Genomic DNA, 133430 nt, shown 5'->3' on the forward strand with positions numbered 1-133430 from the left:
TTGGAGTTTCATGAGCTACAATATAATTTACTGGTAAAATAAACAATATGTTTGCAGTTCTTCCGCTTTTTATCTAAAAACCTACCAATTTGACTGAAGGCTGCAAGTTTCTTATGTAGCCTAATACACTCACCCCCAGTTTCCCCAGACAAGGCTTAACCCTAGGCCCAGACTAAAATGCATGATTTAACTGAACTGAGATATCTTAAAATATGTCGGTGCCATTGTTTTGTCTCAAGATGCACACCATTAGTATTTTTTTCGAAGGCATGTTTATAAAAGCTACCTAAATGCCCTAATTGAACTAAGGCCTAATCCTGGCTTAAAGGGGACCTATTATGCGAAATTCACTTTTACATGGTGTACAGGGTTTGAACATAAATGTGTGTTTGGCAGTGTGTGTACACCACCCTATATTGGTAAAAATCCACCCTCTCCTTTTCTTAATCCCCATAAATCAGTGTTTCGCTCAGAACAAGCCATTTGCAGATTCCTGGCAAAGTGACGTCACATTTCACAGGCCCCGCCCACAAGTGTTGATGGACACTGCCTTATTAGCAAAGACCCCGTCCTCAAAGAGCTGTACAAAGTCCGCCATGTTTATCTCCTCTCCAGAGCATTTAACAGCAGCATTCAAGTAAGATATGTGTTCTTAATAAAGCTACCAACATTCATTCAGTCAAGAGCAGTGAGGGATTTTCTGTTTATCTTTTGTTGTTTGATTCATATTAACAGCAGATATAGCAGTAGCAGTCACTTTAGTACACAGATCTAATATACACACGGGATTTCTGTGCTGCATACGTGCACAGACGATGGGCGTCGGAACAATCAATGATATAGACCAATTTACAGCCTACGTCACACTGACGTCACGCAGGTTCAACTGCGCATGTCGGTTGCAAAAGACGATCTGGAAAGTGTTATAATGTATGAAACACATTAGTGCTTTAGGCTATAGGCCTACATAAAACAAAGCTTTTGGATCGAATCAAGTAGTGTAAAGAAACTTCGTTCCTGCCTTTTGAGCTCGTCGCTAGATTCTTGGATGGAGTAGCGCAAACAGGCCTTGCAAAAACCTCTTCATCGGCACAATATTGGTTTCAATATTAATATTTTTATCCAGATCAGCCGATTCCATGCAGCTCTCTTCCACGAGGTGTCCAGCTAATATAACGCTTTCTTGAAGGGACTGATTCTTCCGTTTTTTGCCCATTATATCAAGTCAAAAGTTAAGAATTGCCTAAAATTATCAAGAGAAAAAAAACCTAATAATCACAATCTGAACTTTACATACTCAAAACTCAGCTTGTTAGCTTTAACTCCTCAAACTACTTGGACGCTTAAAAAACATGACCTTTCACTCCACTGCAGTCATCCAAGCTCTCCTCTGCTTAGCCATTTGAACTGTGTCAACCCAGAGTATGTTCGCGGTTAATTCTCAACTGAGACAAGTCACCATGGAAACGGACACTAAGAAAAAAGCACACCATACTTCTTTAATGGCTATTTACATATCGCCACCAAATTAGTGGTTGTGAAATTAAAGTAATGTTTAATCACTGTGAATAAGAACTATATTGTTGGTTTAATACCAATTATATAATAAAAAGATTGATTAAACTAAATAACAGTCTGTGCTCGCAGGGATAACAGCTGTAAAGGTTTATTTTTTTGTTTAGTCATTTTGGAACCGAAAGTTGATGTTATCTGCTAACTTACCCTTAAACATACCAGGTATGTCACACAACCTGCTATCTGGAATACCCCCAAACCTGGGACTTGATGCTCTCCTGTGCCTTACCTCCTGCTCTCGGATTACTGCTTGATCAGGTAGCCTAATCATATTTCTGAATCACTATTAAATTTGAGGAATGTAACTGATCTCCATTCATATTAGCCTGTTCCCACTAAATCAAGTCAACTTTATTTATATAGCGCTTTTAACAATGCAGATTGTTTCAAAGCAGCTTTAGAGTGTTAAACAGGAAAATAATGCAGCATAATTTTATTCAGCCGTCTAGCCATTCTGGAAAAAACGGTGATGTCATAATTTAAATGAACTGATCATACAGTGACAATGTGGGCTTTAGATCAGTAATTTAGTTTATATGGTTAATTTAGTTTAATAATTAGATTTCAATATTTAGTTGAAAAATGTTGTCCCCAACTGAGCACACCAAGCCAGAGGCAAGGAAACCAAAACCCCATCAGGTGACCTAATGGAGAAAAATAAACCTTTGGTGAAACCAGGCTCAGTCGGGGTGCCAGTTCTCCTCTGGCCAATTAACAAACAGCATATGATTATTATTCTGGAAACTTTACAGGTCATAATAGTCGAAGGATCGGAGGCAACATGCCAGAGACGGGTTTATTGAGGATGACATATCAATTTAAGTATTATTAAATTGTAATAGTCGAACAATCGGAGTCATCACGATCACAAACTACATCTTGTATTTATGAGTGCCATTTTGTGAGAGATTAAGGTCTAAGTGAATATGCAGCTTTAAATAAATGTCATTGAATAAAAAACCCAAGCTCTTTTATTCTTCAAGATAAACTTGTCACTTGAATGTTATGTAGTTTCATGTAAAATGAACTGAGATATCTTCTAGTGTTTGTCACTGATGAAGCAGCTGTGTGCAGCGCTTAAACCCCTCCCCTGGTGAAGACCTCATTCAATGCAATTCTAATAACCTCCTTAAACCTTGCGACGCAATATTCTTTATAAATACACACGAATATTTAACTCCACAACACAAGGTTTGCGGTATCAATGCTTTTATTGATTATAGGAATGTTTCAGAGCAGGTATTGAGAAGAGATTAAAGCTTAGAAAAGATTTAAATGAAGTAAAAGAATTTTTGGTAAAGATAAGAGTGTACAAAGTAACTGGAGCAGCATTACTGCACAGTCTCACAGGCCTGAACAGGCACAAATATAGCCCATTTGGTGTGAACAGGATGCGTCGTTCCAAGAACGGTTAGCTGTAGGGTGGAAATATGAAAGCAGTTATTCTGATTATTATGGTGGGCTTACAATAAAAATAAAATGGAATGTTCAACTTAAAGCACATTGTGACGTCCAAATGAGCCATTTCATGTTATCGCATGATATGAAATTAGAGTATTGTAAATGATAATAGCAAGTATTCAAAAATCAGACAGCATTCTCACAGGTCCAGTTGATCTCCCCACAGTTCTCGATACCCAGATTGTTAGGTTCTCCAGAGCTCCAGTTGGTAAAGTTATACACAGATCCATCACTCCACAGCCACTGTCCTTCCTAAAGGGTGAAGACAGTGCTCTGTACTCAGACTTCAGTAAGTTCAGCGTTAAACCATCCTCATTAGAAACTTTGCGGTTACATGTTTAAAGCAGAAATTTCAGTTTAGACAAACAATTGTGTCTCTTTAGGACACACCATTTAACTTACTTCTTCACCATCATGACCACCAATCCAAGAACGTGTGGAGGAAGAAGGCAACAGACTCAGCAGGAAATCATTTTCCAGTTTATCATGCACAGATGCCAGATTTGCGTCGGCAAGACTTTGGCAGTTTCTCTAAAGAGACAGATTCTCATTGTCAATACAAAATGTGATCTTTTTTTGGCATAAAGCATAAGTGACTTTTTAAACAACTTTAGTCATTTGCAAACGGTCTGCTCTGATTGATTATTTACTCAGTCTTCTGTATTATTTATTTGCAGAAAATAAAGATCATATATCTTTATATAAGCGTCTTTGAATACTAATGTAATAACATTTAATCAATCATTTGATTCAGTGATGTAGTTAAAGACACCTAATATAATGACCACATCACCTTGTTGTAACTAACACATTACCTCTGCTGTGACCCAGGTAACCGACTGAGCGAAGAACTTGTAACACCGGTCTCCAAAATTTGACCATCTACGGGGGCATTCAACTGCACCAGAACATAAATGTTAGGGTTCTTGTAATATTCACAGCAAAGAATGCTTTAATTTTATTATTATTTTATGTGGCTTAGATTTGTTTGTGTGATTATGTGCTGAAAATGTATACTTTAGACCAGGGTTCATCAAGCTCGGTCCTGGAGGGCAACCGTCCTGCAGAGTTTAGCTCCAACCCTGATCAAACACACCTTCCTGTGATTTTCTAGTGATCCTGAATACCTTGATTAACTTGCTCAGGTGTGTTTGATCAGGGTTGGAGCTAAACTCTGCAGGACAGTGGCCCTCCAGGACCGAGTTTGAGGAACCCTGCTTTAGACACTTTAAACACCCCATTAATCATGTAAATATTTCCAAAATGCTTTTAAAATGGAATAGCAAGAGTTTTTGCAAATAAATGTCTCACCTTCTGCATTCCCCATTAAGAAGATAGTGAAAAGAAGCAGAAAACTTCTCAGCATTGCCATGATGAACCTGAAACGAATTAGCACTGCACTCATTTGTTACACACTGTTCTAAATGTATTTTAAAGACAAAAGACACTTTAGATTAGAAATGTTATTCAGTAGGTTTTTGTTCCAAAAAAAAAAAAAAAAAAACTCACCTTGGTTTGGTTGTTGCCTTTAGAATCTAAGAGGAAGATTTAGTGAAGTTCCAGAAACAGCCCTGCTTTTATACTTTATGTCAAGTGCGTATAGACCAATTTGCAGCCTACGTCACACTGACGTCACGCAGGTTCAACTGCGCATGTCGGTAAATCGTGTTTTTTTTATTTTATTTTTTTTATTAAACATTCACTTACAATATGCAAAGGTGAAGCCATAAACCAGAAAACATAGCCAGAGGTTCAGGGACGGAGAAACATTACATAATTTGAGTTTGGAGAAAAATAAATAAATAAAAATGAAAATAAATAAACAGATGAGGAAGCATCAATTAAACACAAGTCTTCCCACAAAATATAAAATAATAATAATGAAATGAGAAAAAAAAAAAAAACCCGAAAGAAGCAACAACATTATATTAATTACCAATACATTAATTAAACAAAAACGCCACAATTTGAGCATACATTCAGAGTTTTAGTAGCCTTTTTGTTGCAAGAGGTAGATATAGATTTAATATAGATCTTAACATCTTCTTGAAAGTGAGAAAAATTGGGGGTAACTTTAATAGTTTTACATTTGTGGATAAAATATTTAGCAAGAAAAATTATTAGGTTGCAAAGAAAAAAAATATTTTCATCTTGCTTCTCATAACTGAAAAACCCAAACAAAACATCCTTGAAATAGAGCTCAAAATCTTTATATATATTGTTTACAATGAACTGGCAAATATCTTGCCAAAGTTTTCTTGTATGACCACAATGCCAAAAAAGATGCAAGATAGTTTCTGGTTGTGAATCACAAAAAGTACAATCGGTAAATCGTGTTTCCCAAACGGGGTGCCGTCTGACTGACGAGAGCAGGGGTGCCGTATAAAAGTCCTTCAAATCATTTTTTTTTACCCCTCAAATTTTTCAAATAATTATCTCTTTGTAAACTTTGTTCAATGCATGCGAGTGCTGCCGTATGTTCGAATACGACCAGTCATTTTCGCTGTCATCACCCGGGTGACGTGCCAGAAGACGCGAATGAGAAGTCACGCGCGCTGTGAGAAAATGCACTCTATGCACTCATCCGAGAGCGCGCACATGTCTCACAGCGCGCAAATATTGAGTTCTCTTTCAAGTCTTGTTCTTCAACGGACAAACTCACACAAAAAGTATGTCAACAGGTCCATCTTGAGTATTCTAGCAGACATAGTCTGTATATGCCTTAAGTAAACTTTATACAGTCGAGAAAGACGACGCATATCCGAGCATTGTCAAGGACATCACTCACTGCTCTTGATTGAATATCTTTTGTAAGTTTAATAGGATTAATCTTTAATTTATACACTCAAATATGCAATGTTATTTTACATTTGATCAATTTCTGTACCTGAAAACTTATGTTAGACGTACCTGAAAGTTTATTTTATTAGTATCTTTGCTCAATAGTATTTATTTGTGCTGCTGCTTGTATTTAAATTATTTGTTCTTATTATTTTCTTTATTTTTATTTGACAGTGGTCATTTTTTCCCTGAACATAGCAAATACTGAACTGTACTGGAACCGTGAACTTAAAACCGTGATCAATCCGAACCGTAACGTATGTGAGGGGGTGCCACAAAATGGAGAACATTTTCAAAGGGTGCCATGACTGAAAAAAGGTTGGGAAACACTGCTTTAGGCTATACACAGGGCCGGCGCGTGCCTATAGGCGAACTAGGCAGCCAGCACAGTCAGGGCGGCAAGAAAAAAATACCCCCCCCCCCCCCCCCCCCCCCCCCAATTTAATTAATTTAATTATTATTTTTTTGGACATTCGTTTGAATTATTGGACTTCCATCATTAAGTTATCACTCCATTCATTATTCTAAATCTAAATTAACTTTCTAGTAGCCAGTAGCCTACTACGCCCACCCCACATTGAGCGCCAGACTCCCTGATGTACAATCCAAAAATATCATCAAAACGAAAAAAAAAAAAAGAAAAACAATCTGTACATGAATACAAAAGATGACTACTTTTACTGCTGGTTATGGCTAATGGTTTTATAGCCTAACGCGCTTCTGAAAGGTAGGCTTAATGTGTATGTGAGAGAAAGTGGCGGAGAAGTTGTGTCTCACCTTATTTTGTGCGTAAATGAAAAATGAAAGTTGACTGGACGAAGGCTACATTGAGCACATCTGAATCCATTTTTTGTAAATGTAATGTTACATCTGTTCCCGATTTATGCCGTCCTACAGCGGCTATTTTTGGCCAGAGACACAACGTTGCCATCAGACCTATTGCTGGGATGCCATATTGATATTAATAATAATAGCCTACGAATAGCTTTGCGCACACAGAGACTACCACTGATTTGCGTGTGTCATTCATTAAAAATGAACTAGAGACTTGTGCGTTCAGCACATTTGAATAAGAAACAATATGGAGTCCATAAAACACAAAAGCACAATAGGCATATCGCTTTTTATATTTCGTTGTGTTGTGCACTACTGGGCCACCGTATAAAACGCATGCAGATGATAATATTTCATGATGATGAAGAACTGCAATGTCACGGCATGTTCACGAGCTGTGAAGGCTTCACCTCTGGGGGTGGGGAAAAACAGCTCATTTGCATTTAAAGGAGACACACACAAAACAGCTCATTTTTTCTCAAACCCAAAAATTGGCATTTTCAAAATGGTATATTAAATGATCTGTTAGGAATTTTAATCTGAAACTTCACAGACACACTCTGGGGACACCTGAGACTTATATTACATCTTGAAAAAAGAGGCATAATACGTGCACTGTCTGAAACCAGGCCTCAATTTTTGATTTTTCATTGTATCCTCTGTTTAGTGATTAGCCTACATACATATGATATATATGAAATTTTGATGTAATATTTTAATGAAATATTTAACCTCACCTGACAAGAGAGTAAAATGTGAAATATAGGCCTTCTTCAGATGAAGGTGTGTTGGATGGGTGAAATTCCAGAGTATGGGACACCATACTTGGCTACACGTCACGTCACTTTTCACTTTATTGTTTCACAGAAGAACAAATAGTTGCAAGTTTTTTTTTATCGTAGGCCTGCTAGTAAAGTTATTTTTAAAATAATTATTTAATTAATTTTAATGTCATGTACAATTTCATAAACTATGTCCTGGATGACTAAGCATCTCCATAGCAATACATCCTGCAAGTCATTAATGACATATAAATCAGTCACACGCCCTTTAATCATTGTTACGTAATCATGTGTACAGAATGTGCGCGTGTCTGTTCATTCTGTGGCCGCGGGGTGGCGCCACTGAGAGCTCAAGGACCTGACAGTGTTTGGAAACTCCCTTAAAATTCTCACCTGGAGCCTCTTGAGGATTAAGCAGAGAGGAGTATTTGAAGCAAGAGGAGAGCACAGTCTGCATGGAACGTTCAAGACTGACTGCTCTCTGAAGAACAAGAGTTTCCTAAGAAAACTGGAATAATGTGGAAATGCCTCACCTGAACCGTCCAGAGCAGATTCACATGGACTGTCCGATGTAAAGGATTTTACAGCGCCGAACAAGGAAACTGAGGGATCCAGAAGTTACAGGTAACAGCCCTACCCAGTCTGCCAATGACATTAAATCTTGTGTAATGCGTATAACGCAAAGTCAGAACTAAAGTTAGAACTTTATTTACTCGTAGTTAGCGCCAGTGTTTATGTTGTGGGTTTAATAATTAAAGTTTGTGCTCCTGCTCCTTGATATATTGTAGTAGCATATTTTCGGATATTACTTTCAGTAGGCTAGTATGCGTCTTGCTCTCTCTTTCTTTCTTTTTTTCTTTCTTTTTTTGGTGTTGTTGTTGTTGTTCTCATTTACTAACCGCATATATTTAAGTCAGTGACGTTTTTGTTAGGATCTATTTAAAATTTACATAAATGCAATTCACACAGACAATGAATTGCAGATAATTTCTGAATTAAATCATATTTTTGTGGGACTGTTGAAATTCTTGAAAAATTAAATGTTGGCATAAGTAGTTTGGCATGATCTTTTAATTAAAAAAAAAAAAATGTATTTTAGAAAATAACCACTGAAACAGTTTTGATTTAAATCATGATACATATTTTAAAAACTTTTTTCCATAAAATCAATGTCAGTGTGATGCAACCAGTGTGCAGGAAGCCATTTGTTGTCATGTGACAACCATAAACAGGAAATGATATCACAGAGAGGACCCCTGTAGACCCTCATGACTGTCAATAGGTCAGTAAGGCTATATATAATATGACAAAAGGTTAAGGTTAGCTAAGGCAACCAAAAAAAAAGTATATCTATGAAATCTTAATGATATTCATGGTTACATTTCTTTCTTTCTTTCTTTCTTTCTTTCTTTCTTTCTTTCTTTCTTTCTTTCTTTCTTTCTTTCTTTCTTTCTTTCTTTCTTTCTTTCTTTCTTTCTTTCTTTCTTTCTTTCTTTCTTTCTTTCTTTCTTTCTTTCTTTCTTTCTTTCTTTCTTTCTATAATGAAATATAAAAACCTTTTGGAAAATAATGTTTAACACTTAACCTTGTAATCAAGGTGCCTGAAAAATATTACTTTTTACTTGTGGGTTACTCCACATGACATTTATTAGAATGATTAAATCATGATTTTTATTTAAAAACCAATCATGTTATAACTTTTTTTAAATGCTTGAAACCAACATAAATACAAATATTCCGGTCCTACAAACTTGATGCATTTTGATTTCCCATTTCCCCGCCTATTTTGTATCACCTCAGACATTCTTATCTGTCATACATGTGTTGCTCAAAGACCTTGAGCAGGTTTGTACATTAACCTGAAACAGATAGGAGACCTGCAGGGTTTGGAGGAGGTGGAGTGAGACAGAGGGACTCCTGCTCTAATGTTCTTAGCTAATGCGTTGTTGATCATGGGTGACTTCTGGGAGAGTGAGAGAGAAAGAAAGAAAGGTGATTGTAGGTATTGTTGATTTTTGGGTGTGTCGCTGTACCCGTCAGGCTGCCATGCTGGGGCTTGTTTCTGAAGAGATTCCAGATCAGTTGCGCAACTGTGTGCAGAAGCAGGAGGAGTGTATGTGTGTTCTCCACTGCCCAACTGTAGGAAATAAAGTTACTGACTGATTTAAAAGAGTGTCCCTTTAGTTTTATTCATGGCTGATTTGCTTTTGCATAATCCATCACTCACACTGTTTTGATGTGGATCAGTTCCACAGATCTGAACGTGGTGAGGTCAAAGCCAGTTGTCATGGTGATGAGTTGTGTATGCAATTTGTGAGGATGACTGCCAATGATACTTCACTGTGATGCACCAACATCACTGTGACAACAATATTTACATTATTATTTAATCCATCATGTCAGTTGTGTTTGGGCCATTGTGCTCTTTATTGACAATTTACTTAAAATGCAGATAAATGCATTAAAATGTGCTAAATGCATATTATAGATCTTATTGTGAACAATTCATCCATGCATTTGCTTCATTTAAAAAAACAACAACATTTTAACCTCATAATGTTTCATAACCGGATCCCCCAGTGAAAAAAAACAGACCACTCTCTGGTGACATGCAGTCATTATCCAATCATTTAATCTGTTTAAACTCCGCCCACATCTCAAAATCCAATCAACAACATAATAACTAGTCGCCGCCCTACTTTTTTCTCCATTTCGATAATCTGTCACTCTCTGGTATACGTCACAATAGGGCTGGGCGGTATGACGTTATATATCGTGGCGATGGTATGTAATGTCGTCTTGTAGATTTTGCTATATTGTGTGTATCGCAGTATGTAAATATACACATGTAGCACAGCACTATTGACATGCATGAACGAGACAATAGAGCGCAATAAACTGAAAGTAAAAAATAACTCGGAAAGCCGCATCTCTTAGCATGCGATCGCAAGTTCGGTTCTCTTTCACATATATTGCGCTTGAATGGTTGAATACACATGCAATTATGTCAAAATGCCCATATTCATGTAAACATGTCTCAAGTGAAAGTAAACAGTTGGGTGTAAGCCGGATGTATATCAGTATACTGGATCCATCAAGAGTGCAAAACAGACAAACTCAAACCCACAAAAACACAATTAGCTTTTGGAATGGCATGCGTTAATTTGTGTGTGTGTGTGTGTGTGTGTGTGTGTGTTTTTTGTTTTATTTTGGTCTGTTTTGCACTCTTGATGTTTTAGAGATTCACCCCTTCACTGTTGAGTCACTGTTTTTCTGCATTCTGGCTGATTTGTAGATTGTATGCACAAAAAAACGAATTTACCATTAATTTCCTCCTATGGGGGTCATTTTTGACCCGAAGGTCCTGAGTGTTACTTTTTTTTTTTTTTTACGACCACTTAAACTTTTCAAATCCTGTCCCCAATGTTTTGGGGTGTTCATATACCAAGTACCAATAAAGTCACCAAGTTTCGGACCATTCCGATGAAGCTACGATTTTGTACTTTTTTTTTTTTTTTATAAAACGCAAGATCCACTATAGTGGTAAAAATGTGCTATTGCGTGATAGAAAATGCTCAATGTGTCCACCGGATGGCACCGATCTCATTTAAAAAATTGCTTTCATGAGGCCTAGGTTTGACTCTAAAATGAAATACAGCTTTAATAAAAAAATGTTTTTAAAAATTATATATCATTTTTTTTAAATTATATTCAATGGGGAAAAAATGGGTCATAATTATTGCATAAATATGAATTATAAATAAAAAAAAAGTATCTAAAAACACCAAAAGAGAAAATATTATTGAACAAAAATATATTTCATTGATTTTACTCAAGTGTTTTTTTTTATCTTAATCCCGCCCTCCGGTCCTGAGTGTGACCCATAAATGAAGAACCCCAGAGGTTTAAAGCCTAATTCTGACTTAAAGCTGCTCTATGTAAAACATTTTTCAGTAAAATATCAAAACCACTAGGCCACTAGGCACTAGGCCAGTGTGAGGGAGTCGCCTGTTGATTGCGTTACCCTCGTTTTCCGGTTTTATTCTGCAGAAACGCTTCACTCTCACTGCAGTGTGCAACAAGTGTCATAGCAGCCGCCGAGCGAACGCACAAAGTAACGTCATAACATGATTTTCAACACACTCAGATGTATCTAATATGATAAACAGAGTTGCGTTACCTCATACTCATGACCGGAAAACCGGAAGTGGCGCTTGCGACTGCCATAATAAAAGTCCCGCCACTCTTCTCATTAACAATCACTCCAGCGGCCTTGCTCAGCTCCACAACACTCGGTCCTGCTCTGCTTCATACTACGGTAACGTTAATAAATCGCATCCATGAACATGATTTCTGCCCGAGTCCTATTGCGATTTCTTTTCCACCGGCTGTGAGGTGAAGACCATATGTCCCAAGCCTGACAAGCCAGATCCACAAGATGTTTGGTCTGGAAACTCACCATTGACAGGGCTCAATCTGAGGGGCGGGATAAACGGTTGTCTTTCAAATTCCCTCTGCACGCAATTGGGTAGCGCCATGAGCGCCACAACCAATCAGAGCGAAGAAGGTGAAGCCGAGCTAACGTTAGTCGATAGACTTTCGCAGAATCTGATCGGCAGAACACATCTTCTTTTCTTAAGAATGACTTCAGTGCCGTTCTTTGTTCTTTTCTCAAAGAAAAGCTTAACTCCAAGTCTTCCAGAGTCGCGGCCAAAGCCGATTCGAAAGGCCGCTGTTCGCCAGCTTCTTTGTTTACGAGTAGCACGCAGAACCTCCGTGACGTGCCGTCATTATGTTAAGCCCGCCCACCGACTCTACTAGGGCTGTAGCGATACACTAATCTTACGATACACAATATTCAGCCAACGATACGATTCGATACGATTCGATATAATTCTATACACTTACATCATTTTCTGAAAGATTTAAAGGGGACAGAGTGATTTTGGTGACATCTTGTGAGGGTTTCATTCACTTGGATTGAATTAACTGAACTAAAATCATCAATTACACTATGTCTCTGACTGGACAGAGAGTCTACAGCTTGCAAATGCTGGACAAAATGAATCAAAGATGTGTTGGGAAAATGAGTTCCATTTATTGAAAACAAACTGTAGCTTACAAGCCTTTGAAAAGTAATAAAGTGCAGTATTGCAATTAACAATGGAGTTTTAAAAATTGCAGCAAGTGGCCTGTTCTGAACAGTTTCTTTGACAGCTTTTTTTAGCTTGACACTGACACTTGGTTGTATTTCCAGAGTATTTCACGTTTGTGTCACACAGCTTGCAAACCAACCGCGATGCTTTGTCTAAGTCAAGGGTCTCCAACCTTTTTTCATTTGAGAGCTACTTAAAACTCTTAAATAATGCATCATAATCCTCATATTAACAACTATCCAAACTGTTTTACACCTGAAAGAGTATAGTAGTAGTCTGTACAATACCACTATTTTTTTTAAATGTTTTATTATACATGATGATAATCATAAGTAAATAATACATAAACATGTAAAGGCTGTATGCTGTTTAAAAGTAAACATTGTTTATAAATGAAAGATCAAGTGAAAAATAAGCAACATTAATAATTATAATTATTTATTTCATTATTATTATTATTAGTAGAGACGTATTATTATTACATAGAGACGTAGATAAATTTACTGTAGGCTACAATCTGTAGTCAATCTCTTCACGTTAAACCGAACTTTTATTTTGACGGGTTGCCGTGATTACCAGTGTCTGTGTTCATGATATGACACTGGGTGCGCGTCTCATCATCTCCCTAGTTCAGTCAGGGCACTGATCAGGGAGTCAGCCCATTGACTTATGTCCTGATCAGTGCCCTAACTACTGAACCAGGAGCTGATTGAGACGCGCCCAGTTTTCTCAAATGAAACTGTAAATTCTCATGAAGTGACAGTTTATGCGTTCGTGTCGGCAGAGACTACAAGAGCGATTGCGCGCGCGCTGCGCCCGTCATCCACACAGACACAGAACATGCAGGAGTAATATTTAAATAGTATTTTGCAGTTTATTATTTACAGACACTAGTATATATTCGGCTTCAGTCTGGAGCCCTGCGCTTAAATTAACACGGAAGCAACTGAACGCAGCTGCTATGGTGAGCTATTTTTAGAACAGACCCGCGGGCAACTCATGTTGTTGACCCCTGAGTCTAAGTCGTCGCTTTCCTTCTTCTTTTTAAACCCAAAGTGCTCCCACACATCTGCTTTTAAGCACGAAGGCGCTGGATTTATATTCGCTGCCATTTTTTTTTTTTATCTCCTCGCTCTGACTCCGTAAACAAGAAGAGGTAACGTTAGACGTCGGCGTCTGTGTAAAGTTAGTAGTACGGGTAAGTTGCTCTACAGCGATACTAGCGGCTGGCTGACCAAATCGCTCTTCCTGCAACGCAAATGGGGGTAAACAGGGATTTGAATGGGACTTATGTATCGATACTCGCGGCTTAAAAATCGATACTTTCTTGGGAGAAAAAAATATCGCTTTATATCGCAGAATCGATAAAATTGCCCAGCCTTAGACTCTACACACGCTGTGATTGGCCTGACCAGAGTTTGGTTTTTCCAGCTCTCAGGTCTACCGAGAGTTGCTAGACTACACTCGAGCCAAAATAAATGTTCTGCCGCTAGGGTGCGTCTAGATTTCTAGGCTAACATGTCCCGAGATTCTGCGCTCAAACGTGGCATCATCAAACTACGCCTTTGTTTTGAACAGGCGACCTCTAGTGGGAGGAAAAGTTACATAGTGCATCTTTAATCTAAGCCTTGTCTGTGAAACCGAGCTTTGATGAATACAATGCAAAATTATTAATGGCTGGTAAATTCACAGTTTACTAGTTCTCCAGCTGTTGTTAAAAAGTTATTTTAGTACCCTGACTGGAAGGAAGTTACAGTGAAAAAAGGAATAAATAATCATTTACCATTTCTGTGCTTATGAACTTTGCTCATCGTATGGTCCCTAGCAACTGTGAGTGGCATCCTGAATATGGATTAGTTTAGTAAAAATATGATGAATATTGAGATGCTGTAAATTCCTTCTTGGTCTAGCGTCTGTCATATATTCTCAGCTAGTTCCGGAAGATTCCATTTGAAGTTCTGTATACTTTATTGACAAGGACGTGTCTGATAAACGCTCTTCTGTGTAGTGTCTGCATGTCTGTACTTGCCAATGTAACTGTTGTGGTTTGTTTGTGTTTTAGACGCTGTCCCACATGAAGGTGATGGCGTTCCAGGGTAACTCTAAAGGTCTTGATAAGGCAGCCGAGCCTGTGTCGTTGCCTGTGATCACTGAACCTGACCTCATGAGCAGCCCTGATGTGCCCCTTGCAATCATGAAGAGAAAACTCGCAAAGACCAATGACATTGAGGCTGTTGTTGGTTACATGAAAGACATCCATGCACATCTACAGGTTTAAAGCACCATTATTTACTTATCATTTTCCATAGATAATTATTTATTTACATTTGTTTTAAGTGTTAAAAGTTGTACACTACTGTTCAAAAGTTTGGGGTCCGTAATTTTTTATTTCTTTTATTTAATTTTCTCTTTTATTTAACAAGGACACATTAATTTGTTAAAAAGTTATAGCAAATGCATTAACTGTATATTGTTGCAAAATATTTCGATTTCAAATAAATTCTGTTCTTTTGACTTTTTATTCATCTAAGAATTCTGAAAAAATGTATCATGGTTTCCACAAAAATATTAAGCAGCACAATTGTTTTCAGTAAGCATAATAATAATAATATTTAAAAAAGCACCAAATCAGCATATTAGAATGATTTCTGAAGGATCATGTGACACTGAAGACTACAGTAGCCTAATACCTGCTGAACATTCAGAATAAATTAGATTTAAAAATATTAAAATGGATATTTAAAATGTAAAATAATGTATAAGATTACACAATATGACTGTTTTTGGTGAACATGGAGGCTTCTTTCAAAAACATAAAAATCTTACAGACCCCAAACTTATGTCAGAGTCATAGATTTCAGTCAATATGATCATATTATAATGGTTTTGTGCTAATTTTTTTTTTGTGTGTGTGTAGGTGCGGGAGCTGCTTGGTAACACTATGCGTAAGATCGTGGAGCATGTGGTGCAGGAGAAGGATGAAGTGCAGGGTTATATGAATGGACGTGAAGATCTCACACAGTATGAATGTTACAAAACAGCCATCAAGCACTACAAGGAGCACTGCTTCAACTGGCACCAGCAGGAGGTACAAACGGGCTTTCTGCATCATTAGTTGTGGTGTGCTCACTGTTTGTGTGTGCGTGACATCTTTTCTCTCTTGTTTCAGTAAGAATATGCTCTGAGACACCTGTATGCTTTAGTAAACCTGTGTGAGGGAGGATACCAGGCTTGGAGGTAAAAACACGTTTCCTTTTTTCACACCTCTTATTGCTTTTCTCTAGACTCTGATGTCTAAACTTTGTAAACGATAAAGCTTGTGAAGTGTGTTTCCATAATTAAACAGCGCCCTCTGCCTGCGCTAGTGAGTTATGTAAAGATTACTTGTGGGATGTGAGAGCTCATTGGCTCAATATTATTTGTGATTTTAAATCTCATATCTCTCCATTCCCACAGAATCACAGCAGCCATGGATGACATTTGTTACTTCAGACAATAGAAATGTGAATTTGAGCCTCAGAGGACTTTTATTGGACGAACTACTCCTGCACATAAGAATCTGATTGTGGAAGAAATCTGTATCGACACACACAGCTTTGATTTGAATCTTTTTGAAAAGGTTTCTTTTTAATGAGGATTTGCACTTTTAAATTTTTTTTTTTATGGGATGTTTTACTGATCTTTATTTTTTTTTTAAAGAAAGAAATCTGCTTTAAGATAGTGCCCAGCGATTCCTGACAAACACTTTGGGCTGTTAACTTTTTATACATGTATCGTGTGTGTATGTTTTGTTTGTTTTTTCATCAGATGCCTCATCAATGAGAACAACAGATTTTTGGCAGGACAGATTTAGAATGACACAATGACGTTTGAAATTAAAGCATGTTTTTTGGGACCTCAGTTATGTTAAGTTTGGAAACCAAAGCATTTACAGGTCCATTTAGAGAATGAAGTCCAAATGCATTCAAACTATTTTAAACAAACACTAGCTTGACACATTTAGCGGCATATTGCACGAATATTTTGAATTTTTATTTTAAGCTGGTGTTCATCACCTTGTTGACTGAGCCATGAACATACCCAATTTCTCTCCAGTAGTGACTCAAAGGAGCTCTTATCTGACTAAATGTATATCTATCAAACGTAGCTACCTGAAGTCTGTGGTCATACTTAAGAAGTGTCTTAAATAACTGAGATCACTGCTCAAAAACAGCTGCACTTTGAGCAGTTAATGAGCAGGTGTGTTTAGTGCAATGGTGGATGTGTCAGGCTGTGCTATTATATCAAGTGCCCTCTGTTTAGAGCAAACTGAAGCCTCAAACCACTGAACTAAGGAGAGGTGTAATTTAAGATTGAGCTCTGTAGGAAAAGTGAGTTCACACTGACAACATGGGCTAAACAATACACTGAACTACTATCAGCCCTCTTTTCAATGTATCATCTGTTAAGCAGTGAGTTATTGATTATAATAATAAACCTGAATTGATTGGAATTTGTCTTTTCATTTTCTTTCAGTCCAAGTTATAGCTTTATTCTGTTGACAACTGAATAGATGTTACTAGAGGGACATTTTTTTATTTGATTTCATTGATTCTTGTATCATATACCGCATAGCAACAAAAATAAAATCAAATAAATACATTATACACCGATCAGGCACAACATTATGACCGTTGAAGTGAATCACACTTATCTCTTCATCACGGCACCTGTTAGTTGGTGGGATATATTAGGCAGTAAGTGAAAATTTTGTCCTCAAAGTTGATGTGTTAGAAGCAGGAAAAATGGGCAAGTGTAAGGATTTGAGCAAGTTTGACAAGGGCCAAATTGTGATGGCTAGACGACTGGGTCAGAGCATCTCCAAAACTGCAGCTCTTGTGGGGTATTCCCGGTCCTCATCTTTTTGCTGTAGAGCTGTGATCTGTTTAGATTGGAGTTTCATGAGCTACAATATAATTTACTGGTAAAATAAACAATATGTTTGCAGTTCTTCCGCTTTTTATCTAAAAACCTACCAATTTGACTGAAGGCTGCAAGTTTCTTATGTAGCCTAATACACTCACCCCCAGTTTCCCCAGACAAGGCTTAACCCTAGGCCCAGACTAAAATGCATGATTTAACTGAACTGAGATATCTTAAAATATGTCGGTGCCATTGTTTTGTCTCAAGATGCACACCATTAGTATTTTTTTCGAAGGCATGTTTATAAAAGCTACCTAAATGCCCTAATTGAACTAAGGCCTAATCCTGGCTTAAAGGGGACCTATTATGCGAAATTCACTTTTACATGGTGTACATGGTTTGAACATAAATGTGTGTTTGGCAGTGTGTGTACACAACCACCCTATATTGGTAAAAATCCACCCTCTCCTTTTCTTAATCCCCATAAATCAGTGTCTCGCTCAGAACAAGCCATTTGCAGATTCCTGGCAAAGTGACGTCACATTTCACAGGCCCCGCCCACGAGTGTTGATGGACACTGCCTTATTAGCAAAGACCCCGTCCTCAAAGAGCTGTACAAAGTCCGCCATGTTTATCTCCTCTCCAGAGCATTTAACAGCAGCATTCAAGTAAGAAATGTGTTCTTAATAAAGCTACCAACATTCGTTCAGTCAAGAGCAGTGAGGGATTTTCTGTTTATCTTTTGTTGTTTGATTCATATTAACAGCAGATATAGCAGTAGCAGTCACTTTAGTACACAGATCTAATATACACACGGGATTTCTGTGCTGCATACGTGCACAGACGATGGGCGTCGGAACAATCAATGATATAGACCAATTTACAGCCTACGTCACACTGACGTCACGCAGGTTCAACTGCGCATGTCGGTTGCAAAAGACGATCTGGAAAGTGTTATAATGTATGAAACATTAGTGCTTTAGGCTATAGGCCTACATAAAACAAAGCTTTTGGATCGAATCAAGTAATGTAAAGAAACTTCGTTCCTGCCTTTTGAGCTCGTCGCTAGATTCTTGGATGGAGTAGCGCAAACAGGCCTTGCAAAAACCTCTTCATCGGCACAATATTGGTTTCAATATTAATATTTTTATCCAGATCAGCCGATTCCATGCAGCTCTCTTCCACGAGGTGTCCAGCTAATATAACGCTTTCTTGAAGGGACTGATTCTTCCGTTTTTTGCCCATTATATCAAGTCAAAAGTTAAGAATTGCCTAAAATTATCAAGAGAAAAAAAACCTAATAATCACAATCTGAACTTTACATACTCAAAACTCAGCTTGTTAGCTTTAACTCCTCAAACTACTTGGACGCTTAAAAAACATGACCTTTCACTCCACTGCAGTCATCCAAGCTCTCCTCTGCTTAGCCATTTGAACTGTGTCAACCCAGAGTATGTTCGCGGTTAATTCTCAACTGAGACAAGTCACCATGGAAACGGACACTAAGAAAAAAGCACACCATACTTCTTTAATGGCTATTTACATATCGCCACCAAATTAGTGGTTGTGAAATTAAAGTAATGTTTAATCACTGTGAATAAGAACTATATTATTGGTTTAATACCAATTATATAATAAAAAGATTGATTAAACTAAATAACAGTCTGTGCTCGCAGGGATAACAGCTGTAAAGGTTTATTTTTTTGTTTAGTCATTTTGGAACCGAAAGTTGATGTTATCTGCTAACTTACCCTTAAACATACCAGGTATGTCACACAACCTGCTATCTGGAATACCCCCAAACCTGGGACTTGATGCTCTCCTGTGCCTTACCTCCTGCTCCCGGATTACTGCTTGATCAGGTAGCCTAATCATATTTCTGAATCACTATTAAATTTGAGGAATGTAACTGATCTCCATTCATATTAGCCTGTTCCCACTAAATCAAGTCAACTTTATTTATATAGCGCTTTTAACAATGCAGATTGTTTCAAAGCAGCTTTAGAGTGTTAAACAGGAAAATAATGCAGCATAATTTTATTCAGCCGTCTAGCCATTCTGGAAAAAACGGTGATGTCATAATTTAAATGAACTGATCATACAGTGACAATGTGGGCTTTAGATCAGTAATTTAGTTTATATGGTTAATTTAGTTTAATAATTAGATTTCAATATTTAGTTGAAAAATGTTGTCCCCAACTGAGCACACCAAGCCAGAGGCAAGGAAACCAAAACCCCATCAGGTGACCTAATGGAGAAAAATAAACCTTTGGTGAAACCAGGCTCAGTCGGGGTGCCAGTTCTCCTCTGGCCAATTAACAAACAGCATATGATTATTATTCTGGAAACTTTACAGGTCATAATAGATCGGAATAGTCGAAGGATCGGAGGCAACATGCCAGAGACGGGTTTATTGAGGATGACATATCAATTTAAGTATTATTAAATTGTAATAGTCGAACAATCGGAGTCATCACGATCACAAACTACATCTTGTATTTATGAGTGCCATTTTGTGAGAGATTAAGGTCTAAGTGAATATGCAGCTTTAAATAAATGTCATTGAATAAAAAACCCAAGCTCTTTTATTCTTCAAGATAAACTTGTCACTTGAATGTTATGTAGTTTCATGTAAAATGAACTGAGATATCTTCTAGTGTTTGTCACTGATGAAGCAGCTGTGTGCAGCGCTTAAACCCCTCCCCTGGTGAAGACCTCATTCAATGCAATTCTAATAACCTCCTTAAACCTTGCGACGCAATATTCTTTATAAATACACACGAATATTTAACTCCACAACACAAGGTTTGCGGTATCAATGCTTTTATTGATTATAGGAATGTTTCAGAGCAGGTATTGAGAAGAGATTAAAGCTTAGAAAAGATTTAAATGAAGTAAAAGAATTTTTGGTAAAGATAAGAGTGTACAAAGTAACTGGAGCAGCATTACTGCACAGTCTCACAGGCCTGAACAGGCACAAATATAGCCCATTTGGTGTGAACAGGATGCGTCGTTCCAAGAACGGTTAGCTGTAGGGTGGAAATATGAAAGCAGTTATTCTGATTATTATGGTGGGCTTACAATAAAAATAAAATGGAATGTTCAACTTAAAGCACATTGTGACGTCCAAATGAGCCATTTCATGTTATCGCATGATATGAAATTAGAGTATTGTAAATGATAATAGCAAGTATTCAAAAATCAGACAGCATTCTCACAGGTCCAGTTGATCTCCCCACAGTTCTCGATACCCAGATTGTTAGGTTCTCCAGAGCTCCAGTTGGTAAAGTTATACACAGATCCATCACTCCACAGCCACTGTCCTTCCTAAAGGGTGAAGACAGTGCTCTGTACTCAGACTTCAGTAAGTTCAGCGTTAAACCATCCTCATTAGAAACTTTGCGGTTACATGTTTAAAGCAGAAATTTCAGTTTAGACAAACAATTGTGTCTCTTTAGGACACACCATTTAACTTACTTCTTCACCATCATGACCACCAATCCAAGAACGTGTGGAGGAAGAAGGCAACAGACTCAGCAGGAAATCATTTTCCAGTTTATCATGCACAGATGCCAGATTTGCGTCGGCAAGACTTTGGCAGTTTCTCTAAAGAGACAGATTCTCATTGTCAATACAAAATGTGATCTTTTTTTGGCATAAAGCATAAGTGACTTTTTAAACAACTTTAGTCATTTGCAAACGGTCTGCTCTGATTGATTATTTACTCAGTCTTCTGTATTATTTATTTGCAGAAAATAAAGATCATATATCTTTATATAAGCGTCTTTGAATACTAATGTAATAACATTTAATCAATCATTTGATTCAGTGATGTAGTTAAAGACACCTAATATAATGACCACATCACCTTGTTGTAACTAACACATTACCTCTGCTGTGACCCAGGTAACCGACTGAGCGAAGAACTTGTAACACCGGTCTCCAAAATTTGACCATCTACGGGGGCATTCAACTGCACCAGAACATAAATGTTAGGGTTCTTGTAATATTCACAGCAAAGAATGCTTTAATTTTATTATTATTTTATGTGGCTTAGATTTGTTTGTGTGATTATGTGCTGAAAATGTATACTTTAGACCAGGGTTCATCAAGCTCGGTCCTGGAGGGCAACCGTCCTGCAGAGTTTAGCTCCAACCCTGATCAAACACACCTTCCTGTGATTTTCTAGTGATCCTGAATACCTTGATTAACTTGCTCAGGTGTGTTTGATCAGGGTTGGAGCTAAACTCTGCAGGACAGTGGCCCTCCAGGACCGAGTTTGAGGAACCCTGCTTTAGACACTTTAAACACCCCATTAATCATGTAAATATTTCCAAAATGCTTTTAAAATGGAATAGCAAGAGTTTTTGCAAATAAATGTCTCACCTTCTGCATTCCCCATTAAGAAGATAGTGAAAAGAAGCAGAAAACTTCTCAGCATTGCCATGATGAACCTGAAACGAATTAGCACTGCACTCATTTGTTACACACTGTTCTAAATGTATTTTAAAGACAAAAGACACTTTAGATTAGAAATGTTATTCAGTAGGTTTTTGTTCCAAAAAAAAAAAAAAAAAAACTCACCTTGGTTTGGTTGTTGCCTTTAGAATCTAAGAGGAAGATTTAGTGAAGTTCCAGAAACAGCCCTGCTTTTATACTTTATGTCAAGTGCGTATAGACCAATTTGCAGCCTACGTCACACTGACGTCACGCAGGTTCAACTGCGCATGTCGGTAAATCGTGTTTTTTTTATTTTATTTTTTTTATTAAACATTCACTTACAATATGCAAAGGTGAAGCCATAAACCAGAAAACATAGCCAGAGGTTCAGGGACGGAGAAACATTACATAATTTGAGTTTGGAGAAAAATAAATAAATAAAAATGAAAATAAATAAACAGATGAGGAAGCATCAATTAAACACAAGTCTTCCCACAAAATATAAAATAATAATAATGAAATGAGAAAAAAAAAAAAAACCCGAAAGAAGCAACAACATTATATTAATTACCAATACATTAATTAAACAAAAACGCCACAATTTGAGCATACATTCAGAGTTTTAGTAGCCTTTTTGTTGCAAGAGGTAGATATAGATTTAATATAGATCTTAACATCTTCTTGAAAGTGAGAAAAATTGGGGGTAACTTTAATAGTTTTACATTTGTGGATAAAATATTTAGCAAGAAAAATTATTAGGTTGCAAAGAAAAAAAATATTTTCATCTTGCTTCTCATAACTGAAAAACCCAAACAAAACATCCTTGAAATAGAGCTCAAAATCTTTATATATATTGTTTACAATGAACTGGCAAATATCTTGCCAAAGTTTTCTTGTATGACCACAATGCCAAAAAAGATGCAAGATAGTTTCTGGTTGTGAATCACAAAAAGTACAATCGGTAAATCGTGTTTCCCAAACGGGGTGCCGTCTGACTGACGAGAGCAGGGGTGCCGTATAAAAGTCCTTCAAATCATTTTTTTTTACCCCTCAAATTTTTCAAATAATTATCTCTTTGTAAACTTTGTTCAATGCATGCGAGTGCTGCCGTATGTTCGAATACGACCAGTCATTTTCGCTGTCATCACCCGGGTGACGTGCCAGAAGACGCGAATGAGAAGTCACGCGCGCTGTGAGAAAATGCACTCTATGCACTCATCCGAGAGCGCGCACATGTCTCACAGCGCGCAAATATTGAGTTCTCTTTCAAGTCTTGTTCTTCAACGGACAAACTCACACAAAAAGTATGTCAACAGGTCCATCTTGAGTATTCTAGCAGACATAGTCTGTATATGCCTTAAGTAAACTTTATACAGTCGAGAAAGACGACGCATATCCGAGCATTGTCAAGGACATCACTCACTGCTCTTGATTGAATATCTTTTGTAAGTTTAATAGGATTAATCTTTAATTTATACACTCAAATATGCAATGTTATTTTACATTTGATCAATTTCTGTACCTGAAAACTTATGTTAGACGTACCTGAAAGTTTATTTTATTAGTATCTTTGCTCAATAGTATTTATTTGTGCTGCTGCTTGTATTTAAATTATTTGTTCTTATTATTTTCTTTATTTTTATTTGACAGTGGTCATTTTTTCCCTGAACATAGCAAATACTGAACTGTACTGGAACCGTGAACTTAAAACCGTGATCAATCCGAACCGTAACGTATGCGAGGGGGTGCCACAAAATGGAGAACATTTTCAAAGGGTGCCATGACTGAAAAAAGGTTGGGAAACACTGCTTTAGGCTATACACAGGGCCGGCGCGTGCCTATAGGCGAACTAGGCAGCCAGCACAGTCAGGGCGGCAAGAAAAAAATACCCCCCCCCCCCCCCCCCCCCCCAATTTAATTAATTTAATTATTATTTTTTTGGACATTCGTTTGAATTATTGGACTTCCATCATTAAGTTATCACTCCATTCATTATTCTAAATCTAAATTAACTTTCTAGTAGCCAGTAGCCTACTACGCCCACCCCACATTGAGCGCCAGACTCCCTGATGTACAATCCAAAAATATCATCAAAACGAAAAAAAAAAAAAGAAAAACAATCTGTACATGAATACAAAAGATGACTACTTTTACTGCTGGTTATGGCTAATGGTTTTATAGCCTAATGCGCTTCTGAAAGGTAGGCTTAATGTGTATGTGAGAGAAAGTGGCGGAGAAGTTGTGTCTCACCTTATTTTGTGCGTAAATGAAAAATGAAAGTTGACTGGACGAAGGCTACATTGAGCACATCTGAATCCATTTTTTGTAAATGTAATGTTACATCTGTTCCCGATTTATGCCGTCCTACAGCGGCTATTTTTGGCCAGAGACACAACGTTGCCATCAGACCTATTGCTGGGATGCCATATTGATATTAATAATAATAGCCTACGAATAGCTTTGCGCACACAGAGACTACCACTGATTTGCGTGTGTCATTCATTAAAAATGAACTAGAGACTTGTGCGTTCAGCACATTTGAATAAGAAACAATATGGAGTCCATAAAACACAAAAGCACAATAGGCATATCGCTTTTTATATTTCGTTGTGTTGTGCACTACTGGGCCACCGTATAAAACGCATGCAGATGATAATATTTCATGATGATGAAGAACTGCAATGTCACGGCATGTTCACGAGCTGTGAAGGCTTCACCTCTGGGGGTGGGGAAAAACAGCTCATTTGCATTTAAAGGAGACACACACAAAACAGCTCATTTTTTCTCAAACCCAAAAATTGGCATTTTCAAAATGGTATATTAAATGATCTGTTAGGAATTTTAATCTGAAACTTCACAGACACACTCTGGGGACACCTGAGACTTATATTACATCTTGAAAAAAGAGGCATAATACGTGCACTGTCTGAAACCAGGCCTCAATTTTTGATTTTTCATTGTATCCTCTGTTTAGTGATTAGCCTACATACATATGATATATATGAAATTTTGATGTAATATTTTAATGAAATATTTAACCTCACCTGACAAGAGAGTAAAATGTGAAATATAGGCCTTCTTCAGATGAAGGTGTGTTGGATGGGTGAAATTCCAGAGTATGGGACACCATACTTGGCTACACGTCACGTCACTTTTCACTTTATTGTTTCACAGAAGAACAAATAGTTGCAAGTTTCCCAGTATGGAACATAAATATGAGAAATGCATGTAGGAGCTGGATATGCCCATCCAAAACCAGAAAAAGTGATGATTCAAGAATGAACAAGGTCAAATTCAGCCTCTAAACTTGTCTCACCAAAAAGCAGCACGTCTCATAAGCCAGGAAACTTGACTCACAGCGGTTTCTACAAGATCACAATGTTCATCATGGTGGGATTGTGTTTGTACATGCAACTCCATAATCATGACCGTGATTGTGGCGGGAATGACGACATGCTCTTTGATATATGATGTTGTGGTAATGCCAACAGCAGATTGGCTGATATCGATTAAACTGCTAAATCCTGGACTAAAACTGAATTGTCTACATACCCAGACGCTTAAAAATAAGAGATTGTAAGTGAAAGTGTTGATGAAAGACACTAACATCTTTTTGTATTTTTATCGTAGGCCTGCTAGTAAAGTTATTTTTAAAATAATTATTTAATTAATTTTAATGTCATGTACAATTTCATAAACTATGTCCTGGATGACTAAGCATCTCCATAGCAATACATCCTGCAAGTCATTAATGACATATAAATCAGTCACACGCCCTTTAATCATTGTTACGTAATCATGTGTACAGAATGTGCGCGTGTCTGTTCATTCTGTGGCCGCGGGGTGGCGCCACTGAGAGCTCAAGGACCTGACAGTGTTTGGAAACTCCCTTAAAATTCTCACCTGGAGCCTCTTGAGGATTAAGCAGAGAGGAGTATTTGAAGCAAGAGGAGAGCACAGTCTGCATGGAACGTTCAAGACTGACTGCTCTCTGAAGAACAAGAGTTTCCTAAGAAAACTGGAATAATGTGGAAATGCCTCACCTGAACCGTCCAGAGCAGATTCACATGGACTGTCCGATGTAAAGGATTTTACAGCGCCGAACAAGGAAACTGAGGGATCCAGAAGTTACAGGTAACAGCCCTACCCAGTCTGCCAATGACATTAAATCTTGTGTAATGCGTATAACGCAAAGTCAGAACTAAAGTTAGAACTTTATTTACTCGTAGTTAGCGCCAGTGTTTATGTTGTGGGTTTAATAATTAAAGTTTGTGCTCCTGCTCCTTGATATATTGTAGTAGCATATTTTCGGATATTACTTTCAGTAGGCTAGTATGCGTCTTGCTCTCTCTTTCTTTCTTTTTTTCTTTCTTTTTTTGGTGTTGTTGTTGTTGTTCTCATTTACTAACCGCATATATTTAAGTCAGTGACGTTTTTGTTAGGATCTATTTAAAATTTACATAAATGCAATTCACACAGACAATGAATTGCAGATAATTTCTGAATTAAATCATATTTTTGTGGGACTGTTGAAATTCTTGAAAAATTAAATGTTGGCATAAGTAGTTTGGCATGATCTTTTAATTAAAAAAAAAAAAATGTATTTTAGAAAATAACCACTGAAACAGTTTTGATTTAAATCATGATACATATTTTAAAAACTTTTTTCCATAAAATCAATGTCAGTGTGATGCAACCAGTGTGCAGGAAGCCATTTGTTGTCATGTGACAACCATAAACAGGAAATGATATCACAGAGAGGACCCCTGTAGACCCTCATGACTGTCAATAGGTCAGTAAGGCTATATATAATATGACAAAAGGTTAAGGTTAGCTAAGGCAACCAAAAAAAAAGTATATCTATGAAATCTTAATGATATTCATGGTTACATTTCTTTCTTTCTTTCTTTCTTTCTTTCTTTCTTTCTTTCTTTCTTTCTTTCTTTCTTTCTTTCTTTCTTTCTTTCTTTCTTTCTTTCTTTCTTTCTTTCTATAATGAAATATAAAAACCTTTTGGAAAATAATGTTTAACACTTAACCTTGTAATCAAGGTGCCTGAAAAATATTACTTTTTACTTGTGGGTTACTCCACATGACATTTATTAGAATGATTAAATCATGATTTTTATTTAAAAACCAATCATGTTATAACTTTTTTTAAATGCTTGAAACCAACATAAATACAAATATTCCGGTCCTACAAACTTGATGCATTTTGATTTCCCATTTCCCCGCCTATTTTGTATCACCTCAGACATTCTTATCTGTCATACATGTGTTGCTCAAAGACCTTGAGCAGGTTTGTACATTAACCTGAAACAGATAGGAGACCTGCAGGGTTTGGAGGAGGTGGAGTGAGACAGAGGGACTCCTGCTCTAATGTTCTTAGCTAATGCGTTGTTGATCATGGGTGACTTCTGGGAGAGTGAGAGAGAAAGAAAGAAAGAAAGGTGATTGTAGGTATTGTTGATTTTTGGGTGTGTCGCTGTACCCGTCAGGCTGCCATGCTGGGGCTTGTTTCTGAAGAGATTCCAGATCAGTTGCGCAACTGTGTGCAGAAGCAGGAGGAGTGTATGTGTGTTCTCCACTGCCCAACTGTAGGAAATAAAGTTACTGACTGATTTAAAAGAGTGTCCCTTTAGTTTTATTCATGGCTGATTTGCTTTTGCATAATCCATCACTCACACTGTTTTGATGTGGATCAGTTCCACAGATCTGAACGTGGTGAGGTCAAAGCCAGTTGTCATGGTGATGAGTTGTGTATGCAATTTGTGAGGATGACTGCCAATGATACTTCACTGTGATGCACCAACATCACTGTGACAACAATATTTACATTATTATTTAATCCATCATGTCAGTTGTGTTTGGGCCATTGTGCTCTTTATTGACAATTTACTTAAAATGCAGATAAATGCATTAAAATGTGCTAAATGCATATTATAGATCTTATTGTGAACAATTCATCCATGCATTTGCTTCATTTAAAAAAACAACAACATTTTAACCTCATAATGTTTCATAACCGGATCCCCCAGTGAAAAAAAACAGACCACTCTCTGGTGACATGCAGTCATTATCCAATCATTTAATCTGTTTAAACTCCGCCCACATCTCAAAATCCAATCAACAACATAATAACTAGTCGCCGCCCTACTTTTTTCTCCATTTCGATAATCTGTCACTCTCTGGTATACGTCACAATAGGGCTGGGCGGTATGACGTTATATATCGTGGCGATGGTATGTAATGTCGTCTTGTAGATTTTGCTATATTGTGTGTATCGCAGTATGTAAATATACACATGTAGCACAGCACTATTGACATGCATGAACGAGACAATAGAGCGCAATAAACTGAAAGTAAAAAATAACTCGGAAAGCCGCATCTCTTAGCATGCGATCGCAAGTTCGGTTCTCTTTCACATATATTGCGCTTGAATGGTTGAATACACATGCAATTATGTCAAAATGCCCATATTCATGTAAACATGTCTCAAGTGAAAGTAAACAGTTGGGTGTAAGCCGGATGTATATCAGTATACTGGATCCATCAAGAGTGCAAAACAGACAAACTCAAACCCACAAAAACACAATTAGCTTTTGGAATGGCATGCGTTAATTTGTGTGTGTGTGTGTGTGTGTGTGTGTGTGTTTTTTGTTTTATTTTGGTCTGTTTTGCACTCTTGATGTTTTAGAGATTCACCCCTTCACTGTTGAGTCACTGTTTTTCTGCATTCTGGCTGATTTGTAGATTGTATGCACAAAAAAACGAATTTACCATTCATTTCCTCCTATGGGGGTCATTTTTGACCCGAAGGTCCTGAGTGTTACTTTTTTTTTTTTTTTACGACCACTTAAACTTTTCAAATCCTGTCCCCAATGTTTTGGGGTGTTCATATACCAAGTACCAATAAAGTCACCAAGTTTCGGACCATTCCGATGAAGCTACGATTTTGTACTTTTTTTTTTTTTTTATAAAACGCAAGATCCACTATAGTGGTAAAAATGTGCTATTGCGTGATAGAAAATGCTCAATGTGTCCACCGGATGGCACCGATCTCATTTAAAAAATTGCTTTCATGAGGCCTAGGTTTGACTCTAAAATGAAATACAGCTTTAATAAAAAAATGTTTTTAAAAATTATATATCATTTTTTTTAAATTATATTCAATGGGGAAAAAATGGGTCATAATTATTGCATAAATATGAATTATAAATAAAAAAAAAGTATCTAAAAACACCAAAAGAGAAAATATTATTGAACAAAAATATATTTCATTGATTTTACTCAAGTGTTTTTTTTTATCTTAATCCCGCCCTCCGGTCCTGAGTGTGACCCATAAATGAAGAACCCCAGAGGTTTAAAGCCTAATTCTGACTTAAAGCTGCTCTATGTAAAACATTTTTCAGTAAAATATCAAAACCACTAGGCCACTAGGCACTAGGCCAGTGTGAGGGAGTCGCCTGTTGATTGCGTTACCCTCGTTTTCCGGTTTTATTCTGCAGAAACGCTTCACTCTCACTGCAGTGTGCAACAAGTGTCATAGCAGCCGCCGAGCGAACGCACAAAGTAACGTCATAACATCATTTTCAACACACTCAGATGTATCTAATATGATAAACAGAGTTGCGTTACCTCATACTCATGACCGGAAAACCGGAAGTGGCGCTTGCGACTGCCATAATAAAAGTCCCGCCACTCTTCTCATTAACAATCACTCCAGCGGCCTTGCTCAGCTCCACAACACTCGGTCCTGCTCTGCTTCATACTACGGTAACGTTAATAAATCGCATCCATGAACATGATTTCTGCCCGAGTCCTATTGCGATTTCTTTTCCACCGGCTGTGAGGTGAAGACCATATGTCCCAAGCCTGACAAGCCAGATCCACAAGATGTTTGGTCTGGAAACTCACCATTGACAGGGCTCAATCTGAGGGGCGGGATAAACGGTTGTCTTTCAAATTCCCTCTGCACGCAATTGGGTAGCGCCATGAGCGCCACAACCAATCAGAGCGAAGAAGGTGAAGCCGAGCTAACGTTAGTCGATAGACTTTCGCAGAATCTGATCGGCAGAACACATCTTTTCTTAAGAATGACTTCAGTGCCGTTCTTTGTTCTTTTCTCAAAGAAAAGCTTAACTCCAAGTCTTCCAGAGTCGCGGCCAAAGCCGATTCGAAAGGCCGCTGTTCGCCAGCTTCTTTGTTTACGACTAGCACGCAGAACCTCCGTGACGTGCCGTCATTATGTTAAGCCCGCCCACCGACTCTACTAGGGCTGTAGCGATACACTAATCTTACGATACACAATATTCAGCCAACGATACGATTCGATACGATTCGATATAATTCTATACACTTACATCATTTTCTGAAAGATTTAAAGGGGACAGAGTGATTTTGGTGACATCTTGTGAGGGTTTCATTTACTTGGATTGAATTAACTGAACTAAAATCATCAATTACACTATGTCTCTGACTGGACAGAGAGTCTACAGCTTGCAAATGCTGGACAAAATGAATCAAAGATGTGTTGGGAAAATGAGTTCCATTTATTGAAAACAAACTGTAGCTTACAAGCCTTTGAAAAGTAATAAAGTGCAGTATTGCAATTAACAATGGAGTTTTAAAAATTGCAGCAAGTGGCCTGTTCTGAACAGTTTCTTTGACAGCTTTTTTTAGCTTGACACTGACACTTGGTTGTATTTCCAGAGTATTTCACGTTTGTGTCACACAGCTTGCAAACCAACCGCGATGCTTTGTCTAAGTCAAGGGTCTCCAACCTTTTTTCATTTGAGAGCTACTTAAAACTCTTAAATAATGCATCATAATCATCATATTAACAACTATCCAAACTGTTTTACACCTGAAAGAGTATAGTAGTAGTTCCAGTAGTCTGTACAATACCACTATTTTTTTTAAATGTTTTATTATACATGATGATAATCATAAGTAAATAATACATAAACATGTAAAGGCTGTATGCTGTTTAAAAGTAAACATTGTTTATAAATGAAAGATCAAGTGAAAAATAAGCAACCATTAATAATTATAATTATTTATTTCATTATTATTATTAGTAGAGACGTATTATTATTACATAGAGATGTAGATAAATTTACTGTAGGCTACAATCTGTAGTCAATCTCTTCACGTTAAACCGAACTTTTATTTTGACGGGTTGCCGTGATTACCAGTGTCTGTGTTCATGATATGACACTGGGTGCGCGTCTCATCATCTCCCTAGTTCAGTCAGAGCACTGATCAGGGAGTCAGCCCATTGACTTATGTCCTGATCAGTGCCCTAACTACTGAACCAGGAGCTGATTGAGACGCGCCCAGTTTTCTCAAAAGAAACTGTAAATTCTCATGAAGTGACAGTTTATGCGTTCGTGTCGGCAGAGACTACAAGAGCGATTGCGCGCGCGCTGCGCCCGTCATCCACACAGACACAGAACATGCAGGAGTAATATTTAAATAGTATTTTGCAGTTTATTATTTACAGACACTAGTATATATTCGGCTTCAGTCTGGAGCCCTGCGCTTAAATTAACACGGAAGCAACTGAACGCAGCTGCTATGGTGAGCTATTTTTAGAACAGACCCGCGGGCAACTCATGTTGTTGACCCCTGAGTCTAAGTCGTCGCTTTCCTTCTTCTTTTTAAACCCAAAGTGCTCCCACACATCTGCTTTTAAGCACGAAGGCGCTGGATTTATATTCGCTGCCATTTTTTTTTTTTATCTCCTCGCTCTGACTCCGTAAACAAGAAGAGGTAACGTTAGACGTCGGCGTCTGTGTAAAGTTAGTAGTACGGGTAAGTTGCTCTACAGCGATACTAGCGGCTGGCTGACCAAATCGCTCTTCCTGCAACGCAAATGGGGGTAAACAGGGATTTGAATGGGACTTATGTATCGATACTCGCGGCTTAAAAATCGATACTTTCTTGGGAGAAAAAAATATCGCTTTATATCGCAGAATCGATAAAATTGCCCAGCCTTAGACTCTACACACGCTGTGATTGGCCTGACCAGAGTTTGGTTTTTCCAGCTCTCAGGTCTACCGAGAGTTGCTAGACTACACTCGAGCCAAAATAAATGTTCTGCCGCTAGGGTGCGTCTAGATTTCTAGGCTAACATGTCCCGAGATTCTGCGCTCAAACGTGGCATCATCAAACTACGCCTTTGTTTTGAACAGGCGACCTCTAGTGGGAGGAAAAGTTACATAGTGCATCTTTAATCTAAGCCTTGTCTGTGAAACCGAGCTTTGATGAATACAATGCAAAATTATTAATGGCTGGTAAATTCACAGTTTACTAGTTCTCCAGCTGTTGTTAAAAAGTTATTTTAGTACCCTGACTGGAAGGAAGTTACAGTGAAAAAAGGAATAAATAATCATTTACCATTTCTGTGCTTATGAACTTTGCTCATCGTATGGTCCCTAGCAACTGTGAGTGGCATCCTGAATATGGATTAGTTTAGTAAAAATATGATGAATATTGAGATGCTGTAAATTCCTTCTTGGTCTAGCGTCTGTCATATATTCTCAGCTAGTTCCGGAAGATTCCATTTGAAGTTCTGTATACTTTATTGACAAGGACGTGTCTGATAAACGCTCTTCTGTGTAGTGTCTGCATGTCTGTACTTGCCAATGTAACTGTTGTGGTTTGTTTGTGTTTTAGACGCTGTCCCACATGAAGGTGATGGCGTTCCAGGGTAACTCTAAAGGTCTTGATAAGGCAGCCGAGCCTGTGTCGTTGCCTGTGATCACTGAACCTGACCTCATGAGCAGCCCTGATGTGCCCCTTGCAATCATGAAGAGAAAACTCGCAAAGACCAATGACATTGAGGCTGTTGTTGGTTACATGAAAGACATCCATGCACATCTACAGGTTTAAAGCACCATTATTTACTTATCATTTTCCATAGATAATTATTTATTTACATTTGTTTTAAGTGTTAAAAGTTGTACACTACTGTTCAAAAGTTTGGGGTCCGTAATTTTTTATTTCTTTTATTTAATTTTCTCTTTTATTTAACAAGGACACATTAATTTGTTAAAAAGTTATAGCAAATGCATTAACTGTATATTGTTGCAAAATATTTCGATTTCAAATAAATTCTGTTCTTTTGACTTTTTATTCATCTAAGAATTCTGAAAAAATGTATCATGGTTTCCACAAAAATATTAAGCAGCACAATTGTTTTCAGTAAGCATAATAATAATAATATTTAAAAAAGCACCAAATCAGCATATTAGAATGATTTCTGAAGGATCATGTGACACTGAAGACTACAGTAGCCTAATACCTGCTGAACATTCAGAATAAATTAGATTTAAAAATATTAAAATGGATATTTAAAATGTAAAATAATGTATAAGATTACACAATATGACTGTTTTTACTGTATTTTTGACCAAATAAATGCATCCTTCCTTGGTGAACATGGAGGCTTCTTTCAAAAACATAAAAATCTTACAGACCCCAAACTTATGTCAGAGTCATAGATTTCAGTCAATATGATCATATTATAATGGTTTTGTGCTAATTTTTTTTTTGTGTGTGTGTAGGTGCTGGAGCTGCTTGGTAACACTATGCGTAAGATCGTGGAGCATGTGGTGCAGGAGAAGGATGAAGTGCAGGGTTATATGAATGGACGTGAAGATCTCACACAGTATGAATGTTACAAAACAGCCATCAAGCACTACAAGGAGCACTGCTTCAACTGGCACCAGCAGGAGGTACAAACGGGCTTTCTGCATCATTAGTTGTGGTGTGCTCACTGTTTGTGTGTGCGTGACATCTTTTCTCTCTTGTTTCAGTATGAATATGCTCTGAGACACCTGTATGCTTTAGTAAACCTGTGTGAGGGAGGATACCAGGCTTGGAGGTAAAAACACGTTTCCTTTTTTCACACCTCTTATTGCTTTTCTCTAGACTCTGATGTCTAAACTTTGTAAACGATAAAGCTTGTGAAGTGTGTTTCCATAATTAAACAGCGCCCTCTGCCTGCGCTAGTGAGTTATGTAAAGATTACTTGTGGGATGTGAGAGCTCATTGGCTCAATATTATTTGTGATTTTAAATCTCATATCTCTCCATTCCCACAGAATCACAGCAGCCATGGATGACATTTGTTACTTCAGACAATAGAAATGTGAATTTGAGCCTCAGAGGACTTTTATTGGACGAACTACTCCTGCACATAAGAATCTGATTGTGGAAGAAATCTGTATCGACAGACACAGCTTTGATTTGAATCTTTTTGAAAAGGTTTCTTTTTAATGAGGATTTGCACTTTTAAATTTATTTTTTTTATGGGATGTTTTACTGATCTTTATTTTTTTTTTTAAAGAAAGAAATCTGCTTTAAGATAGTGCCCAGCGATTCCTGACAAACACTTTGGGCTGTTAACTTTTTATACATGTATCGTGTGTGTATGTTTTGTTTGTTTTTTTCATCAGATGCCTCATCAATGAGAACAACAGATTTTTGGCAGGACAGATTTAGAATGACACAATGACGTTTGAAATTAAAGCATGTTTTTTGGGACCTCAGTTATGTTAAGTTTGGAAACCAAAGCATTTACAGGTCCATTTAGAGAATGAAGTCCAAATGCATTCAAACTATTTTAAACAAACACTAGCTTGACACATTTAGCGGCATATTGCACGAATATTTTGAATTTTTATTTTTTAAGCTGGTGTTCATCACCTTGTTGACTGAGCCATGAACATACCCAATTTCTCTCCAGTAGTGACTTAAAGGAGCTCTTATCTGACTAAATGTATATCTATCAAACGTAGCTACCTGAAGTCTGTGGTCATACTTAAGAAGTGTCTTAAACAACTGAGATCACTGCTCAAAAACAGCTGCACTTTGAGCAGTTAATGAGCAGGTGTGTTTAGTGCAATGGTGGATGTGTCAGGCTGTGCTATTATATCAAGTGCCCTCTGTTTAGAGCAAACTGAAGCCTCAAACCACTGAACTAAGGAGAGGTGTAATTTAAGATTGAGCTCTGTAGGAAAAGTGAGTTCACACTGACAACATGGGCTAAACAATACACTGAACTACTATCAGCCCTCTTTTCAATGTATCATCTGTTAAGCAGTGAGTTATTGATTATAATAATAAACCTGAATTGATTGGAATTTGTCTTTTCATTTTCTTTCAGTCCAAGTTATAGCTTTATTCTGTTGACAACTGAATAGATGTTACTAGAGGGACATTTTTTTTAGTTGATTTCATTGATTCTTGTATCATATACCGCATAGCAACAAAAATAAAATCAAATAAATACATTATACACCGATCAGGCACAACATTATGACCGTTGAAGTGAATCACACTTATTATCTCTTCATCACGGCACCTGTTAGTCGGTGGGATATATTAGGCAGTAAGTGAACATTTTGTCCTCAAAGTTGATGTGTTAGAAGCAGGAAAAATGGGCAAGTGTAAGGATTTGAGCAAGTTTGACAAGGGCCAAATTGTGATGGCTAGACGACTGGGTCAGAGCATCTCCAAAACTGCAGCTCTTGTGGGGTATTCCCGGTCCTCATCTTTTTGCTGTAGAGCTGTGATCTGTTTAGATTGGAGTTTCATGAGCTACAATATAATTTACTGGTAAAATAAACAATATGTTTGCAGTTCTTCCGCTTTTTATCTAAAAACCTACCAATTTGACTGAAGGCTGCAAGTTTCTTATGTAGCCTAATACACTCACCCCCAGTTTCCCCAGACAAGGCTTAACCCTAGGCCCAGACTAAAATGCATGATTTAACTGAACTGAGATATCTTAAAATATGTCGGTGCCATTGTTTTGTCTCAAGATGCACACCATTAGTATTTTTTTCGAAGGCATGTTTATAAAAGCTACCTAAATGCCCTAATTGAACTAAGGCCTAATCCTGGCTTAAAGGGGACCTATTATGCGAAATTCACTTTTACATGGTGTACATGGTTTGAACATAAATGTGTGTTTGGCAGTGTGTGTACACAACCACCCTATATTGGTAAAAATCCACCCTCTCCTTTTCTTAATCCCCATAAATCAGTGTCTCGCTCAGAACAAGCCATTTGCAGATTCCTGGCAAAGTGACGTCACATTTCACAGGCCCCGCCCACGAGTGTTGATGGACACTGCCTTATTAGCAAAGACCCCGTCCTCAAAGAGCTGTACAAAGTCCGCCATGTTTATCTCCTCTCCAGAGCATTTAACAGCAGCATTCAAGTAAGAATTGTGTTCTTAATAAAGCTACCAACATTCATTCAGTCAAGAGCAGTGAGGGATTTTCTGTTTATCTTTTGTTGTTTGATTCATATTAACAGCAGATATAGCAGTAGCAGTCACTTTAGTACACAGATCTAATATACACACGGGATTTCTGTGCTGCATACGTGCACAGACGATGGGCGTCGGAACAATCAATGATATAGACCAATTTACAGCCTACGTCACACTGACGTCACGCAGGTTCAACTGCGCATGTCGGTTGCAAAAGACGATCTGGAAAGTGTTATAATGTATGAAACACATTAGTGCTTTAGGCTATAGGCCTACATAAAACAAAGCTTTTGGATCGAATCAAGTAGTGTAAAGAAACTTCGTTCCTGCCTTTTGAGCTCGTCGCTAGATTCTTGGATGGAGTAGCGCAAACAGGCCTTGCAAAAACCTCTTCATCGGCACAATATTGGTTTCAATATTAAGATTTTTATCCAGATCAGCCGATTCCATGCAGCTCTCTTCCACGAGGTGTCCAGCTAATATAACGCTTTCTTGAAGGGACTGATTCTTCCGTTTTTTGCCCATTATATCAAGTCAAAAGTTAAGAATTGCCTAAAATTATCAAGAGAAAAAAAACCTAATAATCACAATCTGAACTTTACATACTCAAAACTCAGCTTGTTAGCTTTAACTCCTCAAACTACTTGGACGCTTAAAAAACATGACCTTTCACTCCACTGCAGTCATCCAAGCTCTCCTCTGCTTAGCCATTTGAACTGTGTCAACCCAGAGTATGTTCGCGGTTAATTCTCAACTGAGACAAGTCACCATGGAAACGGACACTAAGAAAAAAGCACACCATACTTCTTTAATGGCTATTTACATATCGCCACCAAATTAGTGGTTGTGAAATTAAAGTAATGTTGAATCACTGTGAATAAGAACTATATTGTTGGTTTAATACCAATTATATAATAAAAAGATTGATTAAACTAAATAACAGTCTGTGCTCGCAGGGATAACAGCTGTAAAGGTTAATTTTTTTGTTTAGTCATTTTGGAACCGAAAGTTGATGTTATCTGCTAACTTACCCTTAAACATACCAGGTATGTCACACAACCTGCTATCTGGAATACCCCCAAACCTGGGACTTGATGCTCTCCTGTGCCTTACCTCCTGCTCCCGGATTACTGCTTGATCAGGTAGCCTAATCATATTTCTGAATCGATATTAAATTTGAGGAATGTAACTGATCTCCATTCATATTAGCCTGTTCCCACTAAAACAATCAAGTCAAGTCAACTTTATTTATATAGCGCTTTTAACAATGCAGATTGTTTCAAAGCAGCTTTAGAGTGTTAAACAGGAAAATAATGCAGCATAATTTTATTCAGCCGTCTAGCCATTCTGGAGAAAACGGTGATGTCATAATTTAAATGAACTGATCATACAGTGACAATGTGGGCTTTAGATCAGTAATTTAGTTTATATGGTTAATTTAGTTTAATAATTAGATTTCGATATTCAGTTGAAAAATGTTGTCCCCAACTGAGCACACCAAGCCAGAGGCAAGGAAACCAAAACCCCATCAGGTGACCTAATGGAGAAAAATAAACCTTGGGTGAAACCAGGCTCAGTCTGGGGTGCCAGTTCTCCTCTGGCCAATTAACAAACAGCGTATGATTATTATTCTGGAAACTTTACAGGTCATAATAGATCGGAATAGTCGAAGGATCGGAGGCAACATGCCGGAGACGGGTTTATTGAGGATGACATCAATTTAAGTATTATTAAAATTGTAATAGTCGAACAATCAGAGTCATCACGATCACAAACTACATCTTGTATTTATGAGTGCCATTTTGTGAGAGTGCCATTTTGTGAGAGATTAAGGTCTAAAGTGAATATGCAGCTTTAAATAAATGTCATTGAATAAAAAACCCAAGCTCTTTTATTCTTCAAGATAAACTTGTCACTTGAATGTTATGTAGTTTCATGGAAAATGAACTGAGATATCTTCTAGTGTTTGTCACTGATGAAGCAGCTGTGTGCAGCGCTTAAACCCCTCCCCTGGTGAAGACCTCATTCAATGCAATTCTAATAACCTCCTTAAACCTTGCGACGCAATATTCTTTATAAATACACACGAATATTTAACTCCACAACACATGGTTTGCGGTATCAATGCTTTTATTGATTATAGGAATGTTTCAGAGCAGGTATTGAGAAGAGATTAAAGCTTAGAAAAGATTTAAATGAAGTAAAATAATTTTTGGTAAAGATAAGTGTACAAAGTAACTGGAGCAGCATTACTGCACAGTCTCACAGGCCTGAACAGGCACAAATATAGCCCATTTGGTGTGAACAGGATGCGTCGTTCCAAGAACGGTTAGCTGTAGGGTGGAAATATGAAAGCAGTTATTCTGATTATTATGGTGGGCTTACAATAAAAATAAAATGGAATGTTCAACTTAAAGCACATTGTGACGTCCAAATGAGCCATTTCATGTTATCGCATGATATGAAATTAGAGTATTGTAAATGATAATAGCAAGTATTCAAAAATCAGACAGCATTCTCACAGGTCCAGTTGATCTCCCCACAGTTCTCGATACCCAGATTGTTAGGTTCTCCAGAGCTCCAGTTGGTAAAGTTATACACAGATCCATCACTCCACAGCCACTGTCCTTCCTAAAGGGTGAAGACAGTGCTCTGTACTCAGACTTCAGTAAGTTCAGCGTTAAACCATCCTCATTAGAAACTTTGCGGTTACATGTTTAAAGCAGAAATTTCAGTTTAGACAAACAATTGTGTCTCTTTAGGACACACCATTTAACTTACTTCTTCACCATCATGACCACCAATCCAAGAACGTGTGGAGGAAGAAGGCAACAGACTCAGCAGGAAATCATTTTCCAGTTTATCATGCACAGATGCCAGATTTGCGTCTGCAAGACTTTGGCAGTTTCTCTAAAGAGACAGATTCTCATTGTCAATACAAAATGTGATCTTTTTTTGGCATAAAGCATAAGTGACTTTTTAAACAACTTTAGTCATTTGCAAACGGTCTGCTCTGATTGATTATTTACTCAGTCTTCTGTATTATTTATTTGCAGAAAATAAAGGTTTACTTTATACAAGCGTCTTTGAATACTAATGTAATAACATTTAATCAATCATTTGATTCAGTGATGTAGTTAAAGACACCTAATATAATGACCACATCACCTTGTTGTAACTAACACATTACCTCTGCTGTGACCCAGGTAACCGACTGAGCGAAGAACTTGTAACACCGGTCTCCAAAATTTGACCATCTACGGGGGCATTCAACTGCACCAGAACATAAATGTTAGGGTTCTTGTAATATTCACAGCAAAGAATGCTTTAATTTTATTATTATTTTATGTGGCTTAGATTTGTTTGTGTGATTATGTGCTGAAAATGTATACTTTAGACCAGGGTTCATCAAGCTCGGTCCTGGAGGGCAACCATCCTGCAGAGTTTAGCTCTAACCCTGATCAAACACACCTTCCTGTGATTTTCTAGTGATCCTGAATACCTTGATTAACCTGCTCAGGTGTGTTTGATCAGGGTTGGAGCTAAACTCTGCAGGACAGTGGCCCTCCAGGACCGAGTTTGAGGAACCCTGCTTTAGACACTTTAAACCCCCCATTAATCATGTAAATATTTCCAAAATGCTTTTAAAATGGAATAGCAAGAGTTTTTGCAAATAAATGTCTCACCTTCTGCATTCCCCATTAAGAAGATAGTGAAAAGAAGCAGAAAACTTCTCAGCATTGCCATGATGAACCTGAAACGAATTAGCACTGCACTCATTTGCTACACACTGTTCTAAATGTATTTTAAAGACAAAAGACACTTTAGATTAGAAATGTTATTCAGTAGGTTTTTGTTCCAAAAAAAAAAACTCACCTTGGTTTGGTTGTTGCCTTTAGAATCTAAGAGGAAGATTTAGTGAAGTTCCAGAAACAGCCCTGCTTTTATACTTTATGTCAAGTGTGTATAGACCAATTTGCAGCCTACGTCACACTGACGTCACGCAGGTTCAACTGCGCATGTCGATAAATCGTGTTTTTTTTTTAAATTTATTTATTTATTTATTTTTTTTATTAAACATTCACTTACAATATGCAAAGGTGAAGCCATAAACCAGAAAACATAGCCAGAGGTTCAGGGACGGAGAAACATTACATAATTTGAGTTTGGAGAAAAATAAATAAATAAAAATGAAAATAAATAAACAGATGAGGAAGCATCAATTAAACACAAGTCTTCCCACAAAATATAAAATAATAATAGGCTAATGAAATGAGAAAAGAAAAAAAAACCCGAAAGAAACAACAACATTATATTAATTACCAATACATTAATTAAACAAAAACGCCAAAATTTGAGCATACATTCAGAGTTTTAGTAGCCTTTTTGTTACAAGAGGTAGATATAGATTTAATATAGATCTTAACATCTTCTTGAAAGTGAGAAAAATTGGGGGTAACTTTAATAGTTTTACATTTGTGGATAAAATATTTAGCAAGAAAAATTATTAGGTTGCAAAGAAAAAAAATATTTTCATCTTGCTTCTCATAACTGAAAAACCCAAACAAAATATCCTTGAAATAGAGCTCAAAATCTTTATACATATTGTTTACAATGAACTGGCAAATATCTTGCCAAAGTTTTCTTGTATGACCACAATGCCAAAAAAGATGCAAGATAGTTTCTGGTTGTGAATCACAAAAAGTACAATCGGTAAATCGTGTTTCCCAAACGGGGTGCCGTCTGACTGACGAGAGCAGGGGTGCCGTATAAAAGTCCTTCAAATCATTTTTTTTACCCCTCAAATTTTTCAAATAATTATCTCTTTGTAAACTTTGTTCAATGCATGCGAGTGCTGCCGTATGTTCGAATACGACCATTTTCGCTGTCATCACCCGGGTGACGTGCCAGAAGACGCGAATGAGAAGTCACGCGCGCTGTGAGAAAATGCACTCTATGCACTCATCCGAGAGCGCGCACATGTCTCACAGCGCGCAAATATTGAGTTCTCTTTCAAGTCTTGTTCTTGAACGGACAAACTCACACAAAAAGTATGTCAACAGGTCCATCTTGAGTATTCTAGCAGACATAGTCTGTATATGCCTTAAGTAAACTTTATACAGTCGAGAAAGACGACGCATATCCGAGCATTGTCAAGGACATCACTCACTGCTCTTGATTGAATAGCTTTTGTAAGTTTAATAGGATTAATCTTTAATTTATACACTCAAATATGCAATGTTATTTTACATTTGATCAATTTCTGTACCTGAAAACTTATGTTAGACGTACCTGAAAAGCATAGTTTATTTTATTAGTATCTTTGCTCAATAGTATTTATTTGTGCTGCTGCTTGTATTTAAATTATTTGTTCTTATTATTTTCTTTATTTTTATTTGACAGTGGTCATTTTTTCCCTGAACATAGCAAATACTGAACTGTACTGGAACCGTGAACTTAAAACCGTGATCAATCCGAACCGTTACACGGTAGCGTAACGTAGGGTAGAGTGGGGGAAAACGCCCCCCTTAAGGAAAATGTGACATTACAGTGAAACAAAACATAAATGTGACTTGAATTGCCATCCCGGTTTTGAGTGACTATGGCAGGAGTTATTCACCAAATATTAAAATTGCACAGCCTTCATAATTAATTAGTATTTTGACTGAAAATATTTTTGTACAAAGGGGGCGTTTTGCCCCAGCAGTGGGGTAAAACGCCCCCCAAGGTGGGGTAAAATGCCCCCTTTCTTCCCAACCAGTTTGCTTCATAGATCAACAGCAAAATAAGCAGACTATAGTTTTTAATCTCTCAAAGTAAAAGGCAAGTAATGTATCAACATGTATATATATTAATATTTATTTGAGGAATGTCCAAAATATCAAAATTTTTACCATTTATATTTATATATAAGCCATGCAAACAAATATGTTGTAATAAATAAATAAACATTAATTCATTAGTCATTCACAGCCATTTTAACATTTATATTTATACATATAACTAAGCCATGCAAACAAATATGTTGTAATAATAAATAAACAAATAAATAAATATATACATAAACATTAATTAATTAGCCATTCGCAGCAATTTTACCATTTATATTTATATAACTAAGCCATGCAAACAAATGTGTTGTAATAAATAAATACATAAATAAACAAATAAATACTAAATAAACAAATTAATAAATACATACATAAATAAACTTTAATTCAGTAGCCATTCACATAATCTAATATGTTATTATAGTAATTATGATAGAGAGAAACTATGCCCTTTGGGGGGCGTTTTACCCCTCAGCGTAGGGGGCGTTTTACCCCACAAGCTATGACTTTTTAAAAAAATGTTTAATTTTTAAGATATAATTATATTCCTTATAAATAACATTTCCTCTCAAACTACAGACTTCACTATTCATCTATCATACATCACTGTGATATCCTGCAGAACAATATTCTCTTAAACACTTGTTTACTAATATCTGAAAATTATAGCACTTAGCATGTAATCCTCTTCTCTTCAAATACGTCGCTGGTGTCAGCTTCTCCAAGGAGATTTGTTTATCCCCGTTGTCAACGAAGTGCATAGCAACAGTGAAAATATATCTTGACTCCCTCTAGTGGTTATTTTGGGAAAAACAGGTGGGGGGCGTTTTACCCCAGGGGGGCGTTTTCCCCCACTCTACCCTATGCGAGGGGGTGCCACAAAATGGAGAACATTTTCAAAGGGTGCCCTGACTGAAAAAAGGTTGGGAAACACTGCTTTAGGCTATACACAGGGCCGGCGCGTGCCTATAGGCGAACTAGGCAGCCAGCACAGTCAGGGCGGCAAGAAAAAAATACCCCCCCCCATTTAATTAATTTAATTATTATTTTTTGGACATTCGTTTGAATTATTGCACTTCCATCATTAAGTTATCACTCCATTCATTATTCTAAATCTAAATTAACTTTATAGTAGCCAGTAGCCTACTACGCCCACCCCACATTGAGCGCCAGACTCCCTGATGTACAATCCAAAAATATCATCAAAACGAAAAAAAAAAAAGAAAAAAATCTGTACATGAATACAAAAGATGACTACTTTTACTGCTGGTTATGGCTAATGGTTTTATAGCCTAATGCGCTTCTGAAAGGTAGGCTTAATGTGTATGTGAGAGAAAGTGGCGGAGAAGTTGTGTCTCAGCTTATTTTGTGCGTAAATGAAAAATGAAAGTTGACTGGACGAAGGCTACATTGAGCACATCTGAATCCATTTTTTGTAAATGTAATGTTACATCTGTTCCCGATTTATGCCGTCCTACAGCGGCTATTTTTGGCCAGAGACACAACGTTGCCATCAGACCTATTGCTGGGATGCCATATTGATATTAATAATAATAGCCTACGAATAGCTTTGCGCACACAGAGACTAACACTGATTTGCGTGTGTCATTCATTAAAAATGAACTAGAGACTTGTGCGTTCAGCACATTTGAATAAGAAACAATATGGAGCCCATAAAACACGAAAGCACAATAGGCATATCGCTTTTTATATTTCGTTGTGTTGTGCACTACTGGGCCACCGTATAAAACGCATGCAGATGATAATATTTCATGATGATGAAGAACTGCAATGTCACGGCATGTTCACGAGCTGTGAAGGCTTCACCTCTGGGGGTGGGGAAAAACAGCTCATTTGCATTTAAAGGAGACACACACAAAACAGCTCATTTTTTCTCAAACCCAAAAATTGGCATTTTCAAAATGGTATATTAAATGATCTGTTAGGAATTTTAATCTGAAACTTCACAGACACACTCTGGGGACACCTGAGACTTATATTACATCTTGAAAAAAGAGGCATAATACGTGCACTGTCTGAAACCAGGCCTCAATTTTTGATTTTTCATTGTATCCTCTGTTTAGTGATTAGCCTACATACATATGATATATATGAAATTTTGATGTAATATTTTAATGAAATATTTAACCTCACCTGACAAGAGAGTAAAATGTGAAATATAGGCCTACTTCAGATGAAGGTGTGTTGGATGGGTGAAATTCCAGAGTATGGGACACCATACTTGGCTACACGTCACGTCACTTTTCACTTTATTGTTTCACAGAAGAACAAATAGTTGCAAGTTTCCCAGTATGGAACATAAATATGAGAAATGCATGTTGGAGCTGGATATGCCCATCCAAAACCAGAAAAAGTGATGATTCAAGAATGAACAAGGTCAAATTCAGCCTCTAAACTTGTCTCACCAAAAAGCAGCACGTTTCATAAGCCAGGAAACTTGACTCACAGCGGTTTCTACAAGATCACAATGTTCATCATGGTGGGATTGTGTTTGTACATGCAACTCCATAATCATGACCGTGATTGTGGCGGGAATGTCGACATGCTCTTTGATATATGATGTTGTGGTAATGCCAACAGCAGATTGGCTGATATCGATTAAACTGCTAAATCCTGGACTAAAACTGAATTGTCTACATACCCAGACGCTTAAAAACAAGAGATTGTAAGTGAAAGTGTTGATGAAAGACACTAACATCTTTTTGTATTTTTATCGTAGGCCTGCTAGTAAAGTTATTTTTAAAATAATTATTTAATTAATTTTAATTTCATTTACAATTTCATAAACTATGTCCTGGATGACTAAGCATCTCCATAGCAATACATCCTGCAAGTCATTAATGACATATAAATCAGTCACACGCCCTTTAATCATTGTTACGTAATCATGTGTACAGAATGTGCGCGTGTCTGTTCATTCTGTGGCCGCGGGGTGGCGCCACTGAGAGCTCAAGGACCTGACAGTGTTTGGAAACTCCCTTAAAATTCTCACCTGGAGCCTCTTGAGGATTAAGCAGAGAGGAGTATTTGAAGCAAGAGGAGAGCACAGTCTGCATGGAACGTTCAAGACTGACTGCTCTCTGAAGAACAAGAGTTTCCTAAGAAAACTGGAATAATGTGGAAATGCCTCACCTGAACCGTCCAGAGCAGATTCACATGGACTGTCCGATGTAAAGGATTTTACAGCGCCGAACAAGGAAACTGAGGGATCCAGAAGTTACAGGTAACAGCCCTACCCAGTCTGCCAATGACATTAAATCTTGTGTAATGCGTATAACGCAAAGTCAGAACTAAAGTTAGAACTTTATTTACTCGTATTTAGCGCCAGTGTTTATGTTGTGGGTTTAATAATTAAAGTTTGTGCTCCTGCTCCTTGATATATTGTAGTAGCATATTTTCGGATATTACTTTCAGTAGTATGCGTCTTGCTCTCTCTTTCTTTCTTTTTTTTCTTTCTTTTTTTGGTGTTGTTGTTGTTGTTCTCATTTACTAACCGCATATATTTAAGTCAGTGACGTTTTTGTTAGGATCTATTTAAAATTTACATAAATGCAATTCACACAGACAATGAATTGCAGATAATTTCTGAATTAAATCATATTTTTGTGGGACTGCTGAAATTCTTGAAAAATTAAATGTTGGCATAAGTAGTTTGGCATGATCTTTAATTTTTTAAAAAAATGTATTTTAGAAAATAATCAGTGAAGCAGTTTTGATTTAAATCATGATACATATTTTAAAAACTTTTTTCCATAAAATCAATGTCAGTGTGATGCAACCAGTGTGCAGGAAGCCATTTGTTGTCATGTGACAACCATAAACAGGAAATGATATCACAGAGAGGACCCCTGTAGACCCTCATGACTGTCAATAGGTCAGTAAGGCTATATATAATATGACAAAAGGTTAAGGTTAGCTAAGGCAACCAAAAAAAAAGTATATCTATGAAATCTTAATGATATTCATGGTTACATTTCTTTCTTTCTTTCTTTTTATAATGAAATATAAAAACCTTTTGGAAAATAATGTTTAACACTTAACCTTGTAATCAAGGTGCATGAAAAATATTACTTTTTACTTGTGGGTTACTCCACATGACATTTATTAGAATGATTAAATCATGATTTTTATTTAAAAACCAATCATGTTATAACTTTTTTTAAATGCTTGAAACCAACATAAATACAAATATTCCGGTCCTACAAACTTGATGCATTTTGATTTCCCATTTCCCTTCCTATTTTGTATCACCTCAGACATTCTTATCTGTCATACATGTGTTGCTCAAAGACCTTGAGCAGGTTTGTACATTAACCTGAAACAGATAGGAGACCTGCAGGGTTTGGAGGAGGTGGAGTGAGAAAGAGGGACTCCTGCTCTAATGTTCTTAGCTAATGCGTTGTTGATCATGGGTGACTTCTGGGAGAGTGAGAGAGAAAGAAAGAAAGGTGATTGTAGGTATTGTTGATTTTTGGGTGTGTCGCTGTACCCGTCAGGCTGCCATGCTGGGGCTTGTTTCTGAAGAGATTCCAGATCAGTTGCGCAACTGTGTGCAGAAGCAGGAGGAGTGTATGTGTGTTCTCCACTGCCCAACTGTAGGAAATAAAGTTACTGACTGATTTAAAAGAGTGTCCCTTTAGTTTTATTCATGGCTGATTTGCTTTTGCATAATCCATCACTCACACTGTTTTGATGTGGATCAGTTCCACAGATCTGAACGTGGTGAGGTCAAAGCCAGTTGTCATGGTGATGAGTTGTGTATGCAATTTGTGAGGATGACTGCCAATGATACTTCACTGTGATGCACCAACATCACTGTGACAACAATATTTACATTATTAGGCCTGTAGTGGCATTTAATCCATCATGTCAGTTGTTTGGGCCATTGTGCTCTTTATTGACAATTTACTTAAAATGCAGATAAATGCATTAAAATGTGCTAAATGCATATTATAGATCTTATTGTGAACAATTCATCCATGCATTTGTTTCATTTAAAAAAACAACAACATTTTAACCTCATAATGTTTCATAACTGGATCCCCCAGTGAAAAAAAAACAGACTACTCTCTGGTGACATGCAGTCATTATCCAATCATTTAATCTGTTTAAACTCCGTCCACATCTCAAAATCCAATCAACAACATAATAACTAGTCGCCGCCCTACTTTTTTCTCCATTTCGATAATCTGTCACTCTCTGGTATACGTCACAATAGGGCTGGGCGGTATGACGTTATATATCGTGGCGATGGTATGTAATGTCGTCTTGTAGATTTTGCTATATTGTGTGTATCGCAGTATGTAAATATACAAATGTAGCACAGCACTATTGACATGCATGAACGAGACAATAGAGCGCAATAAACTGAAAGTAAAAAATAACTCGGAAAGCCGCATCTCTTAGCATGCGATCGCAAGTTCGGTTCTCTTTCACATATATTGCGCTTGAATGGTTGAATACACATGCAATTATGTCAAAATGCCCATATTCATGTAAACATGTCTCAAGTGAAAGTAAACAGTTGGGTGTAAGCCGGATGTATATCAGTATAATGGATCCATGCGTTGGCTCTTAAAGTTTGACCTGTCTGTCAAATCTAACAAAAGAGAAAATAACTAGCTGGACTGAATACATTTTGTAGCTTTAATAAGAATACATTTATATTTAATTCATACACTGAAGACTATGCAGTATTTTATTTTTACATTTTGATTATTCCATTTCTGTTCTATTTCTAGCTACTTGTTAAATAAACCTATTGTACCTGAAAAACGAATTAATATTTTTTATATTGAATTTTGTCCTATTTTTAATAGCAAAAATAAAATCACTATCGTGATATATATCGTTATCGTGAAATAAAATTTCTCATATTGTGAAATAATATAATATTTTGGTCATATCGCAATCACAATACGGAAGACGTTTGTCGAAACCGTTTAACTAACCCTATTGGCTGATTATTATTATTTTTAAAAAGAGACTCGCCCTTCGATATGTCTGGCTCAAAGTGATCTACCTGTCAATCATTCTGCATGTTTGGGTTCACTGATCTTGTTTATGAGGTTTTGAGGTTGTGTGTTGAATATAGCAAAACAGTGGAAATCACTTCGAGCACTTTTAATGCAAACTCGGTAGAGAGAGAGAGAGAGAGAGATATCTTTGAGGTAATGTTGTTGATGATCGTTTTCCCACGCTAGTTTTCAAATTGTGCTTTATTCAGGGGAAATTAAAACTGGTTTTCCTTGGCAGCTGATGCGAGGTAAAGTGTCTGACAATTGGTTGGTTTGGCTCCGGGGCATCATTGGTTGTAAAGTAACCCTCAGTAAACATCATTTGGCACAACAGATCATGAAGCAGTGTGCCTCTACCTCGCAGCTGATTGATCATGAATAGCTTTCTCAACAGTTGGGAGATTTTATTACTTTGTGTGTGTTTGTGGAAGATTATATTAGTACAGAGCTTGAGTAGTTTTAATCTGAAACTCTTGATGAAACTGGTTGATCTGGCACTTAATCATGATATAATCAGCCCACATACCTACAGGACTAATTGAGTGTGAGACACTCCCAATTAGTGTATGAGGATAGTTTAGTGAGACTTAAAGGGATACTTCAGCGCTGGAAAGATGCATGTGTATTTAAACTGGGTCATTTATGTGGTAGAAATGTTAAATTATTTTTGAAGTTGGTGCCTTCTAGACTGAGAAGAGCCAGAAAATGTATTTTTGGCTCATTTGGATGTAAGACAACAACTCCCAGAATGCACTTGCTTCGCTGCCCTACAAGGCCTACAAGGAGCACGTTCATTAGCATATACTACTGGGTTTCTACTGTTACAAAGCTTAATGCTTAAACGCTGAAGTAACCCTTTAATGGAAGTGAAATTGATACAATGAGACCCCTCTGGATTGAATGAAAATTAGGGATTCACCGAAATTTCGGGTTAGTTTTGGGCAAAAAATTGTTTTCGAGGGCTAAAATCAGTGTCTGAAGCAGACTTTTAATTATTACTTCTCTGATGGCGCGTTTGCGTTCAGTGTCTATTTCGTGCACACAACGTGGATCAGCTACAACGGTTAAACATGTCAGCTGGGTGGACACTAGCTCTGGATTGACCAGAGGCGGACAGTATTTTTACTCTGCTTAAGTACGTTTTTCAAGTGTTTTTCTTTGGAAAACTTTTACTTCACAACATTCCAAAGCATAATATTGTACTTTTTACTGCACTGTTTCATATTGAATAACCTTTAATACTTAATAACATTAAACATGTAGTACTTTTATTTTACTTAAATAGAAGTAATTCAAAGTTTTACTTGAGTACAAGTAAGAAAGCACTATTTTTTATGTAATTAAGTATTAAAGGTAAAAAAAAAAAGTAGTGCAGTAAAAAGTACCACATTATGGTTTGGAGTGAAGTTAAAGTTTTCCAAAGAAAAACACTGATAAAGTACATATAGGCCTAATTGAAAAATGTACTTGAGTAGAAAGTAAAAATAAATCACTACTGTCCACCTCTGGGATTGACACTTTTAATTTCTCAATTTAAATTGGTAATTTATATGGTTTCTTAAATCTAAAATCTTTTAGTCTGTTTGCTGCGTGAACAAAACTTTGTAGTGTGCCTGCAAGACAATGATCACAAAAAGCGTTTTGCTTTTATTATGAAGCAACGTCTCAACTTTAAAATTCTGTCGATTTTATTACGAAAATCAAGCAAATGTGGTTTTGGCGCTCTTTGTAGGATTGACAGCTAATGGTCGAAATGGATTCTGCGGTCAAAATTCAAAATATTGGAGATTGTTGCTTTAGTAAAGTGAAAAACTTGCATACAGCACCTTTAATACAGCATGACAGATCGCTGTAGGGCCTCAGTTCAAGAGGAAATGCAGATCATCTCATCTTTTTACTACTAAGCACAGCATGAAAAAGACGTGGGTGAACACCAGAAGGTATGTTAAATATGCATTACAATTTACCGAAATTAATCCTCTGTCATGTTTCAACTGGGGAAAGACGTAAATAAAACCGCTTGTAGGCTATACAATTCCACTTAAAGTTACATTTACCTCAAGAAAGCTATTCAATGTCTTTACACTTATTAGTTAGCAAGAAAAAATAACTAGAGAAGAGCATTTAGCTAAATACATAGCCTATGAACTGTATTACATAGTCATTATATTTGACTTGTTAGTGATGTATTCATAATTTAATGTATATTTGAATAAATCTGTCATGAAAACAAGTTATTAGTTTATTGTCATTTAAATGTTTAGATTTCACCAACAATAATGAATATAAAAAAACATGCCTAATGTGCAATTTAAATGTTTGTACAACTTGGTTTTAGCTATTTTAGTGTTGATTATTAAATAATTTTGATTAATTATTGATTATTAATTTATTACTTATTTTCGGACCAATGCATCCTGAAGTTTCGGCCCAGAATTGTCTTTTCAGTGCACCCCTAAAGAAAATGATAGTTGAAAATGACAGTTCTTGATGTCATGAAGATGATGCAATGAGACAGTTCTGGACTATATGAAGATGAGACAGTGAGACAGTTCTGGATTATATTTGAATTATACAGTTAGACAATTATGGATTCTGTGAAGATGATACCTTGAGACAGTTCTTGGTTTTAAGAAGATGATACTGTCTAGTTCTGGATTTTATGAAGATGACACGTTAGACAGTTTTGGATTGTTTGAAGATTATACAGTGAAACAATTATGAATTTTAAGATCTGAAAGATACAGAAACAGTTCTTGGTTTTAAGAAGATGATACAATTAGACAGTTCTGGATTTTATGAAGATGATACAGTGAGACAGTTCTGGAATTTTTGAAGATGATATATTGAGACTGTTTTGGATTATTTAAAGATGATGCAATAAAATAGTTCTGGACAGTTTGTGTTGAGACTCAAGCTGCTCCATTAAAACCACAACATTAGCAATCTAATGGAAGAATGGCTGAGGAAAAACAGGATGAGAAAAAGAAGACAATGATGGAAGAAGAGGTGGAGCTGCAGGAGGAACCCACAGGAATTATACAATTATCAGTCGTTTAGGAATGTTACTCCTGCTCTCAACAAGCTGCTGCAAAGCCCCAGAACACACACACACACAATAGCACAGATCGCATCAAAATGTCAGAGTGTGTATTTTTGTGAAGATGAAATCCGACTGAAATCTGATACGAATGTCAGCACACACCTCTGAAGTTTGGAAGTCAAATAGTTATTATATTTCATCGTCATAAAAATACACTTCTCTCTCCTCTGGATTTATTTCACGTCACACGGATATCTGATATAAAAACAGACCTCGGGTGGTCTTCTCAGATTCATGTGTTTTGTGTCAGTCTGTGTTGTTGGGTGTTATTGTGTTAATGTACTGTAATGGTAGCTGTGAGGAAAGACAGACACTCCCATAAGGACATAATGTGCAGTTAGCATGACAGCTATCAGCGCTTTCCTTCACTGTTCCCCAGCAGCACTGCGATGACCCCTAGCACTTCCCCTCTGCACTTACAGAGGAATTCAGTTCCTTAACCCTGAATTTCTTCGGTTTGGGGTTTAGAAAGGAAGGCATTTCCAAAATGCTCTCATAACCGTCTGTGTTTGAGAGGCAGAAGTGCTGCTGTCTCACACAGTTATGACGGTGCACATAGTTGTGCATGTAATATCTTATGTGTAACCAACTTGAGTAAGAATATCAGTCTGTTCCATCCACCTGGTGAGCACTGTGCCATGAAAAACTAGAAGAATGAAACTGAAAATAAGGCTAGTATGGTTCAATTTTGCCTGCATGTGTTTTTATGTGACCACAACTTTCCTGTTTAATACACCTGAGGCATTTTATCTTCGAGATTTACCTCCATTTCCTGTAACCCACATGAACATACACACACCCTCTCCTGCTTATCATCTCTGCTGTAGTGTGTGCAGGTGTGCTAAGCCAGGCTTGCACACACCTCTCACTTAGAGACATTCCTGCCGATCATAGTATGTACAGTACCTTTCAAAAGTTTGGGGTCATATCTGTCTATCTATTTGTCTTCAATATTGGTAATAATAAATGTTTCTTGAGCACCAAATCATACAAAATACATACAAATGCATTTTAAAATATATTTAAATGGATAACATTTTAAATTGTAAAATTATTTCACTTTATTACTGTTATCATTGCATTTTTGATCAAATAAATGCAGCCTTGGAGAGCAGAAGTGACTTTTCATTAAAAAAAAAATCAAACTTTTGAACGTTTTTAACTTTTAAACCCAAACTTTGGAACGGTAGTATATGCTATGTATAGGTTGCAAATTTTACATATGCAAACATTTGCATTTACAATGTGCAAAATTTTTTATGAAACCGATGTTTTCCTACAAATGTTTCAAACAATAGTATAACATTAGTATATTGTCACATGACTGCATTATGCTGCATATTTAATTCAGAAAATGTTGTATTTTGTAAGTGTAAACCTTTTTTAGCCCAATTTTATGTATAAAAAAATGTAGGCCTACTAATGAGTCAAGAAAGTGATTGTTAAAAGTCAGATCTGATATTTCTGATTCACCCATCACACTGGAAATTAAAGTCGAATCGTTCCATTGCATTGTGGGATTCATCTTGCAATTATCTGCACATTCTGGCTAATGTAGTAGGCCATCTGTGTACAGTATCCATACTATATACTGCTGCAATAATAAGGGTAGTATGGTAACATAGCACACCTAAAATACTAGCGCAGTTTTATATCCAATTATGCAATGCACTCAACTTTCCATTTCCAGATAAGCAAACAGGAAAGTTTTAATTCACTTGTCTTGTCTTGACTTGAGTTCAGATGTGTTTTGTTTTACACAAAATTGGATTAAAACTGCAAAACAACTCTGAATTATGATAATAGCGTGTACCTAATGAGGTCATGTGAGAAAAATACCACAAAAAACCCCCACTGTTTTGAGTACAACATTTGAATCCACCCTAAAACTGTTGAATCACATGACACATAGACACGCCTGTTGGAATAGCAATGCATTTTTCTCAGGACTGTGAGAGTTTCTGTATGGGAGTGTGTGCAGTAATTGTCTACAAGCGTGCTTTTGTATGTGTGGATTAAACCATAGGTAGATCATCCAAACAAAACAGACCTGTGTGATGTCATGCAAATGAGTTCCTAACATGTATATTATAATAACTAATATTATGTAACTAAATGCAAATGGCTCATGTGCAGATGGAGAAAACATGTGAGTCAGTGTTCTCTAACTCCTGGATCAAACTGATGTGATTATGGCGATGAGTGGATAAACTCTGGCACCGCTGCATGCTTGTTCTGCTGTTTGTTTTGTGCATTTCCATGGTAATGGACTGAGTCAGAATGCTGCACTCTGATTGGTCAGTCGCCCTGCTAAACAGAGCTCTGCAGCCACATGAGGATGTCTTGCTCTCAGTTTCGCTCACACACGTGAAATCGGCTCCAGTTCCTCATTTGACACTCTGTTAGTGTGTCTCTCAGCCTTTTTTTGCTTTTTCTTTTTTTTCCCAACATTCATCTCGCTCTAGCTATCCCTCTTCGAATGGGCTGTTTATGTTAAACAGCATCATTTTCAAGTTGCTGTTTATTTTATGGCGGTGCGTTCATGTGAAGTTCTGTTCTTTGTGAATGCTTGTGCGTCTATTAATGGAGTAAAATTACCTCCTTGGGTAAATACATCTGCTGGGTGTGTTTATTCAAGATATAATGCCTTGTTTAAAAGTTTTACACATCATGAATGTGTGTGCTGTGTAAGGGTGTGTATCAGTATCTGTGTGTGTAAGGGTGGAGCTGATGACTAGGTGTTCAGGAATGAGACTCCATCTCAATTTTGGTGTACGATTCACATCATTGGGTCCAGGGCCTGATATACACAGACCACCAAACTCCACAACAGTTTCATTCCAAACTGAGGAGCAGGCCTGGATTAAAGGAGCACGCCGACTTTTTGGGACTTTAGCTTATTCACCGTATCCCCCAGAGCTAGAGAAATCCATACATACCATTCTCGTCTCCGTTAGTGCCAAAACTCTCTGACGCACCCACCGCTAGCCTAGCTTAGCACAAAGACTGGAGGTAAACGGCTCCAGCTAGCCGACTGCTCAATAAGTGACAAAATAATGCCAACATTTTCCTATTTACATGTTGTGATGTGTATAGTTAAGACTTTCTAGATTTTCTAGACCGATATGGCTAACACGCTCTCTGTGCAAGCAGGTTATGTTGATGGAAGGCAGCCTATTTTCAGGCGCTGTGTTGTATATCATTGGACCTGCTGCACCCATGGTGCCCAGTTCGTTGGTTATTACGCAGGAATGAGAGAATAGTCCCTAGACATATCGGTCTAGAAAATCGCAACTTTAAATTTTCTGTCAGTCTTAGTACACAATGTAACTATACACATTACAACATGTAACATTTTGTCACTTGAAAAAAATATCAGCATGCTTTTTTTTGTTATATGTGGTGTATAACCAAAAAAAAAAAGCATGCTGATATTTGTTTTAATCTAAACAGAATTATATAATTGGTAGTATAATTGAGAGAAGTGGTTGTAGTGGACTTTAGCTTATTCACTGTATCCCCCAGAGTTAGATAAGTCCATACATACCATTCTCATCTCCGTCATTATCTGAAGGCAGCGGCTATTTGCACTAAGTGAAAATTGTGTAAATAGCATATATTGCTAAGAAAATACAAAGCGACAATAGAAGCATTTTCTATATCAGTGGTTCTCAAACTTTTTATACCAAGTACCACTTCAGAAAATATTTTGCTCTCCAAATAGCACCATAATGACCAACATTAAAATACATTAGCGTGGTAGGCCTAACTATTCAGCTACATCTCTGCACAGTTAAAAAAGGAGGCAGTTTATTCCTAATAAGAATATTTATTGTTGTCAACCACTTTAACATTTGTAAATACACAGTTTGTATATTAACACTGCACTGTGCTTACATACAGGTAAATAAAATAATAAAATAATTATTAAATTAAAACTGTACTGTACTTAAATGTAAAACATTTTTATTGCGTTTTAAGACTGTAGGTTTAAACATTACTTTTAGTGATTCCTCTGCGTACCACTAGAGGCAGCCTGAGTACCATTAGTGATCTATATTATATAACCTTTACACTATATAAAAGTAGCAGTTCTTTGCAATAAGTGCAAATAGTTGTTTGATGCTATTTACTTATAAATAGTGGCAGATACTATTTGCACCTCAGTATTGTTGTACATTAAACATGATGCAGTAATGACATGTCTGGCTATCACCAGACCAAGCTCAATTTAAGATTGAACATTGGTCTGGGGAGTCTGCTATGTATTTTCTACTGCACAAAATTAAATGACTCTGTATGCAATTGGATAGTCCTTCAACCAATCAGACCACAAGAGGCGTGATAAACGAGCATAATTCAAATGACTCTGTATGCCATTGGATAGTCCTTCAACCAATCAGACCACAAGAGGTGTGATCAATGAGCAACGACCCATCGCTTCTCTATCCGTCATAAACCCGCCAATAGCGCACCAGGTGGATAAGCCAGTCTGTGATTGGTTCCCGCAAAAGTGTAACAGAAGCAGTAGAAATGAATGTACAGGAGGTTTCCAGACGGAGTTGCAGGGCAAAATCAAATCGCCGGCAGATCGGGCTGGGTTTATCCAGTCTAGTAAATAGCTATATTTATTAAAATGATTAAATGGGTGCCGCCTTATTGGGACAATAAAGCCCTCCCTACACCTAACCCAAACCGATAAACACAGATAAAAAAAAAACACTTTTTTTTCCACTTTTCAAATATTTGTTTAATTTTTATTGAAAAAAAGGCCTATTTGATTTGTGATTGAAAAAGGGAGAAGAGTTCGGTAAAAGGTGGATTCAAACTCTGGTCAAACGCGCCAAAAGCTACTTACAGGCACCACACTCCCTACAGCCACTGCAGACGTTAAGGGGCACGCATCTTCTTGCTGACACTCCGTTATTGGAAATGTAGTAAAACAAAAATGTCTCCCAAACCCCCCCCCCCCCCCCCCCCCCCCCCCCTTGCTTGGGCCCCAAAGTGCACATTCTTCTTTTTTTAGAAGAAGAATTGTTTTCCCTTTAGAGCAGGGTACAATAATTTTTTTTCTGAGGTTCAATTGGTTCCCTAAGCAAGATCTGTTCAGAAGGAGTTGCTCGCACTCTTTGAAGACGAGTGGATTCTGATTTGATATTAACGTTTTTATCATTCTAATTGATAAAATCATAGGCTATATCTAAGTGATATCATTCCTCTGGGACGTTGTTAAAGATGGTATGAAAATGTAATATCTTGGTGATAGTGACCAAATGATCATGGTTATTAGTATCATCAAAGTATTGTGGAATGTGCTTCAAGAAGTACTCATATACACAAACTGAAATCATTCACAAGTTTTATGTCGAAAACCAACAAATGAATAAAATTATTAGCAGCACTATACACTTTTTGTTAACATAAACATATTAAAATGATAACATTTACAAATGATGGCTGGATTTTAAACAAACAAAATATCGGTTGGGTGACTTGAACATCTACATGTTCAAATAAAGTTTTGACAAAAAAAGGTTTATAAAATGATAAATCATATAAATAATTTAAAATTATAGATATTTTATCTGTTTCGTGAACAAATCTGCATATAGTTTTGACAAAAAAAGGTTTATAAAATGGTAAATCATATAAATAATTTAAAATTATAGATATTTTATCTATTTCGTGAACAAATCTGCATATGTTACCGTATTATCTTAAGTGTGGAGATTTTTAGAATGGAAATTAGTTTATTTTCCATCTACCGGTTAAAATTTGGTCCAATTTTCGCATTTTACTGAACAAAAATGGCAGACGGGCTGAATGAAAATGTAAATACTCTCGCTGACAGTTGGTAGTGCTTATGAAACAGCAGAAATAGAACAGCAGAAGTTAACTTTCCACTGTAACCTCTATAAACAAAGCAGCTGTGCTTATAAACACTACTTAATTGGGCATTACATGGAGGGAAGATGAGAGAGGACATCGAAACGTTTCTGAAGACCATCAGTTCCCCCTTTGTAATACGTTCATATAATTCATTCATAGATTATTTCATATCATTTCTCCCAGCACTCTGTCTTCCATCATGTTTTCACACAACCGAAACCTACACTGTGTTGTGTTTGCACGAGACTTGCAAACTGTTTAATGCTGATCAGTATTTACCACAAGCTTTTCAAATCGCGATAATCAAATACTGGTTTAATGATATTTAAAAAATGAAACGGAAATATTAACCGTCAGGAATATTATCATTGTTAATCGTCAAACTGGATTGCCGTACGCATCGATTTACAACGAAAGAGTAACCCATGACCCTTGAACCCTTAATGTATGCGTATTGACGAATGCAGAAGTGCAGAGGATAGAGCAAAACAAAACACCGGTCATGAATTGGTGTCTAAAACGAGAATTCTTAAAGAAAAATGGCGGAGGATTTCGATATTAGATGACAGGGGCTTGAGTTTGTTGCCCAGCCCTATCCGTGAGAGGCGTCAAAGCTTGCGATACTTCTATACATTAAGGGGGGAAAAACGTCCAATTTTCCCAGGACATATCCTGTCCTGGCCCTAATATAACAATTTTCTATCCATACCAAGGGGGCATACTTTAAATGTATTGAAATTAATAAGGCATCTTTCAGTGAACGTCGATTTTTCTTACACAAACAAGCCACTTTGCTTCAGAAGGCCTTTATTAACCCCCTGGAGCCGTGTGGAGCAGCTTGCAGTTGATGGGTAGATGCATTTTTATGGACTTCATAAATAAGACAGCAATTCACTGCCATTATAATGCTTGGATTAGCCAGGACTTTTTTAATATAACTCCGATTTTATTCGTCTGAAAGAAGAATATCATCTACACCTAGGATGACTTGAGGGTAAAAAATAATTTCATAACTCAAACAATGAAACAGTTCAGTTTACTTAAAATATATCGGTTCTGTGAACTTGAAAGAAAAAAGTGCTAAATACTCATAAAATTAATTTGACTGAACTAATATGTTTAATTAATTTGTCCAACTCAAACAGTGCAGTATGGAAGATTTTGTCGCTACGTCCGTTTCACCGCAACTTAGTTTCATAGACTTTTAAAATTTGTCTCAAAAATCTGAGAGGGCATGTAACTGCACAGTGTTCATTTTGTTGATGAATAATTTTCGTCAATGACCAAACACTGACGAGAACGAGACGATAACTAAATAAAAACTAGTGTTGGATGACAAAAACTATGACGAAAATCAACTGTCATTTTCGTCAACAAATAAAAACGAGACGAAAATGTTAGGGAGGGACGATTAGGGAAGAGATCCAGTCAGAACTGATATCCTGTGTAACAGATGCGCACATTTGATCTGAACGTGCTGATCTAACCACTGGAAAACACGGCGCTGCTGCGCTTCTACAGGCGCACGCATCCCCAATCCAGCGCTCCAGAGCGGTTCACAATCAATGAATAGCGCACATTTATGCCAGGTAATTGTTTATGAACTAATGCTGATGAATAATGACAATGTTTACTTTACGTGTATATGTTTATAAGTTTTAGACGGTTGTAACAATGTATATTCTATCTCCTGAACTGAACTTGAATGAGCTCCTGCAACTGCAATGGTAAGGCGCAGACATTTCAAAATAAGAGTCAATGTGTGTTTCGAGCTTGTTTATAATTAAAAGTCACGCATTATATATTCGTTTTTGGTTACTCAAACTCTATTTAATTTAATTCATAGTCAGGAGGAAAGACCAGTATTTGACACACATTCAATAAAGTATCAGGGTTATAATAGTTCACTAAAACCATTAAAAAAATCTTCATTACTTGAAATTAAATAAATGTTAACTGAAAAAAAAAAAAAAAAAAAAAAATATATATATATATATATATATATATAAAACAAACTTATTTGAAGCTTTAGCTTAACCTGATATGGCCTACTAACTAAAACAGAAATACAAAGTTAAAAAACTATATAGATGTTTTTACAAACAAAAAGTGATTTGAGCTCTCTTTCATGTATTTTTAATGTCAAAAACAAAATGATGTCAAAATGTCAGTTCAAGTGACAGTCGGTTATGTAATGTTTAATGTATTACAATTGAACTAAACTCATTAGATTTTAGGAGACTAAATCTACTGTAGATTTAGTCGACTAAAACTAGACTAAAACTAAAAACAATTCAGGTGACTAAAATAGGACTAAAACTAAATCAAAATATGCTGTCAAAATTAACACTGTAACTGCATCACATAAATGAAATATTACTTCTGTAATATATGTGACAACCGAAACTCTGTGATAATGTGATTCCTCAGAACTGCATTCTACATCTACATCTAGGTCTAAGGTTGAATTTCCAGCAATGCCAGACTGGGGGAATGGTTGATTTGTTTACAAGTAGATTCCTCTTTCCTTTCTGTATCTTCTGCTTTTCCCATAGAGATGCAGCTCTTGAGCGAAGAAATACTTATTTATCTTCTATATGGCATCTATAAAAATGTGTGGAAAGACATGTGCAGATGTGTTTTGGAGGACATGAATGCTAGTCTTTTGATTCTCTTTAGCTTTTGCTCACTATACTTGTATATGTGAAATAATGTTTCATTCCCTCCTTCTCTATGTAGTGCTCTATGTGAAATTCACTTTATAGTTAAGCATGAATGAGTAAGCATTTAATTTTAAGGGTTGGTCTAGTGTCCTGGTGATTTTTCAAACCTGAGAAAAACAAGTGTTACAAAACTGTGAAATCAATCATGTGAATTATTCTTTCTGTTTGTGTGGCAGGCTGCACGATGTCATCTGGCCGTGACTCTGTGGGGGATCTGATTCCTCCAGATTTGCTGCAGGTGTTCACTGAGGAGCGGCAGGGCGGCAGAGGTAAACGGGGCAGGAGACGAATAGGATCCTTCAGCCGTGCATTCAAGTGGTTGAAGAGCCAGCGCAGGAAATCCCGCCGACGCGCAGAGATACGTGGAGATCTGCTCGCCACTGGATCACCTGTAGAACTACCACAATCTACACTTAAAACAGGTAACACTTTACCACCACATACTCCCCTAACAACAGTGTTTGCTTATGTGTCTATGCATTGTTATTAGTTTACTGTTGGGCCTGTTTCTTTTCTCCTGCTCGCTTGGAAGACTTTTTTGTGTTCGTAATATGATTGATGTGAAACTATTTCACATATGGTTAAAGGGATAGTTCACTCAAAAATGAAAATTGTCATTTTATTTATTCATCCATGTTAGATATAGCTCCGGGTCACTAAAGACCTGAATTTGTAATAATAATTAGCTAAACATTGCATTTAAGGGTTAAACACTTTATCTGTCCTTGTATAGTAAATGGAGGGTGTTTGTTTTCATTTGTGGGTAATGTGTTCAGACATTCAGTCATTTCTGTTCAGACAGTGTAATTAGTAGAGTAATACCATTACAACCTAGAAGAAGTCATTAATTTGGGTAACTGGTTTTCAGCGTTCTCCGGCAGTTTGGGTTTTAATACTGGACAAATTATAATGCCGCAATGAGCAGCATTAATAATAAATAAGAATATATTTATCTTCTTTTTGCAGCTGTGTTCTTTTGCTAATTTTATTCCTATTGATTCATTTTTGTGGTTTATTGTTTTGTTAAACTAGGGAAAGTTGACACATCAAATTATCCTAAACCGTCTTGAGATATGTCTCTCAAATGCCTATATATTATTGTGTGTATGTGTGCTGGGAGTCGTCTGGAAAATGTTTGCCTTATGATTATCGCAAAGTCTTGAGTTTTCAGAAATTTCAACATGCCAGGAAGATAAAATTTGTCCTCTACTTGAGGTCACTTTAAGTGCTTGCTTTGTGTGTAAAAGTCTCAAGTGTTTATTTAAAAGTGTGCCGTACATTTGTGGTTTAGCATGGGATCAGAACAAGAATTGGATGCATGTGAATTGTCTTGTTTATGTTTTTTTTGTGCGTGTGTGTGCTTTGCTTTGTGAGATGAGGAGGGGATGAATGCGAAGGTTCCACATGGGCTGTAATAGCAGGGAGACCTTTGTGAGAACACACCTCAACCCCACCCATTTACTGAAGCATGAATCCACTCAAACACACAGAACAGACTGCAGCTTAATGATCGATATGGTGCATAACCACCTAAAATAAACAGCTTTTATGTGATTCTCCTGAGGGTGCGGTCACTGCTGCTGAAGACGGTACAAAAAGCAGCAAGATGGATTATTTAAACCCTTCACACTAACCTTTATTTGGCTGAAATGAAATATGCAGCATGCAGACCATCATGACGCATGTAGCATTACGCACTGGAGAATGTGACTCACAGGTTTAATGTAACATTTTTCTAATCTAATGGCACCGTACTCTAAAACTGATTATTTTAGCCGAATCACACAAAGGTTTTTATAAATACTTTTCTGTATTGATTTAAATGCATTTATAATCAACATTTCTTTAGCTTTCACCATCTTGAGAACTGTTTAACTGAGCTTGTCGCAGTGGATTATGGGATTGCCTTCTCCATGCAGTGCTTCCTTAGAATTTGGATCAAAGACGGTAGAATAATTAAGACGTCTACCTTTTGGAACTTGCTTTGCATTGGTAGTGCAACTTTGATGCTTTAAAATGCTGCGTTTTATCATCTGAGATGTGATCATTCTGGGTTCTTGTGAATGACCCTGTGTTGATTTTAAGAGTCTGTTACTTTAAAAACAAAATCTTACAGTGTGTTTGGTAACTTGATAAGGTTATCTAGTGCTGCTCCCTTCCGAAATGGTGATGACATTCAGTCTCAGTAAGTGAACTGATTAGATTAGTTTGTCTGGGTAAATTGATCTCAATTTGGTGTCTTGTGACCAGTTGATTTTTACTACTTTTATTAAGTTATTGTGTCAAAAAGCAAAAATAAACAATAGTCATTTAGAATACAACAAGTACAACATACATTAAAATATTTTTATGATTTTATAAAAAACACTACGGTTCAAAAGTTTGGGGATGGTAAAGAAAATTGTTTTTGAAAGAAGTCTTATGTTCACCAAGGTTGCATTTATTTGATTTAAAATACAGTAATATTGTGAAATATTATCTTTAAATGACTCCTTTTAATTTGGAAAATTGGAATATATATTTAAAATGTAGTTTATTCCTGTGGTGGCAAAGTTAATTGTTATAAAATCATTGTTATATGCTGATTTGGTGCTCAAAAATAATTTCTTCTATTATCAATGTTGAAAACCAGTTTTTTTTTTAAGTAAATATTTTGTAACAATATAAATGTCTGCACTGTCTATATATAGTTTATATATAGTTTTGTACTATTCTTTATACACTTGGTAGCATGTGGCACTTTGTCACTGTTGTAATATTAAATTGGACTAGATCAGACTCCATTGGCTTACACCCGCAGAAGGCATTTTTATTATAACTCCTTTAAGTTAACAACTGCATATATTAAAGGGATAGTTCACACAAAAACGAAAATGTGATGTTTTTCTGCTTACCCCCAGGGCATCCAAGATGTAGGTGTCTTAGTTTCTTCAGTAGAACACAAATGAAGATTTTTAACTCCAACCGTTGCCGTCTGTCAGTCGTATAATGCATGTGAATGGGGTTTAATTGTATTAGAGTAAAAAAAACATGCAGAGACAACTTCAAATTAAACCCTGCGGCTCGTGGCGACACATTGATGTCTTAAGACATTTCTCTGCGAGAAACCGAGCTGTATTTATGCTATTATTTGACCTCCATATCAGACGAATGTCATCAGCTCTCCAGACCGCCATAACTTCCTGTGAGTATGGTCAAAATACCATCGCGATCATAGAAATATATACGTAGATTCCTCATTCGACCGATCAGCGCAGGCACTAATGAGGCATCTATGTATATTTCTATGACCGCGCAGGTATTTTGACCTTACTCACAGGAAGTTATGGCGGTCTGGAGAGCTGATGACATTCGTCTGATATGAGGTGAAATAATAGCATAAATACCACTCGGTTTCTCGCAGAAACCGATCGTTTCGTGTCTTAAGACATCAATGTGTCGTCACGAGCCGCAGGGTTTAATTTGAAGTTGTCTGTGCATGTTTTTTTTACTCTAATAGAATTGGACCCCATTCACATGCATTATACGACTGACAGACGGCAACGGTTGGAGTTAAAAATCTTCATTTGTGTTCTACTGAAGAAACAAAGACACCTACATCTTGGATGCCTTGGGGGTAAGCAGATAAACATCACATTTTCGTTTTTGGGTGAACTATCCCTTTAATTTTTGACATTTTAGTGCCTCAAGAAAGAAACATCATATTTTAGTGGTTCTTTGGGTCTTTTATGCTATGAAAACGTTGTACCTTTTTATGGCGAGTTTTCATTACTTTCCCTAGGGCCCCTAAAAACAGCACAGTTATATAGCGATATTTAATATTTAGGGCTAGGGGCTTGTTCATACACCAAGTATGAGCAATAGTAAAAGTAATGCTTACTTGAGCAAGCACCGCTAATAAGAGGGTCACAGCTACTGTGAATACACTTATAATATTGTGTTTTGCATCCTGTATCCCAGACCTTGTAACGTCAACTTCCTGTGGGATGTTGCCGGTTCTGTCTGAACAAAGAGCTGTTACTTTAAACCTGTTTCCCATGAAATGTTCCGCTTACACACACCTACACACACATGCGCACACATGCACTCACATACAGCTCTTTCCAAAGTTTTTGACTTCTCCTGATGGAAGTTAGATGCTTACCAGGGGTTACCCACAATCCTGACCTTTCCTCTGACTCTCCTTTTCAACTCCTCATGAGAAATGCCAGTCATTCCTCAACACCATTAAAACACGATGCCTGTGAACATTTGAGAGAAGAAGACAGACTGAGTTTATGTGTGTTTGTTTATTGTTGTGCGTGGGTGTGTTTGTGCAGAATTCCTTGCCTTCCTGAGCTTTGCCCTGGAGATTCTGACACAATGAACAGGTGTAAAGTTGGGAAACTGGTTTTCAGCTCTTTCTGAAGTTCCTGTGAACAGAACTCCGCTCTGTGCTAGAAGCCATTTTTCCAAAGCCGTAATCTTTCTAGATAATGTCCAACATCCATATTTAGCTTGGTATGTGTGTGTAGCCCCTTCAAGCCATAGGTTGTAAAGTGTTGATTTCAAATCTGTTTCAGCTTGCCTGTTTTATAGCAAAGATTTTTCTGTATCGGGGGGGGTGGTTTCAAGCACGCTACTTCCCAGAGGAATTTGGACTGAGCATCTGAACTTGATTTAGGGCAAAAGTGGAAGAGGAAATTTCAAAATTAGAATGATAATTTGCATGGGGCAAGTGACCCAAAGCATTATGTCCACTGGGAATAGTTTGCACCAAGCATTCAAAACCAGTGTGAAAACATTCTATATAAATGTTGCTTTAAAGATGGTTAAACTTAAACTAATTAATCCGCTAATCACATGCGTGCGAACCGTGGAGCCTGGTCTGTACGGATCACGGATCAACTACGATCCGTTAAACCCCTTATAAGAATACGTTTCTTACATGAATGCTGCTTTTAAAAGCGCTGGCAGGGAGATAAACACGGCGGACTGTGTACAGCTCATTCAGGGCGGGGTCTATGCTAATAGGGCAGATTCGTGGGCGGGGCCTAAGCATGTGATGTCACACTGCCAGAATCTGAAAATGCTTTTTCTGAGACAATGCTTATGATTTATGGGAATTAAAAAAGGGAGCGTTTTCTTTTTTTAATCATCATAGGGTGGTTGTGCGCACACACTGCCACAACACCTTTATGTTCAAACACCATGTAAAAGTGAATTTAGCATAATAGGTCCTTGACTCCTTTGTGTTTTCCATGATACCAGCTGTAGGAGTTGTAAGATTTTAGGAAATGTTGTATTATTGATCGATTTATGCAGCAAGTGTACCTCTGCTGGGTTTAACTGCTGAATTGGCAAATATTATGTTACTGTTATGTGATATAGGTGTGGCAGGCAGAGGCCTTTCTTACCTCTTTCTGAAAATCATCCAAAATCGAAACAAAGATTGTGTGCATGTGATAAACCTGTAATCAGTCAACTTACTTTTCAAAGACTTTTGTATCGGCTTAAGATGAGGGATGTTTGCCTCGGTTAACCTTTACCTGCATTGTGAATGGGTAGTGCCTCAGGGACAAATGGACAGTTTTCCAAGGCAGATTAAGTTTAAGGCCTGTTTTATACATCTCACATCTGCAGTAGCATGTTTTCATCTCATTGCTCGTATTAACAGGTTACAGCATTAAAGCTGCTTGTTTAAGCAGCTCTGCATGCAAAGTTTCAACACTCAGCCTACTTGTGCTGGGCTTTGCACACTAAACGCAGCAGAAACTGCACTAAGCATATATAGTGACACAATCTTTCGCAATGTACTGCAGCCTTTTATGAAGCAACTCAAAATATGGAGTGAACTAGTCACCCATTGTTTGATAAAAGATGTCTGTCAGGCTTGATGCAAGTTAGTACAGGTCAGAGACAACACAAACAACACTTTCCGTTCAGTAAGTCTGACTGAATGCAGACTATTGAAGCAGTTTATACTCTACACTTTCGAGTTTGAGTTCTGCAAGATATTTAACATTTGGAAGCATACGTGAGCCCCCTCCTTTTGTAAATTAGATTTCATGTATTTCATGTAATTCAAGTTTTTTTTTTTTTTTAAGGTCCAACTTCTGCTAAGCATTTTATAATTGACAGATATCATCAAATAAATTACTCTGTGGCAAATCAGAAATCACTTTGACTAAATTGTAATTGTGACAGGACAGTGATGGGCCATACCTCTTGTTTCTTTTCTCTTTTTGTTTGATCCTGTTAAAGCCAATAGCCCAATGCAGATAGCTCTATTAAATTATTTTTAAGGTAAAATTGCTAAAGATAAGATTTCTGTTCATAAAACACTTATAATAATTTACATTTAAGTACTTTTTTTATTATTTAGTTTATAATACAAAAACTCTGATGTTCATTTACAACTTAAATGTTTTTTGTGCTAAATGTCATGATGCATATCAATATTTAAACACTTATGAATATTTATGCATAATTTTTTTGCAAGTTGATATTCAGATCTTTTTTTTTTCCGAAGAACATTTTACCAATTGAAAACCATATCAATATCATATCCACTATTAAGATTGTGTATATAATCATTAATAGGCAAGATCTAATTAACGAGGGCTTAAAGTAAAAAATGCCTTCTATTCAGATGTGCATAATTATTAGGCAGTTTTTTTTTTTTTTTTTTTTTTTTTAAATAGGCCAAAAAAGAGATTGAACTCCAAACTGAAAAGTCAAAAATGATTAAATGCCCATATGAAGGATGCAATGTTATAGAGATTAAAATTAAAGTGTGACCATTGGACAGTAAAATGCTCATTGGGTCAGCAGGGTCACAAAAAACAGGTCAAGAAGAAAAGGCATGTTAACTGCAAAAGATTTTCTGGTGGTTTTAATTCTTCACCTTAATTCTTAGTATCCAGTGCCTCCATTTTCCAGTACTGCAAACTACCTCTCCAGAAGTACAGAGACTTTGCTATGGCAAGGAATCCTGAAACATGACCTCAACTTAAAAAGAATCACAAGCAGAAGTGTTGTGAAATACATGAAGACTTATTTTTATAATAGATTTATGGACGGATAGGTTGAGAGTGACCCTAGAGGTAGAGCAGCACCAGTTCAAGTCAGACAACAGCGGCGGTTGCGAGGGAGTCATGGCGTGAGCTGCTTCTAACAATGAGCAAGACAGGCCTTTCAAGGTAGGAGAGTGACTTAAAAGGAACTCTCTCTCAACTTACTGCCAGATTCTGGAAGATAAATTCTTCAAACAGTGGTACAAGAGGAAGTTGTGCTGGTTATGAATTATGCACATCTGAATATAAGGCGTTTTCACTTCCAGCCCTTGAACAGTCCCAAAGTGCTGCCCCCTGCTGTCCAAAAACACAGCAGACATTGTCAGGGCAGGGCAGTCCTGAGCTCCTGCCAGCACACACATTGCCTGTGGGATCCAGCTGCCAGTGATGAGAACTGAACTGTGTGTTTGCATTGCTAATCTCTAGCATTCATTCTAGCACATTGTGTTCCTCTTTTCTTCCTTGTCTTTTCACCTTTGGCTTGACTTTACTGATTACTAAACAGTTAGTAGCCTTTATTAAATCTATTCTGAAGGACAGCAGGATCAGGCGCCTGAATAAAGTCTCTCGTAGTGACTTACTCAAGGTTTCATTCACAGAACAGAGATAAACTGATGTTTTTCTGTTGCTTTGTTTTTGAGTCATTGGCAGGTTTTGCTTTTGATAGAAAGCCACAACCACCATGAAACATGAGGTTTAGTTCAAATAAAACCAAAGGTAAAGTTTCCCATGGAGTCTCTGTGAGTTTTATCCCAATCAAGACTCCTTGCAGCTGTTCTGACATCAGCCCTCAACAGGTCCAGGCATGTTGAGTTTTTCTTATTTTGTGCTGCTTTTATTTTGCTTTCTCAGAAGGTTATCAAGTTTTCAGAAAGTCTCTGAACTTCTGAGAATGCATTCAACAACTATTTAGGTCATGGTATAGATTATATAACCTTTAGACATCAACACAATACTCTATGCACACACAGACACACACACACACACACACACACACACACACACACACACACACACACACACACACACACACACAACACCCAGAAAGACTACCATTAGATTAGAGCTTTCATATCGGATTCACTAATTTAGTTTTATAAAACAAATTACTTTAAATTCTGATTGGATAAGCCTTGTTGACAGATGTAAAATGTTGATAAATCCCCACCTGACATGCAGATGTGGGTGGTCATGTAACATGTTGGTTTCTACTGTCTAGTCAATTTAACTGCTTCAGATTTAAAATTGTCTTTCGGGACTGGAGAAGGGCCTATGATCTGATTCCTATCTTTAAAATTGAACTCTGATTTCTTTATCATATTGCCGTGGTCATTTTATGAAAGCAGTAACATAATAGAGGACATTTAGGTATTTGCCTCGTGGCTAAGAATGCAGTCTCTCTTGGCTTTAAATACAGTTTGGTATCTTTGTCAGGGCTGAAAAGATGAGCTCTGTGGTTGTTCAACTATTTTAAATGTTCCAAAACCATAGCAGGAACATTTTATCTGTGGTTTGGCTGTCTGCATCTAAATAAGAAGTAGTGAGACATACAGAAAGTACTCCACTAATGGTCAGAAATATCAACGACCAGAAAGTTACACTTTCTTTCCTCTTTCTATCACATTTTCACATTTGTTGTTCATTCTTCTTAATTTTTTTTATGTAAGAGTGGGCAACACTGTCGGGGCTGTAGGACATGTCTAACCTGGTTTGATGGACTGAGGTTGGGTTTTGGTATTCTCACTGAAGTCCTCGCTGACCATCATGTTTAATACATTCAATAATTCAAGTGCAATATTAAAGGGTAACGTGTGAAGGGTCAGGCCATGTGTCAAATGTAGATTTGTTACTTGACTATCTACAAGGATTTAAAAAAAATGTATATTTGTTGTTTTGACATTTTGATAATTGTTGGGAAATCTGTCTTTGTTCTCCAGGTTGAGCAACAGGTTTTGTTCTCCTTAAGCATACCTGTGACCTCACAGTTTCTTTCTTCTCCTACTCCATCTAGTGTTGAGAAAATGAGCAGGTTAAACGGAAGTCTGGTCATAAACTTGTTTTATTATTTTATAATGTTCCTGGGGTGCACTTATGATTTTTACATGAAAAACAGTAATTATTTAGAAATAAATGGCATTTTTCCTACTCTGATTTTATCCCTCTGATTTGAACACTCTGTTTTAAGGGGCGTGTCTGCTGTGATTGGCTGACATCTTTATATATGAAATAGCTAAGCATTACATGTGGAACTCTCCAACTTTTAGCATGTTTTTACTATTTCAGCTCTCAAGGTTAACAAATCGTGAAGGGTTGATTTTATAGCATTTCGATTGGGGCATGAAAGGTTGCAGTGATGAGCATTGTAGCAGATCACAGACATGTTGAGCGCATGAAATCTCATCATTGTGTTTGCACTGCTAGTTATGATGAAAGCATTCGTTAGTGTGCATAAATCAGTTGCAAATGCAATTAAAGAAAGAGATTCATTGATTATAACAGGAGTTTTGGCGAGAGTCCTGATAAACACTTTTTGATTGACTGCTCCAGGGATTGTAAAGGGAGCGTTCTTTGATCTCTTTCTATATATAATTTAATCACCGCTTAAATAACAGATTATTTTCATCTTTCTAAGAGAAACAATGTGAAGTTGACCATTTAGTCACTGGCTTGATTTACTGACACCTAGACAAAGTACATCTGACTGTATATGAATCATTTCATATCAAAAATCACTGATAACCAATCAGGCATTAGAATTAACACTGTTACTTACATGTTGTGGCATTATTGTCGAGTCCATACCGTAAAAGTCTGTTTTCAAAGCCTGTGCCGAAATTGCCACTGGTTTACCAAAGAATCCACAATTAAATGTACCGAATACAATTAAATAATGCTCAACTGAGAATAAATAACCACATTCCTAGCATTAGGATCCTGGAAGGTAATGTTATGGGTAGCCCGTCCTGTATTGCTTTTCTCTCCTCATCTCACTAACACGCCAGTGGGCGAGGGCAACGTTGCAATGATGAAGTAGGCGTTGTTTGTTTGTTTGTTTGTTTGTTTTTTCATCTTTTTTTCGTTTTTTCGTCTTTCTTTTCGTCTTAGGCACATTCCACAATGAGTCTTTCTCTGGGCTTGGACACAATATAAGCTGTTTTTGGACTAACAAGGAAGTTCAGTTCTGAAACGTACAGAATATTCTTATAGCATGATGACCTTTTATATGTCAAGAGCTCAAGGAAAATTTGATTCATGACACCTGTAAACGAACCATTCACCCAGAAATGGAAATCGTGTCATATACTCACCCCTTATATTTTTTTTCATTCATGAAACGCAAAAGAAAATTGTAGACATAATGTGGACAAAAAAGCACCATAAAAGCATCATAAATGTAGTACATATGAATGAGGCACTTTATTCCAAGCTTGTCACACTTACTCATATCCACTTCAAAGTGTATCATTGTTTTTGCTATATATAACCTGACATCTTAAGCCAAATATCATAGGTAATTTGTATTGGTGTGGATCACTGATTTAAGTTAAGATTGGTCAGAAGTCAGATTTTATTCACAGGCTTCATCTTCAGGTTTTAGGTTAAAGTAAAAGCTTTTACATAAAATGAAGAAACAGAATTTTAACAAAATAAGAGGGATCTGGGATCATAAAAATGGCATGTTGCTTTTTAGTACTGTCCTGAATAAGCTATTTTTACGTAATAGATGTTTACATATACACCACAAGACAAAATGACTTTATGCAAATTGACGCATAACTCGCAATTGCGAGTATATATCTCTCAATTCTCAGAAATGAAGTCAGAATTGTGAGATATCTCGCAATTGCGATGAAAAAACAAGTCTTGTGAGAGATGAAGTCACAATTACCTAAACAAATTACTTAACATGAAACATGAAAACAGTAGCCTAGTAGATCATCCAGGTAATTTTCGTGTACAAGTCACAATTACCTTTTTCATATTTTTTTTTTTTTTTATATTTAATGGTGGGAAAAGCTTCACTGAAACACAATGCATTAAGAGCTGGGGGTGAAAACTTTTGAAAGTGAAGTGACGTGACTGCATTTAACCCATCCAAGTGCACACATAGTAGTGAACACACACACACCGTGAACACACACCCAGAGCAATGGGCAGCCATATTGCTGCGGCGCCCGGGGAGCAGTTGGGAGTTCGGTGCCTTGCTCAAGGGTCTCACCTCAGTCGTGGTATTGAGGGTGGAGGAGAGCGCGGGTTATTCACTCCCCCCACCGACAATTCCTGCCGGACCTGAGACTCGAACCCACAACCTTCAGGTTACAATTCCGACTCTCTAACCATTGGGCCACTACTCCTGTTTTGAACAGGATGATGTGTACATTTTTCTTATTTTGTTTAAAGATCATATTTTTTCATAATATGCAGAGGAAATTCAAGTCCTATGTTTGGTGGTACCTTTGTGTTGCATACTTTAGAATGTTTTGGAATACTAATAAGGTATATAGATTTGGTTACAAAACTTGCGTAATCTAACAAAATATGTTACAAATTACTTTTTAAGGCATGTAATTTGTATTCTGTAGTGAAATTCATTTGAAAAGTAACCTTCCCAACCCCCTCAGGTTACACAAGAGTCAGTCTCTATATAATGATAAAGTGTCACAGTACGATGTGGCACTAGAACACAGGTTAAACCCTGGTTAAGTGAATAAGATCATTGACTTCGCATTAGCTTTATTTGTTTCTGAAACTGAGCTACCCAAGGTCAGAAACAGAAGTCACTATTATTTGCTAGCATGCAATTGGTTGTGTGTATATCTACTTTTAAAACATCAAAGCCTTGAAGATTTGAAACATCCTATTCTATATTTGTGTATTTGTCTGTCATCTGCATATCTATTAGATATTAAATGTATTACTTACTGTTTCTCTCTCTGCAGGCCCTAAAGAAGAAGCTGTGGGTGCTGTTTCTATTCAGAAGTTCCAAGAAAATGTGTTTGTGGAGGGTGATCGGCCTAAATATGTGTTGGACCTGCACACAGAGGCCCAGCAGGGCCTAAAACTGCAGCAGCAGGAGGGTAAGAAAAATCTAACTCCAAATCATTCTTAACAGACTTCCTTTTACTCTGAACCAAACACATGCAGCATACAGCAGTTCATTTTATAGTGTTAAGAGATAATGTTTTGTGTTCCAGATGATAGGAATGGGATGGACTTCCCTGATAACCAAAGTATGATTGTAAGTGTTCCTCCATGCATCAGTCGACCCTCAGTGTCTATTATGATTGTATTTAATTCTGGTCCTTCTAGAGTGACCGCCTACTTGATGCTTGTGTACCTAAACGGTTCTATACTTTTAAATTGCTGATGGACGATTATAAATTTAGAGGGTTAACCATGCGGCTTACTTTAGTCAACAGTAACAGCTCAGACTGAAGTCAGCATGGCTTTCAGTGAACTGAGAGGCTTTGAATCTGAGAGCACAGCTGCTGATTCTGTTTCGATGTGCTCCACCATGTCCTCACGATCAACGCGCTCAGGACTCAAACGCCAAGGTGATGCTTTCACACATAAACACTTTATCAGTCATATCCATTTTTGCCGTAAAAAGACCATGACCTTGTATCCTCATAAAGTGCTTTACAAATTCATATAAAATATACAATATCACAGCAACATTGTTTTCTATTTCCTTTCTCCAGCCTCAACGTTTAGACCTTTGAAGCCGGATAAGACTGAGAAGACCAAGTCTCGTAGAAAACACTTGAGAACTGTTGTAGGAATTCCTCGACACATCCAGAGAGAACTGGGTATGTTTTACTGCAGTTTTCTGTATTGAAAAGCATGCCTTTAAGTTATTTAGTGGAAAACATGTTATGTTTATTCATTTTATTGGTTTAATATTTTGTATCTGAAGGGTTGGACAGGGCAGCATGGATCACCACCAATCCTCTTGATGACCAGCTGTCCGATGGAGACATGATCATATCCGCCATGTTTTCCACTGTGGATGGTGCATCTACTAGCATACAAGACCATCTACAGGGCAAAGAGAATCTGCACACAGTTAAGAAACACAACACAGGGGTCTCCACAATGGCAAACCCCGAAGGTGACATACTCCAAAGGTCCGTAAATCATTCTGTAGATCCAGAAAACTCCGGAGCAGGCACTCTTGTTGTTCCTTGGACAGAGAACCCAACTGGTGCGGTCATGTCCATCTCACCTCAGGCCACATACATGTCTAAAATCATTCCAAATGCTGTACTTCCACCATCTGTGGATGTCGTGGAACTCAGTCGCAGCCGAAGTCGCAGCAGTGTCCGAACCGTCAGCAAGAGCAGCCTAGTGTCAGCCAGCCCAGCGTCCACCCGTCCATCTTCCAGAGTCTCTTCAAATTATTCCTCAACCCGCTCAAACTATTCTGGGTGGAGCAGTTCCGGATCGTCAGAGACACTAGTATCCGATTCATCCACCATCTCAAGCAGTAGCACTCCCCGTGTGGCCAGCAGGCAGAGTCAGGTTGAGAACCCTGCTAGACCAGTCAAGGTGAACAACCATGGGTCCCATGTTCCGTATAGAACTACTTATGTGAATGGGGACTCTACAGAAGAGGAGGACGGCAGAAAAACAGGATCTGCTGGTGCTTTCACACATAACCTATCAGTGATTAAACGGAGCAAGATACCTCCAGCTCCTCCCAACAGGTCACACTCCTTACACGGGAATCAGACTGGGAAGAGATCTGAAAATCCTTACTACTTGGCTGAAGTCAGCACTCCAGATGGATCACCATACCCCACTGTCAATTCTTATTCTGAAACGAAGGTCACCACTAACAAGTTAAACCCTAAGAGAGGCTTATCTCCCTTCAACAGACTCCCAACTGTCCCATCAAAGGAGATCCAGCCAGTCAGCACGGCCAAGAAAACTACGCCAGCTGAGCTAAAGGCATACAGAAACAACCTTCAAATGTCTTCTGTTGGCGCACCCCATTCATACACTAATGGCACCAGTAAGCTTGCTGAACTGAAGAACACCCTTCTGTCTGCAAGTTTAATTAATAGTAAAAATTCTTCCCCAGCCGTAATGGCTCTCTGGTCTCTGTTGGACATTCCTAACCAGCCCAAAGTACTGGCTCCCCCAGCACCTCCACCAGAGACCTGGGCTCACAACCAGCGTACTTTTGAACTGCTCTGTGGACCTGGCCCTGTTAACTATGCACGCTGGGCTAAAAAGAAAGGTCTTAAAGTTGTGGATGAACCAGACATGACCACATCAAATTGTGACACCGCATCAGTGGAGCTTAAAGGCAAAGTTGAATCCTTAGCACCATCCGCCAGTGTCACACCATCTCCATCACCTCCCCCAGAACATTTCCCACCAATGCCAAACATCAGCCAAGCCGAACCTCCTCCGCCCCCTCCAGACTTTGTTCCTCCTACTCCTACGCTAGCTGCCAAAGCTATAAAAGACTTGACTTCTTGGATCCCTCCACCTCCTCTGTTTCCTCCTCCAGCACCTCCAGTAGGCACCACTTCTGCAACTTCTGGTGCTGTGCCAAATGATGCCGACTTCCCTCCACCTCCTCCACCATTTTCGCCACGGGCTATAAATACAATGCCTCAATTACCACCAGATGTTCCACCGCCACCACCACAAGAAGTTCCACCTCCACCACCACAAGAAGTTCCACCTCCACCAACACCACCTTCTGAACCACAGAAAACCCCACCCCCTCTGAAAGAAAGCCAATCTTCGACACACAATGTGTTAGTAACATTATCTACAACTTCTCAACAAATCAACATTCCTCCACCTCCTCCACTACCCACTGATGTAATATCTCAACAAGTCACTGTTCCTCTTCCTCCTCCACTACCTACTGATGTAAAAATGGAGGACAGACTACAGACAACAGAAACAGCGAAACAGACAAGCAGTCCCTCTCCGACCAAAGAGGATCCCTCCAGTCCAGTGGAAACAGCGAGACAGACAAGCAGTCCCTCTCCGGCCAAAGAGGATACCTCCAGTCCAGTGGTCACCCAGTCTCTCTTACAGATGGTTCGTCTCAGGTCTGTAAAGTCCAATCAGAGTCAGGCTGTAGATCTCGATAAGCCATCAGAACTCAAGCCAAAATCAGTTGTCAATCAAGAGGTGCCTCCAAAACCAATGAGACGTTCTTTGATTATGACGTCACTGCCTCCTGATGTGGAAGCTCTGTCCGGTACAGAGCCAAAAACCGAATCTCCATCGGTCAACGGTCACACAAACACAACCACTGTATCAAATACTCAGAAAGAGTCAACTGAAATAAAGACTAAATCAAATAACATTGTTCAAGAAAGCCAAAACGCAAGTCCTGATCCAACATGCTCATCAGTTACAATTCAAACCACTGAACCAAATAATACTTCAGCTCCTACTGAACCAGCAACGAAACAACCTTGTTCTGAACCAGAACTCAAACCCCAAACACTCAAGGAACAAATCCAAGTTACAGCACCTGTCCCTGCTACCCTGCCGAGCACAATGGGACTAAAGGACCAATTAATAAGTGAGCCAAAGACTCAACTTCAGGCACAAGAACTCAATAAGCCCCCGCAAAAACCAGAAAAGCAATCAAGCACCGTTGAAATACCCTCAAAGCTGGAGGGTGAGCAGCCTAAACCACAAACACCAACGCCCACCATCTCTTCCACACCTCCTGTAGTGTCCATGCCCCCTAACCCCTCCATGCGTCTCCAGGATGCCATTCGTCTGAAGGCTGCCACTATGTCTTCAAACGACAAGCAAGCCAAGCTCTTTGGTCTGCGCTCCCCTCTCCCAGTCGTGGCTGGTGGCTCTACTGTACCCAACACCACTGCATCTACGGCCAGCTTCATCTTCTCCAAGAGCCCAAAGAAGGTCGTAATAGAGACACCAGCTTCCTTAGAGGTTCAGGCTGACCTGAGGAAGAGTCTGGCGGCAGAGTTGGCATCTGTTTCCGATTCAGCCAAGTCTAATGACTCAAAACACAAAACTGCTAACAAAGTTCCTCCACCTATTTCTAAGAAACCCAACGCTAAGTTTGAGAGCGTTGTTCAGAACTCTGCAGAGTCTATTGCCAAGACTGTGCATGCGCAAACAGAAACTGTACAAACTGCCGGACAGGAAGTACAGACAGAGAACTCTGAGAGAAAAACAAATTAACCAACACATGCACAAATGATTTAACTCTTGAGTTTTTTGCTTTTTCGCTGATAAACCAGGCTTTAGGTCTTAGGCTCAAACTGCTTAAGCAATTTTGAAATATAAAATTCTTAAAAAGTCTTTATGTACAGATAGGCATATTGCACTTTTTGTACACTGGTTTAGTGTAACTGATTCTCATTCATGGGAATGCATGTCACTGGTATTTGGAAATTATAAATAATCTTATTTTTATTTATGTGTCCTCGGTTCTAGACAGAAGCCATGCTACCTTCTAGCACTGTAGAAAACAGCAGGAGAGCACCAGAAGAATGATGTTTGTAAAATAGAGTTTGCCAATCGACCTCTATAGTTGAATTTTAGAGGTATTGGGGTATACTGAATATAAGAGCATTACAAAAGAAATGAAGGTAAAGAATGTAAGCAAGATAAAGAAAGAAATGAAGGTAACGAATGCAAGTAAGAGAAAGAATGAAAAGAAAGAACAGTAACAGTAAGTTGGGAGCATGGACCACTGATTTTGGGGTGGGGATGTGTGATTATTCTTTTTTCCATCTATGATGTTTGCTGTGTACTTTTTTTATAAGTCTATATTTACTTTAAAACACCAAATCAACATATGTGATTGTGATAATAAATGTAGCACTCCCCGCCCCAAGTATCCATGAATGGGATGGGAATGTAGACAAGGAATCTGATAAAGTATACGAGAAACAGAATGATGGAAGCAAATAAAAAGAGTAAAAGCTGTTTTCTCACCATTGTGACTGTGCAAGTAGGGCCGAGCAGGTGGTCAGAAAGTCATGACATCGAACAAGAGGTCTAAGGTGTACATCTCTGTTGAATGATTTCTATTTGTTAATTTGTTTTTATTTTTACAGAAGTTCATTAGTTTACTCTTAAGTTCATGTATATTACAGTATACACAAACCTTGCAAATAAAAGGAAATGGATGTTTTTAATATATGATTTGTTTTCATGCACTATGCTAACTTTTTGGATTTGCTGTTCCTTTGATTTCTTTGATCTCTATAAAGGAGAAATGTCTTATTAACTTTTTTATTTAATATATCAGGCACTGCAATATTACATCATTCAAATAAAATAATACATTATGAATGTTTTACAATCACATGCATTTTGAGAACTATTGTATCAGAGTTGTACATTAAGATTAGATTAGATTAGATTAGATTCAACTTTATTGTCATTACACAAGTACAAGTACAAGGCAACGAAATGCAGTTTAGGTCTAACCAGAAGTGCAATAGCAGCAAGTGCAGGATATACAATGGATGCGTAAGTGCAGGACAAGGATATGTACTGAATATGTATAAATATGTATAAATAGAGAGACGTTATTACTATAAACAGAACTGAATTTACAGGTGAATATGTACAGTGAATAAATATACAGATGGCTATTACTATAAACAGAATTTACAGGTGAATATGTACTATGAATACAATATACAGATGGCTATTACTATAAACAGAATTTTACAGATAGAGGTATACAATAATATGCTAGGCTAATATGAGGAATAGCAGTGGATTAGGGTAGTGCAATAAATTATGGGCAGAGCTATCCGGAAAAAAAAAAAAAAAAAGTGGAAAGTGCAGTGGAAAGTGGTTGCATATTACAGTTAGAAGTACAGTGCAAAATGCAAATGTAAACATTGGTACTATAAGTACAGTCGGCAGTGCAAATGAGCATAATCCAGTTAAGATATGGCAATGCAAGATGCATATGTAAACAGTTGTTACTGTGATAAACAGTCGGTAGTGCAAATAACAAAGTGAAGGAAGATGTGAGGTAGGAGAGTTATCAGTTTATGAGGGAAGTGGATCAACGGGGGTTTGAGTTCAATAAAGAGACAGCTCTGGGGAAAAAACTGTTCTTTAGTCTGCTGGTCCTGGTCCGGTGGATCCTGAAACGCCTGCCGGAGGGCAGGAGAGAAAACAGTCTGTGGGCTGGGTGAGAGGAGTCCTTGAGGATGCTGCGAGCTCGATGCAGACAGCGTTTCCTCTGGATGTGTTCGATGGCAGGCAGTGGAGTCCCTGTGATGCGCTGGGCAGTTTTCACCACCCGCTGCAGTGCCTTGCGCTCCGCAACAGAGCAGCTCCCATACCATACTGCCACACAGTTGGGCAGGATGCTTTCTATTGCGCAGCGATAGAAGTTCACCAGGATAGCCGAGGAGAGCTGATTCTTCCTCAGTGTCCTCAGGAAGAAGAGGCGCTGGTGAGCCTTCTTGACCAGGCTGGAGGTGTTGGTCGTCCACGACATGTCCGCCGAGATGTGGATCCCCAGGAACTTGAAACTGGAGACACGCTCAACAGCCATTCCATTGATGTGGATGGTGTCGTGTGTGCCTCTTGACTCCTTCCTGAAGTCCACGATGAGCTCCTTCGTTTTGGTGGTGTTGAGGAGCAGGTTATTATCAGCGCACCATGTGGCCAGGTGCTGGATCTCCTCCCTATAGGCAGTCTCATCGTTGTTGCTGATGAGCCCAATCACCGTAGTGTCGTCCGTTTGTAGTCACTGATGGCCTGGATGCCCTGCCACATGCGTCGAGGGTCAGAGTTGGAAAAGTGACCCTCTATCTTTAGCTTGTAGCAGTGCTTGGCCTTTTTGATGCCCCTCTTCAGGTTAGCTCTGGATGTACTGTAGGCTTGTGCATCACCTGATCTGAAGGCAGTATTGCGTGACTTCAGCAGGAGTCGAACTTCCCTGTTCATCCAAGGCTTCTGATTAGGGTATGTGGTGATCTGTTTCTGGGTTGTAACACTGTCGATGGTGGTATTGATATGATCCAATACAGAGGAAGTGAATGAGTCAATGTCCGTGTGAGCGCCACTGGTGGCTTGAGAAGCAAACATACTCCAGTCTGTGTTTAGAAACCTTTCCTGGAGTGTGGAGTCTGCCCCCGCAGGCCACACCTTGATGGTCTTTACTGATGGCTTCACACGGTTGATGAGGGGTTAATATTTGGGTGATAGAAACAAAGAGAGGTGGTCTGACTGTCCCAGGTGGGGGAGGGGTGTCGCAACGTAAGCGCCAGCCATGTTTGTGTAAACATGGTCTAAGGTTTTGTTTCCTCTGGTGTGGCAGGAAACATGCTGGTGAAACTTGGGTAGCACTGACTTTAGGTTTGAATGATTAAAGTCACCTGCAACAATAAACGCAGCTTCCGGGTGATCAGTCTGTTGTTTACTGATGGCTGCATGAAGTTCTTTCATAGCAAGCTTGGCATCAGCATCCGGGGGAATATAGGCTGCAGTGATAATAGTGGAGGTGAACTCCCTCGGTAAAACGGTCTACATTTAACCATGAGAAACTCCAGGTTAGCTGAACAATGACTCCCAACAATAGCAGAGTTTGTGCACCAAGCTTTGTTAATATAAATGCACAATCCACCCCCTCTGCTCTTCCCGGAGCCATCTAGTGTTCTATCTGCCCGGAGTGTGTGGCGTCCCGCTAGCTCAATAGCAGTGTCCGGTATTCCGCTGTTTAACCAGGTTTCAGTGAAGATTAGGACGTTACAGTTCAAAAGTTTCTTACTGTGTGTAATGCTGAGTCGAATCTCCTCCATTTTGTTCACTAGCGATCGTACATTGGCAAGGAAAATGCTGGGTAAAGAGAGCCGGTAAGGAGTTAGCCTTAGCTTAGCTCTTAGACCTCCACGCTTACCCCGCCTTTGTTTACGATCACAGCGCCGCCTTCTAGCACTTCCGCCCGGCCGGGCAGAGCGCATCGCCTCGGGCGTCCTAGCGATCTCAGGAAGGAGTTGAAGATTGTCCATAAAACTGTCGGAAATGTCGCAGGCAGAATAGATTCAGCTAACAGTAAAGCCGTCAAAAAGGAGTCAACCAGTCAAGGTTTAGATTTGACCTTATCATTTTCCTGCTATTGTTTATTATTTTTAGAATGGTTAAAAGGGGGATAAGATGTTGATTTATGAACATAACTCAGAATAACACCGAACAGAATGACAGGAGAAAGAAAAAGTGTTTTACATTCACAAATTGACATGACATTTTCAAGTTCATCTGGTGGGACAAGATCTGTAGCGTTGATATGGTCAGTTTCTCTCCAGCACGCCACAGATATTGTATTTAATTGTTTGTCAGCTACCGTGGATGTGAAGCATCCTGTTACAGTGAGAAATTATAATCAAACTCCAGTGTTCTTTATGAAGCCTCTCATAAAAGCACAAATGTTCAAAAGGTTGAGTTCATTAACAGTTAATGCATTTGGTGTCATGGACTAACAATGAACAACAATTTTTACAGCATTTAATAATATAGGTGAATGTTATATATAAATGTGCTATACATATACTATTTTTCTTTGTTAATTCATGCTTGTTCATAATGCATTAATGTTAATATACTGTACATATATTTAAAAAAATGTATTATACAAATACTGGTGGCTTTATCAGTGCTTGGGTTTCTTAAAGGTCCTGTTATTTCGTGATCCCATTTTTCAAACTTTAGTTAGTGTGTAATGTTGCTGTTAGAGCATTTATAATACCTGTAAAATTATAAAGCTCAAAGTTCAATGCCAAGCGAGATATTTTATTTAACAAAAGTTCCCTTTCAAAGCCTACAGCGAACGGCTGGTTAGGACTACATCCTGGTATTTCCTGCTTTAATTACGTCAGTAGAGCAGTATGTCGACTAACCTCCGTCCACAAGAACACGCGAAAAAGGGGGCGTGGTCTTGTTGCTCCCGCGTGGAGTAGAGGAAGTGTTGCGTTCCTATAGTTTGTTTGTTGCCATGTCGTCGAGACGCTGTTATTTTCATCCCGGAGTCAAGTCACCTTTGTTTGGCTTTCCCAGGGACGCTGTACTTAGAGATCATTGAGCGCATGCATCTCCCCGTTATGGTAAGAGGCGTGACCTTTCCGGTAACGTGCGCTCTGCGTGCGCTAAGCTGCTGTCGAATCACAACACGGGAACCGCTGGCACAATCAGAACTCGTTACGTGTTTCTGAATGAGGGACTTCATAGAACAGGGAAATCTTTCAAGCCGTTTTGAGGACAGTGAAAACAGCAGTATACAGATAAGTAAATTGTGTGAAAAATACTGTTTTTTTACACGCGAAACATGAACACATGTTATATTGCACACTGTAAACACAATCAAAGCTTCAAAAAAACACGAAAAAAGGGACCTTTAAAAAATGATCCTGCTTCTTTATTGATTTCTTGACCAAGAATTACCATTACACCTTTGACATCTCTAGGTCATTCTTCTCTTCTTCAGAACCCACATGCTCTGAATGTTGTTTTTTGTCTTTTACAGAGGAATTTAATTTGAATAAAATATATTTTACTGTTGTTGGATGCAGAAATAAAGATCTGAGACAGGGGATTGCTCTCAAGTCAGTAGTGGTCCGAGAGGGACCAACTACAAACTTGGGCATCCAAGACTCATCGATGCACGAGGGTAATAAAGGCTATCCCGTCTGTTCCGAACCAACAAAAGGTCTATAGTGGCACAAGTCACACAAAATTTGAATGATGGTTATAGGAGGAATGTGTAGCCACAGACCAAACAGAGTGCCTATGATGATTCCTGTCCATGCACCGTGAAAAGCGCCAAACCCAGAGAGTCGGAACGGAAGCTTGGAGCAGTGGAAGAAGGCCTGGTCCAATGAGTCCTGTTTTCTTTTACATCATGTGGACATCCGTGTACGCATGCGCAGTTTGATGCTCTCTGCAATGTTCTGTTTCCCATTCATGTGGACATAAATTTGACACATGCCACTTAGCATTGCTGCAGACCAGGCACACAGATCGCTTTGGGATATCATTAAAACTGTAATGTTTAGTGTTCTTATTTTCATCAAAGTCAGCTTTCCATCTGTGATACAGAACTAGACTGGTTCCTCAGAATTCTTCAGGGCTTTTGGGCAGAGTGGCCCGGAAGATATATAATCTAAATAACATTTCTTCAGTGTTTCAATACAGAATAAATTATTTAAAAGTTCCTCAGAATTATTGTTCAGGTGTCAATTATATTCTGGACTGCTGCTGAAGTAGCATGGGTGGATCTGTCACATAAAGGCACTTTACTCAAGACCAATCACCTGAGATTTGTTGCATAAGGATTCGTTTTTAAATCATTTAATAAAGATTGCTGGACAGATTTGTATTAGAATGTCAGATACCAAAGCTCTGGAATTAATACATTTAAACAATTGTACTTTTTAGTTTACAATTTTTTACAAAATATTTTAACACAATACAGTATTGGAAAATAGAAACGTATTATATTGCTATTTCATTCAATTTCTCCTAAATTTCTCTTACTTGACCCTTTAATATTTCAGATATATAGTCTTGGTTTATGTTTTGGTAGTGTTATTGTCAGGGTTTCTTTCTTCTCCCCACTAGGGGGAGGCATTTCCAGGGTTTTCATGTGACTGATCTTGTAGCTGTTCTTTCTGTTCATCAGTCTTCATGTCTGTCCTTGTGAGTACATTTTTCTCCTTTATTATCAGTTACATCTTTTTTGACTTTGTGACTTTTTTGAATTGTGTTCAATTTCACACATGTCTATAGACAAGTACAATTATGTGGTTGTTTCATTAATACAGTGTAGGCTATACTTTTTTTCTTGAAAGAAAGAATGGAAGGGAAATGTGACAACATGCCCCATAGGTGGGGCATCTATCATGAGGTACATTGTAACATGTGAGGGGCAAAATGTAACATGACAGAATGACAGCTTAGCTTAAAATGTTATCTGATATAATCAAAAAAAAATATCCCAGACAAACTAAAATATTTTGTCAATAAAATACAATCATTTTAAAATAAAATAATGGCATTTTTAATCATTAAAAATGTAAAACATTTTGAGTTTGACAAACACATCGCTAAATACAGCTGTAGCCGACAGCATAGTTCAAAGCATCATAATAATGGATTATTTCTGAACATTGACTCTCAGTCATTATTCACCCTTTTTTCATGGTTTCTCAAAATAATTCATAAAAGTATAGAATATAATAGCGTAGTTCAAATAGGGGCTCATTGTAACGCACCCCACCTGCGCAACTGGGATTTAAACCCCGGCTCGTGTCTTCTGCTGGTTAGATCAGCATTAAAGAACCATCTCAACTGTTAAATAACAGATAGGGCCTATAAGATTCAAATAATATCAGATTTGTCTTGTTTTAAATAAACACAAAAAATCAGAGATGAAAAACAAACTTAAGTAAGAAATTTACTTTAGCTATGGTTAAATAAATGTTTGGTAATATCATCTTCTTGTAATGAATACAATCAATAAACCCATCACAATCAGCAGCAGAATAACAGGAATCAATGAGAAGCATCCGTGGCATCCGTATGCTGACTCACCTTGCCTCTCCCTCTTATCTAGATAAATAAATTAAAAGTTTAATTACATAACAGCTTCAGGAAAACATCCACTATAAACAAGTAGCACGTCTGTTTAAAAATGAACCTGTATATGTAATAAATTATTTATAATCCAACACTGTAAGGTTACTGGGAGCAAGCTAAGAGTTGTGGTGTGAAACTGATCATTTGTTTTAGACACATAATGTTATTGATGATTAAACAACATTTTAAATAAGTTATGTTTTGAATGACCTGAGTACAGCTGGATCTCTCTCCTGATGTCTTGTCCCAGGGGTTTGTTGTGAAGTATGAATGTCAGAGAGGAGTTTGTGACTTCAGTAAGATTTATCCAACTGGACACAATGTAAAGTCCCGTTTGGGTGTCCTGCATGAGGTGTGTTTGTGTCTGGTTAGTGATGTCTGAGTTTTCCATCAGCCACTGCAGATTAGGAGAAGGGTAACCCCCATCTGAGGTCACTAGCAGGTTGACTCCATCAGTTAACATGGAGAACTGCAGACGAGGCTCAGAGTAGAAGGCTGAAAAAAAAAAAAGGAACCCAGACATTAAATCACAGAACTGTTTCAATTACATTGTGAGACTTCAAGTCAAATGTTACTTTGTTACCTGCAATGTTCACTCTAAAGCTCTTCTTCTGGCTGCCAGTGTTTGTAATGATGGAGCAGGTGTACACACCGGCATCCTGCAGAGTGACTCTGTCCAGTTTGAGTGATGCGTTTCCTCCTGCCATCTCCTGGATGAACAGACTGCTGCGGTTTTCATTATGAGGATTCTGGCGGTCGAGCTGGTCCCGACTGTAGTAGAAGCTGTGAACAACGTCCAGCCCACGCTGCCAGATAATAATCACAGTCCTACTCAGATCCCACGAGTCCACAGGGAAGGTGCAGGGGAGGATCAGCGCCTCTCCGTAAAACCCAGTGACAGGACCTCTGGGCACAGTGATCTCAAACTCAGCTAGAAAGTGAAAGAGAAAAAATATATTGGTGTTCATTTGTGTTGGTGTAGCGGCACAATAAAAACAATCCAAAACCGCCAAAGAGCTGAGTGCAGGGAAAACTTGTGTGACACGCCAATCCTTGCAGCTTTCATCTCGTTTTATTTCTACAGGTTGCACGGTCAACAAATATGTGCTCTGGACTTAACCCCATTCTTCCATTCTAAAACACACACAACAGTAATGACATTCCCCTTGGTCACATGACTTTCACCTTAAATGGCTCCTACAGTAGCCTACTGTTTCTCTTTGCCTATAACAATGCAAGTAAAATCGGATGTTTGCACTTTCGGAGAGGCTACACTAAGAACATTTTAGAATTCCATTAAAATTTCAATAATTTCACACAATTACTTACTGAGGCATAACACTTCAAAAAGGAAAGACCAGCAGAACAAAGTTGCTCGATGTTTAAGCATCATATTTTATTCACAGTGGCTGCCTCCAATTGCCAACAGTTAAATCCTCCAGTGCTGCAGAAGTAGCCTAACCTGAGCAGATCATGTTATGAAAACACCAGATATGCATTGCTTTACTGCTGGGGTCAAATTTATATCATATTCCGACTGTAGTAGAAGCTGTGAACAACGTCCAGCCCACGCCGCAGGTAGCCTAATCACGGTGCTACTCCACAGAGAAGGTGCAGAGGAGGATCAGCGCCTCTTCGTAAAACCCAGTGACAGGACCTCTGGGCACAGTGATCTCAATTTCACGACTGTAATATATAGTATATTATAGTAAAATAAATAGTGTTTTTGAACCATACTATAGTGAATAGGCTACTACAGTAGTTTAACTGATAGCCTGTTACGTGCAGTATAAATTAACAAAATTTAGTACTATAATATACTACAATTTAATGTACTATCTTTGCTATAGTATGGTTCAAAAACACTGTATTTACTAAAGCAATTTTTTTTTCTCATGTGGTTGGTAAAAGGTAAATCCTTCCACTGTCCTCTGTGGTCTCTCCTCCGAGCAGATCAACAGCAGAGATCCGATCACGATCACACCTGATGTACTTTGAAACGTGTCCACCACAAATCGCCATTTATTTATCTACTGCAGGCGCCGCCTTAATGTCGTCACCCACCCGTTGAGCGAGTTAGGCTAACGCAGAGCCATAGAGAGAGGCCAGTTATAAATGACGGCACCCAAAAATTGGTCAAAGGTCTGATGTAGAAAAATAATTTTGGAAAAAATGTTTCGTCTTAATTAGGCTACATGAACATAAAATGTTTCTAGCTGTGATTTCATTAATAGTCCCATGGAGGGTTAACATAAGGGCTGGACCTTGTCAGGCATCTCAACAATGCGAAACGGTTTTTAATTAATTAGCCATATTATTTAAGTTCAACCATATTATTTAAGTCTCTTATGAGTAAACTCTTATAAGTTTTTCTCTTATGCTCCTGGAATGAAATGAGTATTTTGATGCTAGACGTGCTTCCATCTTTAAATATTCCTAGAAACCTTTTGGAGGATTATCTGAAAAAATCATGTTCATGTTTTACTTAATTTTATATGTTTTAGCAATTATTAAGAACTGCAATTGTATGAGTGCTGGACAGAACTTTTTGTATTTTTGTACTTCTCGTTTTGTGTGTCGTTTGTACTTATTTTGTTGTGATTACTCTGTGCTGCCATTTTGGCCAGGACTCCCTGGTAGAAGAGATTTACATCTCAATGGGACTAGCTCCTGGTTAAATAAAGGTTTTAAAAAAAAAGGGCAAGTCTTTACAATATTTCTGTTACAATCAGTATGTAATATATATTGTCACAAATTGAATCATTACAACGTGGCAGCAAGTTGACACTTGCCACAGATGAGTATCCATGTTATGTAAACAATCGTGTGACGTAAGACGTAGGGTTTCCGTGACGTCCTTACGCAAATACCAGTAACCAACAACGGCTCAGGTAACTACAACACCGTTAAGGGTGTGCCTGTGGATCTGAAACTTTGTTTTTTTAAAGGTGTGCAACCCTTATGTTAACCCTCCATGGGACTATTAATGAAATCACAGCTAGAAACATTTTATGTAGCCTAATTAAGACTCAACATTTTTTCCAAGATTATTTTCCTACATCAGACCTTTGACCAATTTTTGGGTGCCGTCATTTATAACTGACCATATCATATTGGGGTAAATTATTTTTGCCAAATTGTCTGAAACTTCAGACACATTCAAATGCATTTTTACTATCTAAAAATAAGTAAAAAAAGGTCTTAGTGTTTCAAAAACATTAAAAATGCTTTATTAACATTCCATTTCATCTTGTAGGCTACTATATTTTATTTGGAACTCACATGTGAAAATGTCAAAAACTTGAGAAATTCAGATGCAACTTCGCTGCCTGGAAAGTAAACCATGTGGCTGGTGAGCAAAAAAGTTAATGTCAAGCCCTGCTGAGTATGTTTGTCTTATTTCAAGTAGCCTACCAAATATCAAAAAGTTATAAATTACATCTAAACTCTAAAGTAAGCTCATTTTACTTAAAACAAACTAAATTGATATGCCACTTGGCTAATAAAAATAATTCTAATGCAAACAGAAACAAGATTGTTTTTCTTACCCCATGGCAGATCATTTACAAAATTAAGAAACATTCACTTAAATTATTTTCTTAAGAATCTTTAGATATTTTGACTGGAAACAACAAGACAAAGTAAGAGCATTCTTTGCAGTGCAGGAGCTTTCATTCATTGCTCATCATGAGGACACCGTCAAAGTGACAAAAATGGCATGTCCTTTTATAAATGACCCTGACGTTCACTTGATAAACCTTAAGAAATAACCTAATAATTACAATTTCATATATGATTTACAGTGGTTGGATGCACTGGCAGAGCTGCCAACTTTTCAAAAAAACTTAGAGTGAGATTTGGGGGGGGCAACCAAAATTTTGCCGCGAACAAAGCAAAAATTGCAACAAAAAATAAAATAAATAATTATATATATATATATATATATAAAATAGCTACACACACATCACAGAAAACACTCTCTCTGCATCAGCATTTGAATGGGGTAGTATTGGTTTTTGTTGTTGATTTCTTTTTTGCCTTTGATAGATAAGGTTGATAATTAATTATTTCTATTAAGACAAAATGCATCTATATGACACTTTGTATACAGTATCCTATAGACACACACACACACACACACACACACACACACACACACACACACACACACACACACACACACACACACACACACACACACACACACACACACACACACAATTTTAAAGCACTATGTAGAGGCATGGTTTTGTCTAAATAGAACAAATTGATTATACATCAACCTACAGCATACATTTACAGGGAAGAAAAAGGAAAATAACTGTCTGTCCTGTCTGTTGCTCTTCTGTCTGTTGTGTGGTTCTTTTTTGCTGTGGCTGATCTAAAAAAACAGTGTTGTAGTAAATACTACTTTGAGTAGTTAAGTTGAAAATAGCTACACTACAAGTTACTATCAAAAAGTAGCTGGCTACATTGAAACCATGTTTCTTTTTCTTCTTCTTTTTTTACAATGAGATTGTTACAAATAACTGAATAATTGTTCATGAAGAATGTTATAATATTTGGGGTGCAAGCTTCATAATGCAATGTAATTATGATTTCAAAGAGTATAGGGTGAATTCAGAGTTATTGGGACACTTTTCCCCAGTCATTTCAATGGAAAAAACTGTCAGAATCATTACACACAATACTCAAATATAGCCTATATCTCAAACTGGCTGCCCAAGTGCAAAATGGCTACAAATTTAACATCAGTGCAAGAACAAAATGTATGCAAATCAACTTTGCGATGCTGTTTGCGAACGTTCGTTGGAACTATGGTTTCGGGAAACACGACTCGTTTAACTATGCTTATAATGACGGAACTTGTGTCCATAGTTAGCGAACGACACTTTCGGGAAACGCACCCCTGAGCGTCACAGCGCTCCACTTTGCTCATTACAGGCTCGTTCTCGTCAGAACCCAAAACAGTATGTAACTTTAGGTCGCGCAACACCGTATTTATTTGCCCATTTATCTTGAACCCCCTCACCGAAAGCATGATCGGCTCAACATGTATAGATATATAGATAAACTCATCTTTCAGGCATTTGACAGACCGGGTTGGCACTTCAGCGTGAGAAATCGGGGGTGTGGCGTGTGAGCGTGTGAAACCAATCAAATGCGTGTGTCTCACGGCCAATGCGTGAGAGTTGGCAGCTCTGCACTGATGACACGTATATTCCCACCATCACACTTTCTGAAAACGGATTAGCCTACTGTTCGGAATGGAAGGATGTCAGATGGATGGGTAGTCCGAGAAATAGGCAGCTGTTAAAATAAACACAAATTATTCACAATTTTTATGGTCATCTTTATAAATAGCCTACTTGATTCTTTTTCCTGTTGGGTTTTAATATTCTTCCTCCATCTCCTCTTCATCTGTGCGGCAGAGGCTTCACATGAAACTATTTTTTTTTTCTTCACATGAAACGAGACAAAGCGAGAGTTGTCTAGAATGAAGGTTATTTTTAGCACCCTTTGTCACGTGCATAGGAGCGGTAACGCACCATAGGCTGGATGCCAAGTAGGCTACTTCATAGCAGCATAATCATCTCCAATAACAGTTCTTTCGGCACCTCGGATTAAGAAAAATAATAATTTGTCACTACAAATCAAACTGTTTAGACATCGCTGTGATATTACAAATGTGAGTGCTTAAATTTAAACATTAAAAATAAGCTCACATTATTCACATTTTGATTTGGATGATGTAGCCATACTGTTGTAAACGTTTCAGCGCACACATTTGAAATATTCTCGGTTGACACAACGCTTTAGCTATATCGACACAAAATACATTTCCAAGTTATTACATGATACATTTAATTTATTTATTTAAAAAAAAAATCTGTTTAGGAATCTGGTCAACACTTACGAGTGCGACCACGTCCGGATGACTTCAGAAATAAAATCAACCACCTTTATTTTTTATTTTTTTTATTAGTTTTAACTTTCGTCAAGTTAGCCTACATGAAACGTGATTCGCAAATGTTGCTAGGCTACGGTTTAACGTTAGCCTAACTCGCTCAACGGGTGGGTGACGACATTAAGGCGGCGCCTGCAGAATAAATAAATGGCGATTTGTGGTGGACTGACGTTTCAAAGTACATCAGGTGTGATCGTGATCGGATCTCTGCTGTTGATCTGCTCTGATCGGACGGTTTCCCCGACAAACCACAGAGGACAGTCGAAGTTCACCTGGTGTGATTCAGGGATTTAGAGGATTCACGTGTTACCACCGGCCGTGGATCGGGATATGAACCTGAAAGTGTTCGCCCTGTCTCTCGTTCTTTTTGAAGCCTCCTGTTTCAGTGAGTATTGCTGATAAATTAGTGAAACTATTATTAAAGTGATCTTTATAAAGCCAATCAAACCAATGTTAACTGAGTTGTTATTATCACAAGTGTGAAATTATCGCTTATGTAATCATAGACTGAATTGCATAATAATACAAATCATGCGTTCATTAGGCAGTATATCAATCACTAATACGGTTTTATATTCATAGTATTTTAAATGTTTAAAAATTCTGAAACGGTTTCAGTAACATGAAACATGGTAACATGGAAATTCAAGTTTTAATAGGATTAACCCAGAATAGGATAATAAAAGAAACCACTTTATAATATGAACACATGCTTATGTTGATTTTTATTATTAGCACTTTAAATTATTTAAAATGTATTTGAATTTTTCGAGAACTTTTAGATCTGATGGACTGGGCTGACCAATCAGACTAAATTGAGACTATTCAACATTTCTCACAGTTTCCAGGGAAAGAAAGATTTTCCCTTCCTCCTTGTTGTTCCGGATGTTTTGTAAAGTGTAGGTGGTGTTTGGATTTTTATCACTTATGTTTAAAAGGAAACTTTTATCTAGAAATCAAATGTGGCTTCTTTAAAAGAATCTCAGCCCCATTTCATTGGTTTCTCATCTGAGGCAAGAAAGAGCATTACCTACAGCTTTAACAGCTCGATCGGTCCACCGTTCCTCACAACTTAATGGCATAAAAAAAAAATCTGTAATAAATTGTGAAGTAATATACAAAAATGCTATTTTAATACGTCAGAGTATATATTTTTTGTTATGTTTTATACATCTTCTAAAAAATATTTTATTTTTAGAAGAGGAAATGTTGTGAAATAATAATTTCATTAACCGTAAATGCATCCTTCTGTAAATCCTTTTGGCATCTGCCAACAAAATCATACCGCAAGTATTGATTGTGAAACTCGATTGCTGATATATTTTTTCTCTTTCACTTTCTAGCTGAGTTTGAGATCACTGTGCCCAGAGGTCCTGTCACTGGGTTTTACGGAGAGGCGCTGATCCTCCCCTGCACCTTCCCTGTGGACTCGTGGGATCTGAGTAGCACCGTGATTACCTGGCAGCGTAGGCTGGACGTTGTTCACAGCTTCTACTACAGTCGGGACCAGCTCGACCGTCAGAATCCTCATTATGTAAATCGCACCAGCCTGTTCATCCAGGAGATGGCAGGAGGAAACGCATCACTCAAACTGGACAGAGTCACTCTGCAGGATGCCGGTGTGTACACCTGCTCCATCAGCACAAACACTGGCAGCCAGAAGAAGAGCTTTAGAGTGAACATTGCAGGTAACAAAGCAACATGGACTGATGGTCATAGGAAAATCATGTGAATCAATCTTGTGGTCTCACAATGTAATTGAAACAGTTCTGTGATTTTAATGTCTGTTCTGTTGTTTTTCAGCCTTCTACTCTGAGCCTCGTCTGCAGTTCTCCATGTTAACTGATGGAGTCAACCTGCTAGTGACCTCAGATGGGGGTTACCCTTCTCCTAATCTGCAGTGGCTGATGGAAAACTCAGACATCACTAACCAGACACAAACACACCTCATGCAGGACACACAAACGGGACTTTACATTGTGTCCAGTTGGATAAATCTTACTGAAGTCACAAACTCCTCTCTGACATTCATACTTCACAACAAACCCCTGGGACAAGACATCAGGAGAGAGATCCAGCTGTACTCAGGTGAGGACAGTCAAAAACATAAGCACTTTAAAATGCTCTTGAATATTCAATAACATTTAAGAGACTAAATCTAGTTGTTAATTTCTTTATCCAGATAAGAGCGAGAGACAAGGAGAGTCAGCACACAGATGCCACGGATGCTTCTCATTGATTCCTGTTATTCTGCTGCTGATTGTAATGTGTTTATTGATTGTGTTCATTACAAGAAGAAGAAGAAAACAAACCAACCAAAATGGCTTTACTAATAATGGATTCCCTAATAATGGACTCAAGCCTGAAGCCCAAAGTCTTAATGGAAAAGTTTAGTATGTTCATAACAGTTGTTTCTTTTACAAAACCATTTAAACTAACAGAAATCTTAACCTAAAAGCTTTGTGATTTGCACACAATAGCATTATATTTACGTTACAATATACGTTGTATGTTGTTTTCTAACCTCGTCAGCTTTCAACAAACAGTGCATAGTTTATTAATGTTACATTACATTTCTTATTTACACTAGGTAACATTTCAGTCCATCATTCTAGTGATCTGTATAACACATATAATTGTAGTGTCTCTCCCAGCCAAAATGACCTGCCTGGGGCCGGTTGCATAAACCGTTAAGACTAGTCTTACAAGTTAGACATAAAGAAAAAAATGTAAGACTGTTCATATTTTTTTTTTTAAATCAGTTACATTCAAAACATAGACTGGCCTAATTTGATACAAAAAGTAAGACTGAATGCCACTTGCCTAACTGCTAGTGGCTCATACTAGATCTTAAGAGACTGTCTTAACATAATGGCAAAATTACCAGATCTACTAAGGTGCTAAACAGTCTTAACTGACCCAAAATTACCAGATCTACTAAGGTGCTAAACAGTCTTAACTGACCCAAAATTACCAGATCTACTAAGGTGCTAAACAGTCTTAACTGACCCAAAATTACCAGATCTACTAAGGTGCTAAACAGTCTTAACTGACCCAAAATTACCAGATCTACTATGGTGCTAAACAGTCTTAACTGACCCAAAATGACCAGATCTACTATGGTGCTAAACAGTCTTAACTGACCCAAAATGACCAGATCTACTAAGGTGTTAAACAGTCTTAACTGACCCAAAATGAAATGTATTATTCTTCCACGTGTTATTTACAATTCGTGGATGTTGAATATGTGCACTAAAACATTGTATTGTATCCATAAATTCAGAAAAGCTTTTTCATTTTTATCTGATGGCAAAATGATGTTGCAGTAAATCAAAGTTTTTGTTACACTATTTATTGAACTATTTATTGAATTAATGCTGTACAGTGTACACTAATGTAAATGTGTTTTTAGATTGAGAAATAGGATGTTTAATTTTGTCTTACTGTGAACACTGTATTGAGATTTTCATGTAAAGAGGACTGTGCGAAACACAATATCATCTTTGCACAACAGTGATAGGTGGACCTTATTACGCTCCGTAAGAAAACACTGCACAATAAAGTGATCAAGAATAAATAAAAATGTGCATTTCCATAGTATCTCAGTGTTTAATATTGTTTCACAAATCATGAATGTACTGATTAAATATTTTATTTACCCTTTAGAAAATAATTAGTTTAAATACTATAAAAGCCAGATGTGTTTTTAAAGGCCTCATGGACATGACTATGAGAGACGTCACATGGGAAAGAATGGGATTTTAGATGAAGTTGCTTGTGGTTGGCATCTGCGCTGATATTAAGTTACTCTTTTGGTTCACATGACCTTCAAAATATTCTCTTGATAAAAATGAGGTGAAAAAACTGAATAATCACTTTGTGGGACAATATGTTTTGTTGGCAGTCGGAAACCTTACAAAGAGAACAGGCTATCCAATCAATGAAGCAACAGTACCTTATTTTGACTTCTGAAATGCTGCCTCTTGAGCTTCATTTGCAAGAAATTGAAGACATTTCTACAGGACTGTCCTTGACAGTCTATATATATATATATATATATATATATATATATATATATATATATATATACAGTGAGGAAAATAAGTATTTGAACACCCTGCTATTTTGCAAGTTCTCCCACTTAGAAATCATGGAGGGGTCTGAAATTGTCATCGTAGGTGCATGTCCACTGTGAGAGACATAATCACATAAAAAAATCCAGAAATCACAATGTATGATTTTTTCACTATTTATTTTTTATGATACAGCTGCAAATAAGTATTTGAACACCTATCTATCAGCTAGAATTCTGACCCTCAAAGACCTGTTAGTCTGCCTTTAAAATGTCCACCTCCACTCCATTTATTATCCTAAATTAGATGGACCGGTTTGAGGTCGTTAGCTGCATAAAGACACCTGTCCACCCCATACAATCAGTAAGAATCCAACTACTAACATGGCCAAGACCAAAGAGCTGTCCAAAGACACTAGAGAAAAAATTGTACTCCTCCACAAGGCTGGAAAGGGCTACAGGGAAATTGCCAAGCAGCTTGGTGAAATAAGGTCCACTGTTGGAGCAAAATGGAAGAAGCTAAACATGACTGTCAAATATCCCTCGGACTGGGGCTCCATGCAAGATCTCACCTCGTGGGGTCTCAATGATCCTAAGAAAGGTGAGAAATCAGCCCAGAACTACACGGGAGGAGCCGGTCAATGACCTGAAAAGAGCTGGGACCACCGTTTCCAAGGTTACTGTTGGTAATACACTAAGACGTCATGGTTTGAAATCATGCATGGCACGGAAGGTTCCCCTGCTTAAACCAGCACATGTCCAGGCCCGTCTTAAGTTTGCCAATGACCATTTGGATGATCCAGAGGAGTCATGGGAGAGAGTCATGTGGTCAGATGAGACCAAAATAGAACTTTTTGGTCATAATTCCACTAAATGTGTTTGGAGGAAGAAGAATGATGAGTACCATCCCAAGAACACCATCCCTACTGTGAAGCATGGGGGTGGTAGCATCATGCTTTGGGGTTGTTTTTCTGCACATGGGACAGGGCGACTGCACTGTATTAAGGAGAGGATGACCGGGGCCATGTATTGTGAGATTTTGGGGAACAACCTCCTTCCCTCAGTTAGAACATTGAAGATGGGTTGAGGCTGGGTCTTCCAACATGACAATGACCCGAAGCACACAGCCAGGATAACCAAGGAGTGGCTCTGTAAGAAGCATATCAAGGTTCTGGTGTGGCCTAGCCAGTCTCCAGACCTAAACCCAATAGAGAATCTTTGGAGGGAGCTCAAACTCCGTGTTTCTCAGCAACAGGCCAGAAACCTGACTGATCTAGAGAAGATCTGTGTGGAGGAGTGGGCCAAAATCCCTCCTGCAGTGTGTGCAAACCTGGTGAAAAACTACAGGAAACGTTTGACCTCTGTAATTGCAAACAAAGGCTACTGTACCAAATATTAACATTGATTTTCTCAGGTGTTCAAATACTTATTTGCAGCTGTATTATACAAATAAATAGTTAAAAAATCATACATTGTGATTTCTGGATTTTTTTAGATTATGTCTCTCACAGTGGACATGCACCTACGATGACAATTTCAGATCCCTCCATGATTTCTAAGTGGGAGAACTTGCAAAATAGCAGGGTGTTCAAATACTTATTTTCCTCACTGTATATACACAGTGGGGAGAACAAGTGTTTGATACACTGCCGAGTTTGCAGGTACAAAGCATGTAGAAGTCTGTAATTTTTATCATAGGTACTCTTCAACTGTGAGTGATGGAATCTAAAACAAAAATCCAGAAAATCACATTGTGTGATTTTTAAGTAATTAATTAGCATTTTATTGCATGACATAAGTATTTGATACATCAGAAAAGCAGAACTTAATATGTGGTACAGAAACCTTTGTTTGCAATTACAGAGCTCATACGTTTCCTGTAGTTCTTGACCAGGTTTCCACACACTGCAGCAGGGATTTTGGCCCACTCCTCCATACAGACCTTCTCCAGATCCTTCAGGTTTCGGGGGTGTCGCTGGGCAATACGGACTTTCAGCTCCCTCCAAATATTTTCTATTGGGTTCAGGTCTGGAGACTGGCTAGGCCACTCCAGGACCTTGAGATGCTTCTTACGGAGCCACTCCTTAGTTGCCCTGGCTGTGTGTTTCGGGTCGTTGTCATGCTGGAAGACCAAGCCACAACCCATCTTCAATGCTCTTACTGAGGGAAGGAGGTTGTTGGCCAAGATCTCGCGATACATGGCCCCATCCATCCTCCCCTCAATACGGTGCAGTCGTCCTGTCCCCTTTGCAGAAAAGCATCCCCAAAGAATGAGGTTTCCACCTCCATGCTTCACAGTTGGGATGGTGTTCTTGGGGTTATACTCATCCTTCTTCTTCCTCCAAACACGGCAAGTGGAGTTTAGACCAAAAAGCTCTATTTTTGTCTCATCAGACCACATGACCTTCTCCCATTCCTCCTCTGGATCATCCAGATGGTCATTGGCAAACTTCAGACGGGCCTGGACATGTGCTGGCTTGAGCAGGGGGACCTTGCGTGCGCTGCAGGATTTTAATCCATGACGGCGTAGTGTGTTACTAATGGTTTTCTTTGAGACTGTGGTCCCAGCTCTCTTCAGTTCATTGACCAGGTCCTGTCGTGTAGTTCTGGGCTGATCCCTCACCTTCCTCATGATCATTGATGCCCCACGAGGTGAGATCTTCCATGGTGCCCCAGACTGAGGGAGATTGACCGTCATCTTGAACTTCTTCCATTTTCTAATAATTGCACGAACAGTTGTTGCCTTCTCACCAAGCTGCTTGCCAATTGTCCTGTAGCCCATCCCAGCCTTGTGCAGGTCTAACATTTTATCCCTGATGTCCTTACACAGCTCTCTGGTCTTGGCCATTGTGGAGAGGTTGGAGTCTGTTTGATTGAGTGTGTGGACAGGTGTCTTTTATACAGGTAATGAGTTCAAAAAGGTGCAGTTAATACAGGTAATGAGTGGAGAACAGGAGGGCTTCTTAAAGAAAAACTAACAGGTCTGTGAGAGCCGGAATTCTTACTGGTTGGTAGGTGATCAAATACTATGTCATGCAATAAAATGCAAATTAATTATTTAAAAATCATACAATGTGATTTTCTGGCTTTTCGTTTTAGATTCCGTCTCTCACAGCTGAAGTGTACCTATGATAAAAAAAATTACAGACCTCTACATGCTTTGCAAGTAGGAAAACCTGCAAAATCAGCAGTGTATCAAATACTTGTTCTCCCCACTGTAATTATTTATATATATATATATATATAAAATAAATTTCTTTTCCAAAATGACGTCTGCTAGTTCTAACCGAAAACCACATAAGAAGGAAATGTTTCAGGAACAATACAGCTGTACACACAACCAGTTCTTTCAAATTTACAACCATTACAGTCTGACAGAGACGAACAAAAAGGCCAGTGTGGGTGAGGAACACAATATTTATTTTATCACAACGATGCGTGAATAAAGTTCCATAGAAATGAAAATATTTAGTCTGACTTTGCCCTAAAGCCTTGTCATTGTACAGACAGCAAGACCTAACATGTGACTTACATTACACACAGTATGAAGAACTTACAATTAACAGGATGTGCGATTCAAGCATTGAAAATGATTTTTTTTTAAACATAATGAATGGAATTTAAAATCTCTCAATAAATAACTTACAGGTCAAAAAAAGACTTTCATGAAATACTAGTTTTATTTATTCAGTATTACGTGGGTCTTTGGTTTATTCATCAAAACGGGGGGAAAAAAACTAAAAACAACAAAACAAAAACCCCCCAACATTCTCTCACAAGTCCAAGTGAATCACACCCCTTCTGAAAAATAATCATCCGAGTCTTCTGTAAGATCTAGTTCTCTCACAAGACCCTGCTCCACCAGCTCATCAGATCCACCCAGAAACTCTGGATTTCCTGTTAATTCCATTCTATGAAGAGATGTCAATCCTTCCTTTCTATTTTCAGAAGAATTTCCATCTTCCTCATTCTCTTCCTCAGTAATGAAGGATGGCAGAAACACCTCATGGCGTGGCCTATCACCCAGTGCTGATTCATTCATTGTGGAACGCTGCTTCATGGTTTTATTCATGGAACCTCTTACTCTCTGAACATTCTTTGGCCAGTAACTCAGACCCTTATTCATGTCCTGCATCTTCCGCTCTCCAGACCAGCCCAATAATTCAACCTCAAGCGGCTCCATGGAGTCTAAACCTGGCCTTTCAGATCCCACGGAGCTCTTACTGATAGCCATCAAAATCTCCACCTCCCCATGTTTCTCTTCCCTTTCCTCCTCTAGGAGTTCCATTGTGCTGGTACGAGACTCATGCTGTCTCTTAGCATGGTCCTCCTCAGAAGATACCAAGTTAACAGAGGAAACAAAGTCCTTGTGGGTATAGGACCTCTGGGGCTCTTTGGCCAGTTTGGCTTCAAACCAGATGGCGTCATCATTTCTATGAGCCATGAGAGTGGAGTTGAAAGTTGAGGAAGCCATAGTTGAGAGAAGAGCCGAGTCAGAGAAGAGTCCTTGATCACTGCTTACGAACCCTGATGATCAGAAAAAAAAAAAGAGAACGAGACATTTATTTTCTCAATGACCTTTATTATGCAGCACAATAAGGCATAAGTCATTTCCTGTGTACTAATTTTGCCGTTAACTTAAAACCTCAACATTTTTCAAAGTACTAATCCAGGTTTAAAAGCTACAACCTTGGACCTATTAAAAAAAAATGAAATGCTGAATATATTGAGACCAAAATAGCACAATTAAAGGAAGCAAATAGAAAAGGTTAGCTCATGATGTCCACATAAATAAATTCTATTAAAATATATTAAGATTGATATGTTTTTGTGCTAATGATGATGTCAATCAAAATCAGTGTTGTTATTGTTAATTAAAACAAATTGAAATAAAGCTCAAATAAAACGAAATATAAATATTAGAAAAACGTTGCCTTGATTGAAATGAATACATTAAATTTGAAGCACTAAAAAAAGACAATAAAAAATTAACAAAAAATAATAAATAGAAATAGAAAAAGCACAATATTACTACAACCTAAACATTTAAATGAAAACTGAAAATACAAAAATAAAAGCGAATTCAAAATATCAATAAATACTTTCTTTTCCCCTGATTTATTAATAAAAAGTTGTTTTTTTCCTGCCAGTTGGTAGTGATTGTATTGTCAGTACTGTTTTAATTATTACTGCATTTATGTATAATATATATACACACCTCTATATTAAACTTTTATAGTATTTATTTATTATATATACTTAGTTATTATTGTAGTAAGAAATACCCTTGTCCGATCTCATCTCAATATCTCTGTAAACATGTCGAAACAAGTTAAGACCTAGAAACTACAGGCTTTTTGACTTTTCACAAAGTGTTTTTTCAGATTAGTGGAAAGGAAACATCTAAAATTATACTTTTGAGTGTCTCTTTTATAGCACTTTATCTATTTGCGTCTGTAGATTTCAATTACAATACATATCTTTAAAGGCAGTTTTCTGAGTTTTTTCTCCTGTACGGAGCCAGAAATCTCTAACTTGTATATAATTTGCCTGATTTTATACATTTTATTCCTAAAAAACAAATAGTGAAAATTAAATTTTCTGGTGATAAAAAGAGAAATCCAATCTCCCCTCTGTAAAAACCTTTGATTCTGATACACATTTGCATATTTAAACATAACATTTCAGAAAACTTGTAATACAATTTTTTTTTGGAATTCTTAATGTAAATCAAATGGGGAAGCATGGTGACATCTTAGTTATTGTTTTACTTTATAGGTGATATAGGTGACTTTTTATATAGATATAGGTTACTTTGTTTCTTCAGTAGAACGCAAATTAAGATTTTTAACTCCAACTGTTGCAGTCTGTCAGTCGTATAATGCATGTGAATGGTAGCAAAATCTATGAGTAAAAAAAAAACATGCACAGACAAATCCATACTAAACCCTGCGGCTCGTGACGACACATTGATGTCTTAAAGAGCACCTATCATGGAATTTTGAAATTTACCTTTCATGTAGTGTGTAACAGATCTAAGTGAACAAAAACATCCTGCATAGTTTGAAATATGACAGTGCACCGTATATATAGTTATTTTCTTTCAAAAGTAAGAGTCGACTCCGAGTCATTTTTAAGAATCGTTAGAAGACCGAAGCTTTTTCTCTGACTAGATGACGTCAACTTGTCAAGTTATTTGAATACGATACGCCCACTTATTGCGCTCCAAGACGCCAGTGAAAACTAGAAAACATCATGGCGACGAGACTGTGTTCTGAAGTGCGACTCAAAAGCAAACTTTTTTCATCTGCCCAAGGATGAGCATTTGAAGACTAAGTGGCTTGAAGACAAACCATACATCGTCGCGATTGAGTGTTTATTAGTCGTCAAATGTATGTTTCGCGATCTCATGAAGCTTTTATTATGGACTTCTATTATGGCACATGGTTCTTCTTCGTCTGTCTGTACATGGACTACATGTGCACAGAGCGCCCTCCGGCTGCCAGTATGAATTGAAAACAACACATAAGAGACTCAATCGCTCATGATTAGGCTATATCTGCGCATTTTGAGGAAGTATTGAATAAAAAAATACTCCTCTGTTTAGAAATTTGACACAGACATATGAGAATCTATCAATATGTCTCCTCATCTGCACACTTTTGAACTAAAAGCCCTGAGGGATGTTGATTTGTCGCGAGTCTTCGTGAGGAGAATAGAGGAGTTTTTTTATGAATGAGATCAGCTGAGGCTCATATTACAATCAAACGGTACAGACGCGGTTTTCATATTCATAACTCCTGACACATATTAACAAATTACTGTCACTATAAGACTTTGATGGGTGTTCCGTTTCCGAAAATATCTGCACAGACTATACCAATCACAACTGACTGGGTCATCGGACCAATCACCGCAGATTAGCGTCACGTAAAGGCGGGGTTTTGAAAAGTGAATCACTAAAGGAATCATTTGAGAATCGCTGTCAAAACAGGTAAAAATAAATGCATATTATAAGAAAACTAAAGTCTTTTTGTCATTGTATGCATGCAAAACTGTTGTTGGGGACTTCTAAAACAATATTTGGAACATATTTGGCCATGATAGGTGCTCTTTAAGACAGGAAACGATTGGTTTGTGTGAGAAACCGAACAGTATTTATATGATTTTTTACCTCTAATACACCACCATGTCCAACAGCCTTCAGCTTGCGATCACTTCCGGTAAGTGAGGTCAATGTACAATGTACACGATCTGGTCGTAGTTTACGCAAGCGCCGGAAGTGATCTCTCACGCGTATCTCTCTACAGCAGATTGTGTACATTGACCTCACTTGCCAATAGTGATCGCACGCTGAAGGGTGTTGGACACAGTGGTGTATTAGAGGTAAAAAAATTATATAAACACTGTTCGGTTTCTGGCACAAAATTATCGTTTCGTGTCTTAAGACATCAATGTGCCACAGGGTTTAATATGGATTCGTCTGTGCAAGTTTTTTTTTTAACTCTCATAGATTTTGCTACAATTCACATGCATTATACGACTGACAGACTGCAACGGCTGGAGTTAAAAATCTTCATTTGTGTTCTACTGAAGAAACAAAGTCACCTATATCTTGGATGCCCTGGGGGTAAGCAGATAAACATCACATTTTCATTTTTGGGTGAACTATCCCTTTAAGTGAATATACCAGTTTATAAAAATAAATAAAATGTTTTTAAAAAAAGTTAGCGTATGACAGATTGATTAATCATGTTCATGCTTATGCTTTTATTTACCTTCAGAAATGATTCTTTTGGTTTTTGTCTGATTGCAGACAGAGTCACAGCAGTCACAGACAGAATCTTGCCCAAACACAGAGATCCATCTAGGAAAGAGGGCGGCAAGAGGGAAAAAGTGGTCAGAGATGACTATTTAAAGTAAACCTGTCATGGAAGCCATGCATTTTCTGGCTATTTAGAGAATTTAGTGGTATGGAATGGAATGGTAGTGGTAAGGGTCAGAGATGACTATTTAAAGTAAATCTCTGTCATGGAAGCCATGCATTTTCTGGCTATTTAGAAAATTTAGTGGTAACTCAAACAGCTCCGTCATGCCAAAGAGGATGCTTGCAGAAGTGGGGATAAAGTCTTGTATAACCAGGCTAGAAACAGACTGACAAAGGAGATCAGAGTTGCTAAAAGAAGCTACTCTAAAAAGCAGAGAAACTAGTTTTCAGCCAACGCCCCTGCATCAGTCTGGACAGGCCTGAGGGACATCAACTACAAGTAACCCTCCACCTGTTCTGTAGAGAATCAACAACTGGCTGAGGATCTGAATGCATTCTACTGCAGGTTTGAAAAGCCCAGTCTCACACCACACACCCGCTCTGATCTGCACTTCACACATCCCCCATCACCTCCTACACATCCCCCATCACCTCCTGCACACCCCAAAACCCCCGCCGGAGCTTAAGGTCTGTGTGGAGGATGTGAGCCGAGTCTTCAAAAAACAGAAGACTAGGAAAGCTTCAGGCCCAGACGGCATCTCATCTGCCTGTTTGAAAGCGTACGCTGACCAACTGGCCCCAGATTTCACGCAGATCTTCAACAGATCATTGGAGCAGTGTGAAGTTCCCTGTTGCTTCAAACGCTCCACTATCATTCCCGTCCCCAAAAAAACCCAAATCACTGGACTTAATGACTACAGACCTGTCACTCTCACGTCTGTGGTCATGAAGTCGTTTGAAAGACTGGTTCTGGCCCACCTGAAGGACATCACTGGACCCTTGCTGGATCCTCTTCAATTTGCCTACAGAGCAAACAGGTCTGTGGATGACGCAGTCAACACGGGACTGCATTAGATCCTGCAACATCTCGACAGACCTGGGACTTACGCAAGGATCTTATTTGTGGACTTCAGTTCGGCCTTCAATACCATCATGTCTGATCTTCTCTCAGCTAAACTGACCCAGCTCTCCATGCCATCCTCAATCGGTCAGTGGATCTCCAGCTTCCTGACAGACCGACAAGAGCTTGTGAGACTGGGGAAACTCACATCCAGGACTCTCACTACCAGCACTGGCGCCCCCCCGGTGTGTTCTCTCCCCACTGCTCTTCTCCCTGTACACCAATGACTGCACTTCTAAAGACCCCTCTGTGAAGCTCCTGAAATTTGCAGACGACACCACTGTCATCGGCCTCATCCAAAACGGTGACGAGTCTGCTTACAGACTGGAGGTTGAACAGCTGGCTGTTTGGTGCAGTTAAAATAACCTTGAGCTCAACACGCTCAAAACGGTGGAACAGCCCAGCTCTCTCCCCACTCACCATCATGAACAGCACTGTGGAAGCAGTGGAGTCATTCAGGTTCCTAGGCACTACCATCTCTCAGGACCTGAAGTGGGACAACCACATTGACTCCATTGTGAAAAAGGCCCAGCAGAGACTGTACTTCCTTCGTCAGCTGAGGAAGTTCAACCTCCCACAGGAGCTGCTGATTCAGTTCAACTCGGCTGTCATTGAGTCTGTTTTATGCACTTCCATCACTGTCTGGTTTGGTTCAGCTACCAAATCAGACATCAGGAGACTTCAACGCACAATCCGGACTGCAGAAAGGATTATTGGTGCCTCCCTGCTAACCCTCCAGGACCTGTACTCTTCCAGAGTTAGGAAGAGAGCAGGGAAAATCATCACAGACTCCACTCACCCTGGACACCGCCTGTTTGAACTGTTACCATCAGGACGGCGACTCCGATCACTGGCCACTAGAACATCTAGGCACAGGAACAGTTTCTTCCCACAGCCCATTTCCCTCTTGAACAGTTAAAATACACTGGAAGCTTCAGCACCAAGAAAAATTCCTTGTGTGTACAAGCACTCCTGGCAATAAAGCACTTTCTGATTCTGAATGGAATGGTAGTGTTAAGGGTAAGAGGTGAATCATGACCTTTAGAACACAGAGACAGATGTTTAGTGTTGTTAACCTTTTGTCTGGGTGCCTGTAAAAACATGACTTCTGCATTGGACTAGGGCCTCCACCAGACACAGAGACCTCACAATGGAGTGAGACCTAGGGGGAGGAGGGGAAAAAAAAATTCACACAGAAGATATGACTAAGCACACAATGAACACATCACAATGCACACTACAGCATTGCTTTGTCTTCAAAATGTGTGACCGGTGAGAAAAGAATCAAGCGTATATAAACACACCTTAGCATCTGGAGCTTCGCTGAATTGGAAAGCACCATATGAGAACTGAACAACATCGTCTGCCCTGGAGAACCTGAATCTTGAAGCACCTGGATTTATCCGGCTTTCCCGTAAACACCTGGATGTGTGTGTGAGAAAGTTGTGTGTCTGATAAATGTTCCACAATGTTAAAGGGGTACTTGAATGAATGTGAATTTAAACTGGGTCATTTATGTAGTAGAAATGTGAAATGATTTTTGAATTTGGTGCCTTCTAAACTGAGAAAAGACAGAAAATGTATTTGTCTCATGTGGATGAAAGACAACTCCCAGAATGCACTTGCTTCGCTGCTCTACAAGGCCACTCCCAAAGCCACGGCTACTGGTTATCACTTGCCCACCATGACACCACCCCCGCCATCGTTTTGATTTTTCATAGTAATACAATCATTTCGTTCAGTTAGAGAATAGACACTACAATTAAAAACTGAATGTGTCTTTTCAATAAAGTGTGAGTGAGCCGAACGAAGGTCATGGCGCAAACGTTGCAGGAGTCAGATTTCATTCATCACGAGAGCGAAGACCTGAGCAGAGCTGAGGTAAGCGTGGCAGTCATTCACGACGCGTGTCCAGTCTGGCGCATTTTCAGATCATGCCTATGGAAGCTTAACTTTCAAAGGAATTCATTGAAAAGTTGAAACACTCACTTTTGCTCCGCACCACTCCGTTACGAATGCCCGAGCCGAGCGGCCGTGCGCATTTACATTCTGTGAGTGAGATCCCACCCCCTAAGGGCGGGTTGATAACATGCGTAACGAGCTCCTACTTCTGGCTGTAGTCTCTAGCCTCTGGCCAAAAAATCCTCCGATGATGCAAAATTACGATATTTGCATCTTCAGAGGATTTTTTCCAGAAATAAAATGCATAATTCTCGTCACTCGATAGGAGTGGGAAAAGTACCATAATTTGAATATACTGCTGGGTTTCTACTGATACAAAGCTGAATCCTAAATCGCTGAAGTAACCCTTTAATGTTTTGCTCCGCTCACCCGAAATTGTCTATGATGCTGTATTTGGTGGCTTGACTTGCCACATAACAGCTGTTGACAAATAGCTTCACCCCAGAGTAATGATGTCGAGTGGAGATCTGCACGTTCACATTCTGTCCCAGCAGGAACACAGCAGACCTGATTGGAGAAGACCAGGAATCTACAGCACAGGCAAACACACAATATAGATACATAAGACCATCAGCATCATTTTACAGTGACTTATAAAGAGAACAAGTTTACAGATTAAATCAGGGTTAGCTCAAAAACATGTTAGGGTTAGGTCTGTGTAGGTAAGGGGAAATGTATATAAATATACAAGCTCAATTTCACAAATCACTTCATGTTGCATTCAAAGCTTTGCTGATAACAGTTTGAAGAATCATTTTGAGCAAGTTAGTCAAGCATGTTTATAGCTTAATTATATAAAATATTAGACTATTCTATACTGATTTGATTAATGTAGTTATGTTCTTAATTATTTTAATAATTTGTTACTCTGTCATGGATCACAAGATACTTTTTAGAAAAAAAATATATTGTTTTGGCATAACGTGTCAGCTGGGGGAAAAAATTCTAGATTTCTTGTCCGAATTAGTGTATTCTTTCCATCATGTTCCATCAAATATATATATAAAATTGTATATATTAATTTAAGAAATATCTTCTTTTGAAAAACCTTTGTACTGAAGATATTTGATGTTTCTCTTTCAAGTGACGCAGACTGGTAAAATAAGTGATATAAGCTGTTAATTCCGAACACCTAATTCCTAAGATGTTCCTTTCTACAGTTTTTTTTAACAACCAAAATGACTCACCGTCCATCAATTGAATGCGGAAGTCAGCAGATCGGCTCCTGATGATTTTGCGCAATGGTGTCCGCAACGTTGTGCTCATCGGACTCTGCACATGACGTCGCCTAAAAAACAAACAACAAGAAAAGGGGTTTTCCTCATCCTGGACTGAACTGAACTTAAAAAAAACCTGCTCATAAAAGATTATGAAATTGCTAGATTTGCTCAGCTTTTCTGGTTATAATCATCTATACACTTCTGGTTATTATAATTATCAAATTATAATTATCTATGATTTTTACCTCTTAGCCTACATGACGAAGAAATTTCGTAATAGCTGTTGGTCATCAAGAGTTTTGTGCGTTTTTTTTTTAAGTTTACGCAAAGCAGGTATCGTTTCAAAACCATTTTAAAACCTGTTTCAAGGTTATCTAGCCGCTGGGTGCTATTGTCGTGCGGATGAGCGGCCGGGACGCGATGAGAGTTTTCTATTTTGGTTGAAAATGGTGTCCCCAAAGTAAATAGGCTTGTTCGAGATCAGCATATGACAAAGTACCGCGAGAGTGATTCAAAAGCATAAGGAGTAGGCCTACTTTTGCAAAAAACAAGTTACCGCTGCTGTGAGGGTGTTTCTAATACAGCGTCTATGGGAGTGATGGTAAAAATGTTTACATATTAGATTAGATTAGATTCAACTTTATTGTCATTACACAAGTACAAGTACAAGGCAACGAAATGCAGTTTAGGTCTAACCAGAAGTGCAATAGCAGCAAGTGCAGGATATACAATGGATGCGTAAGTGCAGGACATGGATATGTACTGAATATGTATAAATATGTATAAATAGAGAGACGTTATTACTATAAACAGAACTGAATTTACAGGTGAATATGTACAGTGAATAAATATACAGATGGCTATTACTATAAACAGAATTTACAGGTGAATATGTACTATGAATACAATATACAGATGGCTATTACTATAAACAGAATTTTACAGATAGAGGTATACAATAATATGCTAGGCTAATATGAGGAATAGCAGTGGATTAGGGTAGTGCAATAAATTATGGACAGAGCTATCCGGAAAAAAAAGTGGAAAGTGCAGTGGAAAGTGGTTGCATATTACAGTTAGAAGTATTATTTAGTAGTATATATTTCTCTCTTTTGACTGCCATTATCAATCTCACTCTTATTTAATTTCACTCTATTTTTTCCCTCTTTTTGAAAGGTGTGAAATCACTATTGTGGCGTTTTTCTTTTGCGATTTGAGCAAATGGGCACACAAAATATTTAATGTATTCTGACAGACCAGATGATCGCGGAAGATTTGGTTTCAAAGCGAAATGCGCCTATTTAAGTGAGTTTGTCATTGTACCGTTTTGTTGTTGTGTTTTCATGAACCCACAATTCAAGCAACCCGCTTTAAACCGAAACTAATGAGCACAGACGACTGGCATTCAGTCACGGCCTCACAGTCATTCACGGTGCGCGTCCAGTCTGCCGCATTTTCAGTTCATGCCTATGGAAGCTTAACTGTCATAGGAATTCATTGAGAATTCTCCCTTTGCACCGCTCCATTATCACTGCCCGAGCGGCCATCTGTGTATTATGTGGCTTTTTGAGCCGGTAAGTCACGACTTCAAACTACGACTCACGACAAAAGTCATGCCATACTGCCTGAGCGCAAAGAATTGCAGTAGCTAGATGTAAACAAAGCATGGTGGACCGCATGCTCATTTACAATAATTTATATCGCCAAAGGTGCTTACTCCTTGCTTATTTGACGGAAACAGAGGAGAAAAACGGCGCATAAGGCAAAAGAAGCCGTTATACCTTTTATTTTACGTTATTTGTAAAATAACGTGTACAACTTCCATAAACACCACATCCGTAGGGGCTGGCATTGCTGTTTTGCGGGCTATGTGACGTCAGGTACTCTTCTGTTACTTTTTAGTGAACCCAGAGCTGTTGAAAAACAGAGTTACGACAATCCCATAGACTTCCATAGGAACTGAGGAATGCGGAAGTAAAGTGTGTCACGGAGCGACCAATAGTTCCAAACAACCAAGAGTTCCAGCATTGAACCCCATTCATTTCAGTGCATCTCAAGCACACTCGCTGGCCAATTGATGAAATTAATGCATATTTAGAGATTTTATGGCGTTAGTTGACCTCTCAGGAATAATAATAGAAGTGGTATTTTATAAAGCGCTAGAGTTAATGTTTATTGTTATATAATAGATCGTTAGACTCTAAATGCAGTTAGATAACGTGAGCAGCACTGCAACAGCTACTATATCCAGATGCTATCGGTCATATTTCAACTGTTTTTAGTCTCTCCGAGATCTCTGTCGAATGCGTTTCTATGAAGTCAGCCCATTCAAGGAATAATGTATAGCGGCCTGGACAAAAAGAGTTTAATTAAATTGGTTGCCCTGTTTTTTTTAAACACTATTTAAAACTTCTTTCTTGGGTTAAATTCTGTATATGCTAGCTAGAATAATTTTATATTCACCTGTTGTGTATGCTTATGCAAGTATCATAAAATAACATTTGGACGTCAACAACATTGAAATGATAAAATAAATGACCACTAACCAGTAGATGGCGGAAGACGAACACTTATTGGCTCATTAGCCATTTTTTCGGATGAATTTTTATAGATCACCACATCACTATTATAACATTAAAATATCTATTAGAATAAATATATAGGCTAATTGTAGGGAAAAATCAGACACTCATGAAAAAAAAAACTTCTGACTAAACTTCACAATAAATCTTTATTTGAATCGTTTCTGTGCTTTGTTTGTTATGATAAGAATTGAAGATAATGGGAAGATTTGTGTAAAACGTAAACTTGCACTAAAATTCATTCAGCGTTTAGAGATTGTATAAAACTTGTTTTAATCGATATGGATTCTCATTCCTGGTAAAATAAACATAGCATATGACTTATTATTTTCAACAGAAATGACCATGATAGGCTACAACACTCAACGCTGTAAAATCATACACTCACATGACCCAAATAAAATCAGATAACTAAAAAAAAAAAACATTAACGTTGTCTCTTCTTTATCTCTCCCCAGAATAAAATGCTACTGTAAAGCCTAGTCGAAGACGATGCACAATTGTGTTACCAGAAATTACTGCAAATATAGTGAAACTGCTGACTGTCCTGCTTAATCCTATTCAAACAGATTGATAGCGCAGAGTTGTTTGGAACTATTGAGAGCTCTGAACCACGAGACATGCCCGTAGGCAGGGGGGATTCGAACGAACCACCCCTAACTGCCAAAGGTCCAGAATTTAAGTCTGTTTTTTTTGTAATAAACAGGTGTTATTTTAAGTAATGACGGCCAATAATTCGAATCCGGACCTCTGTATTTTTCCGATGTGTAGGCTATAAATGTTGTGAAATAATTGCCTATAGTATTACTTTAATGCAGCAGATATTGCACAGCACCATGATCTTCTCATCTGAGCTGCCTGCGGTCTGTCACCACTCGTCAACGTCAAAACATTTAAGAGGACCAATCAAAACAAAGTAGGGGGGCTTTATGTTCACTGACGATGCGGAGCGCAAATTCCAGCGTGACGCTTCCGTTGAACGCTCATACAGTGCGAGATAAGATGCATGTAGCTAAACTAAACATTTCATATTTGGCAGCTGTTTTAGGAATTAAATGTTAAACTACCGATAAAAATAATCAGGCAAACTAATAAACCTTTGTCTAATTTTGCCATTTTTAATTTAAAATAGGTAGGGCTATATAAATACGTATATAATTTACGTGATTTAATGTAATAAGCAACTGTCAATGTGAGAGGACAAGAAACATTAACGAATCCGTTTTCTTCATATAATGCATACGATTAATAATGAATGTGTACATATTGTGAATTATAAATTCACAATATGAATTTAATTTTAACAATTCACCTTGTTAAATGTGCTGCTGCCTGTCTTGGCCAGGACGCTCTTGGAAAAGAGATTTTTAATCTCAATGAGTTTTTTTCTGGTTAAATAAAGGTAATAATAAATAAAAATAATCTTAGAAAGTGATTCATAAAAAAATATTTGAAATATTAATTGACCCTATGTTTTGTTGACTGCTTTAGTAGGGAAAGAGAGGGCAAGATCAGGAGAATGAGAGAAAAAGAGTGAGATGAGGAGAGAGCAGGAATTGACAAATAATTTACTGCTCACTGACTTAGTTTTAAAGCGATTTCTCAATTTTTTTTGGCCTTCAAACATCTTAAAATGCACATATGTAGATCAGAGAAATCAAAATGTAACTACCTGATTATATACCCACTAACTGTGTGTTTGCATAGTATAGGCCAAGTAATTAAAGCACCTTTGTTTCCGGACCAATTATAGGTTTGTGATCCTACAAATGTACATTTAGTAACTTCTTCAAAACTTCTTCTAGTTCTGTCACATGAATTTGTGATTTCAACTTTGTGGGGAAGTTTTGATTAACCATGCCAAATAACTGTTTGAACTGAAAAAGATGGTACATGATCTTGGTTAGTAATTTAACAACATTGTAGTAAATATGATGTGAAATAGGTCCACTTTTTGGAAAAAAAGAACCCCCTTTTCACTAGGCTGGCTACGGGCCTGTGAGACCACGTGGCGGCGAGATCAAAGACTGTCGCAACTCTCTTTTTCTATGGCTCCTCTGAGTTAATCGACTCAACGCCCACATTCACTCGGTCTCATGAGTAGGTTTCATTGTGATAGTGACAGGTAGTGAAGGACATACTTGTAAACTATACCTTTTATAGCGACACTCCACGCCCACATTCACTCTGTGTCTCATGAGTGGGTTTCGTTGTGATAGTGGCAGGTAATGAAGGACATACTTGTAAATTACGTGATCAGGAAACACCTTTCAGTTGGAGATAAGTCATGTAATTATTTGGAAATGATTATAGACCGGTTCATCAAGATTCTTTTGAAATGACGATCACCTGCTTTTCTCCCTGACAGTCCGCGATCGCGTATGTGAAGAGCATGTCTTTATGCGGCTCAAGGACCCCGTTGCTCTTGCAGGTTTCTCCGAGCGTCAGCTCCTCTGCGACGGCAGAGAAACCGTAGAAAACCTTCTTCACCCTTAAGACGAAACTGGTTCTCAAGCAAGTCACCGACACGTCCGGGAGGCGGGTGAAATCGGGCAGGTAATGTTCTCCAGGTGGGATCCTCGTCGCAGGTGTTAGGCCACGGTAACGCAGGACAGGCGCCGGTCTCTGGCGCGTCAAGTCTGGCGTGGTTGTGAACGAATGGCGCACTAGAGGTTTCCCACGGCGCATCTCGCGTGCTGTTCGTGGGCGATCGACACTCTCATCTGATAAAGATGAGCCACTATTCAGCAATGTCGATCTGGAGAAAATGACAAGAATCGAACCCAGAACTAGGCGTGTAATGCTGTTTACTTTCATATTATTAATGCTCTGTTTTGCTTATGCTTTACCTATCCTTTATGCAACAGGTGGAAACTAAACAATCAAAAGGCCTTTTGAGAAAGGGTCGGCTGGTGATTAGATGTGATTGGTCTGATTTGTAATTGATTTCCGCTCGCACTGCTCCGCATTGGTCACTAGAGGGCGCCACGAGGTCGAAGAAATGGCGCCCAAACAATCACCTCATGGCCACAAGTGATGGCCGGCCTAGGAAAATTGATTTATTCTCGTTTTATTCAATAATTTAAAAATAAAGACATCGTAAGAATATTGCGTAGTTGTGCTTGGAGTCAGTTTTGTGTTAACACAACGAAACATGCAAATTGTGCAAAAACAAGAGAGAACCAACAAAATATTAATAGCTGATTGATTATAGTAATCAATGTAGCCTATGCTTTTTTTCTATGCTCTAGCTTGATAAATACCTTAACCAAATTTAGTTTTGTTCTTCCCTTATGTTTAAAAAAACATGTTCCTCATATTTTGATTATTTAATCTATCTTGTAGGGTCATTAAAAACAAACTTCCATCATGGATAACACTTTTGGCCACTATATATAATTAAAAAATATCAGCAAAGATATATATATATATATATATATATATATATATATATATATATATATATATATATATATATATATATATATATATATATATATTATTTTTTTTTTTTGTAAAAAGGAAACTCCAACCCCCGTCCGATTACATAAATTAAATACATTTTTTGAATGTTTGTCAGTATTTGCAATACACGTTTAATAAGCACAATATAAATACACAATGATGTCAGTGTTTTTATAAAGGCCACCGAATAATGTATACACGTATTAATGCCTATTCTGGTGGTATTTGTGGTTTTAACAAAAAAAAACTAAAAAGTCTACAGCCTCTTTGTTCTGCCTAACAGACATTTTTGCATTTCATCTCAGCATTTACAGAGAGAAGTAAACTGGAGGTCTATAACATTACAGACAGCTATTTAGCACATGACCCATAATCGCCCAGATCACTGGGGATCTCAGAGCATGGAAGAAAACCTTACAGTACCATCTTTAAATTCAGTCACTAGTATCCACAGTCTGCTTTATGTGCACAATCACTTTTTTATCACAGAAAAAAAAAACATAAACGTACAGGAATACTTACATTTCATGTTGGAAAAATGTACCACTGAACAACATTTTCCATCTAAACGTTCCTTTAGTCAGTTACTGACTCTTTGGCACAGTTGCACAGATATAGGTAATAGAAAATCCCATGAGCTGTGACTGTTGTAGATTTTTACTTGTGTGAAATACTATAATCTCATTTGATCTGGTTTTAAGAAAAGCTCTTCATTTTCTTACTCCATATAAGGCACTATAAATAAATACAGAACCATAAAAAATAAAGTGTCATCTTCCTCAGGCTAATAAAGTGCCCCACACAAGCACAATGATTTCAGGTCTTTTTTTAAAGAAATGGAAAGATAAGTTGTTCTATTCTAAATATTTTACCTCAGTGCAAAAACAAACCAACAATTCTTCACCACATTGAGAAACAACTGCAACTTAACATTTCCTTTACATTCAAAAACCAAAATAGAGAGAGAGAGAGAGAGAGAGAGAGAGAGAGAGAGAGAGAGAGAGAGAGAGAGAGAGAGAAAAAAGTGTTGCAACAAAATGTATTAGTAGATGGTAGGAACCTCATAATTATCTTACAAGTCTCCCTTTGTTGACCAGGGAGAGCTGTAACTGTTACTAAAAGCAGCAAATACTTGTTATGGTTGTATAAACATGTAGCTAGGATAACAGTAGTGCAGATGTATAAGGGTTCGCCTCCATCCTTTATTGGCCCAGTTAACCAACTGAGTGAGGGAAGTTGTGTCTCTGAAAGTTCAGTTGATAGATTTCCCTCAATGCAGTGGTTAAGATGTATGTTGGCGCCCTCTTTAGGCCAGAGCGGGAACAGTCACGCTGGTATTTCATGCTGTGATATCAGGCTTCAATGCCTCCATCTCAGACTCTTGTTCTTCACTCCTGCAGGTGAGAAACAATAAAATAGTATTATTTTCAACCGTAAGAATTACTGACATGACTAAAGTGGTATTCAGGACTTTTTTTGACCCAAAAAGACCATGTCCTACCGCAAGCGCAACTGTAGCTGTTTGTTGTTGTTCTGCCTGCGTTCTTCATCAATGGGATATGTTTTAAAGACGAGCAGGCCCAGAGCTATAAGCGAGACAGGAGCAGCCGAGACCAACATCTTCAACGTCAGATTCACAGAATCAGACTGAACACAAACGCCCGTGACATAACCTGCAAAGCTAAAGAGACGGAAAGCAGAATAACCTAAACATGAGCAAATGAAATATGAAGGTCAGGAATGTAAACCTAGATCATGATCTGTTGTCAAAAAACCCATGAAAGGGCTTTTTAATACAGACACGAAGAGGAAGAGCTACCTTAATGCTAGTGTCGATACTCCAAGCGACACTCCAGAGGCGAATTTGGTGAAGAAAACATAGAAGGAGTAGAAAATAGCTTCGTGGCCTTGAGAGGTAGGATTCTGGACTTTAAAATCATCTACCACATCTGGAAGCATGGACCTGAAACAGAAGCACCTTTATGTCTGAAATGATGTACTTGGAATTGAATGTTTATATTCACTCTCTCTCATATATTGGTCCATAGGATCAGATTTGTTAGATATATCAACTTATGGATCAGTGAGTCGATTCAGCGGTTTGGATCGCCAAAGTCACGTGATTTCAGAAGATTGGCAATCATGATTCGACTCACTGATTTATAACGCTTTGAAGCTTCATGATGCTGTGTTTTGAAATCGGTCATCACTATACAAGTCGTTATTTAGGGTTTTTTTGCGCACAAAAACGATTCTCGTCGCTTCATAAAGTTATTGTAGAACCACTGTAGTGAGATGGACTTTGTAACGTCTTTAGTACCTTTTATGGGTCTTGAGAGTGTAAAGTGTAAAGTGCATTGTGCCAATGGAGGCCTTTCTGAGCCATTGGATTTCAACTAAAACATCTTAATTTGTGTTCAGAAGATGAACGGAGGTCTTACGGGTGTCAAACGACATGAGGGTAAGTAATTAATGAAAGAATTTTCTTGGGTGAACTAACCCTTTAAAAATGTTCGAATACCGTACAGAAAATGTGAATAATTTCCAGCCAAACAAGACTTATTTGTATAAACAACTCATTTATGTTCATATTAGAGAATGCCACTAGCAACGTCAATGTCATGAGTTTGATTCCCATGTATGAATACCTGCAAGTGTCTGCCGAATGTATACATGTAAACAGGGCCTAAAATGAACCTGCCAATGGCCGGTGACTTAGGGTGTGTTCACACTTGTAGTTCAGTTCCTTTGGTCTGGACCAAAAAAGAAAATTATACATTTAGTCCTGGTTCACTTAGCTTTCACAATGTCATTTTTAACAACGAACCTAAGATAAAAAAATAAATACATTTTTACAGCCCAGCCAACAGCATTGATTTGGATGCGCTCGTTGTATGTGCATAAACAACATATGATGGTATATGATGGAGCTGACAACTCGTGAAGAGCTAATAAAATGTGTAAAGGAGTCAAAACAGTGGCAAGAATCCCTTGTCACACACACAAACGTAAATCTGCTGCGAGGAGTTCTGATGCCTGTTCCAAACTGTGATGGGCAACATTGTGACTATGACAAGAAGAAAAAAAACAGATATGCTGGAGCATTTTGTCCTTTTAAGGGTCACATCTTGTGACATCCTGTCCGGTGTTTGGTTTGTTTACATGATACAGGTTCGTGTTGCATTCATATTTCATTCAAACCGCACCAGAGTTTGTTTGGAAGTAGACTGATACCCATATTTATATCAGCAGTCTCAGGCCAGTTGTTTGGTGTGCACAAAGGTTCAGATGGCAGCACACGTTCAAACAAACCGCACTAACAGAGCAATTGCATCAGGGTTGGTTTTAATCGAACAAAACCTGACGATTGTGTTAAGAAAATTTACCGCCCATAAATATTTTTTACCAGCCATGAAATGGCAGTTATGACACCAAAATTTTAGATGTCAATGAAAATTCACAATTCTCTACTCCAATTTTGATACCACAGCTAAAACTACTAGCCTGACTAATATACATTTAAATCATTATTAAAGAGATCCCCTGGAGTTAAGACTTGTATGGCTTAATTTAACATAAATTATGTCTCTTACTGAAATATGTAGTAGAAAACCCATGAAATATCTACGTTATTTAAAAAATCCATTATATATTTGGACCATGAGCGGCGCCATTTTGTTTGCGTTCTAGGTCGATGACGTAGAATGGTTGCACTCGGCAATCAACTGGGGCTACCCGTAGCTATTTTTACCACAACACAACTCGAAAATTGTTTCAGAGTTAAATAAAACCAATTAATTGCTTTGTAATTGCATTTAAAACACATGGGCACACAAACTCACACACACAAACAGATCGGTGCGCGCACACACACACACACACACACACACATATCTGACAGACTGCTCTGTATCAATCGAGATGTGTTATGGGCTGCCCTCGTCAGTCTCCACGACAGGGGCTGAATCCGAAAATTGAGTGCACTCATTCAATCCCACATTGCACCGCTATAACGAGTGTACAGCCGATATACACACTGCGGCTGTCCAACTTCACGCATTCACGTACTTGTTTTCATTCACTCCTTCAAGTGAACTGTATTAGTGGACAAAAGTAGGGAATAGTGAATGAGGGTTTAGGGGGCGATTTCGGATTCACCCAGGGAGAGTGCAGGCCTGCCGAATCGGAATCAGGTGACAAGTTAGGCAAGTCAACCCTAATGTAACATTACAGCTGATTAAGCGTGGATGTGTGTGTGTTTGTGTGCACGTGTGTTTTAAATGCAATTACAAAGCAATTAATTGGTCTTGTTTAACTCTGAAAATTTTTCGAGTTGTGTTGTGGCTACGGGTAGCCCCAGTTGATTGCCGAGTGCAACCTTTCTAAGTCATCGACCTAGAATGCAAACAAAATGGCGCCGCCAATCCCTTTAAATACAAGTTACAGTAGTTTTCAGGTAGAGACAGTGAAAAAAGTAATCTAATAAATAAGTAACTAGATAGTCTTCACTGTATAAATGAAAAAAGATTCATCCTTATTAAAGTTACAAAAGTTATTTAGTGAAGAGCAGTGAGGGATGATTTTTTCTTTTTCCTTTGTTTGATTAACATTAAAAACACAGACAGCAGCAGGATTATTAGGCTGCTGTCACTTTAAAACCTAATGCATGGATCCAATATACTGATACACATGTCTTGTCTCTCTCAACTGTTTTTACATTTAGTTAAGCCATAACTGACTGTTTACTAGGATACTCGCAGAGACAGGCCTATTTTGTTTTACATAATTATGTGTGAACAAGAAGACGTGAAACAGAGCTTATTTCAGTATTCACGGGCTGTCTGAGACGCTGCTTTCTCACAACATTGCATTGTTAGAATTAAAAATGGCCGGCCAACTGGTGATTGACACCATTTCATATACGCCCCAATGCCAATTTTTACTCACATTTGGCGCTTGCCGGGTGTTAATTTTAGGCCCTGCATGTAAATATTCCCCAATGATTGAGTTTTTAAAAAAAAAAGTAAAGTCATGTTTCTAACAGCCTTTTGTTATAGATGCTTTCTTTAGATCTCAACTAGCAAACATCCTGAAATACTCACTTAATTTCTCACAACTAACTAATGCCAAACCTACCTATATCTCTCTCCTCTGTTCATTACAAAATATTTCTAAGTTTTAAAAAAAACAAAAAAACTTGAATCTAAAGTATCAGAACAGAACTGAATATTTCCAGTTATGTGCACCACAGACAAACACTCACCAGGGCAGGAGGAAGGCCACTGCCACACTGGCACCAGCTGCGACGGAAACGATGTAGGACACGATGAGACTATTGTTTACACACACCACCAGGATCATGAAGGGTACCGCCCACTAAAACACACACACACACACACAATTTATCATCACTGCCCTCACACACAGCTCTCGCTAATTTTACAGGAGAATCAGATACCCACTGTGATGCCGATGTATACAGTAGTCTTTTTCCCAAACCGGCATAGGAACCACTGCCACATGGGAATAGTAAGAGTGGCAGACAGCTGGGAAGACAAATCGCACAAACAAGTGTTTACATCTGACCACTACAAAACCTCATTACCATATTATGCAAGACTGCACACACTGCTGAAGTTAAAACTAGTCTTTTCATCGGTCGCCTCAAAGTCATGCTGCTTTTTAAATAGAAATAAATGTCTTTCATCACTATGGAGAATGCTAACCTCATCCAAACCCGAGAGTGCTCTTATAACACGAAGCCAGACAATTTAGAAGCGTAAAAAACACTTATTCAAAAGGGTTGGTTGAAAACACTCTCACCATAATGACCAGTAAGATGTTCTGATAATCCTCTCTGAATCCCAGCGTGTACTTGATGAACAAAGCAAAATTTCCCTCCAGCAGCTGACAAAGAAAAAACAGACAGACGAAATGAGATTCTTTCAAACGATTGATGATCATTGTCCATACAGTGTCTTCATTTCAAACCCAACTTCAATCTCAAACCTATTCTGAACTTTACTTTTGACCGCAGACCTGTCCTAATGCGGACTGTGATTCTAAACCTAATCTCTTGCATGGCAGCCTCTCTCTCTTTGTGGCTCACTTTGTTTAAACACACATAGCCCATCTCTGTAACAGAGCTGTGACGTGGTCAGTTCTAGAAACTGCTTTGACCTATACATATTATCACAGACATTCATGGCCTGAGAAATTGTCAGTTAAAATATTTTTTTTTGCCTTTTAACAATGTGTAATCTGGGATATCTCTCATCATAAATGAGGAATTCAAATAAGTACAGTTCAGCATTTCCAAACATGCATCTCTAAAGTGTTTTTTATTACCATAAAGGCCAGAGAAGTGAAGAGGAAGGCCAGCACCAGTTTAACATACGGCCCGTGACCCATTACCAGCCGCAGACCGGTCTGAAATGACACACGCTTCTGTGCTTTTAAACCCCCCTGATCTGAAAAAAAAAAAGTCAATAAATGCATCAAAATATACATTCAATGTTAATAAAAAGCTTTTTTGGTGACTGTAAACGGCCTACAGTTAGACCATGGTTTCCTAAACTGGGGTTTTGCGAACCCCTAGGGGTTCATGAGGGAACTACATGGGGTTTGTGAATTGATGAAAAGCGAATAAATCATACAAAATGTAAAATGAAAATAAATCATTTTAAAATATAAACACATTTAATAAAAAGATAAAATATCAGAGAACCATAACCATGTGAATGTGTTAAAGGGGGAGGTATAATGCTATTTCATGCATACTGAGTTATGCTAGTTAATTTATCAATGGAGCATGCAACGTATGGTGTGTGTTTAAATACATTTGTTTAGCTGACCACTATAGGTGTCTGTTTATTGTAAAGCCACTCCAAACAACAATTCACAAAGAGTGGGAAAATATGTTGAACTAAATGAATTATTTCATATTAAACCTAGTAAACTGTTCACACAAAGCACGCTTCTTCATTCAAATGCGCTACTATTCCAGTGTTTTTCTATGTAACACGCACTAGTCTGACGTGCAAAACCATTCCGCTTGCTACTGCTAAGTCATATACAATAGTCTATAAACCCCCATGTCCTCATAAACCATGAGTAACGCACACAAATGTTGTAAAACTCGCGCATGACAGTGTTCCAAAAACTCAGATCTTTTCCCACGTTTTCTAAGGATGTCACAGCTTTCAGACACTCTCAACTCAATAGATACTGTCTCTTTAGCTCCGCCAACATGATACGCCTCCAGTCGCTCTGTTTTATTCGGAAAGACTCGGTACAGCGTATCTGTATCTCAGGAGGGACTTTTAAGGATATTTTAAGTCAAGGTTTGACAAAAAAAGATTGGGAATACCCGAGTTAGCCTACTATATAAACTCGACAGAAGAATTGTTCAATTTATTATTAATAACTGGTACAATTTATTGAATATTTCATTATACAAGTTATACTTTACAATAAGGGTTCTAATCAATAAATACATTGAACACATTGAAACACATTCATATAACTATGCTGAACATTCCAATCACTGTTACCTGTGCTGTAAAATCCCTGTAGCTCATGGCCTTACTGTTTTATTTGTTTTTTATATTCCATATTTTGCACTGTGAGAATAACGTGAATGTGTAGGGTAGGCAAAGGGAAATAACTCACTGTCCTGCTCTCTTACTCCAAAAAACAGCACAGCAGCACACAGAATGTAGATCAAACTTATGACTGCAGATGCAATCATATATGCACACCTCTGTAAAAGAGAGAAAGATATGATGATTATTCATATGCAGAATATAGATGAAATTTGAAACCATCCTCTGCCTCCTCTCACCTCATTAAATATTTTGTTGTCCCTTAAGATCTGAGAGTTGTTGCCATGCACTGAGTGATTGAAGCTGTTGTTTGGGAATGTGTTGTTAATGCAGGGGACGTTGGCCATGCCCACAATCTGCCCCTGGATGGCGGTGCCAATTACTGTACCAAACAACTCTACAGTCATGCCTGAGAGAGAGAGAGAGAGAGAGAGAGAGAGAGAGAGAGAGAGAGAGAGAGAGAGAGAGAGAGAGAGAGAGAGAGAGAGAGAGAGAGAGAGAGAGAGAGAGAGAGAGAGAGAGAGAGAAAACAACAACAGAAAACAAGTCACTCAAAAAAGTCAGATTGTTTATGCTGGGAATAAAAGTTTTTATTTAGCACCAATTAAGCATATTAAAATGATTTTTGAAGGATCATGCTGACGTAATGGCTGCTGGAAATTAAGCAAAGGAATACATTACATTTTAAAATATATTAATATAGGAAAAAATATTTTAAATGGTAATAACATTTCACAATAATACTGTGAAATATTTTTGAGCAACTAAACGTGACTTTGGTGAGCATAAGAGACATTTTAAAAAATCTTACGAACAACCAAATGGTAGTGTATTCTACAGTTATAATGTGTTTGCTGTGTGTATTATGTAGCTAATTGCAATAGTAAAGCATTAAATTGTGTAAATGCTCTTACGGTACGCTGTGGCTGAATCCCGTTCCCTCTGCTCAGTGCTGATGAACATGGTCAGTGCGGAGTACGGCACATGGAAGCACTTTACACACACAAACACAGATACTCATTACTGGCTCATGACAGAATGCCATAAATATGCAAAGTAACAATGCAATTATTATTCACTAACTTTACTATACAATAAAGTCATTCACAAGTCATATGCGATTTAAACAGAATTGAAGGAGATCCCACGGGTGCGGTTTTTCCTTCATTATGCAGTCCTACTCATCCATAATATTTAAAAAAATGTCATTATTAGTTTTAGAATTAAAAGATGAGTTTAAAGGACATTTCTACCTAATTTAAAACATTTAAGCATAAACATTTCGATCAAAAAGTTATTACTACGAGAAATGCATTAACAAATAGTTGTCATGCATGAATGTAAATAGTATAGCATCATATCATGTTACATTTAATTCCTCAACAACTATACATGTGTGTACTAATGTACTAAATGTACTAACTGTCTGGAGAGTCTGGAAGAGACAGTAGAAGAGCAGGTACCACATTATCTTTCCCTGCTCTATAGGTGGAACCACCCATATCAGGAAATAACACAATACAGCTGGTATGGTGGACACCAGAATCCTGCAGAGAGAGAAGGCCACCGTCAACATCACCATCATCTAATGGGTACCATCATTACTGAGGCCTGTTACAGAGGTTCAGCTTTCAATTTTACAGTAGAAAAAATCCCACACAGCATCTCTGCTCGTTTGAGGGGAATACGGTCACAAGGGCTGTGTATGTGTGTATTAACTCATCTGTATGAGGTTAAGTGAGGTAAGGAGTGTGAAGTTCGTGAACCTCATTCTATGTCTAGTTTGGCAGGGCATGAAAAGGATTTCTAATCACACCATCTCATTCCAATGCTCTGGCCAATAATCCCATCAGAGAGTGTACAAGGCAAACACAGACCACTTTGTCAGTCTGAACTTTCGATTTCAGTTTCTTTATGACAGCAGTGTGTACAGCAGGAGAGAAAAACAGATTTGGCGTTGGGCACAATGCATTTTGGGATACAGTATTCCACACAATTTGCTCTATTGTATACTCATAATTTCGCAAATGTAGAATTGAGAGTTGTTGAGAGCGCTGTGCTGTTAGCGCAAGTTTCTTTTTTTCGTGTCTGAGAGTTCTGAATAAACAGTCCCAGTCACGTCGACGCACCCACCACTAGCCTAGCTTAGCACAAAGACTGGAGGTAAATGCCTCCAGCTAGCCTACTGCTCAATAATTGTCAAAACAATGCCAACATTTTCCTATTTACATGTTGTGATGTGTGTAGTTACATTGTGTACGAAGACCGACGGAAAATAAAAGTTGTGATTTTCTAGACCGATATGACTAGGAACTATACTATCCTTCCTGCGTAATGATCAAGGAATTTTACTGCCGTACCATGGGTGCAGCGGCGCAATGATATTATGCAGCACCTGAAAATAGGCTAACTTCCATCAACATAACCAACGTGTAACAGACTTCATTGTGATTTATCTTATAATTTGCTTTTTGTGTACATTTTTGACATTTCTGTGTGTTTAAATAGGTTTAAATAGGTCTGCATTATCTGTCTTAAAGGGTTAGTTCACCCAAAAATGAAAATTCTGTCATTAATTACTCACCCTCATGTCGTTCGACACCCGTAAGACCTTCGTTCATATTCGGAACACAAATTAAGATATTTTTGTTGAAAGCTGATGGCTGAGAAAGGCTTCAGATAGGCCTCCATTGGCATTCAGTACATTTACACCAAGACCCATAAAAGGCACTTAAAACGTCGTTACAAAGTCCATCTCACCACAGTGGCTCTACAATAATTTTACGATGCGACGACAATAGTTTTTGTGCGCAAACAAAAAATCAAAATAACACCTTTATCCAACTTGTTCTTGTCTTCCGTGTGTGCCTCCACGACGCATGCGCGAGAATATGACGTAGCGCCGGGATTCGGGAATCCATGAAATGCACACTTTAACCCCATTTTGAGCACTACGCCGAGACCTAAAGCACGATCAATGTAGAATTCAACAGCTTAGACACGCGCGTCTTCCTCTGCTTGTAAACAAATCGCTTCTGGGTCATGTGTCCGAACGCCGGATCTGCATCATATTCTCGCGCATGCGTCGTGGAGGCACACACGGAAGACAAGAACAAGTTGGATAAAGGTGTTATTTTGATTTTGCACAAAAACTATTGTCGTCGCATCGTAAAATTATTGTTGAGTCACTGTGGGGAGATGGACTTTGTAACGATGTTTTAAGTGCCTTTTATGGGTCTTGTGAGTGTAAATGTACTGAATGCCAATGGAGGCCTATCTGAAGCCTTTCTCAGCCATCAGCTTTCAACAAAAATATCTTAATTTGTGTTCCGAATATGAACGGAGGTCTTACGGGTGTCGAACGACATGAGGGTGAGTAATTAATGGCAGAATTTTCATTTTTGGTTGAACTAACCCTTTAATAAGTAGGGACTTTTATTTTGACGGATGTTGTAGTCTACGGAAAGATAGTGAGAGCTTGCGGTTCATCGGAGTGGTTAGGCAGATTTAAAGTTTGCAGTTTGTTAAGCACCCCCCGAAAAGGCATAAGGTTTGTAGGTTCTTGTTTACTGTCATCTGTAATGAGTATTTTTGTGTATTTCGCTGTATGTTAATGATAATGCTATGAAGAGAGAGAGTTTGTGTACGAGGTGTTAATGCACAATTCTTTGCTTTATTTGTTCAGCTCTTACAGGGATTTTTTGGAGATCAAACGGTTTCAATAAACTCCATGAAACATCAGTAAAGTCTGGCCATCATTTGGACAGGGTCCGCTACACAACGTGACAATCTGCTTACACAGAGAAACCTGGGGACTATTATCAGGTGCTGCATAATATCATTGCGCCGCTGCACTCAAAGTGCATGGTTCAGCTCAAAGTTCCTTAATCATTACGCAGGAATGAGAGAATAGTTCCTAGCCATATCAGTCTAGAAAATCGCAACCTTTCATTTTCCGTTGGTCTTAGTACACATTGGCCCTCATTTATCAATCTTGCGTAGAAACGGGCGTATATGTTGGCGTAAGATTATGCTTACACTCCTCTCACCGCCTGATTTATGAAGCTGTGCGCACCTCTGAAATCCAGGTTTACGCAATACCTGCCCTTGATAAATGCCGCGGATGAAAACGATCGTCATTAGAATAACACGCCCCTATATATTCAAGTCTCCCTCTGCCTCCCCCACGCCCTAGACACACGGAAGACGGCAAAGAAGTGAAACTTTAAAGAGTTTAAAGAGTGGGATTAAAGGCGCCCACAAAAACAAAATATGGACCCAAATTACGAGTACTGTTAATAGTGTGGGGGTTGAGAAGCGCACTCCAGCAGAGGTGATAATGTTTTATTGCTTTAATATAGACCAATAGTGATCAAGTTATGCATTATTTTACAGCACGTGTTTTGAAACAATTAGCCTTTAATTTCGTATCACGTCACATGTATTGGGGTGTACAATAGTGATGATGATGATGCGATGTGGAGTACCATTCATTCACATTAATAATTCCATGACAATTTGTAAGATTCTTATTATTATTATTATTATTATTATTTTTATTATTAATGACGCTTATTGTTATTTAGAAGAAGAATGTTGTTATTATTATTATTATTATTTAAAAGAAGAAGAATAATATCATTTTTATTATTTTGTCAGTCTGAATTATTTTCAGTCCCAGTCCGTGCGCTGCTGCCAGGCCTAACCCTGAAACGTTAGGTAAAGCGCACAGGCTCGCAACTGGAGGAATACATATGCCTACAAATCAAATGCTTTGGTAAAGTCACACAAATTAAACATTGAAGTCCATGTTGCACAAAAATAAACACTGAAGTTTATAATTACTATGTTGTTGTTTTTTTTACAGTGGGTCATTATATAGCATATCTTTGTCAGTGCATTTTGTGGTGTTAGGAATTGTTTTTCTGCGCATTTTCGCACTAACTCAAAACGTGCGTACACCACCTCCTGAGCTGGCGTAGGATTTGAGCGTGCCGTACGCCAACGTCCATATTGATAAATCTCAAAGTCACCGTGGTTTTGGGTGTACGCTGGAAATTTGGTGTACGCACTTTTGATAAATGAGGGCCAATGTAACTATACACATCACAACATGTAAATAGGAAAATCTTGGCGTTATTTTATCACTTATTGAGCAGTAGGCTAGCTGGAGCCATTTACCTCCTGTCTTTGTGCTAAGCTAGGCTAGCAGTGAGTGTGTCAGACAGAGTTATGGCACGAATGGTATGTATGGACTTATCTAACTCTGGGGGATACGGTGAATAAGCTAAAGTCCCAAAAAGTTGGCGTGTTCCTTTAATGTCTGATTCTGTCTTGCAGATGCATCACAGTCAGGTATTGCAGCTGCTCTGTCCTTCGTCGTAAGTGCCCAACAGGAAGCTATAAAATAAAATCCTTCCAGTCTATTACTGGGAATGGCCAGTGGCCACCCTGGAGAAGTCCAATATAGGCCATGTCCTCTGTTTTGCTCCACTTCCTTACCTTACTTCTTAAACTGCACTAATATCTTCATGCCATCAGGTTTTTAAAGTGCACACCCTACAGACATCTGACGATTAGCACAGCGAGAAAACAGCACTTTAGCATCAAAATGCATGCTTGTCATGATACTACAATACATTGACAGAAAGTATTGATTTTCAGTTTCTGAGCTGAGTGAATGGGAAGACTAAATCTCTTTGTTAGAAGGACAACATGGTCAAAATAAAATGTCCAATTTATTTAAATAAAATAAAGTATTTTTTAAATTATTAACAAATGTATCAGAATTGAATTAAAATACACAAATCTTTGTAAAAAGAAATTTTGTTGCTGCAATTTTTCATATTAATAAGCATCCTGTCATTTTCATCCACATTTCCCCATCTATGTGGCTGCAAAATATTTATACTTTATTTTTGTAATAATTTTCTTATTGTGGTTGGAGAAGCACTGGTGGTCTGATCATCATGTGCACAGAAAACAAAAAACTAAAACTCTGACACAGCACCAAACCGCTCTCAGATATATCCTGCATGCTGCATCCTGATTTGTCAATTCTGGTGGTGTGGTCGGCAGAGCCAATCCGAAAGTAAGAGGTTTTTTCTGCACTCAACATCCGTTCTTCCACATGCCATTAAAACACACATGCACACCTCACAAATAGAACCACTTGAACTCCTTGATTATATTTCATTTTGCATGATTGTATTCATATTGCATAAACTAAATATTGGTGTGACAACACTCTAAGTCTGATTCATTCAATTCATTTTATCAAAAGGTTTCTCATTTATTACATTCAACGAGTATCGTTTTCTCAGTACTGGATAGAGTTTCATAATTAAACCTATATAAAGAGAACCAGTAAGTTCCCACTAATGGAGTGTGAGGGTGTGTGTACTGCCTTTTCTTTTGGAAACCTTTTTATTTGCATCTTGGTTTATAGTTATCATTACACATTTGAGTGCATGCATGAGCAGTCAGCAAAATCCCAGAGAAATGACACCACGCGGCGCTCTTGTTCACTCGAGTAACCTCATGTAGCAGATGGACTCGGTTCCATCACCATGGCTACTGCTCATTTCTCTGTCTCAAATACATCTCTTTCTCTCTCTGAAAACCCAGCCATTCCCACAGTTTCAGCTTAGTAGATACACAGTTTTGATTCCATTTCATTTTTGAGTTTAGAAAATAGCATCATGGGCATTTCACATTAAGTCTGCATTACAGGACCATTTCAGTGTGTGCATTTTTAAAAGCCACATACCAGGGCATCATGCGTCCGTGTCGTGTCCATGGAGTTCTGCTTACTAAAAACCCAACTGTAGGATCAGTCACAGCATCCCAGGCCCGACCCACAAATAAGATCACAGAAGCATTGAGGGGATCCAACTAGAAAGACAGAATATGTCATTAGTCGCTGTAGGATTTACATGCAGCATTGCTCTCTAAAAGTCTCGAATACTGATTCCTCTGTGGTTGAATCAACATAATTGCTAAGAAAATCCCACGGGGATGGACAGAGCGGTTTGTGTAACTTATATCCTACAGAAAGTAAACTATATTATCACTCAGCAATATATTTTTAGTACATCCAACTTTACTTGCATACATAATGTATCGGAAGTAGGGCCCTATGCTGATTTCCTAAAAGAGTTTGCAGACTTTCTCTCAGATCTATTGGTCAACGTCGATAAAGCATTAATTGTTGGAGATTTTAACATACACGTAGATAACACAAATGATGCGTTAGGGGCTGCGTTTACAGATCTATTAAACTCCTTTGGGGTCAAGCAAAACGTCACTTGCCCCACTCATCGCCTTAATCACACACTAGATTTAATTATATCACATGGAACCAACCCAACCGATATAGATATTATACCGCAAAGTGATGATGTCACTGACCATTACATGGTAACTTGCATACTGCGACCTGCTGAAATCTGTCATGTTGCGCCACGTTATCGACCAGGCAGAACAATCCTTCCAACCACTATAGATAGATTCTCAAATAGCTTACCTGATCTGTCTCAGCTGCTCAGTGAACCCAAACAAACAGATGAACTAGAGGAAATGACTAGCAGTATGAGCACCATTTTCTCTAGTACATTAGAAATTGTTGCACCAATTAGATTAAAAAAGGTTAGAGAGAAAACTGTGCTACACATGTTATCAAGAGAGAAACTCGTAACTTAGAGCGTAAATGGAAACAAACTAATTTAGAGGTCTTTAGAATCGCGTGGAAAGATAGTATGTCACGTTATAAAAAGGCCCTAAAAGCAGCCAGGGCTGAGCATCTCCGCAAACTAATAGAAAATAACCTAAATAATCCAAGGTTTTTATTTAACACCGTGGCTAGATTAACAAATAAACAAGCATCGCCTGAGCAAAATATTCCATTACTGTTTAGTAGTAATGATTTTATGAATTTCTTCACTGAGAAAATAGAAAGCATCAGAAACAAAATTGTAAATGTACAATCTTTAATGATGTCTTATGATTCAACCTCAATTATCGCCCCTCAAGAACTACTACACCACTTTACAACTATAGGACAGGAAGAGCTAAATAAACTTATCATTGCATCTAAACCAACAACATGTTTATTAGATCCAATACCCACTAAACTACTGAAAGAGTTGTTACCTGTAGTGGAAGAGCCTCTTCTCAATATTATTAACTCGTCTTTATCTTTAGGTCATGTTCCAAGAATATTCAAGTTGGCAGTCATAAACCCTCTCATTAAGAAGCCACAATTAGATCATAATAACCTAGCAAATTACAGACCCATTTCAAATCTTTCATTTATGTCTAAAATACTAGAAAAAGTTGTGTCTGCCCAATTGTGCTCTTTCTTGCAAGAAAATTATATCTATGAAAAATTTCAATCAGGATTCAGGCCGCATCACAGCACAGAAACCGCGCTCGTTAAAATCACAAATGATTTACTTCTAGCTTCTGACCAAGGCTGTATCTCAATACTAGTTCTACTCGATCTTAGTGCTGCGTTCAATACTATAGATCATAAAATACTCTTAGATCGACTTCAAAATTACACTGGTGTTCAGGGACAGGCATTAAACTGGTTTAGATCGTACTTATCAGACCGCTAACATTTTGTCTGTCTAAATGGGGAAAAATCAAAGATAACGTCAGTAGACTATGGGGCGCCGCAAGGATCCGTGTTAGGCCCTCTGCTATTCTCAATATATATGCTGCCACTTGGTAATATTATAAGAAAACATGGAATTAATTTCCACTGTTATGCTGATGACACTCAATTATATATTTCATCACGACCAGATGAAAACGCTAAATTATCTAAACTGACAGCGTGTGTTGAAGATATTAAATACTGGATGAGGTGTAATTTTCTGCTATTAAATTCAGATAAAACGGAGGTATTACTTATTGGTCCAAAAAACTGCCCACAAAACCTATCACAATACAACTTTAACTTGGAAGGATGTCCTGTCACTTTATCCACTACAGTAAAAGACCTGGGTGTTATATTAGACCGCAACTTGTCTTTCGAAAATCATATTTCATATGTTACAAGAACGGCATTTTTCCACCTTAGAAACATTGCTAAGCTACGTAACATGCTATCTATTTCTGACGCAGAACAGTTAGTTCATGCATTCATGACCTCGAGACTAGATTACTGTAATGCTTTATTAGCTGGTTGTCCTGCATCATCAATAAACAAGCTACAGTTAGTCCAAAACGCAGCTGCTAGAGTTCTTACTAGGTCAAGAAAATATGATCATATAACACCAATTTTATCATCTCTACACTGTTTACCTATTAAGTTCCGTATCAATTACAAAGTATTGCTACTGACCTATAAAGCCCTAAATGGTTTAGCTCCAGTGTATTTAACAGATCTTCTATCGCCCTACAACACCTGTGATGAGACGACCTGACGACTGTGAAGAGACGACTCAACGCCAGCGTTGTTATGGCCTAAATTAATACATGATTGATTAACTTTTTCTAAGATTTTGCTTTAATATCCTCTTTCTAACATTTTTCAATGTACATTTATGAAATGCACTTTCTGTAAAGCTGCTTTGAAACAATGTGTATTGTGAAAAGCGCTATACAAATAAATTTGATTTGAATTTAATTGAAGTAGGCCAGTAAGTGCTGTGCGTGTAAACCTCACTCCCATAGCCTCAAGAGGCATGCTAGCAGCTGACGCTTAGTGGCCTTGTTAGCGCGCCTGCCTCCCACAACGGAGACTCCAGTACGAATCCCTAATCTATTATCAAAATAATCGTTAGTTGCAGCCCTAACAGGAGTCGTACATTAGGCATGCGCGAGTCAAAATGATATACAAACAAACCGTGCATGTGTGCTCTCGACTCAAGTAAGACTCAAGAAGTGTGCTGTGGAGAAGTTCTCAAGATATTACAAACATTAGCAATTCTTTTTTGTAAAGCTGCTTTGAAACAATGTGTATTGTGAAAAGCGATATACAAATAAAAATGACGATAGTTTTTTAACCATATAACACTAAATCTGATGTCAATCCTTAATTTGCTCAACTGACTCGGATGAGGAGATCAGATTGGCTATTGCTATGGGAACTGTCACAATAATGAGGCAGCAGGAGTTTAAATAAGATAACTGGAGCTGAGGATTGTTAAAGTCACACAGCAAGAAAACAGCTTTATGTCTGCTTTCTGCCCTCTCACATGCTCTCTTTCTGTCTCTCTCACTCTCGTTTCTGCACTCGACCTGGCGCTCTGGGTCGCTGTTCGCTTGCTTTGTTTGATGATTGCAAGGAGAGATGATTTTCTCACCATTCTATCTAATCGTATGGAGTGATATGACATAGTAAGAAAAACAATAGCTGAGCCAGTTTATTTTCATAATCAGAAGGTGTTGAGGTCTTGCGGTATAGATCCTCTGCATTCAGTTATAGCATTCCCACATGTATACTCACCAGTGCCACATCAAGCAAGAAGATTTGCAGAAAGAAGCCCAGGGCGGTGCCTGTGATCTGATAAGGAGCCCCTCCGATTGCAAAACACACCTTACTCCACACAGTCAGGGCTCTTTTCCTCTCCCGCTGTGGTGAGAGCTGAAAGGAGGACAAAAAAAGAGAGATTATGAAAGGACGGACAATGACAGTCATTGTAGCAAGTAAAATAAGAACCATGAGAGACCAGTGAACTTTTCACCACAAGGACGCGTTAAAATCCTGACTGGAAGAGTTGATTTATTTTGGATTCTGTTTGTGTTTTTGCGACGTTCCATCTGATGCTCCCAGGGCTCAGCATCAAAGACCATTCAGAACTGCTGGAAGGTTTTTAGCATTTCATCCTCAAGTTCATTCTGCTCATTCAGGGACATTACAGATAAACTGAACTTTTCTACCTGCATTTTAAGGTCCTCCCTTAAAATAACACAGTAATGTCAACAATCTGACTGCTTACACATTTGTCTAATAGTTAAGTGCTTTAGTTAATGGCCTTAATATGCTTATGGGAACATCAGTACATTTAAACTTTGCTACTTCCTCATACTGGAAAAAGCTGTAACGGTCTCACATTGTGAGAATTATTCTAGTTAAAGGGTTAGTTCACCCAAAAATTGTAATTCTGTCATTAATTATTCACCCTCATGTAGTTCCAAATCCATAAGACTTTCGTTCATCTTCGGAACACAAATAAAGATATTTTTTATTAAATCTGAGAGCTTTCTGTCCCTCCATTGACAGCTATGCAACTACCACTTTGACACTTCAAAAAGTTCATATCGAGATCGTAAAACTAATCCATATGAATTGAGCTGTTTAGTCCAAATTTTCTAAAGAGACTCGATCGCTTTATATGAAGTGTAAAAAAGAGTGCCAAGACACCTTATACCTCAAAAAACCTTAAAAAGCCTATAATATAGGCAGAATTGTTAAAAAATGCTTCAATGTTAAGAGATCTTGGTTCTCATTTATTTTTCAATTCAACTAGGTCATTCATATAGCTATCTATTTAGTTCTACTTTGGTCATTAGCTTTATGTTAGGCTGCATCACATCACATTAAATCCTATTTGTGTGTGACAGTACATGACAAAGAAAGGAGGTCCTTCACAATATTAGGATAATGTCATAATGTTATGCATGATCAGTGCGTCACACATACTGTACTTGAAAACCTGCTTGCTAAAACTGTCCAGGCCAAATTCCCTCCATTGGCCTTTATCAATCATATAATCCCCATCCACTGAATTGGCTCTATCACTCTCTCTCCTCTCCACCTTTAACTGGTGTGTGAAGTGAGCGCACTGCTACTGTTGTTCTGTGGCTGCCGTCGCATCATCTAAGTGGATGCTGCACACTGGTGGTAGTTGAGGAGAGATCCCCTGATATGATTGTAAAGCCCTTTAGGAGTATAGTAGTACATAGTAAAGCGCTAAATAAATCACATTCACTTATTATTATTATTAAAACTATGGTCATTGGTTCCTCTTTTCTATATGATTTCAGAACGAAATCCTTGCAATTGCTCTGCCTTAAATGGCTCAGCGTGCTGAAGGGAGGTCAACCACTAACGCTTGAACTAGGTGCACTAGGTGTACTGTATCTTACTGCCTAGTGCAGAACACATAAATTACTGCATTAGCATCAGTCATCGGACTATGATAACTCTAAGGTTAGTTCTTCACAAATGGCCGTGGTCTATGTTTTGTCAGTTAAAGCTGACCAGACATAGACCAGATTTTGAACTTCAAACACATTCAATCGGCAGTCTCTTTACACACGGAGTACCTGCAGATAGTCTGCAGAGTGTGTTAAACTTGTAAAAAAGGTCTGTTGGAAAATTGCTGCATTAACAGTATGCAGTTTGCACAAGGTGCTTTACAATAACATCAAGACTTCTGAAACTTAAATAAACAAAGGGATAGTTCACCCAAAATTTTTATTTATCCCATAATTTACTCAACCTCAAGCCATTCTAGGGGTATATGACATTCTTCTTTCAGACAAATACAAAATCGGAGTTATATTTAATAATGTCCTGGCTAATCCAAGCTTTATAATGGCAGTGAATGGCAGCCCAAAATTTGAAGCACGAAAAAAGTTAATCCGTCCATTATAAAAGTAGTAATTAAAATGGCTCCGCGGGGTTAATAAAGGCCTTCTGAAGTAAATTGATGGGTTTCTGTAAGAAAAATATCCATATTTAAAACTTTATAAAGTAAAATATCTAGCTTCCAGCAGACCGCCTTGCGGTTCAAAACGCTTATGCTACATCCAACGTCATTGTTGCGCCAGTTAACATTGTTGCGCCAGTTAACATTGTTGCGCCAGTTAACGATTCGCTTCAGAAGGCCGTTTTAACCCCCCAGAGCCGTGTGGATTACTTTTATGATGGATGGATGGATGGATGGATGGATACTCTTTTTTGGTCTTCAAATTTTGGGCTGCCATTTACTGCCATTATAATGCTTGGAAGAGCAAGGACAGTTTTTTTTATATAACTCTGATTGTTTTAGTCAGAAAGAAGAATGTCATATACACCGAGGATGGCTTGAGGGTGAGTAAATCATACACAAAGAATTAGAGAACGAGAACTGATGCAGTGACAGACATGATTTACATATGACTTTGTATGCCGTGTAATGGGATTTGTGAAAGTTCAGTCTTCTTTGACCTGTGATCATGCAGTGAGTCATATAGTACAACATCGTGGACAAGATTAGTTTATCAAAGTTTACATTTTTGAAATTAGTTAGCAAACAAATAACAGCAGCCTAAACTATTCATTCAAATAATGTGCAACATCGTCTGTAACTTTAGGAATAGGTCAACCACAAAGTTTTCATGCACCTAACAATTGTTTTGCACAGGAAAGAAAAAGTGAAACATTTCGACTAGCACGGAGGTTTAAATAATAACATTTTTTTGTATTATTTGCTTTTGGGTTTACTATTCATTCAAGTCAAAAAGAACTCGTAAATTAACACGTCCCCTTTAAACCCGGCTTTTCTTCGCGGTGTTCACAGACACGCCTCAGTAAAGCTAGTGTGTATAATAAACAAATATGTATATCCCCAAATATGTACATCATCGGCTTAGCCTATATTTACAATTACGACATCAATGTCATTCATCGATAGATAGCAAAGCTCTTCCGCAAAGGATAACGGGTGCGCGCGACTGGCACGTGCTGCTGTAATCTTTATATTCAGCATCAATCTATACTCACGAGTCACGCCTTATCAATTAATCCCACCATTTTCTCTTAGAGTACGTGCGTGGAGCCAAAATACATAGTGCTAAATATACATCAATAGTTTAATTTCTAACAGGTAACTTACTTACCATAGCAATTTTGATTCCACCTTGATTCGGGGTTTTGGCTGTAGGTAACAAACCGGATGAGAACTGATCGGCTCCTTCTCCTCTTGCCATAACACTGATCAGATGTAATTTTATTGCAGGAGCAGAGTGCACTGTTTTTTTCTTGTGTCGTTCTTACTAAGAAACACTATTTGACAGGATGCTGCTTCCACGGTCGACCAAAACGAGAAGCGGTTCAGCCTTCACTTCTGCCTCGTTTGAATGCTGAAGTGTCCACGCCCACGTGCTTCTCTTTTTCCCCCTGTCACGCATCGAAAGATA

The 133430-nt window shown here is 38.0% G+C and overlaps 9 protein-coding genes across 10 annotated transcripts; 4 read left to right on the forward strand and 5 right to left on the reverse strand.

Moving 5' to 3' along the window:
* Nucleotides 1-2770: 2770 nt before the first annotated feature.
* Nucleotides 2771-4409, reverse strand: LOC307141670 (ladderlectin-like). The gene is made up of 5 exons (XM_079842048.1): nt 4348-4409; nt 3852-3934; nt 3439-3567; nt 3180-3288; nt 2771-2990 (listed from the first exon to the last, which is right to left on the reverse strand). Exons 1-5 carry the CDS (start codon nt 4406-4408, stop codon nt 2920-2922), a joined length of 453 nt encoding a protein of 150 aa, XP_079698174.1. The 5' UTR covers nt 4409; the 3' UTR covers nt 2771-2919.
* A 3455-nt stretch (nt 4410-7864) lies between these two features.
* Nucleotides 7865-17139, forward strand: LOC307141671 (legumain-like). 2 transcript variants are annotated; one of them, XM_079842049.1, is made up of 5 exons: nt 7865-8117; nt 14712-14921; nt 15567-15737; nt 15819-15886; nt 16106-17139. In XM_079842049.1, exons 2-4 carry the CDS (start codon nt 14724-14726, stop codon nt 15819-15821), a joined length of 372 nt encoding a protein of 123 aa, XP_079698175.1. In that variant the 5' UTR covers nt 7865-8117; nt 14712-14723; the 3' UTR covers nt 15822-15886; nt 16106-17139. The 2 variants fall into 2 exon arrangements, with proteins under 2 accessions (XP_079698175.1, XP_079698176.1); XM_079842050.1 differs by lacking the exon at nt 7865-8117 and adding an exon at nt 8670-8775.
* Nucleotides 17140-20360: 3221 nt separating this feature from the next.
* On the reverse strand, nt 20361-21999 carry LOC307142084 (ladderlectin-like). The gene is made up of 5 exons (XM_079842611.1): nt 21938-21999; nt 21442-21524; nt 21029-21157; nt 20770-20878; nt 20361-20580 (listed from the first exon to the last, which is right to left on the reverse strand). The coding sequence occupies exons 1-5, from the start codon at nt 21996-21998 to the stop codon at nt 20510-20512; spliced, it is 453 nt and encodes a 150-aa protein (XP_079698737.1). The 5' UTR covers nt 21999; the 3' UTR covers nt 20361-20509.
* Nucleotides 22000-25810: 3811 nt separating this feature from the next.
* Nucleotides 25811-35139, forward strand: LOC307142085 (legumain-like). The gene is made up of 5 exons (XM_079842612.1): nt 25811-26125; nt 32672-32881; nt 33562-33732; nt 33814-33881; nt 34101-35139. Exons 2-5 carry the CDS (start codon nt 32684-32686, stop codon nt 34141-34143), a joined length of 480 nt encoding a protein of 159 aa, XP_079698738.1. The 5' UTR covers nt 25811-26125; nt 32672-32683; the 3' UTR covers nt 34144-35139.
* A 9984-nt stretch (nt 35140-45123) lies between these two features.
* On the forward strand, nt 45124-77695 carry LOC307142597 (uncharacterized protein). Its single transcript, XM_079843582.1, has 7 exons — nt 45124-45352; nt 60038-60283; nt 71857-71994; nt 72112-72155; nt 72330-72471; nt 72619-72726; nt 72834-77695. Exons 2-7 carry the CDS (start codon nt 60046-60048, stop codon nt 76106-76108), a joined length of 3945 nt encoding a protein of 1314 aa, XP_079699708.1. The 5' UTR covers nt 45124-45352; nt 60038-60045; the 3' UTR covers nt 76109-77695.
* Nucleotides 77696-89620: 11925 nt separating this feature from the next.
* Nucleotides 89621-93100, forward strand: LOC307141779 (HERV-H LTR-associating protein 2). The gene is made up of 4 exons (XM_079842233.1): nt 89621-89886; nt 90845-91189; nt 91305-91589; nt 91684-93100. The coding sequence occupies exons 1-4, from the start codon at nt 89832-89834 to the stop codon at nt 91893-91895; spliced, it is 897 nt and encodes a 298-aa protein (XP_079698359.1). The 5' UTR covers nt 89621-89831; the 3' UTR covers nt 91896-93100.
* Nucleotides 93101-96971: 3871 nt separating this feature from the next.
* Nucleotides 96972-107613, reverse strand: LOC307141943 (uncharacterized protein). The gene is made up of 7 exons (XM_079842434.1): nt 107425-107613; nt 105611-105711; nt 104793-104952; nt 103766-103883; nt 103538-103623; nt 101352-101440; nt 96972-98100 (listed from the first exon to the last, which is right to left on the reverse strand). The coding sequence occupies exons 2-7, from the start codon at nt 105687-105689 to the stop codon at nt 97364-97366; spliced, it is 1269 nt and encodes a 422-aa protein (XP_079698560.1). The 5' UTR covers nt 105690-105711; nt 107425-107613; the 3' UTR covers nt 96972-97363.
* A 2696-nt stretch (nt 107614-110309) lies between these two features.
* Nucleotides 110310-111042, reverse strand: LOC307141795 (uncharacterized protein; the record flags this gene model as incomplete). Its single annotated transcript, XM_079842249.1, has 2 exons — nt 110310-110492; nt 110575-111042. 2 exons carry the CDS (start codon nt 111040-111042, stop codon nt 110310-110312), a joined length of 651 nt encoding a protein of 216 aa, XP_079698375.1.
* Nucleotides 111043-111792: 750 nt separating this feature from the next.
* Nucleotides 111793-133375, reverse strand: mfsd2aa (MFSD2 lysolipid transporter A, lysophospholipid a). The gene is made up of 14 exons (XM_079842595.1): nt 133131-133375; nt 129751-129888; nt 126064-126188; nt 120718-120841; nt 120209-120287; nt 119534-119703; nt 119362-119452; nt 118039-118160; nt 117514-117597; nt 117153-117236; nt 116954-117066; nt 113510-113653; nt 113192-113371; nt 111793-113084 (listed from the first exon to the last, which is right to left on the reverse strand). The coding sequence occupies exons 1-14, from the start codon at nt 133218-133220 to the stop codon at nt 113030-113032; spliced, it is 1599 nt and encodes a 532-aa protein (XP_079698721.1). The 5' UTR covers nt 133221-133375; the 3' UTR covers nt 111793-113029.
* Between the last annotated feature and the right edge of the window lie 55 nt (nt 133376-133430).

The sequence above is a fragment of the Gobio gobio genome (genome assembly GCF_949357685.1).
Source record: "Gobio gobio genome assembly, chromosome: 18".
Taxonomy (NCBI): domain Eukaryota; kingdom Metazoa; phylum Chordata; class Actinopteri; order Cypriniformes; family Gobionidae; genus Gobio; species Gobio gobio.

Coding starts and splice junctions, on each gene's coding strand:
- LOC307141670 (XM_079842048.1), bottom strand. CDS start 4,408: ATGGCAATGCTGAGAAGTTTTCTGCTTCTTTTCACTATCTTCTTAATG. Junction 3,289..3,438: donor GTGGTCATGATGGTGAAGAA/GTAAGTTAAATG, acceptor TTCACCCTTTAG/GAAGGACAGTGGCTGTGGAG. Junction 2,991..3,179: donor TGGGGAGATCAACTGGACCT/GTGAGAATGCTG, acceptor TCCACCCTACAG/CTAACCGTTCTTGGAACGAC.
- LOC307141671 (XM_079842049.1), top strand. CDS start 14,724: ATGAAGGTGATGGCGTTCCAGGGTAACTCTAAAGGTCTTGATAAGGCA. Junction 14,922..15,566: donor ACATCCATGCACATCTACAG/GTTTAAAGCACC, acceptor GTGTGTGTGTAG/GTGCGGGAGCTGCTTGGTAA.
- LOC307142084 (XM_079842611.1), bottom strand. CDS start 21,998: ATGGCAATGCTGAGAAGTTTTCTGCTTCTTTTCACTATCTTCTTAATG. Junction 21,158..21,441: donor TTACCTGGGTCACAGCAGAG/GTAATGTGTTAG, acceptor CTGTCTCTTTAG/AGAAACTGCCAAAGTCTTGC. Junction 20,879..21,028: donor GTGGTCATGATGGTGAAGAA/GTAAGTTAAATG, acceptor TTCACCCTTTAG/GAAGGACAGTGGCTGTGGAG.
- LOC307142085 (XM_079842612.1), top strand. CDS start 32,684: ATGAAGGTGATGGCGTTCCAGGGTAACTCTAAAGGTCTTGATAAGGCA. Junction 32,882..33,561: donor ACATCCATGCACATCTACAG/GTTTAAAGCACC, acceptor GTGTGTGTGTAG/GTGCTGGAGCTGCTTGGTAA. Junction 33,733..33,813: donor TCAACTGGCACCAGCAGGAG/GTACAAACGGGC, acceptor CTCTTGTTTCAG/TATGAATATGCTCTGAGACA.
- LOC307142597 (XM_079843582.1), top strand. CDS start 60,046: ATGTCATCTGGCCGTGACTCTGTGGGGGATCTGATTCCTCCAGATTTG. Junction 60,284..71,856: donor ACAATCTACACTTAAAACAG/GTAACACTTTAC, acceptor CTCTCTCTGCAG/GCCCTAAAGAAGAAGCTGTG. Junction 72,156..72,329: donor CTGATAACCAAAGTATGATT/GTAAGTGTTCCT, acceptor GGCTTACTTTAG/TCAACAGTAACAGCTCAGAC.
- LOC307141779 (XM_079842233.1), top strand. CDS start 89,832: ATGAACCTGAAAGTGTTCGCCCTGTCTCTCGTTCTTTTTGAAGCCTCC. Junction 89,887..90,844: donor TTTTGAAGCCTCCTGTTTCA/GTGAGTATTGCT, acceptor TTCACTTTCTAG/CTGAGTTTGAGATCACTGTG. Junction 91,190..91,304: donor CTTTAGAGTGAACATTGCAG/GTAACAAAGCAA, acceptor GTTGTTTTTCAG/CCTTCTACTCTGAGCCTCGT.
- LOC307141943 (XM_079842434.1), bottom strand. CDS start 105,689: ATGAGCACAACGTTGCGGACACCATTGCGCAAAATCATCAGGAGCCGA. Junction 104,953..105,610: donor CCGCATTCAATTGATGGACG/GTGAGTCATTTT, acceptor CCTGTGCTGTAG/ATTCCTGGTCTTCTCCAATC. Junction 101,441..103,537: donor TACAGGCACCCAGACAAAAG/GTTAACAACACT, acceptor CCTCTTTCCTAG/ATGGATCTCTGTGTTTGGGC.
- mfsd2aa (XM_079842595.1), bottom strand. CDS start 133,220: ATGGCAAGAGGAGAAGGAGCCGATCAGTTCTCATCCGGTTTGTTACCT. Junction 120,288..120,717: donor TCTTCCAGACTCTCCAGACA/GTTAGTACATTT, acceptor GTGTGTGTAAAG/TGCTTCCATGTGCCGTACTC. Junction 113,085..113,191: donor CAGCTACAGTTGCGCTTGCG/GTAGGACATGGT, acceptor TCTCACCTGCAG/GAGTGAAGAACAAGAGTCTG.